This window comes from Lichenostomus cassidix, chromosome 4A (assembly GCF_008360975.1).
Source record: "Lichenostomus cassidix isolate B80296 chromosome 4A, HeHo_3.0, whole genome shotgun sequence".
In the NCBI taxonomy this organism is placed as follows: Eukaryota; Metazoa; Chordata; class Aves; order Passeriformes; family Meliphagidae; genus Lichenostomus; species Lichenostomus cassidix.
Window position 1 is genome coordinate 18,937,871 of NC_139485.1, and position 107,069 is coordinate 19,044,939.

Sequence of the window (107,069 nt, forward strand, 5' to 3'; positions counted from 1 at the left end):
CTTTCTCTGTTTTAGCTCAGTAGTAGTCACAGTAAAAGCACCATAAATACAATTTTACAACCCATTTTACTTTGCCTCTCGTGAAATGCATATTTATTAATCTGGCAAAATTTCCTGCTGGGAGTTTATGGCAACTTTAGCTCCAAATTCTCTCATGAATCAATTTCCCTTTGAACATGCAAAATTTAAAAGCAGCTTCATGCAACTTTTTTTTTTAAAGTATCCAATAAAATTCCCCCAAACTATAAATATAAGAATTAATAGGAAGGACCTATATAAACAGAGCAGCACCAATTTCAAGAGTATAAAATCTCTAATAGAGTGAATGGTGCTCTTGAACAAGCTGACAACCAACCACAACCTGATTTCTCTAATGGTTATGCCGTTATTTTCCACCTCTGGGAGGGAACAGATGGGAAATGGAGATTTTGTTGGTAGGAGGGGAAAATATTTGAGAGGCTGAGTTGCCACCGAGAACATATCTGAACCTCATTGGCAACTGTTTTTACGGTAGCCAACTCCTCCTGGTACACCAATGCTTGATGCTTTTTAAGTTGTCTAAAGCTTCATTTTTCTGCCACAGGCACTATTCAAGAGATGTGGCCTGGCAGTCATCCCACCTTAGCCAGGTGATCTATCCCAACACTTGGGACAGTTGTAGGAACAACACCATATAGAGGTGAGACTTGAAATCCTCAGACCAAAGATTACATTTTGGAAAGGATAATAAACATTGACTGCAGTTACCTATGGTGTTTATATGACTATGAAAAGATACAGTAATTTTGTGTCTTGTTAAATTGCGGGTTTATGTGCTGAAAAGTAGCTTCCAATGATAAATGTTTCCATATGCCACTTAATAAGCTTTGAGTATTTCACCCATTAATCTGAGTGAACATCCCCCTACTCGTCTCCAAAAGCGTCTGTAACACAGCCATTGGAATTACATCTGCAGTGATGCTGCTCAGCTTCCAGGGCTATTCAAGATTTTAGGGAGCCTCTTTAAAATCTTGACATTCCTGAGAGAAGAATCCCTGCAATCTTATAGCTGAAGAGGCTATTAAGTACTCCATCTCATGTAATCCAGCACTTAAGCACAAGCTCTGGAGAGCAGGAAAAAGGCTTCACCTTTATGAAACACCCATTCCCAAGCCCACTAGATTCATAGATAAACTTCCCAAGAAGCTCAATCAATCTTCACAGAATGAAGAACAAGGAGACATATGTTTCAGATGGCTACAAAAAGAAAAAGAGGGCTAATCTTTGATAGGAAGCAATGGTTTGCCCAACAAAAAATATCTGGGGTAAGCTGGAGAAAGCACAGAGCTGATGCACAGGTTCAGGAGACCCTGCCCATCCTACAGCCATGGATTCAAGTCACCCACCAGTCCTTGCACAGCCAAAGCCACACTCAAACTGTTTATAAACAATATGAAAGTAAAAAACAATCAACTGGTCAAACTAATATGATCTCTGTCCAAGTAGTGAAGACCTAATTAACAAGAAAGGAAACACATTAGCTGGAGTTGTGCAGTTTTATTTGAACAAAAACCAGTGTTGATATTTTTAATAAAGTCTAGATTACACTAAATGCATGTGCATTTGTAAGAAGATACCTAGTTGTAAAGAAGATGCAAGATAATATGTACAATCATAGTTAAGTTAAAAAAATTCACATTTTACATAGATTTACTTGACAGTCCTAGGTTTTCATGGTATATAAATGGTAACTGAAAGAGGTAACCAAAAAACCAACCCCAAGTCAATAGGAAATTCAGCTGAAGGACTGTATAATGCACTCAATTTCTCAAATAAACTAGTTCACAGAATTCTTATTTGTCCTAAATCAAATTTTGGATATAATTTTTGAATTACTATAATTACCGTATTCAGTGAGTATACTGACGTAAACATTTCTGTTTATATCAAAACGGCAATGGTACCATTTCCCTCCATAAAAATCAGTATTTTATGTTGTGGTCTGGTCTTCCACTTTTTCAAATTAGAATAATTACACAGGATGGTTTTCAATACATGGTAAAAATTATCAAACAGCAAGGGAGATATGTTCAAAAGACACTTTGAAGCTTTTCAGTCCACCTTCACAACACTGTAAATCTTACTTACAAACCAGAAGCAGGCAAAAAATCCAATAGTCCCTGAAAGGAGAAAGTGAAAAGGGTTAGTTTATCTTACAGTTTGCTCTGAGAGGAAAATCTAACAAGTACTTCCCAGCAGGACAGAATATATATAACATTGTAATCCAGCTAACTACCCAGAAAAACAGCACTTCTTAAATTTAACAACACACATTGATTCCCAGGCGAGGTTATTGATTTAGATCAAAGATGACTTTTAGGTACCAGGCTACTTCACATACATTTAAGTCACTGATGACCATGCTGCCACCACCACAAGCAGGGACACAAACACCAGTTCAGAAACCGAGTTTTATACACACACAAAATCACCCCCTACCTGTTTCGGGTTTTTTTTAGGTCTACAATACTTCACTGCCACCTATGAATTATGATACGTAACAAGGCCTTGGAAAAATTCACCTGCCCCAGTTTTATATTCATCATGCTCTATTTACTCTTGAGAACAGAAATTTCTTTTTCTGTATATCCTGTTACTTCCTTTTGGCAAAGTGCCACAGCAGCTGGAAACAAGCAGCATGTGAAAGCAGCAGTGACAAACCAAAACACTGAATGAGATTAGTATATACCAATTTTCTACTTTTAAGCTGATGAACAAATTTGTGGTTTTCACCCACAGTCATTATTATGGGGAAACTGCAAAGACACTGCCCATCACATTTACATTGAAATTACTTTAAGAACTTCATACACCAGGAGACAGAGTTCCAGTGAATTAATTTAGTCTTCAGCCTCTAAAAGAAGCAATGCACTGCTCCTCACACTTTTACCTAGTTGTAAACTGCCACAGACATGTTAAGCCTTAACAGCAAAAAAAAAAAAAAAAGGGAATATCTCAACTGCATTGAATTCCCTCTCAAAGACACAGCTACATGCCACTGCTGAGACAGCCCTTCCCAGCTCCACTGCAAGCACTCACAAGATCATGTACTCAGCTCCTCCTGTTTTATATTATCCTTTTCTGTCTACAGCCCATGTTTAACATCAGCTCCAATCTTTTTTCACTATTGTGACTGATGTAATAACTAGAAGATTCTTTATTAAGCATTTGGGTTTTCTACATGAGTTACATTTCAGACCACATATACACATTTCCCAAGGAAGAAACCCATCTTGGGATGCTTATCATCTCTATGACAATTCTTACATTCCTCATGCTCCCATGCATATTTGCACTTGAAGGCTTTTTGACAGACTTATTATAGGCCACAGATAACCCTTTCCCTCCAAGTTTGCAGTTATCATGCTCTGAAACAGTAGGAGACAGCAGATTTATGGCTGTTGATAGAAGATCAGACACCAACTACACAAGGAATGCAACTCCTTTGTAGGCTTGACATCACTAAGTCTTTGGAGTTCATGGTCAGTTCTCACTCCTTCCTACTGTGTCAAATACTCCAACACAAGCATTGTTACTCTAAGCCTTACTCTCATGGTTTTGTCCTAATACTGGTTCTCAGCCTCCGCTTCCTGGTTATTTTTATAAAATAGCCCACTCCAAGCCTTTTACAGCTTTGAAAGCAGTTTCTTCCAAATGTTTAACAGATGAGATACCTCAAAAATTATCTGCTTCTCTAGAACAAAATTGTACTAAAAAAAATGTACAACTATCACAGGAATAAGAGGTACCATAGTTTTCTGAGCATCAACATATTGTCCTCCAATCCTTGTCAGTCTGAATCTTTATAATATATGTTTTTTATAAAACATTGCCTCAGCCACAACAGAACTCGAAGACTTCACACTGTGAACAAGCATTTCACGTATGAAGAGATTTTCACAGGTTTCAGTAACGTTGATTTTCAACTCTCCCTCCTAAAAAAAAAGTTTTTAGCAAATCTCAGATCAAGTACACCCTGCTCATTTTTTAAACTGTATAAAAAAATTTGCCAATGTATTGGAAGCAGAGTAAGACACTGTTTTAAGTGGCAATGTTTGTCAGACACCAGATCTGAATCATGAATTATGGGGAAAAAGGCAACACTCATCACCAAGACACAGCCTTAGGTAGTCAGAACCTTCTCTAGTGAGCACAGATTCCTTCTGATGTTACCTCTACAGCAATAATTGGGGCTTACCAGTACTGCAGTTTCTTTTTCCCTCCATGAACAAATATATCCTACAAACTCCATATGTGGATAGTTCTAAGGACCAGAAACTTCAAAAAAAGAACATTAAACTAAGGACCCCATCATCTGTCAAATCTACCTCTCCTAAAGAGCCATGCGATGCTCAAATATCAGACTGGTTTAAAGATGCTGGCACAAACTAGGGTGAAAACTGGTTTTCAACTAGGTTGAAAATCCAGCTGCAGATTTAGGAGTGTAAATTAATCACAGCAAGTCAACTAGGTGGTTTTAGTGCCTTTTTTTTTTTTTTTTTTAATAACATGAGCCAAACAGACCAGAAGCTTCCAAAGGCCCAGGTAAGCACAGAGTTGTGTTGACATGGCAAAATCAGTATTATCGGACAGAAATCCATGTAAGGTAAGAGAACATTATTTATAAGGTTTCCCTGAACAGTTGCTTTACCTACATGATTGCTTATATTAGTGGGAAAAAAAAAAAAAAAAGCTTAACTTTTGCCTTTATTTTTAAGAACATGAACCACAGCACAGTTCCTGGTTTGACTGAAATTCAGTGTGTTTTCCACCTCAGCCCTAGGGGTGCTTGTGATTCCATGAACACTACGAGGCCCACAAAAGGTAAAGCAGTCAAAAAACTTATGATTTCCTATATAGGAATAAATACCCCAATCAAAGGGATCTGCAAATGAGTAACAACTGGAGAAGAAAAATAGCGCTGAACTAGTGTGGCTTGTTTGAAAATTCTAACCAGAATGTTTTCTACATTTTTCATGTTTTAGTCCATTTCACCAATTTGTCACTTGTTCCAGATTTTAGCACTTTATAGTGGACAGCACTTCATACTGGATCTTTAGGCTGGTGCTGGCAAGTATAACAGATTCTCAGATTCTCCTTTTAACTATTTTGACTACAGCCAGTCTTAAAACACGGATAACTGTACATTCTGTTTCCTACACCTGCAGTTCTACCCAGTAAAATTGCTATTATTAGTTGCACTAGTTAAAATCCAACCTTGCCATCTCACATTGCGTGGCTTGAAATGTATTTTCTTGAAGAGCATACATAGCACTTCAATCTAGAGCATTTTTTTAAGCTCATCTTGCACCAAAATTAGAATCATCCCTCATTAAAATGAGCCTCTCATTAGAACAGGAGGACTATTTAGGTAAGGTTTAGGTAAGACCACACCAGGATCTTGCTTTTATTTGTCTCTTTCAAAACACATTCAAACTGAAACCCAAGTTTTGAAGCACTATCAACAAGAAGCCCACCTCTGCAGCTCAGGCTTCTCTGAGAGACATCAATGAACACAACATGACAGGCAATGGTGGTTTTGGTGAAGGTGTTAAAAACATTCTCACACTAAAACCTTAAAAAATAAAACAACCCACAACAACAAAAAAGACTCCAACAAAGCAACAAACAAACACCCATGGGAAAAACTAAACCCACAAACAAATACATAAAATACCCAACTAGTTGAAAGAATTGAGACCATTACAATTATTTTCTGATTGGTCTAAACTCCTTTACGCTTTAAGGTTTTTACAGCTTTCACATGCACATCTCCATGAAATGACCCAGAACCAAGTCTAACACCAATTCCTCCAATGAGCCTGTAAAATCTGTTTGTTTGGTTTAATCCAATATAATGAATTAGTTTCTTAGCTAGTCTTCGCTTTAACCAATCTTCACCACTCACCAGCTTAAACTGAATGAAAAAGCACCTAAATGGTCTGCACTGAAGAACACACTGTTGTGGTATAAATCTAAATTTTTCCCTTAAGTGGGTAACCTGCATATTTTAAGATTCTGCCTTTTTAAATAATCCCCACTAGTCTAGGAATGTGATGCTATCCCAGTGCACAGAAGCTTACTGGACATCACTGATCATTCTAGGGAGGTACGGTTAAATGACCTTTTGCAGGAGCCTTTAAAACTCAAGAACCCAGGTGTGAGGATGACACAAAGACATTTGATTAGCCAAGAAGCAAGATATGTCCAAAAATCATTTCTACTTAGTGGGAAGACACTGATACCTCAGTTGTTTTTTGATCATCTTGTCATCAGCTTTACATCCTGCTGAATACTCTGGTCTGCAATATATATACACTACCACTTTCTGATATATGGAAACAAGATGTTAAACACAAAGCCAGCATCTAGCTGAGTAAGGGAAAGTTATTAGTAAAGCAGTTTAAATGCAAAATTAAAACCAAGGACTATTGCACAGAATAATGTCAAAACACATTAAGCAGACTCTTCTGCTCTACTCATCTCTTCTAGCTTTACTGTTTAATGAAGAAAAAAAAATTCAAAGCACGAGCAGATTGTAAGAAAGCAAATAGGAAAGCACCCTGCACTTGGCTGATACTTCTCATGTACCTTAAAGGCTCTTTGTATCATACTGGTTTCAATCACCGCACAGTGGTGGGTGCTTCAGAATCTCGGATTCTAAACACAATCTACCAGAAGATCAAAACTCAATTTTGAAAATGGCATTAACTCACAAGTGAAAATGATGTTCAAAAATAGAGGTCACTGTAAAGAAACATGCTTTGACTATGTTCAGCATTTTTTTGTCTCCTCAAATAAAATGCATGTAATCATGTAGCTATCCCTATCCAACCATACTTGTTATTTCTTGAAAGATTAGCTGCACTTTGTACATTAAAATCAAATTGTCTGGTTTGGGTGTGAACACAAATTATTAGATTTCACTGGTCAGATTATATTACTGTCGGTGTTGCCATACAAGCACTCAGTTCCTATTTACTTATTCATTATGATCCCTTTTGTAATGCCCAGGGTAACACAGCGCGCTGCCATGGAGGAGGTATTAACACTGCCCTTTATATTTCAGTCACAGTTGCTGAGATCTAATAGGCAAGAATAAGGAAAACCAAAATACCTAGTGCTAGCTTAAGTGGAACAGATCAAGGTCCCATTTTGGGAACACTATTAATGCAAACAGTGTGTAAAATTACATTAGCAAACTCCCTCACCTCCAGAAACTGTGAAGAACTGAACTCTTATTTTCTAAAACAAGGGCTATTACAGAGTACTTTACAAAACAAAACAAAGTTAGGTATTTTCTGCTTGTGCCATCTGTCTAGAACAGCTTACATTTCAGGCCCAAAAATCTATCACCAAACTAAATATGGAAAAGAAAGTTATCACAGCATTTTACATTAGCAAGGATTTATTAAGTACTCTGTATCTGCTATACCCATTAGCTTTCTAGTGACTAGCTGTTCTATTACATGTAAAAAAAAGGGGGACCGTGTAGTAGCTTTCCTCATGAGCTACAAATGCAGCATAGTGAGCACCATTGTGATTTTTTCCAAAAGAAAAAGATGACACCGCAAAAATAACAGCAGCACAGTTTATTATTGTACTTCTGGGGCCTCACTGGCCTTCACATCAAGAACTCCAGGATCAGCATATCTGAAGCTTTTAATACCATTTCAATAGCTGCCATGACAATTTCAATTATCATTTTATATATGAAAGGGATATTTTTAATTCTACTAATTTGCATCTTGTAAGTGAAATTGAAATTGGCAGGAAAGCAACTAACCTAGGCTAGAACCCAGACACATATTAACACATTGCTTTAAAGTAATTAAAACATTTTAGACTATAGTTTTTGGGGTTTTTTTTAATATAGATAGATATGTACTACAGAAGACATCTGGAGCTTGTCTGTTTCACCAGGATTTAGCAGGGGTTTAACTGGCAATATGCAAACTTCTGTATTTGCCTTCTAATAATTAGAAAAATAGAAAAATTATATCCTCCCTGGTTTCTTCCCCTGCTTCTTTTCAGAACTTTTTTTGTCCTTCTTAGAAGAGACGTATTTCTAAAAAACAAAAGCCTAGCAACAAGTGCCAATTCCTGTTACTTAATGTAATTTCTACAGCTTAACTGCTTTGTTCAAACACAGTAATTTTCTTCCGTTTATTACAAACAGTGGGGTTTTTTTGCTTTATGTCAACCAGCAGTAGAAGAAACAAAGATGAAAGAGGTCCTTCTCGCTGCAACACTGACAAATGAAGTCTGATGCTGAGATTTACTTTCATTACCTGTTTTAGCCACTCTTTTTTAACTGCATTTAACTGCCCTTAACTAAGTGATGCATTTCACAAAGTAATCACAGCAGCTTTCAATGAACAGGCAGAAGAAGTTAACAGGTAACAATATAAACTATCCTGCCATCCACAGAGAAATCCTCTATTACAAATCTTTGGAGTGACCATCAAGGCTGTTTTTATGAACAGCCCATCATATATTAACAAGCATTTTCTCTAGTTCTGTCATTGCAGTATTTCATGATACCAAGCAGTAACACCTAAAAGATCTGACTTTGTGTGTTAAATCTACATGCGCAACAGCAGCAGTATGATGAACACCAAGATAAAACACTCCTGGCTATTTTTCAGGGCCAGGACCCCTCAAAGAGTTTTTTATTTGACTAATACATGGTAAATTTGGTATAGATTTCTCATCAGATCAACCTCAAAATTATAGCTTCAGTCAAGTGATTATGATCATTAGTGTAATCCTGTAGAATACACTTAGTCTGCACGAGTAACATCAGAAAAGTTGGACAATTAACACAAAATAGGTTTCAAATAGGTTCCTCCAGTTAAGGTACATTTCCATCATTATGAAGTGGTGCTCAATGAGCAGGTAAGGTAACTCAAACAGTACTAAAACTCTATCTTCTCAACATTCACTTTTTCCCCAGCACCAACCTCCTTCACTTGGTGATAGTGAAAGCCAAAAATATCTTTTATCCTCCATATGCAGAGTGCAATTATCTCTTACTACAGAACTTCTAATACCAGTTATCAAGTTAAGGCTAGATATCAAAGGGAACAAGAACAGCCCTTTAAAAATATAATGGCTTGAACTCACTGCTAATATAATATTCAATAAAGGAAAATTAATTATACCATAAATAAATGTAATTTCAAGTTAGGAAAAGAACATAAAGAATATTTTACTTTGATATATGTGTCACAAACCATATAAGTAACACCGCCTTAAGAGTCATCAAGTGTATTTAATGTTCCATGTAGTCTAAATTTCACCTGATGTTTCTCATTTCAATACCAGAACCTGTTGCAGTCTGCCCCCCAATATTGAGTTCTGTATTTCCTCACCCCTTTTCTTCCTTTTATGTCCTCCCTTCCCACATGGCCCTGGCCACTCCCTCAGGTTTTCCCTATTGGTTTCTATACGCCAACTCCGCCCATGTACTGCCCCTGGGCCCAGAGATCACTTTTTAGTTTGAACACTGTACTTACCTGTGAAAAGGAAAAAAATCAAGACCATGATCATTGTGTAACCAAAATATAAAATGGTGCTGGCAGTTCCTGTTATCTGGAGTTTGGAGAAGAAGTAATGGACTGCATAGATAAAGAGATAAACTGCTGTAAAGCTGCTGGTCAAGAACGACCTCCACCACCAGTGATAGTCCTGAAAGAAACAATAAACCATTCACCAAGAATCATCATATAGGAAATGGAATATAAATAAGATGGTGATAAAATAACATTGTCTTATGAAACACATTTAATTATGCAAAATTTAGGCCAGAAAAATTCCAACGTGTCATGCAGATTCTTTCTTCAAAGTCAGCAGTATTGCTTCCTCTAGGAACATGAAATTACTGCAAGTTAAAGGCTATTTATTTTTGCCTATCTGTTGCCAGCAGCAGATTTGGAAGCAAAAGACACATTTCAGAAGTGTGGCTAAGACAGGCATGTCAAGCTTGAAAATGCACTCAGTTCATAGTGTCCAGCACTTCACAGTGTATGTGAATACCTCACCTCTATTTCTAACATCTTCCAATTACAAGTGGTATCTCCATCAGAACTGTAACTTTTACCTCTGCACATAGATGGAAGTAGCACAGCAAAACTGTAGCTTCCGAGCATGTAATCAGAAGAATTATAAAAACTAGGAACAGGAATCCGAACATGTAATACATCTGATGAGACCTAAAATTAAAAACAAATAAAAACGTGACTCTCATTTTTGGTTGAAGTTCTGAGTTAATTCACAGTGTCACATTACCAGATGCTGAGTTAACCAAAAACCAAAAAAAATCCAAACCAACAAACCCAAAAACCCACACCACTGGGGTAACTGTGCCTATACCACTGCTGGCTAATTCATAAAAAGCTTTCTTTCCCTGAGTGTACTCTGTAAATATGCATTTATTTAAGCTAACAGCAATAAAACCACTGCTTTACAGAGCAACAGTCTTCAATTACACCTGAAATCAGCATCTATGAACTTTCACACGAAACAGTTACAGGCAATTTCCACCAGAGATTTTTATCACTTCAGGTCTCTTTGTTGGGAAGATCTTTAGCTTCCCCAACTCCAGCATCACCTGTGCTCTTCCCTAGTTCCAATATCAACTTCCTTCCTGCTACTGCAGCTAAGTTTTCCAGGTGTCTCTGCATCTCCTCACTACATCCAACCGGATGCTCCTCCAGTCCCAGTCCAAGGCTGACTTGAACTCAAGTGCTAACCAAATACAGCATCACCCACAAAAATAAATACAAGGGAAATATATGTTCATTTACTTTTAATCTGGTGTCTTTCAGATAAGGGAAGTAACCAAATTAACTTTACTGAATGAAGGTGACAATTACTGCAGTACAGGATTTGACAGAGGGAGTATTAGTTGCATATTCCCTACGTGCTTCCCTTCTGCAGGATAAATAATGAGAAACAATTTAAGAATTTGCTAATTTTAACTACAAAAGTACACAATATAACTGTTTTTCAGCTGATTATATTTTCCAGCACAGCTACAGTACATGGCTTCTATTTTTTTGAGAACTGGTATGAAAAGGTAAACTAATGTATTTGCATATAAGAACTGATTTTGAAAACTGTTCTGTAAGATCTCTCAACCTACATAGATGACACCATAAAATGAGGCACCTTCAGGATATTATTTCCCATTGAACAACAATGTATTAGACATTTCACGTTTACATTGTGAAAGTTATGAAAGATTGCACTGGTTTAATTTTTCATGCACTCCTTGATTAGGTTTTGACAAGATTTAGGAGTGGAGTGGACTGTTCATGGGGAGTGGAATCTTCATTTTGCAGAACATGGAATCCCAAGATCTTGACCTGATTCTGATCAACAGTTCCAACTTCTTGATCACATTAGTTTCATAAACCATAATATAGTTACACAATGGATTAGGCGCTACCTAACCACGACAGCATGAAACCACATTTGTGCTGTTTAGAGCTACAAAGATAAAAAAAGGCGATAGGACTTTAATATCATACTTTGAAGTTGTCTTTAAGAAGCATTTGCTTTCTAAGTACTAAGCACAAAAATAAGTATACAGACTGTGGAAATTCTGTAAAATCTGCAAAATTATCAAAAACTTTTAAAATTGGTTTAGTCCTTATGTTAGTTGATTCAGGCCGTTCAAACTCACAGTGTATACTATTAAACCTGTATAACTAGAGGGAAAAAAAAAATGACACTCACCAAATACTATTCAGAATGAAAAATAGTTGAATAAAAATACAGCCAAAGGGTAAGATACCACCCATGATGATACCAGGCAATGGCTTTGTGAAAAATGACTGCTCCGGGATTTGGCGAGGAATCTGGTTTGTACGCACTGGATGTTCAATAGGCTGCAAAACAATTAATAGAAATAAAATATCAATTAATACATCATAAATAAGATTACTTTTCCCCAATATTAGCATTTAAAGATTTGATAAACATAACCATATTTTCATTAATAAGCTATCACAAGTTATCAAACAAAAAAACCTACAAACTTCATGTCCATCATTAGGAAAAAGCACATGTACTTTAGACATTCCAACTATTGGCCAGTAAGTAGGCAGATCACGAAGGAAATAAATCTGTTCAGTCCTTAAATTAAAAACAAAAGAAAATTCAAAAAATCCAGTAACATCACCTTTTTCTTAGTTGTCTGGCATTGTCACGATAAACTAGTGAAGTACAAAACTGAAGCCCCTCTGAAGCACTACTTCAAAACTCAGCAATACGGCTGAGGTATTGCTGAATCACACACGGCAAGACCTCCAAAATCATTATTAAAAACTCATAATAGCGAATGGACAGAAAAAAACTGTTTGGTGTGACATTACAAATTTGCACTCTGTTTCAAAACTGTGACAAAGTAAAACAACGTTTTACAATCACGGGACCATAGATGTTTCAATCAAATCAGATCCTGTCTAGAATTCCTGCTTAGAGATTCAAAGGCTTAATTACAGAGGACAGGTATATTTCAAATCTATTCAAATGGCCCTACCTTCTCTTTGAAGCCAAAATAGGCACCGACAAAGGTTAGTGGGACTGAAATTCCAAACCACATAGCAAGAATAGCAACCAAAGTGCCAAAAGGGATGGCAGCTGAGGAGCCTTTCACCCACAGAATGAGATTCATAATGAAGAAATCAGCAAAGACAATCCTGAAAAACAAAATCAGAAAAGACATTAAAATATTCAGGAAAGAATACACATCACTTAGTACTAAAAAATGTAAATCAGTTAAGATAAATGTAGCTTCTTTCAATTTTCCAACTTCCCAACAGTCCTAGTTCCTTTCACCACTGGTGCAGCTAAAGTAAAAATGCCAGCACCATCCAACACATGTAATGTGTGTTTACCTATGGTAAACCCATCATTTAAATAAAGACTGAATATAATACCAAAAAGTAACAGAAACATTCCATTGAAAAAAGTTATACAAAGAATGGAGAAGTATAGAATAAATTTAAAAGCTCCTTATCTGAACCACCTTTCCTATTACTAACAGAAATATTTCCTATATTTAGGTCCTTTATAAACAGTAAATTCCTTCTGAATAAATACCATGATAGCAAAATCTCCTATTTAGGAAGCCCCATGGCACTCCCACAACAAACATAATGTGCTGCTGCAGTTTGTGTCACAAGGGGAAGGGGGGATTAAAGAGGGCTCTGCCCTACAACAGAAATATTTGTGTAAGCATGGAGTTACACATATTAAGTAGCCCACACTTCTGGAGAATTTAAATAAAGACTGCATCAGCCATGACATGTCTCCAGACCTGTTCTTCCCTCCCTTAAACACATCTGCCTCATTTTCTAAACATCCTGGACAAACACTAGAAAAGAATTCAGAGACATGAGATGAAGATTTCAAACATCCCATTCTGAAAACAAAGCAGAATGTTCCTTCTGCAAAGGAACCCCATATAAAATAAAAGCTTGTGTGAATTGCCATCATTCCAGGATTCAATGACAAACCACAGAAAATTCAGCCTCAGGAAGGGTCCCTGCAAAGTGCACCATTGTCTGGGTTTTGTTAAAAAAGTGTTCCTGAGGCAGAATTTAAGCTGCCCTGAAGTGAACATGCATCCTTCCACTGTATTTAATTTAAAAAGGAAGGAGGAAGGATTAGAGCAATAGACTCCTTTTATTCCTAGGAGAGGCCTAACACTGGCCAAAACTGTTTGGGGGGAACAGACTTGTTCAATAAGCACACCCAAGTGACCCCTGGTGTACGCATCTTGTTGAACAAAAAAATAAAAATCAAATCCATTTTAGAAGTCTTTCTAATCTTTACTGATGCTTGTAACACAGACCTCACTTACCCCCTCCACAGTTAGGAAAAATACTGCAAATATGAACTCCCATCAGTCTATTGAGATTAAAAAGGCCTTGGGCTGTTTATGATATTAAGCAAATTCACTGAACTAGCACAGCATAATCAGGACATCTGCTCATATTCTACCAGCCCCAGTCATTTTACTTCCTCCATGAAACTCAATTGATTTGGGAGTTTAAAGAATCAGCACAGTATTCCTGCCATCGATATGTATTTTCTTCACTCTCCAGATAATATCTAAATGACAGCAGGGAGACTGAAGCACATTTTGTCTAGAAGTAAGATTTCTCACAGAAATACTACACTTGGTTGTTATCGAATACATTACCTTTCATTTGATGAAATTCTGCTTTACATGAAGACATATTCTGAGGTTTCTGAGGGGAAGAACTACCTTAAGAAATGTATATTTTCTTCCACTTTTGCCAAGGACATCTGCCAAGGGATAACTTCATGCACCCAAAGTTGCAACCAAGAAATATGGAAGACTTGCAGAAGAAGTTAATTTCTGCTTCCTCTCCCCCCTAATTCTCACAAAAGATCATGACAGCTATGAGAAAACAAAAGGTCTAAGTACTGTTGCCCTTCCCAATATTGCAGAACAGTATTGGCCACTGTATGATACATACTACAGCCATATCCCAAACTAGACACCATCTACAATTATGTAAGAAGACTATAACCAGAATTACCTAGAACATATGAGTCTGCAGTACCAAACTGGAATTACCACATCACTGTGCCCAATGTTCTGGTGCAGTGATTCCCAAAGGCTGTCACACAGCCTTGGCAAGAGAGTTGCCCCTTTCCTCCTAACCCCACAGCTGACAACAAAACAAGGAGCCAAGAAGTTGTGTTCTAGACTACCAAGCTCCAGCTCCTCAGAATTCACTTTTCTTTATATTCACAGATAAGCAATGCACAAAAGGAACAGCAACTTGAGAGTACCATAAACAAAATCACACAAACAAGCATCATAACAACTTGCTTTTCCCCAAATCCTTCCCACTTCAGATTAGTTTATACTTAAGAATAAAGGAAAGAATGAGGGGAAACAATACTAACCCAGGGCAGAGCAGAGCTGTAAGCAGGACATTTGTCTTCCACTTCTCGCCTCTGAACGCTGAGGAGAAAAAGTAAAAACAATTTCAAGGTCTAGACTTTTTCCTACCACTTTGTAGAATGGCAGCAAGAAGCAGAATGCTGTCTGAGGCACCAGCTCCAGCCCAGCAATTCTGAATTTAACGTGTTGTTACATTAAATAAATGCATGTACTTACTTTTGTACATTCTAGCAGACACATAACCAGCTGGAGTTCCCAGTAAGACCCACAATACAACTGCACAAGTCATAAGAGCACCACGGTTGGCAGGAGAAAGGAAACCAAGGCAAGCTAGGACTAAAGAAACAAAAAGATTTAGTTATTTGTGAACACATGTTAAAATTCCCCTGTAACACAGATCAATATGAAGGTTTATCCCTTTCACCAACACATATTTAAATGAAGGCTGAGTGCATAAACTCTTGTATATCCCCATCAAATGAACATACCCCAATAGCACTGTTTCATTCAAAAGCATTATTTCCACCTCAAGTCTTAAACAGAAAGTTTCTCATAGCCAAAAGGCTGAAAAAATAAAATGCCACCATCCACCAGAAGAGTCTTCTTTTGCCACCAATTTCTTTCTATACTACTACACTGATTGCACAGGAAATGATCACTGCTAAGCAAGATACAGAGTTGTGATCAACACTGAAAGACAAGCCTATCAAGAAAATTCTAGTTATCTTACAGTATCATACAATAAATGGAAGAAAGCAGCTCCCCTATAAAAAAAACAAGAAAATCTGAATAAAACCCAGAGAACAAAATTTGAGAGATTCTTCTTTTGTAGTAAGTGTACTTTCCAATTCTACTGTATAATAAGAGAAGGAATGGTCATAAACTTTACAGATAACCAATAATAAACCACCATCTTGTAACAGATTACACAATCATATGCTTTTATAGCTATTTATGGTAGGATCTTGTTATCTCAACATTGTGTGAGTACTGTTTCACTGGCCTGCATTCTTGCTCTTATTTCTGCATGGCTGCAGGCTCACATCAAACATACTGGACAGAAAGCATTCCCAGAACATTAAAGCTTTGATTACATCTTTGAACTTGCATTACTGGACCCTTGGATAAAAAAGGACCCTTGGACCACAAAAAATTGTGTTTTTTAAAAAGAAACTTGTAAGAAGGAAGTTTGATTTCTGAATTCATAAAGAATCTGCATTAGCCCAGATATCACAATGTTTTCAATAACAATGCCTACAAGTACAGCATTACTAAAGCTAACTAGTCACTGTTACGGAATTGCATTAATATTTTATTTTACTAAAGGAAGGACTTCATTTCCAAAAGAAGGCTTCTGTCATTTGTCTAATGATATTGCATCTTTCTTATTACTATTACACTACAAACCCATCCCCTTAATGATACCTTTACTCACATAAAGTAATAAATGTCATAATGAAAATTTGTGTTCCTTGTCCCAAAAAGACAGACAGTAGCATTCCCTTCCTTGGAGGTCTAAACACATCTCCATGAACCAGCTTCCAGCCAAATTCCTCTTGGGCATCTTCCTGTATAAAATCAACAATGTCTTTAGTAGTGATACATAATGCAGTAGTGAATTAACACAAACAAGATGCAAAATACATATTTAAAGTTTGATTAGCTTCCAGTTAAGATGCAAAGCCAGACTAATTGCATCTGATTCATCACTCATTGATTTTATAACCCCCTAATGTTTCCGTGAAAAAGGCAAGATTTGTCAAGAAAATCCTCACCTCCTAAAGCAAGAAAAAGCAAATGTAATTAGCCAAACCACAGAACATCATTCTAAATTTAAACTAAAACAAAGCATTCAGTTTAGTTTTAACTTCAAGCTAGTTCATGCATGTATCTTTTTCTGCTTCTATTTCAAAGCACATTGGTCTCAATGACAATACTGGACAAGAATGGAACTGTCTCTGTACTCCAGAACAAAGTTTGCTCCCTGGAATCATGAGGGAAAAGTACCAACACTGTCCCACTGCCAGAGGTGAATGGATGGAAGGATGGAATGGGGAGGGGGAAACCTCAGTCCAGGAACCATTGCTGAGGAACAAAACTTTTCAATAAAGTCACTCCAAACAGATACCTCCATTCACAAAAAACAAACAAAACCAACACACACAACCACAGATAACCAATCCCACAAAAAGATGACTCTCTACTCCTCAAAGTTAAAAGCTAAACGTTCCATTTAGTGTAGGAATACTGAGTTCAATTCAAAGGACCGCTTACCACTAGAATTACAGCTTGCCGAAAAACAGGGTAAGAAAGAAAGCAGACCACACCGGTGAATGACACAGAACACCTTAAATTGCAACAGATGATGTAACCTTTTTTTTTCCTGGGAGATTGTCTTTGCCTTCCCCATACTGATACCTCTGCTTGCTAGAAATTACTCTCAGAAGTCTGATATATGAATACAAAAATTCAAAACTATAAACACAAGATAAAACTGATTAAAATTAAAAAAATCACATCCTACACCTGATAGAAAATGATACCAGATACCCAGGTATAATTCCAACACCTCAATGTTCTTCCAGTAAGGAAAGATTTGTTTGGTCAAAGAAGCATAAAGACAAAATTTTCCTGTAAGTCTGAACTTGAACTAATTGTGATAAAGACAAGAAAACTGTTCAGGCAAGACAGAAGAAAGACTTCTCCCAGGTAGTCGCAAGTAAGGAATGAAAGAGCTTCAAAGGCTACCACCTGAAGCAAATCTGTTTCCAAAATGGGGAACACTAAGCAGGAACAAATGCTTAGTACTTCAGTTCCTGAAAGAAACAGAAAATGTTTACAGTTTTGGAATGGCTGGTATAGAATTCTTATCAACAACTCATCTGGGAAACACACTCAAAAGACACCTTCTGGCTCTAATGCAAACTTTAAAACAAATAGCTACATGGTAATTATCTTGGTTTAAGAAATAAGGAGAAACCAAGTCTGGCAGATTGAGACCTCTGATTTATCGTGTATGAGTCTATGTGCCACAGTTTGTCTCAAAGCTCCATTTTTAACAAAGTTCTTCCCTTACTGGCTAATTAGCTGTGAATCAGAGTATTTTTCAGATTTCCGCTCAAAAAATTCAGCAGTATTTTATATTGCTAACCTTTAACATACAACGTAATTATGAGCATTGTACAACTAAATCAAGCAGTAAGCTACAGAGCAGAATTACTCTAAATTTTTTAAAAGTGCATTAATTTAGCCTAGTTCTCAAAACATTCTAACAAAGATTAAAGGTCCCTGCATTCAAGTAGTCATTACAAAAGAGATTTTAGAAAAAAAGAAAAAACAAAAAAAGAGGATGAGAGTTTTACTTCTCACTGGTGAAAACATATTGAGATGAGTTCTCCTCAGTTCAGGAATCTCCTCTTAGTCATAAGACCCCAAAAGTAATCTAATGATTTCTAAACTTTGTTAATGAATGTCTTACTAAATCCACATCACACTAAAAGCCATTTGGCATTAGTTGAACATTAAATGCACATTCTAAGACCACAGTCACTGGCTGGCGCATCAATCTCTTCTAAAGTACAATCACCAGCATCACCTAAGTGTGAGATACTAATTTGCTTCACTGTATCTCCCTCAGCCCAGGTCCTCTTCTGCACAATTATTTCACACCTTTTAAATAAGCTGCTTGAACTGCAACAGATCTTTAAGTCTCTTACACCTGGCACGAAAATAAAAAACTGTGGTTTTCTGAAAGTCACACCTATCCCTGCTGTTACTCATGAAAACTAATCAAGCTTCTGCAAGTCTTGCTCTTTATCACACTAAGAATGATCAACTAATAAAGACAACACAGCATAAGATATTGAACATAATTTAATTGAGAGATCAAACAGGAGCCTCACAAAACCTATCAGCTAAAGGATGTGAGAAAATTATTCCACTTTAAATCACTGTCTGGATTTACATTAACAAAAGATATTCAATATCAAAACCACAAAGAAGAACAGAAGTATTTTCAGATGTTTTAGTTTCAATATGAAACGTTTTCATGCATTTTGAAGTATTTCTTTAACCAGACAGACAGCAGTAACAGTGAAAATTCAAATCTTTCTAGCATCTGACGTTACTTCTCATCTTTGAGTTGCAGGTATCACTTTCACCAAGGAGTAGAAGGCCGAGTAAAAATCAGTCTACTGCTGAAGCCTTTTTAACTCACAACCAGTTATATTCTTTTCCACTACAGGAACCTGCTGCTTTCCCTTTTCAAGGAGTACATATTTCAAAAGAACTCACAACAGGTTCAGTTGGATGGCAACAGGCTTCAGTCATCTCACTAATATAAACAAACTAGACTCAGCTCAACACAGTGTTTACCATGGGAATTGTATTTACAAATAAAACAAAATACCACTTACACACATACCAAGTAGTCCCAACACACCTAGAGGTCAGAAGCTGTGTTGCACATGAACTGTAATATTATGATCTCCTAACTAAACAAAGTATGTGATTCCACCACACCTTCCAGCCACAGGCAAAATGCAACATCAATTTGTATCAGCCTATGTTAATCAGAGTATCTCCAATAATTTTTAATTCTCAAGAGATACTAGCATGTATCAAATTCATCATAGTTATACATCTCTCTAGACTGTACTCAAAACTAAGAGACAGATGTCACTATGGCCAGAAAAATGTGCTCATTCAAAAGCTCTAAGTTTTACTCACAGAAGAGTCAATCTGGTTGTATCTTGCAATATCTTTATGAAGAGTCCTCAAAATGATCATAGCCACCATGCCAGATAAGAAGAGAACAATTACGAGGGAATTCATTATACTGTAGATAAAAAAGAAGTCAAACTTTGAATCCGGTTATTCAGGTTTCAGGAGATGTACCAGTACATACAAGATGTGCAGCCCAGGTCTGAGGAAAAGCCTTATATATTCAGACCTCTTAGTATTTTCCCACCCAGAGAAGATAAAGGTACACAAAACAATCTATAACTTCTTAGTAGACAGAATGTATCAAGCATTTCTTGATACCTTGCTAATTCTGAAGACAGTTACATATTACTTTTCTTTATTTTCCTCCTTGTACAGCTCAGAAGTAATTTTGCTGGTGAAACAGCTACAGCTCTTAAAGCAGACTGTCGAGTACATCTTATATCTCATATCAACCAATGAATTCGATATTAGGCCATTTAACAGTTTGTAGAGATCAATTTTTTCAGATTAGCCTTTTCAAGATTTAAATTGCAAAATATCAACACTTCAACACAAATTGTATACTATTGTATACACTTCAACACAAATTCCCATGCTATGGAGGGAAATGAGCAAGAGCTTTTCACATAAATCTTTTACTCATAAAAAAAGACCGTCTTACTCTAAGTAGCTGCTGAGTACAAAATATGCATTACACATATGTACCTCTCACCCGGCAGTCAAAGCCAGACAGTAACAATAAGAACATTGCAGAGCAGCAATGACTCAAACTTCTTCAGAAGGGAGATGATAGAGTAACACAATTTTCTTCTGGACATTGATGATGCATTCTTTTCACAAAATGCAGTAATACAATTGCTCCTAAGAGACGAAAACTTACTTCACATATGAAAGCAAGAAGTTTTCTTGACTGAAAACCTACAAACTTTGTGCAAACTCCCTAGAATTACAACTAAGATATCTTTGTTCTCCCCTGCAAGGTTATTCACTCAATAAATGCAAATCTTACCTAAACCACTGGATGTTTGTATGTGGCATGGACTCCAAAATGTAGTCCCATCTGGAAGCCCACTTAATATTATTCTTTTCCTATAAGGAAATTAGATAGCAATTAATATCAATTAATAGAAGCAAGTACAAGTTTGCTGCCTTGTATCTCCAAGAAGGAATAAACACACCGCATCTCTTCCCCAAACATTCCAGTCAGCATTCATATCTAAGCTCGGTATCAACCCTGGATGGAAGATCTTTCTCTTGCATTAATTCATCTCTAGAGACTCTAAAAGAGTATCTTTTTATTGAAATCTCCTATCCACATCTTCTACCTTCAAATTAGGCTTCACTAAGCCTCATTGTTCCACAATTCAGGATGTAGCTGCCTGCAGATCCCAGCTGCTGAAAAACAACCATGCCATCACTACAAGATTCTCCCAGCACAGCATTCTGACCTTGAAACTTCAACTTTGTCAAACATTCTCCAGAGAAAAATTCCAGGGGAAACTAGAATACATTTTTCTCATCACTTTTAACGCATTTAGCACAGGCTTCTTCACTCTCTGCCATAATGCTAGTTGATACAGACTATTTTCCACTCTGATTCCCGGTAGACAACTTTCATTTGCAGATATTCCTATGATGGATCTTCATGTGTAAAAGTGAGGACTCTTTCTGACCCACAAGCTTTGTCCTCCCCAGCTGGTCTCTTTGGATGCACACACGTGTTGTCCTGCTAACAAATTCAATCCCCTAACTGGCATGAAGTTCTGCTGAATGTCTTCATTTACTCACAAGATACTAAGTTTGTACACTTGAGTACCAAACTGCTCTCACACTTACGTTTTTGTACACTTGTGTACTAAACAATAGAGCCTTGATAACGTATACTTTTCACTTACACAGAGCTAAATACCTTGACTATTTCAGTTAATTAAAGCAGACACCATAACTTTCTCATCAGAATTCAGCTGCCATATTAGAAAGGACCATAAAACTGCTACACATTTTATTCCTTTATGTGGTCCAGCACAATGAAATTGATGTTTTCCTATTTAAAAACACCTCTCACTGATAAACACTCCCCTTTTAAGTTATTTTAAAACTACTAATAAAAAGTAGAACATATGAGGTACTATTTCAAATCAAGGCTTATGGACAACAGAGAGAATAAGCAGTTTTGAAGTGCCATCTGCTGGAACTATCCAAACCCACTGGATGAAAGCCTTACCTGCTCCACAACAGGGAAAAAGGGCATAGGTACCCGAACACCTAATCCATTGCGAGACTAACCAGACAAAGCTCACATTGAAGTTCTGAGCTGCAGTTTACCATCAAAATTTAAACACAGATGTTAATGACAGGAGGCTCATTCATGCAGGAAAATCAGAGTCTAAAGAGGATTGGCTGTCTCAAAGGAAAAGTAACGGGATATTGAGCCTTGCACCTCAAGACCACTGGTTCAAATCAAATTCAACCTGGCAGGATGAAAGCTGTTGCCACACAATGGTTGTTTCACCATAAAAAACAAGCTAGTGGTCTCAAGCCAAACCCTCTAAGATTGGTGTCTTACATCAGAAGAACAACCACGCTTTCAGGATAGACTGAAACAGAGGTACCAAGGTTTGAAGTACCTTGACTCAAATTACTGTAACACAGGAGGCACTTTCCATTTGCCAGAAAGCCCAACTTCCTCCTAATTCATACAGACTGAAGAAAGCATGAGTGTATGAGTAAACATTAAAGTATTAATTCTAAAAAATACACGATCACCTACTCAGGAAAAAGCCAGTGAACACAATAAAAAAAAAAACCCAAAAAACCACAAAATGAGCCAAACCCTGCCACCTCGCGAGAAAAAAAGCTTTACAGTCAACATTTAACAAAAAAGTGTCCCCAAATATCAACATGAGACTCTCAGCACCCTGACTGAAATCTGAAAGAAGTGTTTACCTCAAGGAAGACAATTCTTGCAGTTATTCAAGCTATTAATTTTCTATTGGTAATAAAATATGAAAAAAGTCTTCATTTTTATATTCATAGTGTCACTTAAATTACAGTAATGAAAAACTAGTTACGATTTTCAGAAAAATGCTTCACAAGACCATCCTTATGGAATGTACTCTGCTATAATCCAGTTACAGCTAGTAGCAAGTTATCCAATTGCTTTGATTTCATTTTTTTGGGAATTACATATTCATGTAACAGATTTAATACTTACTTCAAATGTCACAGAGTAAGTGTAAACCAAATTCAGTTTATTGGTGAATTCTCCAGGAATCTCCATAGGTGGACCTTCACAACTTAAGTTGTTCTCATCTGTATGTTTGTAGCTAACGGGGAAAAGAAGTTAAATAATTTTTTTTATTTAAATTTTTTTTTAATTAGCATTGTTCTCCAACCACAAATATTCCCCATCAGGAGAGCTTCAAGGTTGAAGCAAAGCATCTGGTCAGAGAATGACAAAAGTAAGGTTATGTGCAACCTAACTGTGCCCCCTTGTGGTCTGCATTGCCAGGGAAAAGGCACATTTTTTAGCCATTCACGATGCTACTGATAAAGCATTAATGAAAAATTAATAAGATTGGTAGAATCTTCCTGGCTCCATCTCAGAGGACATGTAAATGAAGGGAATAAACTTGCATAGCAAGTATTATTCACTAAAAACACACTGTACTGTAATCAAGTCATGTTGTACCAAGCATGTCTGTATGACTTGAGAAACTGTAGTCGTGTAATTTATTAATTTAATTTCTATAAAAAAGAGAGAAGAGTTTAGCCATAAAAAAATGCACTTCAAAATTTTTTAACTGGACTGCAGTTTTTAAATATGGTAAGTATGAGCTGTGTATGAACAGACTGACTAGAGCCCAAAGTAGTTGCTTCAGCCTTCTTCTGACCTCTGAAGGTTGTTGCACCTCCACCCTGGTCAACACAAAAGCTAAGAAGCTACTGCTTAAGAAAATCAGTTAGTCTTCTTAGGAAATTAGTTGTTGTCATCTGCAGTTCTGAATACCAATGCTAACACAGTGTTTCACCTATACCCCAATATCCAAACTTACACAGGAAAAAGTACACCTGTACATTCATCCACAGTACATCTGGGAGACAGGTAACAGATCTGACATGGGAAACTCCAACTCAGTAAAAGGATGTTTCTCAGTGTATCTGCAAATATGCACATCCAGATGCAAATCAATCAAAACATGAGAAAAGCTCCATTGTTTGTGTCAGGTTTTAAGAGTCTGCATTAGCAGCTTTTCCATCACAAGGGACTTTGGGCAACATTTTAAAAGCAAACTTAAATGACATTTACAGTTGTGGAACAGTCCTTGTCAACAGAGTTCCAGACATAAACCAGCATACTGCAAGTTTACTACCAGAAGTCCGAATAATGAGTTCCCCAGAATTTACCTACATCAATAACATCTCTAAGGAACCGTTCTTTTTGGAACTGCTGTTAGGACTCCAAAGTACCAGAATGTGCTGCTTTAATGCACAATTACCTTTGTGGTCTCAGTCTTGCCATCACCAGTCTTGCACCAGGCCAGTTTTCATCTTTCCCGCTGTGGTACATGACTGTTATATCAACGTGGTTGAAGAGATAGAAAGTGTTCTTCTTGTTAAACTCTGACTACAAAACATGATCAGGAGATTGAGCAACTTCTCCAACAGGAGAGGGCGCAAGAAGTGAAGAACTTTAAAATGAGACTGGTGTAAGAAGGAGCAACAAAAAGGAAACACTTCAACATTAATACACCTCTATAAAACATAACTTTCAAGAGTCTGGGGAGCCTGAGGAGTAACTGAGATGGAAGGTGACTGTAGAAACAGTAAATTAAACGTGCATGATAAATGCAATACTTCAAAGAAGCAGCAGACCTGCTGCACACAAATGAACTGACTGCATTGCACACAGGTCAAGTGGGAGAGCAGAGTCATGGACAGCTCTCTCCTCACCAGGAAGAGTGTTGTCTCTCACCCAGGAGAGATAAAACTCTATCACTATTATCTATAACTGTACTAGTTCCCAATGGAACTCCCCGGATGACTGACACATTTCCCATTGTAAACATAATTTTCCCAGTCATCGTTATGTTTGTTATCTTCCACCCATCTGGGAAAACCTTGACACATTTAACTTGTAAATTATGCTAGACATAACTTTTGCAACTAGAACACAGAGCTCATTTCTAGGTCTTCACTAGAAAGCCTCTATCTGATATTGATAAAAGAAGGTCTTGCACATGAACATAACATGGACAAAGAATGAATAGGTACTAGGATGGACACAAATGAAATTTCAGAAAAAAATCTCAATTTTCTAAGGCTTTTAAACACCCACACCATTATTTTACAGCTTTATAAAACACGTATCAGTCAAAGACCTGTATGAACATTTTATTTGAACAACTGTGTCAGCAAGACGCTGCACACAGTAACAGCACTTGGCTCTGTCAGTGCCCACAGTCTGATCATTAACAATAATATCTGTTCTTTCTCAGGAAAAGAAAGCTTAGAAGCACAAAGACAAATGAAACCACCCTATACTAAAGAAAAAAGTTCCATCACTTACATTTATAACACAAGCGTCTTTAACTCTACCATCTGGAGTAACAAAACATCCTATTGGAAATCCTGGATTACAGTATTTTTGTCCGTCTTCCACATCATAACACCATGTTACAGGCATGTTATCAATAATCCTAGACAGAAATCATCAAAGAACACGTCCTCAGAAAGGGGTGCACCTTACTTCACAGTGACATTTCACATTCATGTAATATACACACTTTTCAGTAGTGCCTACAAGATGCACATTAGAGAGACAACTATCACACAGAAGCAAGCACTTAAAACATAGATAACAAATGTACAAAAGCAGAAAAACTACCCAACCTCAAGCATATGTCTTGGCTTACCAGTGATGCTGATAATTCAACTGCATTCCTTTCTTCAAAAAAGCCAGTTTGCTTTTATCAGCACTGTTTCCTGGGTCATATGATCTTGTACAAACCTTCTTGCAGGTCTCTTGCTTTTTAAAAGTGAACTGTTAAGAAAAGCACACAAAAGAGAGTCACTCCAATTTTGCTTCAAAAATATTTTAGAGGTTTTTTTCTTTTCAGGTAAAGTAAGGGTTTTTTTTAGATACTTCACGTCCTTGCTATAAAAGTTTCTAAAGCCAGAATTTCCCATTCAACAGATCTAACTTCAGTGTCAAGATATATATATATATCTATATCTATTCAGCAGTCCCCTCTCACATCAGTAAAAATCACTTCAATAGCCTAAATAAACTACATCTGGTTAAACCCTAAGGACTGAAAATTGAAAATTAGTAGAAAAGGTATTGTTTTTTTCTTTTACCAGTTTGTTTTATTTTGATAATTTTATCATTTGCTAAAACAGACTTTCACTACACCATTCTTGAATATTTTGTGATAACTTTAGCTGTTTTTCCCCATGACGACCCAATTAGACAAAGCTTCCAAAACCACAAGTTGCACAACATCTAAGTTTGAAGCAGAGACATCGCCTAACACAAATACGCTCACATTTGCATCTCAAACTTTTAACCCAGTTAGGATTTACCTGTTAGTAAGCTTAATACACAACTGAAAATTCTAATGTTATCAAGGCCCAAATGCTAACCACGAACAGCATCTTCTAATAACTGTAGTGTGCAACCAATTTCAATATCTAATTGTTATAACACTTAATCTATTCAATATGTATCCAGTCCAAATGACCCATCGTGTTACATATTTAAAAGCTTCTTGTGACCAGTAGTTACAAGACTTAAAATTACATTAGCTCAGAGCGTCAAGGAGATTTCCAAGAGCAGTTCATACAAATGAGGGGCATCATCTGTTTAACAGACTAACGACAAGATGTGATCAAGTCCCTAAGGACTGAGCAACTGCCATCAGAAACTGCTGCCTTTTTTTCTCACAGGGATTTGGATTATCTAGCAACCATCACACACAGACACATAGCACAGTTTTCAGCTTCACTGGCAAATCCCAGCCTGGAAACTACACTTGAACACCCTACAACTCTGAAACACCACGAACCACTGCTTGACCACAGCTCCTCCACTAATAACTGTCCCAAGCTAATAACTGTCCCAAGTTAAGAGCACAGCTTTTTACATATGCCACATTTGGTCGTTGCTCATGCAGGGCATGAAACAGAAAAATACTACATTACCTAATCAACAAAATGTTTCCATAAATTTATTTTACAGAAGGTTTCAAGTGATATACATCAACAATGAAAAAATTCATTTCAGACAACAGATGATTAGCATGTGCAAGCAGAGAAAAGCTGCAAGCGAGCCATAACTTAATCTCCCTTTCCCACTCTGGAAGTTGCCCGATACTACAACCAAGTATATGGAACAGTTCCTGAGCCACCACTTTATAGCTTCCAATGTTACATTTAATAAACAAACTATTTCAATCACCTAACACACCTTACATCCAGCTATTAAATAACTACCTAGGATATAGTTTCTGCACTTCTCTATTACAGAGTAACAGGCAAGAAGGGTGATTACTGGCTCAGTGTCCTAACTGTAATTAACCACCCTAAGATGCCTTTGGGCTGGGAGGAGTTTTGGTTTTATTACATAAACTCCCTAATGCTTATATTAAAAAAATAGAAACAAAAATAATCACCCAGTAATCAAATCTTCAGCTATGTCTATGGATTACAGCCATCAGAATGACAGCCGTCAAATTTAAACAGGATCAGCTTCAGGGGATAAAATAACCTTATATGGAGATGATGCTATTCTCTCCCCGAACAACACTTGTCCAAGATTTTCTGATGGTCTTTTCTCTTCCTTATCTTGACAAAAGTCAAAACTGGAAAAAAGTAGCAAAGGTTACATTTTATTTTTAATTGACATACAACTGTAAATACCAGCCTAAAACAAATTCTTAATTTATGTCTTTAACATAGTAGTTTTCATTATTTTTTTGACAGTTCAGCCACTGGTACTAAAAAATCTGAGTGCCTTTGCAAAGAAAGATGGTATCTATTTCAATATCAATTTCAACCAATATATATCCCAGCTGAAGTATCTTTAACAAAATGAATGATGCTTAGTCCACCCATCCTTTTCAAATGGCAATTAAACAAACAATAGAATGTTTCATTTTGTGGGTAAAAAAAGGACTGTGCTATGGACTTTTCATTTCTTTTGCAAAAAAGTTTCTGAAAAACTACACCCCTGTCTTAAAGGAATATTTACAAATAGCATTTAACATGAAACACAAATCAAAGGGAAGTGTTTTTAGTATTACAGTACCACACTGTCAAACACCATTCACCAGTTCTTTTTAACTACATACAGCCTGAAACTGCTGAATATGGGAGAAACCATTCTGGCTTTTCATTATACGCAGGTGGCAGCAGGTTATGTTAGAAAAAAACAACATAACAAACAAACCCACACTTATCCTTGGTACGTAAGTACTTTTCCTCAATCAATTGTCCTAGATTCACTGGCTTCCATAAAGTTTAACAGAAACAGAGACACTGGGACTTTTCAGCTAGTCTCTAGCCTTGCTTCTATTGCTGCACTGCCCAGGCTAAGACCTACAACACCTGCAAGTTTTCTTTTCTGTGACCAACAGCAAGACTGCTAACCATATTGTTTATCATTGCTTTGTAGGCCTATAAATATCTGGTTTTCATAGAAAATAATCAGAATTTAAAGAAACAACAAAAAAACAAACAACAAACCAAGAATTAGCCACAGAGCTTTGGTAGGAAAAGGAGGGCTAACAGTGACTGGTCTCCAAGTTTCTTTCAATTACCAGGCGAAAAAAAAAGGGAACTCAAAGCACCTGTCTTCCTAGATTTGCCTAATAGGAAGAACTTTCAAATATGTCAAACAGTCAACACTAGATCTTGCACTCAGCTCAAAAAAATGCACCCATAAGAAACCCTGCAGCCTTCTTTTAACAATAACAAAGGACGGTCAGGTGGCACAGGTGTGGCCTTCATCCTTCCCACCCTCTTGCACTTCATTCCAGCCGCTGAGCGCTGCATTCACTCTTCCATCCCTACAGCCAAAATACTGACACCCTTATTGTAACAGAAAAGAGCCCTTCCAGACGATTCTGGAAACCAGGTGGGATGTACTTACGCATCATATTCATATGGCAGAACTGATTCAACAGAGTCCAGCCTGTTCACGAAGAGCTCAATTAGTGACTGAAAGAGGAACGGGAGAGAACAAGTATGAAAATACGGACTTTCAGAAACAAACGTGTGCCTGGTAAGATACGCGTGGCTAACTAGCAAGTGCTGCTACCCCATGGCGGAGTTATCCTTGGCTGCTGACAGGCCCCGGCCACGCCAGGAACAAGGAACTAAGGGTCCTCTTGGCGCTGTCTGTTAAGTTCAGCGGGAAAAGGGCACACAAGCTGGGGGTGTCTGGCTACCCGGAGCAAAGGCTGTCGCCCGCACGAGGACACCAGCGTGCGGCGGGATTGAGAATACCCCGCGGACCCTCCCTGCCGCAGGAGCCCCGAGCGGGGCAGAGCGGGGGGACCATCCGCGTCGGGCCCGCCAGTGAGGGCTCTCACCTTGCAGTTCTCGGTCTCCTCGCCCTCCTCACAGAAGCTGACGGGAGCCAATCCGGGCAGGTAGAAGGCGGCGCCGAGAGGCGCCACCAGCAAGAGTGCAGCAGCTAGGAGCCTCATCTTGCAGCCTGGAGGGGCAAAAGCACCATGAGGCGACGCTGCAGCCCCGACCGCCCCGGGCAGCGCCTTACGGAGGCGGCCCCAACACAAGCGGAGGCGGGAGCGGCCGCGTCACGGCCGGGTCGGGGCCATGGCGGCTGCGCGGTGGGAGGGGAAAGAAGCGCCGGGCGCCATGTTGGGGAAGGGCACCCTGAGGAACGGGAGGTGACAGGAGAACGGGCAATGGCTTCCTACTGCCAGAGGGCGGGGTTAGATGGGATATCAGGAAGAAATTATTCTCTGGAATGGTGGTGAGGCCTTGGCGCAGGTTACACAGAGAATCTGTGGATGCCCCATGTATGGAAGTGTTCAAGGCCAGATTGAATAGGACTGAGCAACCTGGTCTAGTGGAAGGTGTCCCTGCCCACAACAGGGTGGGGGTGGCTGAATTAGATGATGTTCAAGGTCCCTTGTCGCTGTTGAGCCGCTAGCAGAGAAATAGAAACCCAGGTTCTCAGGCAAGAAAAGAGAGCTTTATTATTTTGATTTCTATATATATAGACTTTTCACAGGTCACCCAGATTGGTCAGTCAAAAACCTCCCCCTAGGCCTAATTGGCCAGGCCTGAACTGCCCAAATCTCGAGACCTTGTTTGCAAAAACATCCAAACTTTATCTTTGTTTATAAAACACAGCAAAATGTTCTTACGAGAGAGACCTGTGCTAGCCACAGTCCCTTCCAACCCAAACCATTCTAGGATTATATTATACCAGCATCTCTTTTCAGGTTTTAGCCCCCAGCAAAAAAAAAAAATCACAGAATCAATTAGGTTGGAAAATACCTCTGAGATCATGGAGTTTAACATAGGACTGCACGCCACGGTGTCAACCAGACCATGGTACCGAATGCCAGGCCCAGTCTTTCCCTAAACACCTGCAGGGACAGTGATTCCACCACCTCCCTAGGCAGTCCATTCCAATGTCTAATCACCCTTTCTGTGAAGAAATTCTTCCTAATGTCCAACCTAAACTTCCCCCTGCACAGCCTATGTCCTCTCATCCTGTCACTTGCTACCTGGGAGCAGAGTCCAACCTTCTTCACCTGGTTACATCATCCTTTTGGGGAGTTGTACAGAGTGAGTGAGAAAAGCTTAAATCAGATATTATGAGCTCAGAAATTTGGGGTGGAAATCCAAGTTTTTGTATAGCATCCTGGAAGAATTATATTTGATGATTTTTTGATGCAGCCTGTGATTTTGGCAGACACAATAGTGGGATGTGCCCCATGGCCTCTTGGTAAAACATAGTCCCAGTGATGCTGCAAACATGATGCCAAGCTTCAGGGTCACCTGTTCAGGTGGCAATGGCAGGGGCAGTGCTCTGGGACAGCTGCAAAATCTATCTTAGGAGCAGGGTAAGTGCACATGATGATTGCAACCCCAGCTCTATGCTACCATGGCAAGAAAGCAGTCTGAGACGTTGTGCTAAGGGTATTGCTGTCAATACTGGGTAGTGAACACCTCCATCTTTCTTTCTATATTTCTCATTTAGGCAAGCTGTGGCCATGCTTGTTTCCAGACTGTGACATTGCATTTGTATTACCCTGCAAAACCTTCATGTCCAACAATTTTAACCAATTCATCAATCTGTAGCAAGTTACCCTTACCATAGAACAGCAACAGGCAAAAGAATAAAGCGTGCAGAGGAATTCTTGTGTCTTTTCGGCTGAGCCTGGAAAATAAGAGTTGTCATTCCAGGCAGCTCCAACTATGTGTTAGGGACCTATGATCCACCTTGTATTGCTGAACTGAAAGGAGCCACAAGTAGATCCCAAATAGGTGATTTGGGAGAAGACCATTAGGGAGTTCCAGTTTAGCAATGGTTGAGACGGTCAGTAACAGAAACAATTATTTTGTGCTGTTCTCCTCTACTCTAGTCTGAGTTTTACAGAGGAAAATTCCTGAATTCCTATAAATACCTATCAACTGACAGTGCCTAGAAAACTGCTCCTTGTTACAAAAGTATTAAACAGACTTTTTTCAGTTATTAGTTTTTGACTACATATCTAGAGGGAATTACATTCCCTTTCTTATTAATTCTGAATGAGTCATATGTGATCAGGTTATTTATGTATTCATTCATCCCCATCCCCCGGCTCTCCTAAACCCTTTATCCAGTTTAAACCTAAAGCATGGTGAACTTCGTAAAAGGCCAATATATTTGATGAAAATATGCAGCATGGTACAGGGGAGAACTAAAGCCTTCTCCTCCGCATGAGCAAGTTTGCAGTATAAATTCAACTACACTGTTGAACATCCTAGGAGTCATTTTAGAATGACATTTTAGTTGAAAGCTACCACACAAATCTATAAAATATTACCATCATGTCCACCTCTCCCATCTAATGGGCTCATTTTTAGTGTTATCAATAAAAAGGCAGGAAGGGATCAGCTTATATGCATGTGAGTTTGTAAGTAACATACTTAATTGCATTTCTTTTCCTTTCAAAAATGTGATAATGCAAGGGCAAGTATATCTCTGCCAGTTAGGGAGCAACTGTCCTCTGGATAAATGTTGGTGACCTTTTCCTGGTCTCTGTTTCCCGAGCTGTCCCATTCAAGTCTGTTTCATATTCCGTAAGGGCCAGTATTAGGACCTCTTATTACTACTTAATTTTCTATCAGAAAGTTTAAAGTTGAAAGGTCATTTGCAAAAGAAACTGTCATGGATCTTCAGTCTTGAACTGCTTACTGAAGAGAAATTAGTTTCCATTCAGACTGCAGTTTGTTCCCTGATGATTTTTGTAGTTTTTCTTCAAAAATTCAAACTTACAGGGGAAAAAAGAGGAGAGGAAAGAATTAGAAGAATTAAAGAATCAGATATCCTCTAATCCTCTAGGAAAATACCTGACTGAATTTGGTGCAAGACCATACATATACTGTGTAGTGAGAGACTGTAAAATACTGTTCCAGTTTGCAATGAGGAGGCAAGTAGGTTTTGATGAGAAACCTCATGAAGATATCTTTTAGGACAATGGATAGAAGAATTTGGCCCTGATACAACTACACCATTTATGTTCAAATGCTGTTTCAAATGTTATTATGTTCATACTAATCCCACCTAACTATAGGTACAGTATGTGTTAATGAAATGTTAATAAAATTAAGCCTGGAGTTACCAGTGAAATATTTTACTCTTTTAATCAGAGGAGGAAAAAGACTTCTGTTTCCGCTTGCTTGTTTTTCCAGTTGTGAGGCAGTCAATACACTGTGGGTCAGAGAAGCACACAGAGACCCCCACCTTGATGGAGACTATTTTTAGCACATTTCTTACCGGACTAACAATTTGCTTTAGTTTTCACTATCCATCCCAGGGAGGCTCTGAAGTTTAAATTATTTTGTATTGAAACTAGAATTTGAAGCTTTTTTTCCATATGGCAATTGGATGAGTATCTGGTAATGCTATTCTTCAGCAACTGCATTGATATCACAGGCAGTGCCCTCCTACCTCCTTATCAGGGTCATCTTTCCCTTTCACCCTTCACAATAACAGCATCCAGAAACTCTCAACATGAACTCATCCACACTGAAAAGGTGACATCTTCAAGTACATACCGGAGTTTAGAGCAGTGTTTGAGAGTTCCTTTGGGTTCTCAATACATCTATGAGTTAGCCTAAGGCAATGTTGCCTTCTGCTTCCCATAGCACAAACAGCAGCTGAATATCAGTATCTGACAGATGAGACAGAAAAACTGAAGAATTGAGTGATGTTCTCTTATCAGAATACAGCAATTATGCAGCCATGTGACTGTAACAGCACTGAGCAGTGCCTGTAGAGTCCATAGACCCTGTGGCACCTCCCAGAAATGGTCAGAACTGCAAGTGAGAATTTAAAAGACTGTGTGGTGATTAGACCGGGTGGCACTAAGCAAATAGGCCTCCATGACTGATTAGTATCAATTTAGATGATCTACAGGCTCAAATAATGAAAATTTAGCCAATTTTTGCATGAGCAGATTTCTTCCTAACTTTTCCACTGTAAGGTTTAGCCACCCAATGGAAATCACAGTTGAATTTCAGATATACATAATTAACAAATGGAGTTAGCTGAAGCAAAATGGCAAAACTTCGTGCCAACAACAGCACATTTAATTTTAAACCACACTTGTTTTGGTTTGCTGTTATTCTCCAAGGAAGGGGTACTGACATGCACATGTATTAAACTAATTAAAAATGTCTTTAAGGATGTTTTAGCTGAACGGGGTTAAGCTCCTGCACAGTCTCCAAAGTTAAACTGACACGGCTGTGATTTTCCTTCCAGAGCAGTGACAGATCCGCTGCTTCACAAAATCAGTTAGCATTGGAAGGGACCTCTAGGAGAACATCCAGTCCAATCCCCTGACAAGGCAGGGTCACCTGGAGCAGGTGACAGGAATGTCTCCAGAGAGGGACACTCCATGATCCCCCATGGCAGCTGTTCCAAGGTTCTGCTACTCTCAATGCAAAGTTCTTTTCCATGTTGAGGTAGAACTTCTTATGTTTCAGTTTATGGCCACTGCTCCTCGTCCTGTCACTGGGCACCACTGAAAAGACTGGCACCATCTGCATGGCACCTGCCTTTGGGATATTTATATGCATTAGTGAGACCACCTCTCATTCTTCTCTTGACTAAATAGGCCCAGCTTCTGCTATCTCTCCTCGTAAGAGAGATGCTCCAGACGCTTAATCATCTTTGTGACTATTACTATCTCCAGCAGCTCCTTTCTCGTGCTGAGGAGCCCAGAACTGGACACAGCACGCCACATGTGGCCTCACTCCTTAGCGACGAGGCGCAGCCGGCAAACAAAGTGGAAAGCTCTGCCCGCCTTTCCCACGGCCCGCTCCCGCTCCCTTCCCGCCGCTCACGGTCCTCGAACCGCTCCCCTCTCTCGGCAGGACGGGACCCTCCGGCCCCACTGTCCCACTACCCCGCTGGGCCCCGCTGTCCCCCGGTCGCGGCGGGAACTCCACGCCGGGCTCGGCTGTTCCTACCCCCGCACCCCCCCGCCGGTCTCGGCGCTGCTGCCGCCGCATCCGGGGCTCCTGCCTGCGGGTGACGTCACGCTATAAAGCCCCGCAGCGCCTTTGTTCGCCCCCATTGCGCAGTTGCAGATCGGCGCGGGCGAAGGTGAGCGTGGCGGCCGGGTGCGGGCAGGGTCTCCGCGGACAGCAGCGCGGGGCGGCGCGGAGACCCGCGGCGAAAGGTCCGCGTGCCGGGGGCCGCGTGGCGCGCTCCTCGCGGCGGGGTGGAGGCGCGCCGGAGCCGGCCATCACACTCCCCGTCCGGCACCGGGTAGGGCGGCGGGACCCGCGCGGTTGCGGTGGGGCGAGGGGGGTCCCAGCGGCGTGAGGCGCGGCGGCCGCCATTTTAGGTGTGGGGGTTCCTCGGCATTTTCGGGGAGGGTGGGGGGGGCACGGCGGGAAGACCGCGCCAGTGTGTTCGGACGGGGCTGAGTAGCGCCGTGGGTGAGCGTCGAGGAGGCCACCGGGCGCGGGGACGGAGCGGAGCCGCGCCGCTGCCACAGGCGGCCGCCATTTTGTGGCGGTGCCCGAGCCCGCGGAGGGTCCGAGATCCCCCCGTGCCCTGGAGTGCGGCTGAACGCGAGCCCCACGCGGCCCGGCCCGGCCCGGCCGCGCCGCGCCGCGCTTCCCCGAGGGTGCTTTGTTCCCTCTCCCCGTGTGTGCCGGAACCGGCGCGGGCCTTCCCGCCGGCGCGCTGGAGACACGCGGGTAGCGCTTGTCCACAGGCGCCGGGCGGCCTGCCAGTCGCGGAGAGGTTTGGCTTTGTCTTCGGCTCTTGGTTTTTTTCTTTTTAAGCCTTCCCGCCCCCGCGGCTGTAGCTGTGATATTGCTGTGTAGAGCTGCAGTGGTAGTCTGGTGTCTCTTCAATCTCAAGCGTTGTGTAGGCCAGGACTTAAGCATAGGTTTGATGTACTTTGAAAAATACAAATTATGAGCTTAGTTTGGAAAGATTGGCCCAAGGTGCTTTTAAGAGTTAATAATTTTGTATCACTTCGACGTCTCAAGTAAGTAACGTGAAACATCCAGGATTTAAGTGAAAGGTCTGCTAGGATTGCCATCAATTGCAAAACTAACAGCACCTCTGGAAGAGTTTTCACATTTACCAATATTGCTTCATTTTAACAGTGCTTTGTTTCCCTTTTCGAAATTCTACTTAATATCTTCAGAATGCACTGTATAACGTGAGGAAGTAACTGTTGATATTACTTCCAGTTGCTTCCATTACAAAAAATGCTACTTTCTTAATATTCTTTATACTTCATATTTCTTATCTAACATCTTTCTGAAGAAAATTTTCTTGTACTTTTGAGGACAGAAGTAATTTATATACCACGAAGTCTCTATTGCAGTCTGATGTTTTGTTAATAATGGCCTCATTCTTTTTTAGTAGGTCATTTACGGAATCAAAATGGTTGAAGCAGATCGTCCTGGGAAGCTGTTCATTGGGGGCCTGAACACAGAGACTAATGAGAAAGCCCTTGAGGCTGTATTTGGCAAATATGGACGCATTGTAGAAGGTAAAAAAAAATTGTTTTAAGATAATAATAAAAACAAACAACAACAGAGCTGTGATGAATTTTTTTGGCGTTGATCGTCTGAAATGATGGCACTTGCATGTCCTCTAAGAAGTTCTGAGCTTTAAAGGTTAAATAAAGGTTAAGTGTTCCTTCCAGGGAATTACAAGGAAGGCTGATGTGACTTTGTTTCTGCAGTCCTTTTGATGAAAGATCGGGAAACGAACAAGTCCAGAGGATTTGCATTCGTCACGTTTGAGAGCCCAGCAGATGCAAAAGATGCTGCCAGAGATATGAATGGAAAGGTAGGAATTAAGAAAAGTTAGATGTTGCCTTTGCCACTGACCAGGAGAATTAATATTTGGGGTAAATTAACTTGTAATAAAAGTTGGAAAGACAATGGATTAGAAGATCTTGGAGACAAGTTACCACTTTATATTTGACAAAATGTCTCGTCTCCATGAAGCTGAAATCTGTTTTTCTCTTAATGCATTTGACAATAGAAAGTGAAGTCTAACTGTTAGTCAGCTACACTCTCTTGTTCCTTAATCAGCAATGGAGGGCTTTTCAGCAATCATCTCTTAATTCTTGCCTGTTTCAATAATGATTTTTGGTTTGAGTTTTTCTTTTTGATATATTTGAATGTAGTACTGTGTAAATTACACTTCAGGGAAGTGATTTACCTGAAAACTGTTAAAGGTTCCTTTAACACGGGTTGACTGTGGCTTCCCTGCTGTGCTGGAGCATTGGTGAGCTGTCAGGTATTCTGTGGATAACCTCCTACGTTTGTGACTTGCATCATCGATTTGCTTGGTGTGTGTGAGGGGCATCTTTCTAGTTAATGTGCAATAGCTTTGCAGTTAGCCATTGACTGAATTTGTTCATTTACATCCTAAAATGCAATGGTGTAACTTTAAGAGAAACAAAAAGTGTAATGTTTTTAAAAATAAAAATACAGGAATTTGGAGTCCAAGTCGCAAGATAACAGCAGGACAGTTTGTCAAAGAATTGTAGGCTGCCATAATCTGTGTCTGTTGTGGCTTGTGTTTAAAAAAGTAGATGTAAATTGGCAATTTTTTGGTCAACAGCTGCTTATCTTCATAAAGGTCCTGTCTCTTCAGGCAGTGAAAGCCATATTAGGTCACTTGAATTGCAGACTCTGGTTTTCCATGTGTAATCTGAACAGTTGTGTTGAGGTCACACTGCATTGGCCTTGTAAGCAGTGTCTCTTGGGATGCCATTCAAGTGAGGTGAAGAAGCCTCGACTGATAGTGGTTAATTGACACTTAGGATTTTGATGTGTTTGTTTGTCTTGTTCGTATAAGAAGTTGAAGCGAAAGAGAAATGTTAGTTATTGCAGTCAGTCTGTAAAGCAACTTGGGAATAAGTAAATGAGCTTGCTGTAGTGTACATGTTGAACACAAATAGTAAAACCTTTTATTATTTGTGTTATAGAAGGATAGTGGGTTTTCTACTCCGCGTACTGGTGTTTCTGGGTGCTTCATGACAACCTTACCTCAATTAGGGTTACTTTCTTCAAAGACTTGCTTCCTTTTTAAACAAGTTAGTAATTTTCATTGAGGCAGAGAGTGCCAAATTCAGATAATGTTCTTTTTATACCAGTCTAAATATCTTTCAAGGTGCTCCTTTTATTGTCTAGTTTGCCACAGTTCTGCAGACTTGTTTACTGCCATGCTTAAGTACTTGATTTTCTCTGAAACAGTCATTGCATCCTCACATAAGGTAATTTCAATAGGTAATTGTCAGACCAAAAGGAATTCAGTCACTAATCTGCGTGTTTGTGGAGTGCAGCTTGCAAATCAAAATACCTCTGAAAATAGTCACCAACTGTTCTACATCTTGAATGTTGTGGCATGTGTTTGGTAACATTGGAAACATTTGGGAGAGTACTGCTTGGTAAAGTAGCTAAAGGAGACAATATTTGTGGCTGAGGTAATGTCTGCGTGTTCTGGAATGCACATCCTGCATCACTGTCAAGAAATGCTATAGAGGGCTGCCTTGTGGATCATCATTCTCATGGGTTTATCTTCACTCTAAATCTAGAAGTACCTTCATCTTCTTTGAAATTAGAGCAACAAGTAGTATATGAAAAGAACCATCCTCAAATGAGGTTTGGCTTAGAATGTCTACTGATCCAGCTTGCCTTGACCATGGGTATGAAAGATATTCATGAGGTGGTGTTTCATTCTCATCTTCAGAAAGCCTTCTGGACAACAGGTACAGCTTGTACTCTATAAAGACTCTGCATTCAAGGTCTGAGGAAGAGCAGTGTTTAAAGCCTGCTATGAGAAGAGGTCACTGTCATAAATCACAACTTGAAGGTTTCTTTGTCCATTTGGAAAAGATGGATTGGAGCATTCTCAAGACTTTAAAGCACTTGAGAAACAGCAGCAGAAGCACTGTGCAGACTGCAGTTCAAACAGTCTGTAAAGAGTTAGGTGATCTGTTTAGCCAGGGAGAAGAGTTCTGCAGTACCCCTCTGTTGCTCCTTAGGTCATCCCAAAGGAATTCAAAGCTGTAGCCAGTAGAAAAGGGTGCCTCCAATAGATTTTCTAAGAGTGAATTTGCATTTGATTTTTTTACTTTGCAAATGTTTATGAAAGTCATATCTCCAGAGTTTTGCACCAAGTGGGTGAGGGGGAAATACAGTGGATAACTGTATTTCACTCTATATTGGGACAAGTATAGATTAGTCAAAGCTTGCTTGTTGAAGATAAGTTTGTCCTGTAGAAAGAGATCAGGAGATAATGATTTTAGATTTTTCATTTCCGTTACCTTTTATACCAAATTGAATCAATGCTAATGTGTCTGAGCAGTGCAGAAGAAATGTAAAAGTACTTTATAGCAGATTGCCAGCCTTCTTTAAGAAGAGCCTTAACTCATGGCAGTCAGGTCTACATCCTGATGTTGTGAAATGCACGTGCTTGATCTGGACACACGTGTGGATACTCCTAGGTCTGTAGTGGCTGTTTGGTGCAGTGGACTGATCTCATGATGTTCTGATTCTAGGTCTTTAAGATGAAATAGATAATTAAACAGAGGATATAACCTTAGGCAAAAGACCAAAGATTTAATTCCAGTGTCAACCTGCCAAGCCAGCTGGTGTGTGCTAAGACGATGGAAGCAAATGCTGCAATCCCTACAGTGTGAACTCTACTCAGCACTACAGAAGTTTGTCTTCCTCTAATTGACAGTGCTTCCTGTTCATTTGGTGAAGTGATACAATGTGTAGATGCTTGGCCTCTTGAGAAACGGATCATCATTTCTTGAATATGTATGACAAAAGGAAACTCACTTTATGTGCCATGAAGGAATGTGGAGAAATGGAGTCATTGCAGCATCAACAGTGAAATAATCCTTTGGAGAGGAAAGCCCTGTGTGGTGTTAGATCCAGCTTCATGCAAGTCATTGTAACAGTTTCTTCACAATACTTGATTTCTTGCCCCGCTACCAAAATACGCAATTTCATTCATCTTTTCTGTTGGGAGTGTGGAAGAGTTTGCAGGACAGTTCTCTGTGTTTGGTTAAGGTTCCCTGGCTCATTTTACAAATCTGTACAGATTATTCATTCCACATACAGGAGACTTTGCCTATTACAATTTGTTGCTGTCTTTAAATGACTTGTATCTTAAATAATTTTCATACTTTTTTAGCACCAAGGTGACTTCACTTTCTGGTGCTCATATTATGCTAAAAATGCTTCCGTAACACTCTGAATCAAGGATATAAAACGAACTAATGAGTGTTCATGTTGACAGCTGGTGGTTTGAGCTCATTGAAAAAATTTCCTTACTCTGAGATGGGTTGTATGACTTTTGTTTGGTGAGATAAGACCTTTCTTTGAGCTAAGAAACTATAAAATGTTGTCCCCTCTGCCTTGAAATAGAATAAACTTTGACAGGTATTGTCTGTTTAACAAAAAAAGTACTTTTGTACCTAGTGAAAGGTCTTTCTGGACCTATGGAATAGCTTTTTAAGACTGCTTGTGTAACGCAGCCTAGGAAATGTATCTTTTGCCAAGGTAAGATGCATAAGTGCAAGGCAAAAGAAAAGAGGAGGAGACATTATAAAGAAAACTGTACCTCCTACATTAAAAAAATGAAAGAACTTGAACCTAGCATCCAGGTTTTCAGAACCCGTGCTAGCAGAAGGGGACAGTGTTTGCTTTGAACTTTAAACTTGAAACAAACTGTCAAGAGTCTGCCATGAAATTGAGGACTGCCATAGCAAAGCTTAAGGCTTCAAGCCCACTGTTCCAGCTTGAGAACAATGAAACTGAGAGATCATGTATGGCAAATCAATATGATACCAGTTGAGAAGTTCAGGGGATTAGAGCTACTAATGCTCGCTCCTGGAATGTTTCAGTTTATCGTATCAAAAGGCTTTTTGAGAAAGCTTCCCTAAGTAAAATATTTTCATGAAGTCAAATTTTGCTGGTATTTCTTACTTTCTTCCCTCACAATGTATCAAGTTGGATCTGTGTATGTACACACAGGTTTTCAAACAATTGCTACAGCTCCATGAGGTGGCAAAGTGCATAAGCTACTACAATGAATTTTCAGCAAGCACTGGATTTTGGTAGAGAGCAAAAAAGATTGAGTACTTCAATAAAATACTATTGGCAGTGCAGATTAAGACATTACTAGCAGTCATGTCATTTAGCAGTCATTTATCGCAGCAAAGAAGTGCAATGAACAATACTTTCTGCCTGAAAATTAGTTGTTGTGGCAGAGTTAAATATTTAACTTCTAAAAAAAGAAAATAAACCATGTTTCCCAGGATAGGAATGCTGTAACCTAATTGCAGCAGAGCTTGTGATCTTTGTTCTGCTATAATTGCCAAACATGTGATGTCTGAAAGATTAGACTAAAATTTGATTAATTAGGTTGACTTACTCAACATGTTACCACCTGCTCATGTTTGAGGTATAATAGTTGGCTGCAGAGGTCCTGTTACTGCGGGTGTACATTCAAGAAAAAGCTTCCACTTACTTCCTATCTAACAAAAACCCAAAAAAAAGCAACCACACAACAGAACCCACAAACAAAAATACCCCAACCACAAAGCACCTTCACTGTGGAAAAGCAAGTAATAGAGTAATTGTGACAGTCACTTTGATTGAAAACCCAGCTTGAAACACTAGAAAAAATGGGTGAATTGTCATACTCAGTCTGCTGTGTTAGATGCTGACATAACTTCTAAACACTTCAGCGATCACCGTTTTATCAGGACATCAAGAAAATGTGCTAAACGGCCTCCCCATTACCAGAAATCCCGACTGAAGCTAAGTTACCTTCAGCTTAACCTTATAACTTCAGGTGCACTTCTAGTTTGGTACAAAAGTACGTGGCAGTTGAAAGTAAATTGTAGGTCATATATAATATTTCATTTACAGCATAAATGATGTGGGGCTGCCATAATCATTGGACACGTATGTTTTCACTGAAAGTCCTTTCTGATGCTGCTCTGTGGTTTTTTTTTCTTCAATACCACAAGAATGAAGTACTGTAGAAATTGAAATTAGGCCCAACATGCTGCTGAGTACTTGGGGACTAATACTGAAGACTGAAATTAGTTCTAGAGTTGCTCTAACTTATAAAATGGAAGCCCTGTAGTAATGAAGCAAGAAGGGCTTGATTTAAGAAATACAAACATGACTGAGCAGTAAGTAAAGCAGCTTCTTCTTTAGTCATTAGATGGGAAGGCAATTAAAGTGGAACAAGCAACCAAGCCATCCTTTGAAAGTGGTGGTAGGCGTGGGCCGCCACCCCCTCCCCGAAGCAGAGGTCCTCCCAGGGGCCTTAGAGGTGCAAGAGGCGGAAGTGGCGCGAGAGGACCACCTTCAAGAGGGAGTCACTTGGGTATGTATTGACCTCTCTCATTATATACTTCGACAACATACAAGACAATCCCATTGGAAGATGACAATAATCCTACTGGAAAAAAAAAAGGTCAAACAGCCGAATAGTGCACTCCTTGTTCTTTATTAAAATGATGAAATATGATCTCAGCAGTTTAGTCAAATTTTTGATTAGGCAAGTACACCTTAAGGCTTTCAAATATGAAGATTCCTTTCTACAACTAACACTCCACTTGACTTTTGCCTATGAAAGAAAAGCAAAACTCCTGCCTTGCACGTGAGAAGGGAAGATTTCTGGTATTCAAGTTGAAAAAGTGATTCTCTACCACCAGGGAAAGGGAACTGCCTTTCATTCTTAATATCAAGAGGTCTAAACTTAGAAAATTGTAGGGCTGATCCTTTCAGATCAGAGGGAGTGTTAGAGCAGCTAAACCTGTTTGTTGTTATAGAATAGTTTAATGAGCTTTCTGAAGTGTAAGGATAGTGCATTACTTGATACTGGATATTTATTAAGATACACCTGTTTATTCAGACTTTGCAGTATCAAAACAAAACTCATTTGAAAGAACTAGCAAGCAGTACCTGAGGTATAACAGTAAAAGCTGTAATGCAGAAAAAAACCCCTGGAAATAGTGAAACTTCTGTCTTGAAGAGTCTGTGTAGTATGTTCTACAGACTCAGTAGTGCCTCTGTTCCCTCTCCATAGGTTCTTCTCTAGTACATCTTCCCAGCTGGTTCTTGTCTTCTGAGAATAGTAACTTGTCAAGCATTTAAACTGTGACTGATCACAGGTATCAGCTGTCTTTTTCCCTTGTGTCACACCCTGTAGCTTTTGGCTAAGTTCTAAAAGACAGTTCTTGACAGGAATTTAGGCTTTGGAAAGTTTGGCTCTCAGTTCTGCCACTAGCATTTAGTAGTTGCTAGAAGACAAGAGAACTTTGAGGTCTAGTTTTAGACGTTTACTGTTGATAATATAGTGGTAATAATGGCATCTTTAGGTTGTTGTAGTTCAGGCTTTTTAGGGTCATGCAGGTGAGTATCACAAAAATAATAATTGGTTCATGGCTTACCCTTCTAGGGTCTTCTCGAGGGCCACTTCCCATGAAGAGAGGTCCACCTCCACGAAGTGGAGGCCCTCCACCTAAAAGATCTGCGCCCTCGGGACCAGTGCGTAGCAGTAGTATGGGAGGAAGAGGTAAGGACTTCCTGACTTAATTAGTTGCTTGACCAGCTGTAGCACTTCAGTCTTCCTTTAGGAGCTGGAGCAAATCATTGATTCTAACTTCAGTCTGCTGTGGGATAGTGTATTGCTTTTCTAATCTTTGGTTCCTTCCACACCTATATAATTTTGTAGCTGTTGAAAACAATTTGGTGCAATTTGAGTATGTTTCTTCTTGTGCTGCTTTAAAACTACAAGCAGCAATGTAAAGTGTTCTAAATGTAGGCTCCAGAGATACTATTAAATTGTTTTAAGCTATCTGCTAACCATTAAGTTGAGTGTTCTGTATGGCTAAATGCTAATTAAATTAAAAATGTGTGCTGTTTCTCTGAAGCTCCGGTGTCACGTGGAAGGGACGGTTATGGTGGTCCTCCACGCAGAGAACCAATGCCGTCACGGAGAGATGTCTACATGTCTCCAAGAGACGATGGCTATAGCACTAAAGACGGGTAAATTCTTACACTGTTTTATTTTGGTGAAGTGTTTTTTTGTTCAGAGAAGGATCTTGATTCCTGACCTTCTGTGGTAGGACGTATGGCTAACATCTCAATTTCTGGTTTTTGTAGTTATTCAAGCAGAGATTATCCGAGTTCCAGGGATACCCGGGACTACGCACCACCTCCCCGAGACTACGCGTATCGTGATTATGGTCATTCCAGTTCACGTGATGAATACCCCTCCAGGGGATATAGGTACCTACTGTTGGATTTTTTTTTTTTTCCCTGTCGCTTTATTCTTGCTGTGGTGTGATTTGTACTAAGTCTTAGTAGTCTTTCCTCCTATAGTGACCGTGATGGATATGGTGGTGGACGTGACAGAGACTACTCAGATCATCCAAGTGGAGGCTCCTACAGGGATTCATATGAGAGTTACGGTAAGAATCCATTTTGAGGATCATATAACTGTACAGGTGTCATAAAATCTGACTTTAACTAGGTTGCTTGTGTTTTAGGGGGAAGTGGCACACTTTTTTTTCCCCTACAGTGAAAGTTCAGGTGTTGGTTATCATTTGATCATCTTGTTAACTAAACTATAAGCTAAAGAAGCAAAGTCTGCAGTTCAGAATGACAGCTGTCTCTGGAAAATATGGCTGAGTTTCTTCTCTAAAATAACAACCTGTTCTGGAATACCCAGTTAAAGAGCCTGCCTGAATAAACAAACCATCGTCTTCATTCCGTCAGAGTCTTTAAATCCACTCACTGCCTGATATGCAATCCCCACTTAAAATACCGTTAATGTGGCAGATTATATTAAGACCATCTCAATACATATAAAAGAGTAGCAGTAACCATTTTAATACAGCAATTCTGTAAATTCAGATTTGAAATTGTTCTATATAACTTATGGTGTTGCCATATTACCTGACCATTGACCCTGCAGGTAACTCACGTAGTGCTCCACCTGCACGAGGGCCCCCTCCATCATATGGTGGAAGCAGTCGCTATGATGATTACGGCAGCACACGAGATGGATATGGAAGCCGAGAAAGTTACTCAAGCAGCAGAAGTGATGTCTACTCAAGTGGCCGTGATCGTGTTGGGAGACAAGACAGGGGTCTTCCCCCATCCATGGAAAGGGGCTATCCACCTCCTCGTGATTCTTACAGTAGTTCAAGCCGCGGGGCACCCAGAGGTGGTGGCCGTGGCGGAAGCAGATCCGATAGAGGTGGAGGCAGAAGCAGATACTAAAAAACACTCTTAAACTTTTGGACCAAGACAGATTACTTCTCAAATGTGGAAGCTGTTCTATCTTTACTACCAGAGGACTACTAAAAGGAAAAGTTGTTTTTAACCTTTTTTTATTGTTGCCTGTTAAGTTTTCCCCTCCATAACTTTTATGCTTTTGTGAGGAAATGTTAAAACAATGTTCAATATCATTTCAAAATTGTTAACATTTCTTTCAGAAAGCAGATGTTAAATGTATAAACTTGAGCTGTGTACTAGTGTTGTAATTTTCAAAGTAAAGTTTCCCTGAAATGCCACACTTCCCATCTGATTTTCGTCATGAATGGAACAAGCTGTTCTTAAGATCTTCTGCACAACATCCAACCATCTAACATGGAGATGGATTGTTCTACCTGTTCAGCATCTCATTCTGAAAGTATTGCTTGTGATTTGGAGGGTGGTGGGGATGATTCCACATAAAGCTGAGTTGTGCCCAGAATTTGAAGTCACAGTGTTCCCAGTACAAAATGCCTTCAGATCCTTGTGTAAAGAAAAATAGAGGATTTCATTCACTTAAACCGAAAAAGCAAGTGGATAATACTATAGTCTGCCTTCCTACTGTTTCATGGGGAGTTTAGAAAAGATCTCCCCTGCAAAAATAATCACGTAAGTCAGCTACAGACTACTGTTAAAAAAACAAACAAACCACAAACCATTGACCAATTCCATCAAAGAAGCTGCAAAACGTTGCTTGCTCATACTGTTTCAAATTTTTGCAACTCTGTAGTGTTTCACTTTTAAAGGAACATCTTTGATTCCAAAGGAGAAAATAAGATAAGCAAAGAAGTCTTTCTCTCCAACTTCTCAAAGGCTTATGGCTTCCTAAAAACAAGTGAATCTTTCAGCATTCCACAGCTGATTTAAAGCATCAAATGCCTGTGAAACAGCAAAGATGGTAAGCAAAGCAAACTAGTTTTTCAGTCTAAATCAAAATTGAAACAAGTTACCTTCCTCTAGTACAGTAAGACAAGCTGCATGTCTTGGCAATGGAAGTGCTGTCTAGATTTAAAAAAGAAAGGAAAATAAATTGCCCAATGCATTAGAAATTCTCCAAATTCAACAATTCTCGGATAAAAGCATTTATGGCACCAATTTTGAAAGTAAAGCTGTAATGCAGCTAACTGTAGACAGAGTATTGCCATGTAGGGTTGGGAGGGGGTATTTTGTGACCAATATCTTTCAGTGAAGATGCTTAAAGAGGCTGCATACAGGATATTAACAAAATTTAAGCCTTGTGAAATGAGGAATTGGTTTAGATTGACAAATACCAGCTCAGCTCTTGGGAGTTTAAAGCAAGAAATGCAAACTTGACATTTAGTTGGATGCCTGACTCTTAAGTTTGACACTGCATTGTAGGGATACCCAGTACATGTGGCAGAACCTGTGGCAAGTTATAACTCAGGTGAAGCCATGAAGTTCAAAAGATGCTCTTGAATGTAGTAAGCGTGAAGACCTCCAACTAAAAAAAAAAAAAACCCACCAAACTTCAAACCCAAAACCTTTGTACTACTGTTTAGTCCTCAGTAAATTTTGTCGTTCAACTTATGGATTTAACATGGCAGTGCACCATTGAAAAGGAATGAGAATCCATAAGCCGTGCAACCTCCCTCTAAGCCATTCCAGTCCATTCCAAGCCAGTGAATTCTCCACCATTTAAAGAAGTAGTAAAACTTGCAACAGAATAATCTGCAAGTCCAAACTTGTGCCATTGTTTTGAAATGGGGGCAAGTACTGTTGGTTAACTTGTGCTGGAAAATGTCTTTTTCTCAATTTGTTGTATCTTCTCTTAATTGCAGGGGGATAACTTCTAGAAGGTTCCACTGAAATAATGTTGATTCATCTGTGTTGATGGCAGACATGAGTAGTGCCTGTACCAATATGTAAGGTAAATATTACAGCAGTGCAATGGCTGCAGGGTGATTTCTTGGTAATTGTGTTAGAACTTAGCCATGTTCTTCATAGCTAACTATTATTTTTGACTTCTGTTTGAATTTTGGAAGTGGAGGAAATCTAAGAAGGCTTTGCAAATCAACCAGGTTAGGAATGGCAGTGAGATACTACTTACCTGCAAAAACAGGTCCAATTTGGATACAGCTGACCAAAAACATGTTTACAACTGCACTTTAAGTCATATAGCAGAAAGCACTGAGTATGAATTTTTTTAAGAGCAGACCATAAAAATCTGAATTGTAATAATAAACGTCAGTATAGACGTTTAATCAGTCTGGTTAAACATGTAGGATGAGCAATTAAACTGAGTATAATCTTGGATTAGGAATTGATCTCTGCAGAGGTGCTGGGATTAAATTGCAGGCTTCAGGCATCTTCAGAATGGTTTTAAACAGCTGTGTTTCAAGGCTCTGAAGCCTACCCTATTAAAATTATTTTTCAAGTAGATACAAGAGCAGATGTCTTCAGATTTTATGTTTAAGGGTGACTCGTTTCTCTGAAAACTCAAAAGGAAAAAGTGATAGTGGCCATCATGCTAATACAGCTTTCTGGAACGTAAAATTTCTCTACTAAATAACTGTTACTAAAAAAACTGAAAGTAACTTATAAAGTGTGCAGAATTTGATAAATTCTAGTACAAATTAAAGGCTAAGGACAAACTACCTTTTCTAGGAGAAGTTTCATAAAGAAACTTGCGTACTCTTCTAAGTAATTTTTTTAATAGTCTGTAAATATAAGAACCTATTTTGCTGTCAGTTTCAAATTCTGCTTTTAAAACCAACTCTCAAATGGTAAAAAAGAAAAAGCTGTAGTTTATACGGTTGGTTTATCTGATGGGTGGTTGCTGATTTCAGGGAAATCGTATTTTGTGGGAAGGATAGGTTCTGTTGCATACTGTGTGATGTTTGTAGCCTCTATTGGGTTACAATTTACTTTTTTATAGAGTCTCAGTAACAGAAACTCATCAACTGTGCAATGCCCTTTTCAGAATGTGCCAGTAATGTTTTATAAATACTCCTGATAAATTCCTGTGGTTACCTTGATAATGAAGGAAAAACATGCTTTTTTTCAGGGTACTAAATTATATTTCAAATTAAATACAGAATCATCACGAGTGTTTTCTGTTCTGAGTCAGAGGAAGCATGTAGTTAAGCAAAACAAAAGCTACTGCCCAGTGAGCTTTTTATGTTTCTGTCACTTGATAAAATTTCAACCAGCAAATGCTGTTCTTGTCTTTGTTTTCCTCTTAAAATGTGATTGTTGAAATATTTAAATTCTAAGTCTTACTTAAAGGACACTGAACAGTACCTGTTTCTAAAGATTTAACAAAAATTAACCTTTTTTCATTTAAAAATAATTGATGTCACTAGTGCGGTAGTACAGTGGATAAGGGAAATATGTCTAAAAGTAGCATTTTCCCTTCACTCCCCCACACACCTGCAAAAAACCAGCAGGAGTCAGTTTTTAAATTTATTTTGTTTGACGCAGATGCAGGTCTTGAATCCTCTAATGAAGAGATGAAATACTGTCTGTTATACACAGTATTCTAAGAGACTTCAAAAATGTTGACAAATCATCATATAGGTTGTGTCAGAATGTTTTAAACATCACGTGTGTGCACCTCACTTCACAGTGTTAGCTGGGAAGCTGAAGATTAATCACTCTTGACAAGTGAAAAAGTTTCTCTTTCTTTGAAAAATAAAGTGCTTTTTCTCAATTTAGTCAATATCTTTTGGCCATGTTGTAATAAATACAGGTATTAGAGACAAACCCACACTATCAGCCTTCTCTCCAGCTTATAAAGGCTTCCAGATTCCTAACAGGCACCGTACCAATGATAAGGGAGCAGTAAATAGATCTTGACATATGGCAAGGAAGGTAATAATAACCTCATGAAAAGTCAGGATGTAATTGAGCTAATTCAGCCTGCTGTTTACCTTCCCTTGATCACAAGTTTTATTTAATTTATAGCACGTTATTACTTACAGATTAATACCACTATGTATACCAGTGTATTACAGAACTCCTGAGTAGCATGCTGAGATTATCAAGAGCTGATGCGGTTTTGTAAGAGTTTAGTGGGTAGAGTTTGGAGGGGGAATACACACGGGGATTGCAGAGGCTTAACATAGTACCTGTCCTGGAGACATTGTTTTACAAGGAGTGTGCATTATTACAAGTTGTCCTCAGGGCATTTTGATTATTGTAGTTAGCTGTTGATGTGCGTTCATACTGTTGGGACAGATCAAATACAATCCAAATGTATTCATTAAAAGTTACTAAAAAATAATTTAGCTTTTTTGTCTCTTGGTTTCTGAGGGGGTACTAACTTGAATTTCCTTTTTGTAGTTACAGTGACTAGAAGGTGGCAGTGCAGCAGTGGATACGCACCGGAAATTCGAAGGATAACAAATCACAACTGATACAGCCTGGCTTTTGAGTGTGGTGTTGCCCAGCATTTTCTAGAGTATTGTGTAAGCATTCAAGAATTGCCTTTGAAGGTAGCACTGCTGATCTCTTGGACATACTTAAAATTCTCGGTGGAAGCCAACCACTGTCTCCCATAGCTGGCAACTTCCAAGAGTCCAGAGTGAGCCCATTTGTTGCTCAGTGCATACACATCCTACAGCAGAGAAATACTCGGGTTGCCCTTTATGTGTGTGCTTGCCATTTATACTGAAAAAAGGGCAAGTTACACAGAAGTGAATCTTAGTTCAAATACAGAGGACTTCACCAAGAAAAAGTGAAAAGTTCTGCTATATTACAATAACAGTTTTGTCCAGACCTTCTGGATTAGCGGAGGGGAGTGTTGGTATTGGAGTGCTGGAGAATAATTAGTGTTCGGGTATGTACACCAGACAGCACTGCATCTCTTGGAAATACGTGCTTCCTTCAAAACTTTGTATTGGTTTTGGTGCATTTTTCTCTTACATACATTTGATGTGCCAGTGTGTGTGAGAGGAATCCTTGGGCATTGACATTTCTTGTGGAAAACTCATAACTTAAGGTTGACTGAATTACTTAATCATGGATAATAAAATTTATAGTGACTTCTGTGATAGACATATACTGGTCTCATTTAAACAGCATCCAGTTCATAATGAGTAGCTAAAGAAGAAAAAGCATGTGTACCTTGTCTACAGATTTAAAACTTTGGGTTTGGGAATAAGGATGTCACTTTAAATTTCAGTTATGGACTGCAGATACCAGGAGTAAATTTGTGTAGCAGATGGGGTAGAATTGCCATATTTTCCAGGGCAAATAAATGTACTGTTAACAAGTATTATGGGTTTGGGGATTTTTTGTCTCATTAAAAAAAAAAAGGTTTTACTCCGAGACACTTGCACGGTGGTAAAGATTGCTGGTGCTACACCGTGGAGGATTATTGTTACAAAGTGATCTCAGTGTCTCTCCTTCAAGAAAGAGTAACATGCTGTACTTCCAGAGTCCTTTTTCAGCAGTAGTTTATAGTCTTAGAGTGCAGCTGTTCAATATGAACTGGATCATCGTACCTAAAACATAATGCCAAAATGGCAGCTTTTGTAAGATCAATGTCTGCCTAAAATGCTAATTAATGAGAATGTACCCTGTTCTACAGTATTAGCTCATGCTTTGAGTCAAACTTCATCACTGAAAGCTACTAGCTGAAATGTGTCAGTAGATTCTGCAGCAGATAAATACTCCAGCGCTGTTCTTTGTGTTGAATATTTTCCTTCTGCTGGGAAGAGTGAATTACATAAGCATGTGTGACTTTCAGAAGAACCACTCAAAAATGGTTTCTAAACGTGACTGCTGTTCTAACCTTGCTCCTGTTGCTGTACTGTTCTGATGTGAGCACTATCAGTCACTTGATAGTTGGGTATGGGACAGTCCCCCCTTTTAAAATAACACTGGTGTAATTTAGTTATCACTGGTATAATCAGGCTCTAAATAAGTGTATTTGTAACTTCAGTTTACCCTGCAAGGGAGATCAATTATTCATTTGATTTGTTGCTGTCAGCAAATAATGAAAGTTGAAGCCTTTCCAAAGACCAGACCAGACACTGTTCCTTCCACAGTGGTTCTAACCTTCGTATCCTGGGTTTGCTGCAGATTTAATTTTGGTGTGGGAGTGGGTGAACAAGCTGGAATGTATTTAGATGAGTCCTTTTGAAAAGATGTAAGGTTGGGCTTGAAGTGGCTAATCAAAAACTCCATAAATTTTTGGGCTTTCTGGATATCTGTATCTGCAGGTCTTTCAAGCAGCTGGTAAGTGTTCAAGATGCAGGAAGTATTTTCATTTAATTGTAGTTGCAACCATTAATATCTGTTTGGCTGCAGCAGCTTCGTGTGAAATAATCACAAAACTAAACCCACCCATCTGTACCAAAGGTTTCCTTTAGAGGAGGGAATGGGTGAAGTACTTTGGTGTTCAGGTGTGTAACACTGACTTCAGTGAAGCAGGTGTGCAGTTTTCCCAGTGTTAGAAGTATTTTTCTTTGCATCAGAAACTACTGTGTTCTGTTAAGGTGACTGAAGTGTCCTCTATATCCAAGTGTGTCTCCCATTGATAAATGAACATTAGTAGCTGGCTACCTACAAACTGAAGAAAAGAATTACGAAAGTGGAGACTCTGTATGTATTCCCTTCTGCAAAACAGCAGGGCTCATGACAACTGGAAAGAGAACAACTAAACTGCCTATTCTAATTTTGAAATACTTTGCACACAGGGATAGTTGTGGATTGTGCCTCCCCAAAGAGCAGCGAGTTGTGATTGAGCTGTAGCCCACTTTACTGTTCAGTGCCTGCCAGCCATGTGTTTTGAGTATTTCCACAGAAGAGAGATCTGGAACTCATCTCCATGTCCTGAAAAAGGTCAGAATTGTGTCCAACCCTAAAAGGACAGTTCTGATTTACTGGTGGCTGTTAAAAATGGTCCTTACTTAGGTCCCAGTACTAGTCACAAGACCTGCAAAGTGGAGACAAATCCATACACATTTACTGTGTACAATTTATACTTCTGTTGCTCTGTTTTTCCCTACCCTTCAAATCATAAGTAGTTTGGTAACACTGGTTTTTTGAAAACGGCTGTTTTAAGTAGAAAATTCAGAGTCGGAATTGGCTCAGAACATTGTAACTAAGAAAGTCTGGTCTCTAGGATACTTTGTTCCTGTTGGATTGCTTCAATTCACGATGGTCCAACTTCATCAGCAGAATTGCTTCATTTTCCGTCTGTTCTGGTGAAAGGACAGTTATAAAAATGACTGCACTATTCTGACATGCCGTGATAAGTAGTGATGGTTAGTACAGCCCTGGGCAGGGTGGAAAACTGCCTTCAGTAGATCCTTAAGTGGTGGAAAGGGACTTCTTAATAATTAAAATAGTTGGGAATTCCATTCTCAGCTTTGGATGACTCAAGTTCCTGACCTTTTTGAAGTTATCCAGCTAATTATTTCGAGAAACTACTATCTTCTAAATAACCATTTTGGATTGTATGAGGACTTCTATGCAATAGTTAAAAAGAAGCATTATTTGCACATAGAGTGCATGATCAGAGTTCCTTTTCAAAAATCGGACAATAGAAAATAGAAAACTACTGTTAAAGGCAATTTTAATAAGTTGGTTTGCTACATAAAGTTGAAAATAACTATTTAGTGTGACATTCCTCCAAATCATGACCATTGTGAATTCTGTTTTAACACTGTAAATACCTTGTTATTTACAGTATTAAGAAATTTAATTCTTTGGGCAATAACCCCAAGTTCAGACCAAATTTACCAGGTGATAGGGTGCCAGCTGCCACAAGGAGGAAGTCCCTAAGTGAGATATTCTTGGAGAAATAACTACTCATATGAAATATTTACATTTTCATTAATTTTGCAAAGATGTAGTTAACAATCTGCTTTCTCTGTCTCCTGCTGAGTGCTAGAAACTATTTTATTTTAACAACATTTTTTTGCCTTAGAGTAACTACTTTTGGTTCCTTAGATTTGGTTTGTGTGCCAAGCAAAGAAAAAAAAAAGGAGAAAAAAAAAAGGTAGTTTCACACTTGAGCTGCAGCAGGAAGATGTAATCACGGATGTGGGTTCCAGTACGCTGCTGCACGGAACAGCGCTGGCGGCAGAACTCTCCGCCATGAATCCAGAAGAACAGATTGTAACGTGGCTTATTTCACTAGGAGTCTTAAATTCCCCTAAAAAAACAGTAGATGATCCAGAGAAGTTCCTGAAAAATTCTCTGAAGGATGGAACTGTGCTTTGCAGACTAATTAATCGACTTCTTCCGGGATCTGCAGAAAAGGTAATGCTTTCTGATGTATTTCATTAGCCTGAGGCAGAGCGCTGCTCAGTGAAATACTGCCCTGAGCATTCTGAGGCTTTATTACTTTGTTAAGTGAGAGGAGCTTCAGAGAGAGAAATGCTTTACATTTGAGTTTCTAATTGAGAGCAAAGTATGATTGTCGCTTTAGTTCTTTGATTTTGTTTCTATATCCAGAAAAAAGCCCCGCAAGGTTGCAGTTGGCTGACTTACATGTGTTCAGTCAGTGGCAGGAAATACTGGGCCCACCAGAGATCAGAGTATCTTGGTTTTGAATAGAAGGACATGCAGTGTATGTGTATATATGTAAATATGATTAATTACAATTGTAAATATATTCACTCAGAACTGTTACTGCAAAATGCTTTGTTACTCAGGAAATGCACAGGAGAAGCAGATGAGGACACGAATAAACAGTAACCCTTGCATCTGTGCCATTTGGTCTGTTCCAAGACCAGCAAATCCATTAGTACTGAAGCCACGTGAATGCTTCCTGTTACAGTTTGACAAGGCATGTATTCACAGCCCCAGAAGTGTGATAAGAATCTGCAGGAGAAAAAAGGAAGGGGTCCAGTGAGCTGGCAACACAGATGAGAAGCTATTAAACAAACCAAAAAAACACAACAGGTTCTCTACCCTGTGAAACAGGAGCCTTACGTTATGCAGGAATCAGTTTTGCTAGCTCCTTATCTTTTTTTACATGTGGTGGTTTGGGGCAGTATGTTGTTAAAGGTCATCAATTTCCCACTGTCACTTGGGGCACTGTCATACATTGACATTCAATACAAGATGCCGACCATTTCTGTGTGTGCATCACTTCCTCCAGTGGCTTTCTTCCTGCTTCGACAGCTTGTCTGCCACCCCCACCCGCCCCCTAAAGAAGCTTCCCTAATTCAGTATAAAATGCACATGTCAATATTCATGCAGGCCTTCTTAACACAGACAATGCAATGAGATCAGTGGATTTTCTTTCTTTAGTATTGCCTGGAGCCTAAAAATGAAGCTGATTGCATCAGTAATATTCAGGAGTTCTTGAAATGCTGCATACTCCTGAAAGTGGAGGTAAGTCAACTTAGATAGTTTCTTTTATTGTTGTAACATGCCAGTTTGATCAGCCTTCCGAAAGGAAGCCAGATATTAGAGCAAAAAAGTTGGTATCAATTCCACATCTTTTCCAGAGCATGGATAATTTAGTATTCGGTCCGGGGAATTTGAAAACAGAGTGTACTGACTGTGAACTTGACAGATTCTCCTATTTTGGGACAAAACATGCAGCAATAACAGGAGGTCTGTCTAAACAGACTATAACCTGGACCTGTTAATAATTTTTTTTCATTATTAGAAGGAATTCTAGGTTTTAGCTTTGCTTTAAGGGGAAGGTGAAGTATTCCTAATACTGCAGTATTTTTTCATCTCCTTGCAACTGTTGTATAGGATTCTGCCAAACACTAATGGAATTGTTTCTTACACATAAAAATAATCCTAATGAAGTCAAAAGGTACCTTTTCAGTGGCTGTTCCTGATCCTATCTCTTTAGGTTCTTATGCTTAACCATAGCTCATATTTGCACGACCAGAGTCTAAATGAATCATTTCAGAGTTCAACTAACTTTGCCATCATTATTTAAAGACTTTTGTGTCACACTTAAATTAGTACAGTAAAAAAGAAACCTGTAACTAACTCTCATCACTGTCTCATTTGAAATAAGCTCAAGATTGTGGAAAAAATATTCTGAAGACAAAGTTTGCTAGAAGCAGGGACAGCATCCTTGGGTATTGTATTCATGCACCACAGTGAGAAAAGTCCAATCCATGATAGCTCTGTTGCTGCATTTTTCCTTTGAAGGCCTAAACAAGCAAAGTACCTTTCTTCTCTTCAGAGCTTTTTAGCTAAGCAGCATGAAAATGTGCTCATTCCAGAGCTGTCTCTCTGGCCTTTTGTTGCCCAGTAATGCATTTCTTGGAGCCTGCTGCAGCAGCACAGTTTTAAGAGCATATGTGTATTTGTGTATATATACATGTACATAGATATAAATATAATCCCTAAAGGCTTAACACATCAGAAATCAGTTGTTGCCAGTCTTCTGGTACTGACCGTGTGATTTCCTCCATTTTTCAGAGAGTTTATTTTTCTATTTTCAAACTAACCATAAAACAGTTGTGGTGGAAACTATTTTTACAAATAGGAATGTTAAACTGCCACCCACAAGATAGGACAAGGGAACAGTCTTCACCTGTTGTGCGGTGCCATCTCATAGCTTTGAAAGCCCATTCTGCAATATTGCAGTCACACTAGACAATTTTCAGAATCTCAGAACTGGTACTGTGATGATGTTCATCTCTGGGTGTTCTGATCCTTCACGTGCCTTTTCTTGTTGGCTCTAACAAATTCAGGGTTTCTGACTTCTTTTTTTCTTCTGATTTATAACCCACTTCATCTTTGAAATACTCTAAACTTTCAGTAACTTCCCTCATGCTCATGTGGTTGCTCCTCTCCTCTTTGCTGTGAGAGGAGACCTCAAAAGCTGGATACAGCCTCAAACTTCTAAAGCTTGAGTATAAATTTTGCAGTGAAGTGAAAACTATTTATTTTTTTTTTTTTCCCCAAATATTGTCATATTAGAACGCCATGTGAAGACATGAATTTTGCTTCTTCCTGGCTCCTCTCTGTAGCCTGATGGAGAAAAAGGCTCAAGGCAGGACAGCTGAGATGGTGGGCAAGACATGGCACAGGCAGAGTGCTTATACTTCCAACTCTTCTCCTGTGTTGCCAGCTTTTTTGAGTCCTCTCAGGCAAAGCCTCTGCCATCTGTTCCTTCTAAAAGCTGCTCTGTTTGGAACCTCTTGACAAGGAGACTCGAAGCAGCATTCCTACGGGTGATCCTCCTTCATGCCTGATCCCTAGTTTGCCTTGGAAAGGGCTACTGCCCTTGAGGAGGGGGTTTTCTGTGTCACATTTACTCTGGAAGCATGTCTGGAGCATCAGAATGAGCAGAGAACCTTCTGCTTCCAAGATCTATCAGCACTGAAGTTGCTGTGATCAGGTATTAGGTAAAAGGAAGATGAGCACAGGGTAGGGAATCTGTTCTGCTCCAGCAATGGCAACGTAGCCTGAGAAAAGGGTAACATCAGGAAAGGTCTGGGCTTAGTACCTTTGAATTCCCTCACAGCCATCCTGCTGCTTACCCAAACCATGGATTTGACAATCAAACACTGATGGTTCTTTCAAATTCTGTCCTCCAAATGCCACAGGGAACTCTTGCTCCTTAGATATGAAGAAGTAGCCTGGGGCTGGACCTGAGCCACTTCTGTCTTGAGCCTGACAAGGGCATGTAAGGTCAAATATTCTGTTCCTGTTGCAGATATGAGCAAAAGAGGACGTTTTGAGGAAAATGAGAGTTCACAATTTCTCGTTTGGATGCTGACTCGTACAAAAGGGCCTCATCCTGGGGAATCTTAAACATGACATTATAGCATCCCATCTTAGCAACACATGGCTTCATTGTACTCTGCCTTCCATTTGCTTTTGTCATGGATGTTTGGGCAGCTGCCATGGAATACACCACTTCACTGGGCATTGCCAGCCTGCAGGAAAGGTGGTCAGTGTGGAAGGTAGGGTTTCCAGCAGGTTTTGGTGGAAACCCAAGTCCCACGTTCCACTGAACAGATACTGCTTGCCAATCTTTCCCAGTAGGAGGGAATGCATAGAAGTTACTCCTGCAGAGCTACACATCTGCACTTCCCTCCTACCCTTTGTTGTCCTGGTAACTCAGGAAGTGGAAGAAACAGGCAAACAGCAACTTCTCCTGTTTTACAATGGTGAAATATTTGGACACGGGTAAAAGGACACTGTGACCTTCCTGCTCGGAGCTGGCTCCATAAAGTTGAAGCTATTCTACAGAATGGAGGTGTGAGCTGGAAGAATCCACCTCATGGCAGAGTATAAATAAACAAATTATACTTAGCTTCAGCTCAGGACTGAAGCCTGCAATCTTTTGCTGTTTCATGTGTTAGTCCTAAAACAGATGGCAAGCAGGGAATCACCCCATCCTTCTAACCAGGCAAGTGCTGTAATGAGGTGAAACAATTAGACTGTGTCCAAAACTTTCCAACTGTTTTTCAGTGCTAGAACTTGATCCAAGTTATAGGAACTGTCAACCCAGCTCTGCAGAGACAAAAGGCTAGGCAAAAGACATGGACACTTCATTGGAGCTTAAGTGTCCTTAGAGGATTCTTTCGTGGTTTGGACTGAGGAACAGTGCAGAAATCCTGAATGTGCTTAATTTTCCCCTTTCTCCCCTTTTCCCTTTTCCCCCTTCCCTTCCCTTCCCTTCCCTTCCCTTCCCTTCCCTTCCCTTCCCTTCCCTTCCCTTCCCTTCCCTTCCCTTCCCTTCCCTTCCCTTCCCTTCCCTTCCCTTCCCTTCCCTTCCCTTCCCTTCCCTTCCCTTCCCTTCCCTTCCCTTCCCTTCCCTTCCCTTCCCTTCCCCCTCTCTCCTAGTTCACTTTTTTTTCCCCTTTCCCTCCCTGCTTTTCCCTTCTCCTCCCTGAATTACTTTTCCACTCTCCCCTTTCCCTTCTCTCTCTTTCCCTTTCCGCACAACCCCCGGCCTTTCTCTTCTCTTTCCCATCTCCCTTTCCCCTTAGCCGTCCTCTTCCCGCTCTCCCGGGGGCCGCCCGGTCCCTCCTGCCACCCGCGGCCGGCGGAGGGAGCTGCGGCTGCACGGCCGTCCCGCGGCGGAGCGGGGCGGAGCGGGGCGGTGGCACCGCCTGTCACTTCCCCTTCCCTTCTCTTCCCTTCCCCGCGCCGCGATCCGGCTCCGGGTCAGAGCCGCAGCGGCCGCTCCGCAGCACCGCCCGCGCCGCCGCCATGCCCCGGGGCTCCGCGCCCGCCCGCCCGCCGCCGTGAGTACCGACCGCCTTCATCCTCCTGGGGTCCCCGTGGGTGTCCTAGCCGCTCCTCAGGGTTGTCTCTGGGCAGCTCCCACGGGTGTCCGCACTGAAAGGGGTGACGGCACCGCGACACCGGAGCGGAGAGTCCGGCGCCGGCGCAGTGGCTGCGCTCCCGCTGCCCGCCCGATTCCGTCTCGCCGGTGCCGACGGAGCTCCGGCCGGGCCGCCACTCCCGCTGGAGGCAGAGGCAGGTCCGGTGGGAGCAGCCGAGTCAGCGAGCATCCGAAGCGCCGCATCACTGGGGGACGGGCCGCTCCAGCCCTCGTCCTCGGGTTTGGAGGGGTCGCGGCCGCGCCGAGCTTCGGGCTTGGCACCCCGCTGGAGGTTTGCCGGGGGTTGTCCAACTGCGGACAGCTCAGGCTCGAAAGACAACCCGGCTTTCCCTAACTTTTCTGCTCTTCCTGTCGCGGGACTGGGATTTTGGGTGCTGATAACTTGCTAGCCGCACCTGGGCTTGGTTTCTCGTCCTTCCCGAATAGCCGGGTGCTCTCCTGGTCGCGAGGCACCGGCGCCTGCTCATCCCCTCGCTGCCTTTGGCGGAGGCTGGCGGTGCGGCAGCGCAGGGCTTCTGTCTCCCGGTGCGATGCTTAACGAAACAGCTGGAGCGTTTCACCGAGGGGAGCTGCAGTCTGTGATTCTGGAATTCAGAACTGCATTTTAATGGAGATCCTAAAATGACAGCTGTAGATTTAAATGCGATTTTAGTTACATCCACCTGATCTTCCATGAGTTAGAAGCAAAAAAGCCTTTTCTGCCTCTATTTATCTTCTAGCTGCAGCTTGTCTTTTAGTTATGAATGTAATTCTCGATAGATTGTGCTGGAAAAAGTAATTTTTAGCTCATAAATTAGGACTTTTCTGTATGAGGAATTTATTCTGGAACAAGCAGTGGAGTATATTTACATTACAGTAGCTGACCTAGAAGAGTTTTCCACATAGCCACTGTTCCTCAGTAGCTGTTCCAGACAATTTCCCCCTGAAGAAGTTCTAAATGTTATTACTTGCTTTTGTGCTAGAATTTTTCAAATATCTTTTTCCTCACCATTTTCATCTGGACTTTGTCAGCCTGATGACTCTGAGCTTACAGCATTATTCTCTGCATGGAAAGATTTGGGATGTATTTTACTACTTTGCTCCTTAGAAAAAAAAGGCATTAATTCGAGGCAGGACTTTATTTTTCTGGAATTACTGAAGTGGAAGAGAAAGGGTATGGCTGAGAAAATGACGCACCAGAGAGATGCATGCAAACATCTCAGCCTGGCTGTTTACTTTCCTCTTGTGCAACTGTAATATCCCATCCTCCAGCAGCTGTCAACGGGGTGAGTGCACACCCGGCCTCTCTGTTACCATCTCCCTTCCCCTGAGACGGGAAAGCTGCTTAGGGCTGGAGGCAATGCTCAGATAGCGCTGCCTGCAACTGCAGGGCAGGAAAACTGGTTTATGCACCAGCTGGCAGAGGGGATGGGACCTGCATGGTCCAAAGGAGCAAGCACAAGTGAGTGCAGGCAATAGATCAGCTCAAAACCAGCCCAAGGTAGGTGGGTATGTTCCTGGAACATGCAGATCAGTAGATGCGATCAGAGCTGTGGAGCTACGGGTTTTATTATTTGTAATGACAGCAGGCTATCCCCACACTAAGCATCGATTAAATTTCTTTAGGGTAAAGCCTGTCTCTCAGTAGCTGAGTCAATTTTAAAATATATTCTCAACAAAGAGCAGCCTTTGTACCATTCCTGTTGGACTTTGATGCCACTCTGCTATGTCTGTTAAGAAGAGGAAATGCCACAAGCATCCAGGGCTGGGGGAGCAGCCAGTCCCCTTCCTATTTGAAATATGCCAAGCTTACTCAAGGAGCTCTGTGTGGAAAGCAAGAAAGACCCATTTTAAAGGGCAGTACTAGCCTAAAGGTAATTAAGACTTGTGTCCTTATTTAGCAGGATACACACTTTAGTGCATGACGTTTGTAATTAGATGGTGTCTGCCAGGAGAGCTTTAAAATCATCTTTCCTGTTCGTTGGATTTGTGTATCTGCGGTCTCCATCTGCAAGACAACGTGTATTTGGAGATTAGCAGATGGTGCCGTGGTGGTACCAATAACAGGGACTTTTTGTATCTCTTATCTTTGCTTCATTAATGGTAGGATTTGTACAGTCTGTATGAAGGTGAGAGCATTTTTCAGGTGTTAAGGGGAGTTGCATTGTTTTGGAAACTCAAACTGCCCCTCATTGCACTGGTGGTGAATTCCGAAGTGTACAAGGTTCTGGTTATCAGTCATGGAAAACAAGCCCTTGCTAACAATGTATTTATGTTTTGCCATTGAGGATTAGTAACACCAAATTCTTTAGGGTGAAATTTTTATATATAAATAACTGAGTTTGTCTTCCTGTAAAAATGGTTAAATGTACTATATATGCCATATTGCAACAGCAGAAAATTCCATGTGTGTTAATTCTGCTGTGGAAACTATGTGTATGTTTATACATAGATCTGTATGTACAAGCTCAATCTCTTCAGCTTTCAATAAGAAAAATAGCAACAAAATCTTTCCTTCCCTCAAGGCAAGCAATAACCTTCTCAGTGATTTTCAGAGGAGTCTCTGCTCCACAGACAGCACAGATTCCTTCCTTTCCTGTTCCCAGCATTACGCTCCAAACGCTGCTGGGTCCCCCTGCCCTTCCCACACTGCCTACCAGTGGTGCCCCAGGAATTACCTGGTTGTAAAGGAAATGGGATTTGTCAGCCCTGAATAAACACCCTTTCCCTTAGAGGCAGAGGGGCTGCGTAATCCTCACTGTCACCCTCTAGCATTGTGGGTGGCCGCAGCAGCCAGTGTGAGATGTTTTGGGCTCAACTGACTAGTTCATCTTTCACAGGTGTTTGATCCACATGATTTGTACACTGGAGACCAGTTCTCCAAGGTCCTGAGCACATTAACAGCTGTAAATAAAGCTACTGAAGGTAAGAAAAAAGCTGTTCTTCTGTTGTCCTTTCAAACTATTTCTCATGTGTACGCAGGATTGGTTTTAATTTGTTGCTAATTACTAGTTTATGATGATTTCTGGAGGTTTGTCAAATTGTGCCTCCAACACTAATGACTGATGATGGACGGTGGGATTGACATTTCAGGCTTCTACCAACTCCGGGTTAAAATGTGACGTTTCAGAGTTGCTGTGTGCACTCTGCAGAGCTCGATTATTGCTTTACACTGAGGGACCTTTGCTCAGTTTTGACAGCATTAAGGGACTTCAAAGTAGGTCAGCATAAGAGATCCTTAATGTAAATGAGCATGCACCTCCCAAAATGCAAATATCAGATTTTAAATAGTGTGTTTTAAAGCCAAAGAGAAAAACAACTCCATCTGCATAATATCTTTACTGAATGTCAAAACAAATGTTGTTGCCAGTTGCTCAGTCAATTGTATTGATGTTTTTTTCTCTCTCCCTGGTTCCATGGAGTAGGCTCCTGGATCTGGGAATCAAGTTGATGGTTTACCGTGCATCCCTGGGATCAGGAGTAGGCTGCCACAGGAAAACAAATCAGCTCATCCTGATTCCATCCCAGATATGTAGCTGTTCCCTACTGATTGCTTTTAAACTGATATTCAGTAGCATAGACTGTGAAAGGATAAGTTAAATAGGGGGATGATGGCACTGTGGTACTCTGGGGAAGGGTGAGGGGACCAAGGTTCCTTTTCTGAGGGGATGAGGAGCAGGTCTGTCTGGAGCTGGGAAGAGTTCACAGCCCCTTGTCATACAGGTGGATTAGACTCCTGCACACCCACCAAAGTCCAGCAGCAGAAGAAGTGTTCAGTTTCCCTGTTGAAAGTTACATGTGCATTGATTTAAAGGAGGAAATTCTCTATGAAGTTTGAAAGGAGAATGAAAATGAGTTTTCATTTTAAAATGAAAACTCATTATTTTCCTCTCACGGGAAAGCTTTTGTTTTGGCTTACTGCATTTTGCCTATACATTATATAAACTGGTTTACAAATTGTCATGCATATATTGTACATCAACATATATAATGATATGTCTAATAATTATATGTTATATATTATAATGTTATATATTTGTACAAACATCCTTACGATTTGTACACACACATATGTGTGTCTGTGTGTATAATGCTGCTCTGAAGAAACTGAGGTTCTGAGGCTGCTGTTCTGCAGCCAGGACTCAGCTCTGTGGACAGCTCACTCCCTAGAAGTTTGGGAATGGGAATTTGGCCTCAGCACACCATCTTCCAGCCTCAGCACATCATCTCTTCCCAGCCTCTCACCACTCCATTACTGACAACACCCGCTGACCCTGTGTGGAAACTCTTGCAGTTCAGTGTGATGTGGGATATAAAGTGTAGGTTACCTCGACCGGGAGAAACCTCTGCAAATGCTGCTGTTGTGATTGATATTTGCTTCACTATTCTGAAAGCAAGAAGAGAAACTTTTCTGCCCCTGTTCTTGCCTGTTGCTGGGCTAGAGGGGTGTGATGGGGTGTGCTGATGGGGTGGCAAGGCTGCAATGCCATTCACACATCAGTTCCCTTATTTACAGCCCCAACTCCATTCTTCCAGCCACCCATGTGCCAGCTCAGCCTGGGACAGGGCTTTGCTGGGGAATAGTTCCTATCATATATTACTGACGGGGCTGTAGAGAACCTGGGATCCTCTTGGTTTCATGGCAAACATCTGTTTGAACATATGCTTTCTGGGTTTAAATGTCAAAAAGCACAATGCCTGTGATATAATTAGCTGCTCAGGCAGAGAGCACTCTTGGGAAAAGCATGGGGTAAAATAAATACACGTCTAAAGTGTTTGCTTTTTGGTGGTTTGGCCAAGTTCCTGAGGAGCGGGAGCCTGTGTCCTACAAACTGCCACTGCAGATGGTCTGGTTTGTCCATCTTGCCAGAGGCTGTGGGCTGAATGGCGCATTAGGATAAGCCTGGTACCAGCTACTGCAGTTGTTGCCATGGCCAAGGCTCTGGCATGCCTGCACATCCTGCACAACCCTGGTTGGAGGCAGAGGCAAGTAGGTGTCAGCTAAGGAAACACTGTAAGAATGTGTATCTGAGCATCCATTTGAAGTCCAAATCCTTGTGTCTTTGTGGATCTTTTTATGCAAATAACTGGGGGCATCGTTTGTAGCAGATAAACTCAGAGTTCAGCAGCTGTATATCAAACCACAGCAATACAGAGCTTGATGCTTTTATCTGTAAGAGAGGGCAGGAGAGGAAAACCAGCTGTGCTGGATCAGACGAGGCTCATCTGCCAAAAATAGTGTAGGAATGTGAGCAGTAAACCCAGCTATTTTAACCATAGTTTAAGCAACATATGGCAGCAGTGTTCCGTGCTGGACCAGGCATAAAATAGGACACTGTCATGATGCAATATAAATGATATACTTCCCTGCCAAACTGTCAAAGTCAGTTTTACATTTGTTTCTAGGTTGCTGCAGATATTTATAAAAGCTTTGGAAGATTGGGAGGGACAGGGAGAATCATAAAATCTACAGTAACGGAGTGATTTCCATGGAATTGTGGCTGATGGCTTGAATAAGCAAAGTCTGGACTCATGGTTTACGCCCTCCCTTTCAGAAGGAATCAGGAGAAGAATATCTCAACTGGCAGCTGGCCACCCCTTTGGCCTGTGAGTTACCAGGAGCAGAGAAACCACTCCTGCTCAAATATCGGGATGCTTCAGAAAGAAAAACCCACCCTGTTGGCAAAGTTTTCCATGGAGGGGTTTTGCAGTTGCTGCAGCCCAGGGAGCTGGGAATTCATAATGCAGTCATCAGGCAGCTGTGTAATGAGCAGGGCAAGAGAGAAAACTGACTCACTGACATCACACAAGGTTTACTATGGGTATTGTCCATCACTGGAGCATGGACTGGCTAAACTGGGACATGGGTATGGTATTGCTGGATTTGTAAAGCTGCAGTCGTAGTCATGGACCTGGTCCCCCTTGTGCAAGGGTTAGGAGAGAGCAAGCCCCTTCCCCAAGCACTCAGTTTGTGTTGCTCCAGGTCCAATCTAAGGATGAGGTGTTTTCCTATCAAAACAAGAAACCTCCAGGGAGAATAAGAGCCCAGCTGAGTTCCTGTAACTCCCGCCAAACTTCCCTTTCAGAATGAGTTTTCCATGGTGACATTCAGACTGGACGAGAATAGAGGAAAAGCAGCCTTGGAGTGTGTCTTTTCCGATTTCTGTGTACACTTCGTGGCTGCATCACCCTCTCCTCTTGCAGTGTTTTCTGGGCAGAACTCCAAACGTGGTCCAGAGACTTGCACATCCAGCACAGGGATTCCTGCAGACTGCTCTTTGTTCTGCTTTTGAGGTCCATGGACACACGAGGTCCCCATCGCAGGTGAAAAACTGCAGCTCTGGAATGCAGAAATGTCCTCAAATCTGAAGAGAAGCTACAAGACCAACGTCCTTCACAGTTTTCTGAAATGATAGTATCTGCTGTTGTGTCTTTTGAGCACCATGGGACACAGAAAGGAAGAGATCTAAATGGTGGCCCACAGTGTGGTGTGGGGTACAGTAGCAGTGAAGTACTGGGAATTACAGGGTGGCTTGAATCCCATGTTTTTACCCCTCTGCAGTATCAAGAAGGATTCTGGGGCTGAGCGCTGCCAGGTCCTGCAGGAGCTGGGGCTGCTCTTAGCAACATAGCTACTGAGTCAGTCTCTGCACAGTTGTGACCAGGAAACTTTTTGCCCTCTGGCAACTTTTTTGGTATTAATGTAGAAACAAATCACTAATCATGAAAACAGATGTGTCAGAGCAGCAGCATTGCCTCCGGCATCAGGTGGGGACAGGAACAAGCCTAGAGACTGGTTGGCAAAGCAAGGAGCTCTGAGTTTGTGAAGGAGGTGACTTCAAGAGCTCCTGGGATGATCTGAGCCTTTCCATGGGTAGTTTGTCTCCTGGGGATGACGCTCCTGTCTGTCCTTGGCATGGCTTGAATCTGTCTCTCACATGACTAATGGCAGCAGTCCATGAACAGAAATCAAAATAGTGCCTAGCTTCTTTCAGCTGGATAATGAACCCAGAAGGACTCCTCTAAATAGAGGAGTGATTGTGTTGACCAACTGCTCAGCATTCCTCCCTACTCAGCGGGATAGCCCACACCACAGCTGCAGAGGTGACCTAAGAGCACTCATTGGAGGGCTAAACTTTGACACACCTTCAACAGTGCTTAGTTGCATCTCAGAAACATTCCCAGTGGGGCATCACTGGGCTGAGTATCATTCTACTTTTCTACAGTTTTAAGGGGGATTTCAAAGAAGTACTGCAATTGGGTGTGTACTGCAGAACTGTCATAACCTAAGGAGTGCGTTGGGATGCAGCTCAACTTCTTCCTTGATGGAAGGGTTATCCCAGCGCAGAAAACCATCCTCACTGCTGACTGGGAGTGCCTGTGCTGCAGATGCCATACATTTGCTGTCCTGCTCTGATAGATACTCTTTGAACTATTGTGCCCTGTTCCTGTTTCCTTTATGGGCTTTACTCTTTTCTTTGCTGTGATGCGGAGAGATGGTGGACAGCTGGGTAAAACTCAGACCTTGTTTTGTTTCCCCAGATCAGCTGTCAAAAGGGCCATGTTCACATCTGTCCTCTCTTAACTCCGCGGCTGGAGACCACCAGAGTGACTCCAACGGCACAGCTTCCCAGTCAGCGAGGGTGTTACGGAGGCAGTCCAAGCCTGTGGTACCCTTTATTTAACATGTAATCGTGGGTTTGATGGCCTTGCGGGTAGAGGAGTGTGATTGGTACCTCTCAGTCAACACCAGAGGTTGTTCTTCCCTGATCTCCATGATGGGTTTGCTGCCTCAGCTGAAGAGAGTCCCGCAGCTTCTCCAAACTGCAGTGTTCCTCTGTGTGACATGAGGAGAGTGATTCTTATCTGCACCCATTGCACTGGGAAACTAAATAAATGCTTGGGAGGGACCTTGTGGTCCTCTGGAGGGAGTGTTTACACAAGAGCAAGACTATTGCTTATAGAGAGCAATACTGAAAAAACAGCTGTCACAACAGAGAAGAACAATAGCTTTTCCTAGTGGTTTCTGCTTTTTCAACTGTTTACTGATGGTTTTCCACATTTCTTTCTTTAGGAGATGACCGAGAATGGCAGTCATCAGCTGGTGGTAAAGGCCAGGTTTAATTTTAAGCAGACCAATGAGGATGAACTCTCTGTTAACAAAGGAGACATTATTTATGTCACCCGGGTTGAAGAAGGGGGCTGGTGGGAAGGGACGTTGAATGGAAAAACAGGCTGGTTCCCAAGCAACTACGTCAGAGAAATCAAATCCACCGGTAAGCAAATTGCTTTCAAGGGCTGATTGAATGACAGTGGAATAATGCAGTGAGGACCCTCGTGCCTTTGGGCAATTGTTCCTATTTATTATGGACCGTTTGTGTGCTTCAGGCAGCCAGGCTAATGGAAGGATGAACAGAAGGGTAAAGCGCAGTCTTTTGGATGAGTGGCTTGAAAGATGCTTTACCCCTTTCCCAGCACACTGCACCTTTGTGTTGCTCCTCCCAAGCCCCAGCAGCATGGAAGCAGGGGTATTGTCAGAGGATGAGGACAGAGGTGGACATGGGTCCCCTTTGTCCTGGGGAGCCATCAGGTCATTCCAGCATCTGAGCACAGGATTAGCTTTTTTTTAGAGACTTTGGTCAGCCAGTGTGTTTGTGTTTGATCCTGGCTTTTCAGGCATCGCTGGAATGGATGTTCACCATTGCAGTGTGGAATCTGACAAAAACTGCCTGGCCACAGGGCATGGTCCCTGTTTTGGTCCATAGTGATGACTGATTTGACACAGTACATTTTCCCCCAGTTGCTTCTGCTGTGATATTGAGGAAGGAGGAGGGAGGGGATGATCCATGTGATGACATCTGCCTTTATTGAGCTTTGTCTTGAGTGTTCTTAACATTTTCTGCAATGTGGTCATACCCAGACATGGAGTGGTGATGATGTGAAGCCTCTGGCCAACTGCCTTGTGGCATTACACATCCATTCAAGCAGCTCACCCCTGCCCAGGCCTTTGTGTGAGAGTAAAGCGTTTTTCTACAACATGCAACTTAACTCCTTAATATGCCTTGAAGACTTACCATAGAGAGACACCAATTGTGTGCTTAGTGCTGGTTCTGTGGCTCAGGATCTGCTGTGGCCTCAAACACTGAGATGCCAGCAGGGGTTTGCTGAAAAAAATCATGATTTAGTGCTCAGAATTAGGTCAGTTTTTATTTAATTCTAAATGAGAAAAAAAAAAAAAAGATTGTTAGGATATCTCATCTCCCACTCTTTCCCTCTGGGAAATGATGTCTGAGCTGGAGCAGGATGTTGCAGCAGGCATTGAAGGCTTGTCTGGCACAACTCAGGAATAACTAATTAACTCAGTGCGGGGAGAAGAGAGATATTTTAAACAAAGGAGGGCAAACTTGAGTCCTGTAGGGAAAATCAGATGGGAGCTGCATAAAATGGCAGAAAGTGACTGAAGTGAAGGGGCAGTCTCCCATAGATCCTGATGGAAGAGCCCATCAGATTTTCTGTCTGCAGAGCTTTTCTCTCCAGATCCTCTCTGAGCACCATTTCACATGGCAGGAGGGTTCATTGCCCTGGTGTTTGCGTGCTCAGGAGATGTGGCCGTATTGCAAGTGAGGAATGAGGGACCACCAGTAAACCCACCCTGCCCGAGGAGCACTGCCAGGGCTGCAGGTGGCAGGGAGCTGCTTTTTCCACCTCCGAAGTGTAAGACTCATCACTCTGTATGAGTTACTTGTTTTTCAGCAGTGTCCATACCTCTGCTGCATCCTAGGTGTGCCCTTTGGGTGGAAATATTCTGTGATTTTGTGAAATAACTTCGTGGAGCTGAGCTTCTCCGAGTATTTAGATGAAGCACAGAGCTCACGGCTGGAAGTGACAGGAAGTACTACAAGGGCAATAATTAGACATCAAGCTGCAGCTTCCACAGGCTAAATTTATCAATTTCAAGCTTCTCCCTTGCTATCAGTGTGAAAGTAATTGTCTTGTGTGAGTGATTGCAGAGAGACAGGAGAGCCTGGCTGCACTGCATGTCACAGAGCTACTTCAGTATGTGCAGTGTGGCCAGAGCTGGGGCAGCCTTGCGCTGCCTGCCTGTCCCAGTCCAGAGGGGTGACTGTGTTGCTGAGGAAGCCATGCTGCTGGCAGGGAAGGGGCTTCTCTAGGGAAGGAAAAACATGTATGCGTGCACGTGTTTACAGTGCTGAAGGCATCACCGGGATTTAGCAAATGCAGAATGAGAATTGACTTCCAAGTTTGTGGGAGCTTTTCATTTAAATCTATCTTCACTGAGAGAAGGATTTTGCATCACAAGTGACTGCGGGGATCAGAGTTCAGCATATTGATTGGGGTTGGCTTCAAGTGCCTTGTAAATCAGCTGCAAAAAACCACAGTATCTGTCATTTCTGACAGACACCCAGTTTTAAAACCAAATTTAGTGGGCCAGGTGAAGCCACACGAAAGTTCCAAACAGTGCCAGATACTGGGCTGTTGCCAGGGATTTTGGAGCAAACCTGGCAGTTGCTTGGCAGAGGCTGCACAGAACTTCTGGCGTGACTCCCTTGGCTACTGCTCAGTGACACGCATGCCAGTGGTTTAATCCTATTTTTTTGCAAAACAGGGAAACAAACTCTGCAATTGAAGTTTTGTGTTCACTGGGGTGAAGTTATGTTTGCTGGTCATGATGTGGCAGTGTCTTTTCCTGATGGAATAATGAGAGCTGTAATTTATTAATGTGTTTTTTTTGTACAGATAAACCACTCTCTCCCAAAGCATTAAAAGGGCTAGAAAACATTCAGCTGACAAAGAATTATTACCCTGTGGTAAGTTTTAAAGTGCTGATCGTACATTTTAATAAGTAGCATGTTATTAATCTTCTGAACTGGCTCCTTCCCTTAAAAATCGTTGAAGCAATTTGTAACAATTGGGGATGTGACTCTGTGTTTAAATGCAGCTGTTTCCATTCCCTTGATTCAAGGCTGTTGAAACAATAAGCCGCAAGTGGAAGTAGCTGCAAGATATCAAAAGCAGACACTTGAAGTAGACAACTGAGATAATTAAGCAGAAGTTGCAGCTTTCAGATAAATAGGAGGGGATAAGGCACAATATCTCCTGTTGATAAAGTTGGGGAGATAATGTCATGGTGTAAGCAAGCCAAATCAGGGCTGTGGTCCCTTTCTTGGGTTTGGCTGGAGATGTTACACCCTGAGGTGCCTGTCCTGTGCCTCTGCCAGCAGCTGCAGCCCTCAGGGAAAGGGCAGCTGCCACAGCTCACATCCTGGCTTTGTAACTGGGCTTGACTTTGGAGCAGGTTCACAGTGTGCCAGGCCATGAACTGCAGAAAGGGTGGGGAAACATCCCCTCGCCTACATCTTGCTGCCAGAGTGAGGAGGTCTGGCAAAGCAGGGGCAGCTACCTTCCCCCTGTGTCCAGGCTGAAGTGAACCCTGTGGTGTAAGAGTGAAGATACCTCATGTGAACACTCCTGGCTCTCAGTGCTGGAGCTGAATCCTGCTTGTGAGCATGTTTAAATATATTTTAAGGAAAGCAAAGCAGAAAAAGTATGTCCAGGGAGCTGGAAACCACCTCCACTGTCTCCAGAGCTTATCCACACTGAGAAACTGGGAGCTGACTGGGAGCATGCAGGCACTGGGTTTGCCTTCTGTGTGGTGAAAGACAAACTGACTGCTGAGACGGATTAGCAGGACCAAACTCAGCTCACCACATCCCTGAAATGGCAAATGAGGTGTGCCCTGGCTTGATCTGCCACAGGAACCCTCCTTGATGTAGCTTTTAACGCCTGCTCTCCAAGTTTGCAAAATAAAATCTCAATATTTGACCACCAGGACTTTCCTGAGTGTTCTGGGGTTTGCATTAAGAAATGTAACATCTGGACTTGTAATACACTTCCATGCTTTTCCAGACTTGAAAGCTGATGTCATGTTCCTTTGACTAGTTTGCCAGTGCAAAGGTCTTCTTAGTGCTCTGTCTCTCACCCTAGGTGTTGCAAAATATTCTGGAAACAGAACGAGATTATGCGAAGGAACTACAGTCACTTCTGGGAACTTACTTAAGACCCCTCCAGTCCTATGATAAGTAAGATATAATGGCATCTGAGAACACTGTGGGAGCCTTGGGGTGTCATGGACAGAGAGCACATGTTTAGACATCGTTCAGTCAGGAGAGATGGGAGAGTCGTATCCTAAGGCCTCTGTATTTCAGTCATTTCTTCCTTCCCCAAATCTTCATGTGGGAAAATTTCTTGTGCTCTCAGCCTTGTAGGCAGCAAATGGCCTAAATGAGGGTGGTATGAGAATGACTCTTAGGATGAGAGAAACAGGCACATTAGCATTGGAAACATCCAATCTCACTCAAGGAACAAAGCAGCCCCTACCTGTAGGAACCTCCTTCCACAGGGAAACCCATGGCACAAATTCCTGGAGGCAAAACTGTCTCTGTGTCTATGCACACACCTCCCTCCCTACCCCTGGCTGAAATCCCATTTGCCTGTGCCTATTACACAGCTAAACATCTGAGAAGATTAGTGTGATTAAGTGATTAAAATCCAATTAAGATAGTCCTTGGCAGCAGACGTCTTCTGCAGGAGACTGTGGTCTGTAGCTCACGGGTTATGAATTTTGTGTTCTGTCCAATGGTGTATCTGGGGGCAGGAGAAATGTTTGGGTCTGTTTGAAAGGGCTGCTTACAAATATGAAAGGGGTGCTTCTGAGAGAAACTTCTCTTTGGTGGTGACTGGTGATGTGGCTCTTTTAGGCTCAGTGCCGGGGACATTGCGGCATTGCTGGGAAACATGGAAGAAATCTCTGCTTTTCAGCAAACACTGAACCAAGCCTTAGAAGAAGCTGCAAAGTAAGTTTGTGTCGTAGCACTGAAGCTGTTAAGCTTTTAAACTGCAGCTAAAAATAATAGAAAGACATATTCATTAATGTTCTTCCTGGCTGCTATCTTAGACTTGTTAAGTATAGACGAAAATAGCAGGATTAAGGAAAGGTGGCAGATAGTGCTTCGACAAAAGGGAAGGGAGAAGGAACTCTGACATTCCTGGTGTTAAGGCATCTGCTGAATGAGTGTCACTAGACCTGACACAAAAGTGTGCCTAGCCCAAAGATGCAGACTCATGCAGGGTGGGAGATCTGGCAGGAATGAAGATGGGAATTGCCAGGGAGCAAAGAGCAAATTATTAGATGTGATAATTTCCTGCAGGGAGTCTTACAGACTTAGCTAAAAGCTGAAAAGAGATGGGAAAAAACTGAATATTGGGAATATATTCAAGCTGTGGCTTCTCTTTCTTTCTCCATCTTTTCATATTCATGGACAGCCCAGAGAGTGGGATCTCGCCCTGCATTGCCCCTAGTTCTTTCCAGCACATTCTCATCCTCATCATCTCAGCTGCAGCTCTGCTGATGTGACAAATCAGGCTGGGTCACAGGTTTTCCCAGTCTGATAATGGGTTGTGATGCTCACTGTCTGCACCACAGAAACCCAGACCCACCTGAGGATATCCTGCTTCCTCCTCCCCAGGTGGCAGGTGTGGGTATTTTGCTCAGTGCTGCAGTTACGAGGTGACCTTGGAATGTCCCTGTGCAGTGGGTGGTTCCTGAGCAGGTCCCTGAGAGTGCTGTAGCTGCAGGGTGCAGATCCAGAGGCTTAACATGGTTGGTGTGTTGGTGTCTGTAGGCTCCCCGAGAACCAGCAGCGTGTGGGAGGCTGTTTCATGAACCTGATGCCCCAGTTCAACTCCCTGTACCTGACGTACTGTGCTAACCACCCATCAGCAGTGAACGTCCTCACACAGCACAGGTGAGTGATGGAGAAGAAGATTTAGACTCCTTTAAAAGTTTAACTTTTGTTACTAATACTTGGCCTGGCATGGCTGTTGACCTGTGTTTTGACAACAGGGCAAGGGGATTTCCTGCTGCTGGGAAAACTGCTGGGGCTTTGGGCTCTTCAGCAGAGCCTTTCAGCGTCAGCATGAAGACAGCTCACACTGCTTGTGTACAGAGCTGATCTCACAGGTCCTTTTTGCACATACAGGACTCCCACCTTGGGTCAAACAGGCAGCCTCAGCTCTGGCAGTATCATCTCCTGTGATTGTTACTTGCTAAAGGACCCAGATGCTGTTTCAGACCTACTGCTCCAGTGCTCACACACTGACAGATGGGAGAGTGTTCCCCTGTGGCACCATGGTGGGGGGCACATTGTTGCAGAAGGAGAATGGTCGCTGAGTCACCCAGAGTTACCCAGTTTATTAATTCAGCTTCTGTTCAACCAAATGGTTGATTTTCAGGGTCATTGTTACATCACAGTAATAACATCTTTCTTCAACGTGACCCACGTGAGTAGACACTTGAACTTGTGTGATGTCCTACTCAAGTGTGCCAAGCCAAAATGCTACCACTGTGTCATCTCTAATGCAGGTTAGCTGTCCTCCCTGCAGCAACCGGAAAGCCAGGATCACATCCATACTGTTTTAAGTCTTCCCATTTCATAATGGAAACTCCCAATGTGTTTACCTACCTGCTGAAATCCAGCTTTAATTCAGTGTAACAAGAAGTGTGGCTCTTAGTAAATGGCTCATTCATGTGATTCCTCAGTCTGACCCCTTTTCCTAAATCAACCAAAGAATCAGCTTTGGCAAATGTGCTGAGACACACAAGCCATGTTTTCCGGAGCAATGTGCGTGCAAACACCTGCATCAGAGCTTCCAGCAGGGTCCCAGTGCATTGCTGTAGCCTCTTTCAGCACAGCGCCAGCCTCTGTAGTTCCCTCCCCTGCCCCCCCGTCCACCAGACACCTGTCCCTGTGCCACCTCTCCGTGCTGGGGAACCAGCTGCTGGCACCGATGTGCCCCAGGGGCTGTGCATTCCAACACCTGCAGCCACACAACATCCTCTCCTGCTTCCCAGGGGAGCAGTGTCTTGCTTGGCTGGAAGCTCCAAGCTCCCTGCCTGCCCCATGGGGTTGGTGGTGGTGGGGGTGCTCAGAGGGGGAGTCTGTGCTGCCTTTAAAGAGGCCCAGCTCATCAGAAGAGCGTGGGAGGCAGCAAAACACAGTCCTCATCTCCTAGAGCTCTCGTTGTTGTCGTCTCTAAGAGCTCTCCTTGTTGTTATTGTTGTCTCTATTTATAGTGATGAGCTGGAGAAGTTCATGGAGAGCCAGGGTGCGGCCAACCCAGGCATTCTCATCCTGACCACGAGCCTCAGCAAACCTTTCCTGAGGCTGGATAAATACGTGACACTGCTACAGGAGCTGGAGCGGCACATGGAGGTAGGTGGGCTGTGGGGCTGCTGTGCCATGATGCTGCCAGAGCTGTTCCCTAAGCTTCCAGAGGCACCTCTGCCTCCTGGTTTTTGAGCACCATGTGGCTAAAAGTACTTGCCACATCTCCAAGGAGATGTCCCATGTCTCTGGGACATTATCCACCTTTCAGATTAAAAGTGAGGAAGGTGGAAGAATCTGAGAAATGTTGAGGAAGGACATTGCTTGCTCCTCACCCCAGCCCAGCCCTTCCTCAAAGATGGGCTGTTTCCAGCACAAGTAAAGGCAGAGTCTAGGGTCAGGCTGCAGCTGCTATTTCTTTGCACAGCTGGGAATAAATCTGTGGGTTTTGTTATAGTTTTGTGAGATTCCTAAGCCTGGCCACTCGCTCCTGTGGCTCAAAGGCACATCCCCACCTCCTGCCCCAGAGTCGTGCTCCTGGGTGGAGGCAGAGCTGCACAGTTAGACATGGATCTGGCAGCCAGCACAGACGTGAGGGTGGAGAGCAAGTCCCTGAGAGCAGAGAGAGCAGGCAGGGGCACAGAGATTTCCTTGGCAAGAAGCAGGTCTGCTTCAGGACATTTCTTGCCCCAGGGACTGTAGAGATATCTCTGCAGCTCTGCTATTTGCTGCTGGTGCACTCCAGCTGTGGGAAGGCAAAACTCAGGGGTGGTGCAAGGGGGTGAAGAAAACAGAAGTAACAGTCTGTTTTTAACCAAGTTTGCTTTTTCCCCCTCTTCCAGTTTTAATTACCAGTTAATTCAGTACACTTATCCATGACCTACAATCGAGCCAAAGGATTAAAACCTCTATGCTTGAACCAGGGGTATTCCTGCATAGGAGAGGGTATGACAGCCTGCAGGGTAGGCACACTCCAGACCTACCTGTACCCTCTCATGTGGCTGAGCTGAGCTGCAGGGACAGCTGAGATAAGCCTGGCTGCAGCTACCATGCCCATGCAGGGACAGTGTGCTCTTAGCAGGATATATGGTTGTTCAGCAGTGGATTTGGGGACACACGCATCACTTATTTCTCTTAGTTTCTAAGCTGAGTGTGGGAGTTTTGTTGCATGAATCAGTAGGGCTGAGGTTTAAGCTGTGATGCTGTGGGAAGAGGATGGCTGTATGCAGTGTGACTGTGTGCAGTGTAGATGTACACCACAGCATTCCCTGCACTGCTGCACAGCTGCTGAGGGGGCAGGTGTGTTCAGGGCAGCCATTTGTCCCACATTTCAGATGAGCAATTCCAGGCTGCAAGGACAGCTCCATCACAACCTAGACACCTTATGAGATTTGCTTGGCATGAGGGCTTGGTGGTGAGAAGCAGGGCCCTAGATCCAGGAGAAAATTCTGGGAGAGTACTAGCATACGGCTGTGGTCAGATATAAGGGGCACCATTGTGCTGTTACCTGGTCCAAGAGCTTTCTGCTCAGACATGCCCACCCTTAAACCCGGAGGTGAAGCCCACATTGATGCTCGCGGATTTCCACCCTTAATAGGGCAGTGGCTGGAATACCTTTCTTCCTGGAGGTGCACTCTGCACTGCTGCCTGTTTTCATTGATTTTTTTCTTTGCAAGTCAGATTTGTCGTAAGTTCAATCATACCTGCTCTTGCTCTGGCCACTTTACGCTCAATAAATTGATATCAGTGAATTGCATAGCTGCCTTTAGCCATGCCATGTTGAAGTGGGTGGTGGGGGAAGTACATGGGGGAGTTGGCTTCCTCCTGAAGCCCATGCTGCCTGTACCCTGAGCCCCGGGTGTACTGGGACAATGGGTGATGCTTAGGGTGGGTGATGCTCAGGGTGGGTGCTGCTGCTGCTGCTGGTGGCTGAGGGATTTGCTCTCCCTTCACTAGGAGGCGCATGCAGATCATGAAGATGTTTTGAAAGCCGTCACATCCTTCAAGTCCCTTGTGGTAGGTGGCAATTCTTAAAATAGAGTGCTCCATTTCAGGTTTGTATTTCATGAAGAATGAGTCAAGCCTGACATTTGTCTCCTCGTTAGAAAAAAAAGGTCTTTTGAAATGGAAAAGATGGGTTAAAAAGAATCTCAATTTCACATTTCAAGTCTAGAGCTGCCCCTCTGGCTGCATGTTTTGGCAAGTGCACTCTGGCTCTATCGTCCCAGAGCAGAGATGGTGGATCTCCAAGTTTCTCCTCTGCTGCTGAAAACTGTATGTGGGCTGTGGTGGCAGCAGTGTCCCTTTCATCTCCTGTTACCTCCATTCCCTAATCATTTGCCACCCCTTGCTCATTAAGGGAAAGGTTAGCACTGCTGTGACTGGCTCAAGTGCTGGTGCCCGTGGGAAGTTCCCCTCTGAGCCCATGGAGTAACACTTGGTTTTGCAGAGGTTTGCTCCACAGGCATCACGAGGCTTGGACCACATTCCAGTAATTTGTGGCTCCAAGTGCCATTGGCCATCGGTGGGGAACAGAGTGAAGGGATGAGTCAGAGATAACAAACTTATTTCTGTGAGCTCTGTCACCTGCAGCCCTCAAAGTCCTGCTGCAATGAGATGAAATAGAGGGGGGAAAAGCCTTCCATGCACACAGAGGTTTTACCCATTAAAGCTTTCTTTGGCCATTAAAAACGCTGTAGTCTCTCTTGCTTTGTAGCCACTGAGAACCTTTCACTATAACTACTCCTGATATGGTCCAACTTCCTTCCTTTCGCACAACAGATGCAAGTTTTTGGTGTTTAGCAGTGCAGATAAAAGATGGGGAGGAGAAAGTTCATAGAAAACAGGAAAGGGCGATCATGTTACGTTTACTTAGAAGCTCAGCGCCCTTTCCATTTATTCTGGTAGCTAATAGGGGAATAACTCAGTTAAATTACAAGGTGTCAATAATCTTTAGGAAATCTCGTAAGTGCTGGATGGTTTTACTTGAAATGTGTACTTGGGTGATGAGTAATTTAATGTCATTATGACACAACTAAAGAGGTTCAGTGTGGATTTGAGGTTAGACAGACAGAGATGCTCCTTATGATGGATGCTTGGTCCTGTTATAGGACCCGGAAGGCTCCCGAGCAAAGGCAGGGAGGAACCACAGAGCCACTGTGATTCACAGACAGATGAGCTGACAGGTGATGTACAGACTGTGATAAGCTCATGTGGATTTTATTTGGATTTTTATCCTGAGAATGTTGGATTTGGACGCTCGGGGAGCCATCAAAACATGTAACAGTTGTAGAACTGTTCCAATGTGTGTGGTTTCAGACTAGACCCAATGCAGCCTCTCTCTTTGAAGAGCTGGATAGCTGAAGAGTTGAAAAGGAGGAAAATCTCTGTCAGAACTGGGGTTTGGAAAACCAAGCAGTTGGTGAAAACTGAGCCCTGGTTTGTCTTTGGAGCAATTTTCCCTGTTGGCAGAGGGGTCAGTTAAAGAAAGTTTTGCTTGGATTGGCAGGACTGCCTTTGTTCAGTCAGCATTGTCCTCTCTTGCTGAGAGCTGCTGAAGGACTGGTTGCTCTGTGGAGCGTCTCTAGTCCCCAGCTGCCCAGCAGTGGTGCAGTCTCTTCAATTATAGCACTTTCAGAAGCTTCTTTTTTGTGCTACTCTACAGCACCGCCCAGTCTTGCTTTTGGGTTTGCAGATTTTGGTTAGAAAATATCCACCCATCTGATTTGTGGGGACTTTGCAGTGGTACAACTCTGCTGTTTGGAAAAAATAGGCAAAATCCCTCTAAGCAGTAGCTGTTTGGAAAAAATAGGCAAAATCCCTCTAAGCAGTAGCAAAATTAGAGACATTTAACTGTGCAGCTGTCTTGGGTTGGAAAATATGACCCTGTACTCTCAGAGGCAGGGCTGGTTTGGAAAGAAAAGTTTGCTCAGTGCAATTTGCAATTTCTTTGACATTTGAGTGTAATCATTACTTCATAAATCACTAGGGTGTGGTTTTTTAACAAACTTGGTGTAATGGAGCCAAGGCAGGCTTTCCTGACATGACCAGCCCTGAGCCCACAAGGCTATGTGAGTGTTGTTGGTGAAACTCAGATGGTTTGGGTTGGCTCCTGCCCGTCAGCTAACAAAGCTCTGTGATTCCCAGTCTCAATGCCAGGAGCTGAGGAAGAGGAAACAACTTGAGCTGCAAATCCTTTCTGAATCCATCCAGCGCTGGGAAGGAGAGGACATAAAAACCATGGGAAACATTATCTACATGTCCCAGGTTATGGTGCAGTGTGGGGGAAGTGAGGTGAGTGTGGTGTTCCTTCTCCTGGCTAAAGACCTCTTGTCCAAATACCTGCTTGCTCCCAGGATAAGTGATGTGAGGCAGCAGCTCCTCTCCTTCCAGGCCAGAAACTGATGACAAATAATGCTGATAAATAATTGTACCTGGGGAAGAGCTGTGCAATGGCACTTTGCATGTCTTTGGAGGGAGTCAGGCACCCCATAGGCTTAGCTTCAGGCCTTTGGTGACACACTTTTCAAGCAAAAGAAGTATCTCAGCATCATACAGCACATTAATTTCTCTCTTTCTCTCCTGTGACTTACTCTGAGAAATGAGAATGACTTGAAAATGTCCTGTGTGCAGCACAGGGGCTGCTGTGATGCCCCACCCCAGAGCTGACAGTGCTTTGGAGCTAACTGGAGGGATTCTGTGCTACTGGTCCTAGTGCATTCACACCAATGCCTACCACAGACCTTTCCCAGTGGCGCTAAAGCCATGCGTGCTGCATGCGTGGTGTGGTAAAGTGCCTGTTAGCACTGAATTGCTTGCTGTAGCAACTTTTCCTTGGGAAGGGAAGACCTGTTAAAAAAAACCCTGCAGCATCTAGTCCCAAAAGTCTTTCTTGTTTGGGATGTGAGATGCTGGGGGACATAAGGCCTTCTGAGACACGCTGCAATGATTGGAAGAGGATTAGTAGGATGCAGATGAAAATCTGTGTGGGGAAAACTGAGGGATAATTGAGATGCTGTGAAGAAAAAAAAATAGTTGGTTTGGGGGTGATCTCACAGGCTGTGATTCCAGCTGCAATAGGTTCAGTTTGCTAGACGCAGGTGCTTGTGATGTATTGCAGACTGGACTAACCTAAATTCGTTTCCCCCCAGGAGAAAGAGGAGCGGTATTTCTTGTTATTTTCCAACGTTTTGCTGATGCTGTCTGCAAGCCCACGGATGAGTGGGTTCATCTATCAGGTAGGCAAGCTTAATTTGAAGTTGCAAGGCGTTTGGTGTAAAAAAGGAAATCAGATAGCTCTTATCAAATTCAAATCCTCTGCATCCTTCAAACTGCCTGTTGTAATGCAAACGCCCCAGGCTGGGAACCAGGGCTTGGCTTTACCATGTGCTAGGATAGTCAATGCCTTTGTCCTTATAATTGGTTAAGCAGCATTTGGTAAGTGAATGCTGTGAAATTAGGGAAAAAAAAAAAAGGAAAAGCGTCAACACCTGCTGTTCTTGAGAATGGGGGTGTGTGTAAGGAGTCCTGACCCAGCTGTAGGGTTTTGACCAGCCAGCTCGCTCTCAATCTTGTGCCTGTCTCTGGAAAATGCTTATAAAGCCCACTGCAAAGAGCACAAAAAATTCACTCTGTGAGGTACTGCACATAACTCTGCATTTTTTGTGTTTTACCATTTTCCATACCACCTAATGGCTGGAATCAGGCTGTTGAGAAGTTAGCTTTTCTCCACCTGTCTGAAAACATCGATACTGCCAGGAAAAGGATGCTCTTGTTTTGATGTGTCATCTGCATAGCAAGGGAGATGGGAAAGATTTGGGAAAGATTTGGCTGGGTTTTCTGACTTGACCCACTGGTGGGAGTAAGATGAGCAGGCAGTTCAGCATGGAAATCAGTGGGACGGGAAAAATCAGGGGAAGTTGATCCTTCTGACTTGACTGTAAAAAGTGTTTGCACCGAGTGAAGGGAAAGGGCAGCAGATGAGCCAGGGATGACTCAGTTTTCATGGGAGCCTCGTCTCTGGGGTTTGACCTAGTTGTGCAGGGTAATCTAGATCCATACATTAAAGGAGATGCTTCCTGCACTCTGAAGCCTTCACAAATTAATTTAAAATGACGATTCCCAAAGAGAAAGGAATCAGCAGAAACAAGCAGAACAGCACCCACTGGGAAGCAGACACAGACACTGACTGCTCTTCAATTCTCCTAGGGAAAGCTGCCTTTGACAGGAATGACACTGACAAAGCTGGAAGATGCCGAAGGGAGCGAGCACATGTTTGAAATCGCAGGTCAGTGGGGCACCTGCCTGGGGCTGTCCTCCCAGTCCAGACAACAGTTGCTGCTGGAAGCACTGGTCCTCATTCCCCTGACCCCCTGCCATTATCTTCCTCCTGCTCTTTTACAATGTGTTGTCTGAGTTCCTGAGCACCTCTGTCCTGGTTGAGGCAACCTCCTCCCAGTGCCCTGGAGCTCTGCTTCTGGCTGCCTCCAGAGGCTGTAGTGTTTCATATGATGCCTTAAAAGCTGGTAAAAATAAGAGGCAGACACAGCAGTATAGGGGAAAGGGGTTTTACCTTGGTTTAAATAGAATCCCAGATGCACCCTCGTCAAAGGTGGAATCATGCTGAGGAGCACACCCTGTGTACAACACGTATACAGTTTTATGGACCTTACAAATTAGCATATGTACTTAAAATCCCCCAATAGGAAACCTAACAAATGAAGTAATTGTTCCCCTATTCTAATTATCCCCCCCAATGAGATTACAATCTAGTTTACAAAAACAGGTTCCAGAGAGGAGGCCCCATCTAAGGTTGGACCCTCTAGTTCTGAGATAGTAGGGATGTTTCATCTTCCCCAGAGAACCCTGAACTAGGCTAAATATCAGAGTACAAGGGTTATAGACATGTAGAGCTAAGGTACAGGAAGTGAAAGGTACAAGGAATGGTAAAGGGTATAAAATGTATAAAAAGGTATAAAGAGAAAAAACAAAAGCCATCAGGCATCACATAAGGGACAGATCTCCTGCCCCAGTAGCACTGCTCTGCACTGGTGTAGCCTGGCTACATCTAGTCACCATCCCTTGTAGTTCTGAGCACCTCGTTTATTGACAGATTAACGGTTCTGGTCATCAGGGAGCTTTCCTAGTGTTACTTCCATTTCCCCCCTTCAATTTATCTCATTACTTGTAAGTATACACAGTCACTTCATGCTCAGTGCCTGGGCTGCAGTGCCGCTGTTTGTGCTGGTGGTATTTGGTGTCAGGATCTTGTTAATTATAGAAATGTTGTGTTCAGTGACTTTTAACATTAAATAATCCTCACACATTCATCTCACCGGTTCCTATAGCATTTGTTGCTGCTCCCATACTGTTAGTGGTTGCCCTGAACAGGGTGGGCAGTCACATCATCACTGTAGATGTGTTTAGGGACTGCAGGTAGTGCACCTTGCAGTGCTGGGCTAATGGTTGATGATCTTAGATGTCTTTTCCAACCTCAATGATTCATGATTCTGTTTCTGTCTTTGCCCTGGCCCTTTTGCAGCCACTGGACTGTGCAAACTAAGGAGCCGTTTCCTGCTGTGCCGAGCTGAGCTCACTCTGTGTTTCCTCCTGAGTCTCTACCGCTTGCTAAAGACAGCTATTTAACTCTTTGCCACAGGGAATATGATGGAGCGGATCACTGTGTCCTGCAGCACCAGCCAGGACTTGCATGAATGGCTTGACCACTTGCAAAGGCTGACCAAAGGGACGTGCAGCACAGTCTCCAAAACACAGTCCTGGAGTCCTCACTCGGTAAGTGTCACCTCCTGGTCTCTGCTGCCTGGCTTCCCTGCTGCTGCCACCTCAGCTCTCTGTTCCATCAGTGCACCCTGACACTGAGGTAACCTGACAGCTATAAGACACATCCTGTAGTTTGGTTTGTGACCACATTGTGCTTGTACCATTGTACATTGTACATGTATGCTGGCCTATTTTTCTTGCAACTTAGATGTCTCAATGCTTGTCCAATCCCCTACCATTTCTCTACCTTGTTTGGTGGTTAACAGGCTTGGTTTGCTTCTCATCTATTTTCTCAGACATTTAGTTCAGCTGGGCAGATCCGTGGGCCTCTGGAACCCCCCAAAATCCTCAAGCCCTGGAGCTTGAGCTGCCTCCGTCCTGCTCCTCCACTCAGACCGTCAGCAGCACTGAGTTACAAAGAGGTAATCATCCCACCTGCCTGTGAAGGACCCTGATTTCACACAATCTCACTGCATCTGATTCCATTTATTTCTTAAAATTTGTAAAGTAATGTGTTTCAGTTTGGGAATGAAATTGTTTAAATACCAGCTGAGCAGACTGAAAATGACCCATAATCTTTGCATGTTCCTAGACTTTGTGTCCAGGTTTCACATCCCATGGTGAGGGCACAGAAATGTAGTTTCTTGGGGATGTTGAGAGAAATGACTCTGCCAGTTTGGTCCCAGTCCTACAGCGGATGTTGGTTGCTGTGCCAGGCTTTGTGCTACAAGGGACTCATGAGTACATGTGTCTGCAGGCTGGATGTTTGCTGTTGGCTGCTGTAGTCAGCACCCTCAGCTGCTGGATGTCACCAGTCCCACATCTGGGTGTCTTACTGAGCCCTGTCCTTTGGCAGTGCCATGGTGGAGCTGCCTCCTCTCCTCCTCCTGCCTTGGTCTGAGCTGTGGGCGGGGGCCTTCTTCCTGCTGGGATTTGTTCCAGCTCCAGCTGTAGCAACAGCTCAGTGTTACAGGATTGAGAAGCAATACTGCACCATGAGGAAGAGGCAAAAGGCTTGACCTCTTGTGTCTTCCACCCTGTTTTGGTGGCTGGAGCAGGATGTGGGGCTTGACCCTCCTTTGCTACTCACCCAAGTGTTACGCAGCAAAGTCCTGCTGGGAGGCAGCAGTCCAAGGGATGGCTTCCCCTGCAGGAACCCCAGCCTAAGAGCTGGGAGGTGGTGTACAGAAAACCAAAATACAGCCCAGCTCTGATTCTCACCCCACACCGCAATTGCAGTGCTCTCTTTCCCTACCTCATGTTAAACTTTTGGAATTACTCACCAGTAACTCAGGTAACGTTCCCCTTACTGAGTGAGCACTCTGGATCTGAATCAGCTGCCTTTCTCGGTACAGCAGCCCTGGGCACGTCACTGCCACAGTGGGGATGGGGACAGGGAGGGGGCTTGGACCCCCTCAGCCCTCCCAGTGCTCAGAGTTGGAGAGTCTGGCATCTGACGGGACTGTGGGTCTGGTGGTCCAGGTAGAGATTTTATGTAGCCTCACTGCATCTGATTCCATTTATTTCTTAAAATTTGTAAAGTAGTGTGTTTCAGTTTGGGAATGAAATTGTTTAAATACCAGCTGAGCAGACTGAAAATGACCCATAATCTTTGCATGTTCCAAATCCCTAATGGAGGCTAAACCATTTCTTGCTTGTGTGGTGAATTAAAAATATAGGTAGAGGCTTGAGGTAGAAGAGAAATTTTTCTGTGTGAAAAAACACAGATTGAATGATCTCATTAATACCATGGTCCTTTGCAGTTTCTTGTACCCCACCACACATAGCAGGAATTAAACTCTGTGTCGAAACCAGGGGAGAGGTTTTTGCCACAAGGGCTTAGCCTGCATTGAGCCCCGAGGGGTGGGATGCTGAATGGTATCCTGTGAAGTGTCAAAATGTGGTTTCCATGGGAACAAACTTTGCTTACCACATTGGTGGAAACCCAAAGGCTGACGTGTCCAGCAGACCTGGACAGGCACAGCCTGGTACATAGTCAGTCCAGACTGAGCCTGGGGAGGGACTCATGGACACAAGCCTGTGATGACAGATGGGAAATAAGTTTCATTGTTGGCACAAACAGATCCACATCTGCCTCATCCCTCCCTCTGGGGTGCTTAATCACTAAGCAGAATCCCTATTTCACTGTATTTTAGTTTTTTTAATTTAAAGTAGAGCACAAAATAAACAATGCTAACAGCTCCATGCAAGCACCTTCCTATAAAGAAGATATAATGAAGGAATACACATTCCAAAGGTTATTTGCAGGGAAGCGAGTGGGAGAGTTTGATTAAAAGATTACAAATTTTCAGACATTCAGTGTTACTTTACTTGTCTTCTGGTAGTGTAGGATGGGATGGCACAGTCTTGTGCATTTCCTTGTCCCCAGCTGTGCTCAGGAAACCCCAGATCCTGCTTGTGTACCACATCTCACTCTTGTTATTTCCACTGAAATAGGGTTATTTTTCCTGTTCTGTTTCCAGTAACCATTTGAAATGACAGAACAGGTAAGTTCTGTGGGTAAAGCACTGTGTCCGGATTCAGTTTAGCAAAGGGAAAAGGATTTACTGATCGTTCCTTCTACTACTTTTTTTTTTTTTTTTTTTTTTTAACTGGCTGCTTTGCATTAGGTGAAGGATTTATAACATCAGGACTCAGGACTTTGCCGGGCAGACTTGCAGGAGAGCCAAGTGGCTTCCTGGATCAAGCATCCCAGGGATGGAATCCAGGGATGTGACCCTCCACAGGGTGTGTCCCCCATCCCTGCCAGTGGAGCAGGGAGATGTTGCAGCACTGATACCTGATGTGGTCAGGTCTCCAGTGAGGATGACAGGTCCCCTTTGAGAAGATGGAGTCCTGGGAGATTGTCACCTGGGTGGGCAGGGCATCTTAGCATCCTGACTGGGCTGGGTTGAGGCCCTCAGGACTAATGTTGAGCACAGACCTTGAGTGCTCCCCGGGGCTTGGATGGAGCCAGGCACAGGGGGCTCCTGCAGTTGCAAGCACCAGTTTAGGTAACCAACATCTACAGACACCCACTACTAACTGAGGAGGCATGTTCTCTGTGTATTTAGAGTGTATTAATGCCCACTCACCTTGCGTCTCACATGTGAATTTTCAGTTTTGCATGACATGGTGCTCCTTTGCATGTTGATAGCGCTTTAAAACCAGTATGGAGGGTGTGCAGCATTAATCACAGGACTAACTTTGAAATGTGTTTTAGAATTGTGAATTTAATGGACTTGGTCAATAAAAACCATCAGTCTCTCACACTCATCTTCTCTTTCTTTGCATATTCATTGTAGAGGATGTCTTATATCTTAAAGGTAAGGGTAGATACATCTCTTTGGCTTGTCGTGGCACAGAATGCTTGTTCCTGTTCATACCTCTCGTGCTTGCATGACCCTAATTTTGCCTCACTGTATCAGTAAGTTATTGCCAGAGTCAGTAGCTACTGGCAAATATATTTTGAGATAACTCTCAGAAAGGATTTAGTCTTATGGTACTTAAACCTCCTGGCATGCCTTTTTTCCTGCTTTAAATCCTTATTGCATGTAACTTACTAATACACTGATTCTCTCCAAACCAGCAAGACTTGTAACTGAGTGAAGGAGATAAAAGCTCGTGTTTTTTATTCGTGGAGTCATAGCAAACACTAACTTTGTGTGTGTTTGTCTGTTCTCTGTGTATATGTGTGTGTAGGATTTATACTCTCAAACTGTGGGCATTTAGAAGCATAGCTATTTGCCAACTCTTTTATATTAAAAATCAAATGAATGGAATAAACTACATTTTAGGGTTTTCTAGCACAGACCACAGAGTTGGTAAGCTGACTAAAAGTACTATGAATGTATTTGAATTCTTTGGCTAAAGGATTTCAGAGAAGAGTTGAATTTACTAGGGGAGCCTGTCCTGGTCCAAAGCTGCAGGTGCAAGTCCCACTGCTGTTCCATGGCTCAGTGGGTCACAACTGGCACATGTGAAGGGCAAAACCCATCATTTCCCCCAACTTTGTCATTGTCTGCTTCCTAGTTCTCTAATGAGTTGTGTGTAGCATGGGTAGCTGCATCCAGCTGTGCTGCTCCCCTGTCCCAGCTGCCTTTGGTTCTGGTTTAACCAGAAGAGTTTGTTTCTCTGTAGGATTCCAGCAAAAGTCCAAAAACAATGAAGAAGTTTCTTCCAAAAAGGAAAACTGAGAGAAAACCATCCGATGAAGAATTTGTTATTCGGAAAAGTAAGTGTTGCCCAGAGAAGCTTTGGCTGCCCCATCCCTGGAAGTGTTCAAGACCAGGTTGGACGGGACTTGGAGCAACCTGGGATAGTGGAAGGTGTCCCTGCCCATGGCAGGGTTTGGAACTCAATGATCTTTAAAGTCCTTTGCAACCTTAACCATTCTGTGATTCTATTCTTCTTTCATTTCTGGAGATTTCTGCATTCTCAGTGATCTCTGTGGGACTTTGAGAGCACCCTTTCTTGCAGTGCAGGATGTGACAGGATGCTCTCACTGTGAGCCTATGTGCTCCTGAGCAAGGGAGGCTTCTGGAAATGCGGTGGTCCTCAGCCTCTCTCAGATCCCTCCTCCCCTCCCAGTTTTGGCTGCCAGACATGCCACCACCCTCCTCATGATTGCTAGCACAAAGTCGTGGGTTGTGGGTGGTCTTATTCTGGGTGTGAAGCCAAAGAACTATTTCCAAGTAGTTAAAAATGGCATTAAACTGCACATCAAGGGTCACCAAAATATATCTGACAGCTGGGACAAACCCTTACCTGGCCATGCCAGCAAGTCCTAGAACAGTTTCTGTGGCGAATTAGGAAACAAAAAGGTCCCCATCCTGAAAGGGGTGTTCACCTGCAAAGAGTGGTATCCTGACAGCTCCGTAAAGCCCACTTGGGACACTCCTTGGGAGCTTTGTACAAACAGTCATCATCACCCAGCCATAGTCAAGCAGCTGTGCACAGCTTCATGATTAGCTGTCTCCCTTGAGAAGATGGCATTGAGCAGAGGCTGGAAATTAACACTTCATGTTTCCAAGTCTTGCTCTGATGCCACTGTACCAGATCCCCCCCACACCAGGGCTGCTTTGCCTGCCTCTCTTCTGGCGCTGCCTGCACCCAAAGTAAGGCATCACCCCCTGAGTTTTGCCATGATGAGCAACTAGAGATGAGTTTTCACACCATTTGACTGTGGTGCTCAATACTACAAAGGCCAGAAAATGCAAAGGACCTCAAAAAGGATTGGACACAGTGCCAGCAACAGTCAGCCAAAGAAACAACACAATTCGTAAGGGGCTTTGCTTGGGAGCAAAGACTAGGAGAGACAAAGCCAGAGTACCTTGCTTTTTGTACCAGCTATTGTTTGCAATGTTTTACAGGTACTGCTGCGCTGGAGGAAGATGCTCAGATCCTGAAGGTGATCGAGGCATACTGTACTGGTGCAGGCTTCCAGCAAGCTCTCAGCTCAGGTGGGCACACAACCACATTATTTAGCTCCTACTCTGCCCACAACATTGATAACCCCTCTGGGAAAAAACAGATGTTGCATCATACAGCACCAAGACTCATGCTAGGAAACTGTGTGGTGTTCAATCTTCGAGATAAGGGAGCTTTATCTGCCTAGTGGTTTAGTTGCCATTGTTTTTCTTCTAAACACAGAGGATGAAGCAGGTAGGAGGGCAGATGAGACACTGCTATTTTACCAGTGATTACCTGATGGTAATCTCAGGTTGCTTATAGCTTTAGAAAGGAAGCGTGAATATTATCTTTCAATCAGCTGCATGTTTAGGAACAACCTGCTTCATAAGATCCTATCTAACATCTTCAGCTCTGGAAATATAACTATTATTACTGGTGAGAAGTCAAATTAAATCACTGAAGTGTCAAATAATGGTATACTGAAAAAAAAAGGGAGGTCATGGTTCTTTGGGGAGCTCTTGACCCTATTCAAATGGTTTCATTTATAAGCCATGATGTAACTTTAGCTGCAATGAGTACTCTTGAAAATTTTCCACTTGCTGCTGTAGCTCTGGGTTAGTGACATCCCCAGTCTGCCCCAGGCTGACGGTGGAGCAGGGAGAATGAGAGCTTCTCTCTCTGGAGTAGCATGGGCACCAGGGAAGATTACTCCTTTTTCTCCCTGATGAATAATTCTTGTACATAGGCTCCCGTAAAGACTCGATCCCCCAAGTCCTTCTTCCTGAGGAAGAGAAAATCATCATAGAGGAAACACGAAGCAATGGCCAGTTGGTCATGGAGGAAAAGTAAGTGCAGCTGCTCTCCACTTGTAGATAGATCCCTGTGTCACTTTTTGGAAAGGCATTAAAAACCAATGCCCCCTCCTTCTGTGTCCCCACAGACGAGCGGGGCTGGTGTCACTGACTGCTGCCTTAGTTCTGGCAAAGAACCACCAGACTGCTATTTTGTCTGTATTAAGGACAGAGCTGCCTTCCACGCTGCCCTGATGTTGCTGTATCCCTCTGGGAGTCTGGATCCCCAGTTTATGACTTATCCAGATGTAGCTGCTTGGGTCAGCAAGGACAGAACCAAACAAGTGGCTCTTATTTTCTTATCTACTGATGTAGTGGGCTGTTGCTGCCCCTCGGGAGCCTGCCTGCCACCTGCCTGTGAGTGCTTCCAGTCTGTTCTGTAACTTCTGCATCTGGATGACTGTGTTGAGCCTCTCCCTTTCCAACCCAGTCAGCGCATTCCTTTCATGTTTGACTTTTTTCAGCACAACCTCAAGGAATCGAGGCTGCTTCACAAAAGTTGTTTAGACATTTCCACCTTTAAAGTCATTGTTATTTATTGCCACAGCATGAACAAGGAAGCCAAAGCCACAGACCTTTGCTGATATCTTAAAGAGGAGCAAAGTATTGAGGTTTGAGAAAAAAGCCCTGAGTTTTAGACCAGTGGCCTATAAATGCTCCTGGGCTGTGTTTCCAGTCCTCTCACAGACAGCAGCCTGATGCTTGGGAAGCAGAATCTGGATGCAGCTTCCCTGTCAGCACCTCCCTTGCTGTCACTGTTGTCCTGCACACCAACACTTCTTACTCCTTTTTTTTTTCTTTTTTTTTTTTTCAGGAGCCTTGTTGACACAGTTTATGCACTGAAAGATGAAGTCAAAGAGCTGAAGCAGGTAATTTGGGTGGGATTGTTTGTGCTGGTAGTTGAGTGAAAGCCCACCAGGCTGTACTGGTCATCTTCAGCTGATCGGTGTCCACGTAAAGTCTTGCTGATGCTGGTCCAATCCTGCAAATTCCTGAATGAGCAGTAGTTTTCTTCTGGTCTACTTCCCTGAATCACAGAATCATAGAATCTTTGAGTTTGGAAAAAACCTCTGAGATCATGGAGTCCAACCGTCAACCCAGAACCACCATCATGTTCACCACTAAAGCATGTCCTGAAGTGCCATACCCACACATTCTATGAACACTCCCAGGGACAGTGACTCCACCACTTCCCTGGGCAGATTGTTCCAGTGTTTGACAACCCTTTCTGTGTAGAAATTTTTCGTAATATCCAATATAAACCTTTCCTGGCACAGTTGGAGACCACTTCCTCTCACTCTCCGTGCTTGAGTGTCAGAGACAGCAAGAGGGAATGAGTAGTTGGTCTTTGTGGTAACATGAAACTTTCCCCCTATTCCAAAAGCTCTTTCAACTTGACTGTTCATTTTATAGGGTTCTGGTGGACACCAGTTCCTGTAGACTCAGAGGAAATATGTCCTCTTCCCTCCAGTCTTTAGTCTGGAGGTGGGAGAAACCATCCGAGGAGAACAGAGTTCTTCAACCCAAGCTAAAATTAGGTTTCCAGGAGGATGTTTCTGCTTGCTCAGTCAGGGAACTTCTGTGCAGGTCTGTGAGGTAGTAAGGCTCTGTTTGAGTTACTTGCTGTCTGATCTTCATCCTCACAAACTCCTATCAAATGTTCCTGATATTTCATCACCTCTGAGGCATCAGGCAGCAGATGCATGGAAGTACCTCAGTGCATAAAGTGCATGGGCATTAACTGCATCTTTATTCCTTTGTTTATCACCTTGCAGGAAAATAAAAGGATGAAGCAATGTTTGGAGGAAGAACTTAAATCCAGGAAGGACTTGGAGAAGCTGGTGAGAAGACTGCTGAAGCAGACGGATGAGTGTGGCAGGGAGGACACGGGGCGCAAGTCGTCTCTGATTGCCTGAATTTGTGGAGACCCTGCTGGCAGTGTTGTGTGACCTCAGGTGTTTTTTGGGAAAGTGGAACTGGATCCTTTGCCTCTTCTTGCTCCTTATTTTGTTGGTTTGGGGAATTTTGTTACAAAAAAAACAATCATAGAGAAAAAAATAGTTTTTCTTGCATCCAGTAAGGAAGTAAGGCTGAAACAATCAATCACCACTGAACCAGTAAGCAAGCGGTCCATGATTCACAATTCATCTGCAGCAACTAATACCTCATCGTACCTGCTACTGGGAGCAAATACAAACTCTGCTAGTGATTGCTGCTCACAAAGGCTTGCGCAGCAGTCTCCTAGAAGAAGCTTAAGCACTTTTTAATGCTTTCATTCTTTCAAAAAACACCGGTACCTATTTATTGAATGAAAACATTACTGAGGTGGCATTGAGCAGAAACCAAAAAAGCACCATGCTCCTCTTTTCAGATAATCGCAACTGGGGAAGCTTTTCCCATCCACGTTCTTTTTCCCCTTTTAGTTGACTGTAGCGAACTAGAGCCCAGCAATACTGTGGTTCCTGTGTGGCCTTGATACTGATTAAAATGTGCAATTAACATGAATACATTTGAACTCCTTGGGGAAGCCAGATCTGGAGCACCTGTCAGAGCGCATGGGAAGGTATTTTGCACAGTGCTGCCTCCTTACAGCTCGTGATTAGCACAACAGGTAACTGCTGTTCTGCCCCCCATCCTTATGCATGATGTAGAATTCCTACCCCCTGCTTTGTTTTCACATAGAGTGTCCTGGTATCCTAGGAGATTATAGTTTTGCTGTGCTTCCTCTTGCAGGACATGTTTTTCTCTGTATGAAATATAAACACTGCTTGACAACAAAAAGCAACCCCAAATGTGCTGGTCCGCTGCTCTCTTCTGCCCATGGTAGGCTCTCTGTCACTCCTTCCCAAAGGCTGGGAATGTAGCCAGCGGCGACTTCTCCCCACATTGCCCCAAACAGGCTTTCTGCTAGGGAAAAAGAACTTTCTCTTGGGATAGGGAAGGTATTTATGCTTTGACGAGAGTTGGAACGCTCCTGGGGCAAGGATGTGCAACACCCTCACAGATCGCTGCTCAGCTCCTCGAACACAGCACACAGGCAACATGCATAAGTATCAGCTCTCTTTATCTTATTTGGTGTTATACCCTAGTTTAGAACTGATGTTCTCCTTCCTTCTTTATCAGCATTATAAAAATAACCTTCTTTTAATGATAAGTCTTATTTAACTCACAGGGCAGCATGATCCCAGGGTGTGCAGAGGTACCACAACTCATTACAGTCACACCATTATGTTGGTCATGAAGGACATAACAGAGGCAATAAACAAAACTCCATCCTTGCCATTAAAATTTAGCCAGGATGTACCAAATGGTGTTTAGGGAGATTTGGACTTAAGGAGTGTTTTAAGAAACTCTCTTGAAGCTGTTTCTAGTGCAAAACAGAGGTCTGGCTACATTTGCAGACATCCCCAGTGCATCCCAGCTGGATAGCAGCTCTGCACATCCCTGCCCCGGCACACAGTTGAGTGTTTTGGTCAGCAGCCGAGCCCTGCTGTGCTTGTGAATTGTTTTCCAGGAGCAGGACTTTGCTGCACACGCTGCTGCTCTGGGAGGCCATGCCCAGAATGCTCGGCACTGCCCAGCCCTGCTGCCTGCCCAAAGCTGGGCTGGGGACGTGCAGAGCAAACCAAGGGCTGCTGACTCCAGGGAGAGGGTAGAGATGTGTCCTCACTGCCCCCAGGCTCAGTTGAAACCCGTGCTGTGTACATATGCATCATGTTTGTGAGATGTAATGTGAGGGAGGGCACACTGGGACTTTTTGGATCAAGCGTTTGTTAAGAGCTAGAAGCCAAAAAAAGACAAGAAAAGAAAATAAAATAAAAAGGAAAAGAAGCCATGCCAGATGGACAGCAATGTTTCCATATTTACTTTGTTTACAGTGCTTTGTAAATAGGTTCCAGTGAGTCTGTCTTTAGATGGATGTTGTGTCAGCTGCCTTCCAGTTTATCTTTGTCATGTAGGTTTATTTACTGTAACTACTTATGCAAGTTCAACTTTTCTAACATGTTTTTATTTTGAACAGTTTTTTAATTGACATTTTCAACAAATAAAGAAGGATAAAAGTCACTTCTTAGTCCTTGGTGCTGCTTCCTTTGTTTCTGCCATGAAAGCAAAGCCAGTGCTTGTTTTGGACATCACTGATTTGCTCAAAATGCTGTGGCAGTGTCATTCCTCTCTGATTTACTGGTGGGAATACTGCTGTGAATAGTGGTGCTGGCTCTTGGGCTGTTGCTCCCACTGTCACACAGACCTGCAGCAGACCAAGGGCGCCTGGTGCCACCACAGGAGATGCATTTCCATCCCTCAAGCCTCACATGCACTCTGTTCACAAGGATGCTTTATGGAGAACAGGCTGCTCTGCTGCACCAGGCAGTTGCTGTAGATAAGTGACTTCCTGCCTGTTTGAGATTTTTTTTTTTTTAGTTAGTGTGTGTTTTCTTCTGACAATTAGGTGTGGTGACAGGATTTCCTTGGTCTACCACTTGGTCGGACAAGAACTCTTCTGCAGGCTGGATTTTTTTAACTCTTTGGTAGAGATGCCTTGGTCTCAGCCCACAGCAGAAGTGGAGGAGTGAGGGCAGGAGGGCTGGACCCTCCCCAAACTGAGTTTGGGCTCTCCCGCCCCAAACACAGCACTCAGAGTGGAAAAAAGAACAAGAGAAAAAAGAAATGCTGGCCTTGGGTGCATCATGGAAAAGCACTGAAGTCCAAAACTGCCAGAGAGCAGGGTTAGGTGGGATATTAGGAAGAAATTCTTCCCTGTGAGGGTGATGAGGCACTGGCACAGATTGCCCAGGAAGCTGTGGCTGCCCCATCCCTGGAAGGGTGTATATATAGCTATATATATATCTATATATATATATATCTATAAAAATATATATATATATATATGTGTGTGTGTATATATACCCTTCCAGGTATTGGGCAGCCTCTGTTTTTTTGTGAGCTCAGTGTGTCTTGACCCATGCAAACACCTGTCCCAGCAGATGACCTTCCTGTTGCTTGCTCCTACCACTGCTCATCCATGACCTGTGCCAGTCTTGCTGATGTGCCCCACACACCCATCACCCTCTCAACCCCTTCTTAAAACTCAGAAGGAACAAAAGTCAGTTAGGAAACCATAAAATCGACAGCTCGAGACTGTCATAGAGGCCTCATGTCAAGGGAAAATCAGTGTATTGACGACCTTTAAACTTTCCACGGGGAGAGGAAACAGTGCCAGCTATGGCAACAGGCAGGGCTGAGGGAAAAGGCCACAGCTGGATGGCAGCAATTGCATCTCATCCCCTCCCACATGCTACCTCACGTCTGAATCCCACAGGCTATTTTTGGCAAGCCAAGAAACAGAGGCAAGAAACAAAAGCCCTGAAAAAGGCAGCAGTGTGGGCCGGGAATGGAGTTGGTCAGGCAGCCCATGGGCAGGGGAGGTGAAAGTTGGCATCTTCTGCGCTTGCTGCAGAATTTATGGACTTGTTTTATGACTATTTTTCTCCTCACCTCTTTAATTGATTTCCCCAACCATGCAATGTGCAGCTCCTGGATCCCTGCTCAGTGATGTGGGCTGGGATCACAGCCCAGCCCAAGGTCTCTGGGAGGTGCTCCTGGCCACTGAGGCTTGAGGCTCCAAAAATGTGCACTGATCACAGTTCCTCCTTGCCCATGATGAGCAGTTTTCCCACTCCTGGAAATTTTCAGCCACACACACGCTCCTCACAGCTCTCTCCTCCCCATCCGCTTGCTCCCAGTTTCTCCCTGTCTCAGGCCATGACAGTTTGCACTGTTTTCAGTTTCTCCTGTGGCTTCCACCCACACTCCCACTGGGACCAAGCACCTCCACCTCCCCTGCGGAGGCTCCTCCTCCAGGAGCCTGCCCCACAGGGCTGGCTGTGTTTCAGCAGCAGCAGCAGGGATGTGGTCAGACCCACAACACCACGGGGGACCATGGGAGGCAGCAGCTGTCCAGCCCCGCATGCAGGACATGCAGCATCCATCCCTCTGCTCCAAAGCAGAGACATCCCTGCAGGTTCCATGACCTTAGAACAGGAAGGAATAATCCTCTTTCAGTCAGGTGTCCTAAATCTCCACCCCTCTGCTCCACAGTTATTCTGGGGGCTTCAGCCCCAGGGTCTCATTGCTGTCCCAGGGCAGGGGCTCCCTTCTTCTTTCTCCAGCCAAAATGTCGCCAGTGCTGCCTGGCCCTGGAGCCCAAACATGCCTCAAGGAGCATGGTGGAAAGGCTGCCCCTGGAGGCTTCTGGGTCGGGCTTTCCCCAGCATGACTTCCAGTGCCACAGCACTGCCCTCGTAGTCCCCAGACCCCATGCAGGACCCTGTGAAATCTCAGCCTGGAGCTGGCAAGAGCGGGTGGTGTTCCAAACATACAGAGCCACCGATGTCTTAAATCATAAATTGTATTAATTGTGGGGTTATCAGAGGAAGAAACCTCATACTGTGGAAGGGGGAACCACAAACACTGAAATATGCTGCAAAACACAGCTACAGCCACTCACAGTCCTCTGGCACACAGTCTCTCTGGTTACAAATATAAGATTGGCTTAGTTAAATAGTCTTTAAATGAGATGTCAGACAAGAGTGGTCCATCCCCTGGACCACTCCAAAAAGTTGGGCAGTTTTGGAGAGCAATCAAAAAATACATATTAAATTATAGTGGAACAACCGGACAGTCTCTGAGCTCTACTGACTTTGGAGGGGGCTGTGCTGGGCACCCAGCACTGCAGTGAGCTGTACCAAGACTGCCTCTTCTGTCCCATCAGTGATAGCATTCAGGCACAGTGTTAGGACTAAACCTGCAGCCTCCAGCACAACAAAGCCTAAAGACTGCCAAAATAAGGAAGCTCTTCCATTTGCAAGCCTGTTGGTTTCCAGGATTATTTCCAAACTTTGACACTCTGACAAGTATGAGAGGGATCCTGCCCATCTGCACTGTCCTGCTGTCCTGGAGCCCCAGGTAAAGTGCCATTGTGGACACATCCTCATTGAGGACAGACAGAATATGCTCTTCACATGTGCCTTGGAGGAAAGAAACAGGTAGTCCTGCCACCCCCATGCTTTCCTGGTCTTCCTGGGGTAGAAGGGATTCCCAGGAGAAGATGCAGCTCCAATTTTGGTGGTGATGCCTAGTTCCCCTTTCACAGGGGAGTGAAACAATGCACGGGCAAAGGTTCCTCTGCCTGCAGAGGTGGGAGGACAGTATGGTTAGCAGATTCAGGTCATCAAGAGCAGACCACCACTGGTGCCCTACCCTCTCTCTGCCTTGAAATCTGCAGTCCTCCGTCAGCCACCAATCACATCTCTGGTGCAGAACTATTGCCACCACGTATGAGCTCAGCCAAGGCAGCGCCATCCTGATAAGGCTGGTTGAGTTTCACAGACAGATATGGATGGAAAAAAAGGGGTTCTCCACATACGGCAGACAGTTGCAGTGGCAACATTGCCTCACCAGCAGCCACCACATAAAGACAGTACTGGGCTTCCTGATTCCTTTAGAGGAGATGTTCCTGAGCCTTTTTATGTTTTTCCGTTGATGTTTGTAAGCAGATTGGTGCTGGAGATATGTACGAACCCAGCTTGGCTGAAGTGCCCTGAGCCATCCTACGTTTCTAGGAAAGAAACGATGGTAGAGTTTGGTAAACAAAGCTCTTGTGACATAACGGGGACATTGCCCCTGCCAGGAATGTGGGGTGTGGTGGAACCAGACACACAACACCAGGGTGTACCAAATCACTGGCTGTGAAAGAAAAAAATCTGCAAGCAAAAAAAAACAGCTTCAAATTTTGTTCCATTTGTGTTCTCAGGGACCTTTAGTCCTCATTAATAAATAATAAAATACACAAATTAAGAAACAAGAAAAACAGAGAGGCAGAGGAACATAAATAAGGGAAACAGGGAAAGGCACTTTGCTCAAGAAAGTTGGGCTGGTTTCTCAGCTCAGGACAACTCTTTTCTCACTACAGCTTGAAGATGCCAAAGTAGGTGTTACCATGGCTGTATTTCACTTTTGTGGAGTCTGTCACATTGACAAAGACCATGTCATCTTCCCGGAGGTTGAAGACACCTCCCACCCGGATGGACTGGAGTTCACAGAGGGACTTCAAGGTGCTCTGTGTCTTTTGTCCCTTCAGCAAGAGCCGGTCCTCTTCCTTGGGGATATGCAAATAAATATAGAGGGTGAAGGGTGCCAAAGACACTTCCTTGGTGCAAAAGCTGACTTGGGAGTAGATGTAGTAGAGCCCTGCTTCCTCCACCTTTAGTTTCCCCTCCTTGTTGGATATCAAGCTGTTTGTGGGGCCATACATCGTCTCCTTCCACTCCAGCACTGTAGGGAGAGAGCATAGCAGGTGAGCTGGGAGAAGGAGACTTCCAGTTTGGCAGGCTGATTTGGGGGGACACCCCAGAGACAACTGGCCTCACAGTCTTTGTCTGTCTGCAGGGTGCAGGTGGTAGGGTGCCCAGCCCAGGACACCATCCCCAGCCCAGGGGAGCACGGACCCCTTGCCCAAGGCCAAGACAGGTTTAATGCGTGTCACTGGTCACTGGCTTTGTCACCTGTGAATCGATATGTGAGTGGGGGAATATTTAGCTTTCTTCATCCAGCCAAGTGGAAATGTTTAGGGAGGAAGATTGCTTATGTTTACCACAGCAGACCAAACACTGTGTTACGTCCATTTGCTGGCTACATGAATTTCAGTGGGACACCCTCCAAGTCCTCAGAGCTCTACCAAAATATGCTGCAACTCCACTCTTCAGAGCCTCCCACCCCAGTTTTTCCCATCTGGGGGCTGCCTTTCCTCCGAGGTTCTTCCTCCACTTGGCCTCTGGAGATGGTGAGACTTTACCAAGGAAGCACAAAAATAAACATCCCACAGTTGCTATCCCTGCCTGGCTACAGAGCTGCAAGGACTTTGCACTGTGAGTGCTGCTTCCCGCTGCCAGGACCGTAGCCTACACAGATCAGGTGCTGCCATGGTTTTTGGGACACTTTTGTTGTCATCAGAGTAGCTCATGGAATTGGTGCAGATAAACCAATCCAGAGACCTGGAAACCATGGCTTTGAGGGCTGAGCTCAGCTATGACCTCTGGAATTTGGACCTCTGCCTTCCCCAGTCTACAGAGACACCTGCAAGAGCAGCCAGGGGGAGCAATATGGCTCTAAGGGGAATAATGGGTTCGACGGTCCCAGCCCAGGGACAGTGTGCCATGGGTGGTCCTGGGTGGAGCCATGCAGGATGGGCCATGACTGATCATCCCACAGGGACATTTCACTACACAGAGCTGAGCTCCAGGCAACTGCTGCTCTCTGGACCCTTCTTTGTAGGTTCAACAAGTGCTTGAGCAGGGAGTTTTAAAATGCAATGAGTTTCTCACTTCTTTGATCTTATCTAACACTAACCTTTCCACAGGTAGACTGAGCTCTGGGCGTAGTGCTGCGTCAGAGATGGAAAGAGCAGTTGCCGTTTACTGTCAGTTACTCCACAATTAAATCAGAAGTGCTCAGATTGTGAAATCCTTGCCAGATGGAGTGACTGACCTTGCAAGCTCATACCCACTTTGGTAATCCTTGCTCTTGTGGGATGTCCCTCAGCTAAGGTTATACTGGGGGACAGAGCAGTGAGAGCAGCCAGTTGATACTGGGGGATGCAGAAATGCAAAAGGACTCAGGTATATCTCTCAAACCTAATGTGGCCATGGCTGTGAATAGTTGCAACTTGACCAAATCAGTTTCAAGCCACCTATGTTGCAACTGTAAAGCCCTCAACCAGCTCATATTGCTACCAAGACCACGGTGGGTGAGAAGAGGATTAAATCAGCAGATGCAAATGCAATCAGAGCCCTCCTGCACCAGCCACCCCAGTAAGTCATGGCCAGGAGAACAAAAAGTTCCATTTTAAGAACAGAAATTTGAGCTTGTTTTCCTTAAATACAAAGATAAAAAGTTTTCCACTCATAAAAACCCCTGGAAATATGAAGCCATTGTGGTGCATTTCTAGGAAGGCACATATAGGGCTACTGAGGACAGTTGGGCTGTGTGAACCCCACGTGGCACAGGTGCATGTGATGATGTGCCCACTGGGAGGTTCTGCTGCATTTTGGGGACACATTTTCATGCTGGAATTGTTCAGTCCCTGTCCCTGCCCTTAGAGAGCCACAGAGCAGGACTGGGGATGCACACTGCTGTGTCACTCTGGCTCCCTGGTCAAGGTAGGACTGAGTGAGTCTGCCTTACCTGAGCCTGCCTTGTTGCTCTGCTGACCTGCCAGGTGGACTGCAATTGGCTGCCTCTTCTCTGCTGCAATTTAGAAAGGCCAGTGTTATTGATGTCTTGGCACCCACTGTCCCCACAGTGCTCCTCTGCAGGGACTGTGATACCTGCTGCCCTTGATGTTTCTCTACGGGCCAAGACACCGTCTCCAAATTCCACCCCCAGCCCTGAGTGAGGCAGGACATGGCCTCTACTTAGCAAAGACCTTCAGGTGCCTCTGAGGTGAACCCTCTGATGGATAAAGCCTGCAGAGGAGATGGTGCTACCTCACCCACTGTTGAAACAGGATTTGGATGTGCCCACACCTCACCTGCCACAGATGTCTCATTCTCGTGTATCAAATGGGGGTGCCCATGGTGCTCAGGACCTGTGATGCAAAAAGGCCACAGATTTAATTCTGGTTCAATTTCAATGACTTCAGACATTGTGGCACCCAGAACCGCCTGCCCTGGGGAGGCAGCCATGCCCAGTGTCCCCTTCTGCCAGCCCACACCCAGCACAGTCCTACCCCCATAGGCATGCTTCAGACCCCAACCCATCCCTTGTCTTCACCTCATGCCCTGAGACATGCCCTGAGACTCACAGGCTATTAAAGGAAACCCCTTCCCAAGCCAAGGAACTCCTCCTGCCCCAGTAAGGCATGAGTGCACTGGTTACACCTGGAAACTCACCTCTCTGCATTTCAAACTTGGGTTGCTCCTTGAGGGCTCCGTCCTGTAACAACAGCAAAAATAGATGGGGTTTTTTTTCAAATTCAATTATTTTGAAAGTTTCTATATAAAAGATTTTCTGGTCACCGTTGGGGTTGGTGATATTTGGCTCCAACAGCTGTGTCAGCTCTTGACAGAGGATACCTGAAACCAGACAGCCCCTCCAGTCCCTTCCCCAGCTCCACATATGACCATGGGCTGTTTGCAGCAGGGAGTTTGTGGGGTTTATGATCTTAGGTTTTATTCAATTAAAATGATACAATGGGTAAAGTTTATTGAAAAGAAAATACTATAAGCAAACAAAAAAAAAATCTCCTTTTCATGTGGGACAGCCATGCTGCAAGTGCTGCCAAAGCACATCCCTGCCCTGCGGTAGGGGTTTTCAGGACTGCTGAGCAGGGCTGACCTCTGACATAATTTTTGGTGGTCTGTTGGCTACACTTGCAAACCTGAAGGTTTAGCTGAGGCAGGTGTAGTTGAGGCATTTGCTGTAATCAGGCAGTGACAATGAGGAAGAAATATTCCTCACATGTCCACTCTGGCCAGCACAGCCACTCCTAACCAGGGAATTCAGGGCTGAGCAGGATGAAAGCCTCTTGTCCCTGGCTGGGCATCCCTCAGCCACTCCAGGAGTGTGTTGCAATGCAAATTGGCTCCTGTGCACCCAAATGTGAGGAGCCACTCCTCCAAGTAGAAATGCTATTCCTGAGTCCACGGGGTGGCATTTGCACAGCATCCTCATGCTCCTCCTCACTAGTTGCCAGAAGCTCTGTCTCCTGGCCCAAGCCTTGCACTGTCATTGACACCTGGGCAAAGTGGGCAGAAAAGCGTTCCCAGTGGCAGATGGCCATGAGCATCCTCACAGCCACTCAGCACAGGATTGGAGCAAGGTGCCACACAGCAGAAAATCAACACTTTTCAGACCGGGATCAGGGAGCAGGGCCAAGGTGGCTGCAGTTCCATCCCCCCCATCACAAGACTCAAACATACCACAGCATGTTGCAGCTGGATGTGCTCTGATCAAGAGCATTTTAGGAAAAAAATGGATGAGATTTTTCAATTATATCAATATAGTGTAAAAATACTATAGTACAACAAAGGGGATGTGCTTCACAGCCCTAAAATAAAGGGCACTCATGGTTTTAAAAAAAGCTTGGGATGAAGCTCTGTGTGTGCCTGGGAGCCCCTCTTCCCCTTCAGTGAAATCTTTATCCACTCAACAGCACTTACCTTGCACTGGATGCTCTGGAAGCCCTTTAAAATCTTTTCACAGTCCAATAATGTTGACTTCTGACCTTCTGCAGTCTGACATTTCTGTACTTTCTTCAGGAAGATGTAATCTTCATTTAAGCTCAACACCTCTTCCATCTGCCAACAGGGGAGAGAAGGGAGGGTGAATGGGGTACTAGTAGGAAACCTGCAACAGCTGGCAGTAGAGGCATGCTGCATTCCTTCCAGCAATAAATCCAGCCTGGGAAGCTCAGGGATGAGCTGGACAGACAAATTGTGGGTAGCAAGAGCTCCCACCAGACACCTGGCACAGCATCTGTGCCCTCATCCACTGATGGGAACTGAACCCTCGGAGCTCACCCTGACTGACAACACTAGGTGAGAGGAGAATTGCTCATAATATATTTTTTATCACCTTGATAATTAATTTAAATGTCCCTCTCCGATTTTTCCTAAAGGCACAGAAATCCCACCCCTGGGTGGCTCAGGGGCTCAGGGTTTGCAGCTGCTTCCCCAATAGCCCCAGCAGGCAGCTGCAATGCTTGCTCAGGTCCTCACTGTCCTGCCCTCGCAGAGGGGCTTTAAATTTTTTTCTGCTCACTTATTGACTGAAAGCACTGCCAAGAAAACAAAATGGCATGTAGGTGGGGGCTGAATTGTGCCAAGAGCCTCAGATTTAAAAAAAAAATCAGAAAGCCAATAAGAAAATAATTAAGTGCATCCAAATACTGATTTTTAAATTTACACCTGTTTGGTTTTTTGACTTTTTTTTGTTTCTTGTAAAAACCAAACATTCAGTTAAATGGTAGAGAGAAAGTGCAGCCAGACATGAGGACACACAGTCAGGCAGAGTGTTCAGCACTAGAATGTGAAGGGTCAGGTTTGAAGCTCAGCCACAAGATCTGAAGGCAACTGAAATCCTATTGCCACCTGTGACTGCATTTCAGTCACCTCTGCCACGGCCCCCTGCAGTCACATTTCCCTCTTCTGGGGACCCTCTACTCACTCCTTCATCCCAGGCTGCAACCTCCATGCAGCAAAGTCCCCTTCCAACTCCCTGACATTAAAGCCCCCACTAGCTCAAGATTTCTCTCCACCCTTGTAGATCAGAAACCACACATTTAAATTTCAATTTAAGTTCAGACAACACATTTAAAAATCACTAACATCCACCTTACCAGTGTATCTGGTAAGAAAAACTCATTTTAGGTTTTAGACACATATTTCTTTAGCTGACAGTCATTTCTGGCTTGGAGAAAAGTAAAATTGATTTTAGGCATCATATAGTGCAGCTGCAGTCATACCAACCTCAAAACCAGCTTTTCAGACTTTACCTTTTTAGCAAATATTGTTCCAAGTATGGGACAGAATCACTGGTACTGTGTACCTTTGAAAACTGACTTAGAGTACTAAGGTCTGGTCTTTTCTTCCGTGAACTCAAAACACTATCTGAAGTGAGATGCTGGTAAAATCACTGAAACGCTAAAAAAATTTTCATTTCTGGACCTTTCATCCTCTCAGTTACTGTCACGGTGCTACTAAGTGCTACAAAATCAGAAAAACCACCACCAAGCCTAAAACAGCCACTTGCATGTTTAAACCACACCCTCTTGTCCTTAGACTGGCCATCAGCTACCAGGTTTACTCTTATTGTATCTTCTCAATTCGTCTTTTTTTTTTGTTAGCAAAGGGAACAGATCTCTCTTCCCGCATACAACTCCATGGCAAATTAAAGCAGAAAGGAGAACACGAGTGTGATGAATGTTACTGCCGCCTCCATCCAGTGGTCAGCACCATCTTCCACCATGTTCATCCTCTTGGTAAGCAGATCTGGCCACAGCTGAAGTCAAACCGTGCCAGCAATCGAGCAGAGACAACCTTCTCTCACCACTTACCTTATCCATCTTCATGTGAAGATACAAACAGAAGAGCACAGTCCCAATGGTCTGCACTACAATAAATACAGTGAGGAAGCCCATGAACATTTTCATGGTGCCAGGAGATGCGCTGCTGATGGGACGGGGTGCCTCAGGGCCATAAGGTTCGTTCATCCTCCCTGCACGTTGCTGGGGCTCCTCTAAATGCACTGCTTGCAAATAGCATGAGAACTGTTGCACGAGCGCCCGGTGCTCAAGGGGTATAGAGTACAGCAACCCACACTTCCTGGAAAAAGCTCTTCATAGTGGGTAGGTTTGTTCACTACTGTCTCCCACAACAACAACAAAAAAGTTGCTTAGACTTTCTTCTCTGATACACTTCCATGCTTTTTCCTACTGTTCTACGAGAAACAGAGAGCGGTCCTTATTTCATATATTCATATTTGGCCTTGAATCACTCCAAAATATTCCCTGGTGGGGTTTTTTTACTGCTGTGGATGAAAGTTTTGCAGCAAGTTGACTTAAAAGAAATGAAGACTGAATACAGATACAGAGCTGCTGAGCAGTACTGTGGGCTACCAGGGGCTGGGAAAGTTGGTTGTTTCTCAAAAGGGGAAGAAAGGGTTTTTGCTCTTCATTTCCTTTAAGAGAAGGATGATTTTGCAGTGAAGATGTCTGGCTGAGTCAGGTGGGTTGTGCTGGTTTCTGCCTTCCCTTGTGCTGCCCATGGGTGATGTCTCTGCCTGGGTAGGCTAGACGATCTGGGGGAAGGACTGTCTGTACAGACACTGTGACTCTGGTCCTCAGCAGAGACAGTGGGATTTTGGGCTTGGTGCTTGGCCATCAGTTTTGAGACAAGTTTTAAGCAGCTTTCTTGGTACCCTTATGAGGTGCTCACCCTGCACCCAAGGGCACAAGTCACCTCAGATCCTGCCCTACTTATCCCTGTTACTGGTTTCTATGTATCCAGGCACAAAAAGGGCTGTTGGGAATGCCAGATACTCCTGCCAATTTCTGACCTCCCAGCATCACCGCCATGCAACTTTGAGAAACCCATGTCCCCTCTACACCCTGACCCCTCTTGAGCTGGCTGCAGGGAGGTGAGGTCCTGCCCTGCAGCTCTTCAGGCACCCGACAGTAATGAGTACATGTGACACCGCTAAAATAATATATGGTAAATACTAGGGGGTCCTCATTACTTTCAAGAGAGGGCTGATCTCTTTTTCTCCATGTAAAGATTATAGATTTGGGGTTTTGTTGGGGTGCAGAGGAGGAGGGCTGCAAGGCTGTATTGAGGAGGGCTGGGGTGCTGGTTTGAAGGCATTATCAACCATCATGTAGAGTTGTTTTGAACATGGTGTGTTAGAGGAGGTGCTCTTATCAGATGTGCACACAGGCAATACAGGGTTGGATCCTGCCAAGGCACACAGTGCTCACCAGCAGCCCCAGGAGAGGAGGGTACACAGTGCCTTTTGGGGCTGCTCAGAGCATTGTAGGTTGGAGTCCAGCATCTGCTTTTGCTATCTGCCCTCTCTCCCGCATCCTGCCATGTGTGGTTAAGGTGCTGTGAGCTGCAAATGCAAATGCTGATAACAAAGTACAAACATGTCTGCAACTGAATCAGGGTTTGACCTTAGCAGGTCCCTGTGCTCCTAAATATAACATCCTAATCACAACTGTGGGATGGCTCCAGGGTCTTTGTGAGCAGCAATTGGGTAAAAGGGCAGAGGACAGCTAGGGGCTGAGGCCCTGGCTGATACTTTGAAGTCATGTAACCCTCCACCTTGCCAGGACTGTCTCAAGTCTGCAGTGAGGGGTAGAGCTCATCCTTTGGGAAGAGGCTGCCAGCTCCAAAGTCAGCCTCCATTTTGCCTTCTAAAGGAGAGAGTGGCCCCTGGAGCCCCTGCCCCTGGGTACCTGTATGCTGAGGGCTGCCTGCACACCCTGACCATCCAGGGGCTGCCTTGCTGCTCAGCTCACCAGGACTTCCCAGTCTCCCCAGGAGCATCCTCCCAGCTGCAGCAAGGTAACCCAAACAGTGCTGGGGATACATGAATTATGTCCCCAAAGGGGTCTCCTCAGCATCAGTGGGCTTTGGACCTGGTCCCTCAGGCTTGCAGCTCTGCTGTGCAGAGAACCAGGCCCACACACAGCCTGGGGTCAGTGCCAAGTGCCTGATTTTATTCCTTTTTGTCTTAAAATTGCCATAATCTTTGGAAAAGCCAAGCCTGGCCTCCTCTCAGGCGTCTGGTCTGACATCAAGCTCCTGCACAACGTCCCTACCATGGCAAGCTTGCCACAGACAAAAAGCTGTTTGAATATTTCCAAGAACACCCCAGGCAACTGAGGGCCGTGAAATCACAGTGGGGAGCAGCACCAGCTCCCCGGAGTCCTCATGCCATGCCTTAGCCCCATCACACTCACCTGCATGTTCCAGGGCTCTTCACAGTTTCCTCTAAATTTAACACATCTGGGGGAAGTCACTACATGAGAAACAAAATTATATGACAAGTCATCACTTAGTACTGTTCCTGAATGTGTTGGGACAGAGGCAACTGACAATGTGTGAAACCACAACGCCAATTTTGCAGAGTTTTTGCACAGCTATTCCTGAGCCTTGGCTTTCTCCAGCAGACAAAACCTCTTCAAAGACACTTCTCTATAGCCACCTGCTTCACTGACATGAGAAGAACCTATAGGAAATTCCTGAAAAGCCGAAGCACATCGCTGGTCCCATTGCATGCACCTTGATGGGGAGGCTGGAGCCTTGGGTGGGCTGACAGGTTTGTTGAGGAGGATGGGGAGAGGCTCCAGTTTGGGCACCCAGCACAAAACACCACTGAAGGGTTGGCCAGCTTGTGCTGCAAACCAGGAAACTGAGTTGCTCCGCAGTAGCATTCTGATAGGAGAAACCAGGTGGAAAATATGACAGGGGGGATCCTGGCAGAGGTTTGTCAGCAGCAGCTCCTCTTCAGGAAACCATTGCTCCACACCAGCAATCCAGCCCCTCGCTGTTGTGGCTGGTGTAGAGCAGCCCTTGGGAGCTGTCCACTCTGCATCACCTGGTCCTGAGGCTTCTCTGGCTCAAGCTGGACCACCATGGCTGCTCTGCCAGGAGTGTTGGATCAGACAGGAGGTGCTGTGGAAGGCAGAGCCCCAATGGGCTGTTCTGGCACCACTGCTGTTCAGAGCCAGGCAACCCAGGAGGAAAGACCTGCTGCAGGGTGTGTGGGGTTGTTGGCACCTCAGGACATGCTCTGATGCCACCTCAGGACACGCTCTTTTGCTACCTCACTTCTTCAAATGGCTAGTAAGGATGGAAGGATGCACTTCCCTGACTGGCTGCTGTAGGAACATGGGGGAGCATAGGAGAGCGGGGAACAAATTCTTGGGGAAAGTGGGGCATGATCCAGAGGGATGATGGGTGAGGAAGAGAGGACCCAACACCAGAAGGAAGAGTCTGCCATCATGGGATAATCCCAGGAAAGATGAAGTCACAATTTCACATGAAATCAAGTGGGTTTTATTCCACCACCCCATCAAATTCTCTGAACGTAACCATGCCCACCCGCTTGGGAGCCCAAACTGGCACAGTTCCTTGAGCCAGATAACCCCTGGGTGAGATGATGGGAAACTGTGATCCATCACTTGCATTCCTACTGCCCTAGCTGTGATATTTCCGCTGATCAGCAAATTGTCTCCACTTGTACTCAGGGCTCGGAGTTTTGTTTACTGAGAAAATATCCGGTTGCCTGCCCCTGTGATCTATCAAAGACTGGTAACATCTCTGAAGGCAGCAAGGTGAAAGCTGCTGAGAAGAGAGTGATTTTCTGGGGTTTTTTTTTGATGCCCACTGTGGTTTCTTGACTAGCTTTTTAAAATGTGCTGCTTGCCCCACGTGCTCTTTACAATTAACAGAAGCTGGGTGTTGTGCAGTGCCAAGAACAATATACTCAAAAAGAAGATTTTATTCTGAGTCAGAAAAGAAGTTTGCCTGCATCCCCGTGGGAGGGATGCAGAAAGGAACCTATGAGAGAAACCTAAATTAAGTCCTTTCAACACAGGGCCAAGGGCAGAAGGAAAATTTTAATTTTCCACCATTTTCTTTGTCACTTCTTTAGATTTTTCACTCTCCTGTATCGTCTGAGCTCTCATGTCTCCAGGACAATCCTGTCATCAGAGAGGAAGAGGGAATAGACATAGCCAGAACACTGCAGAAAACATCACCAGCATCCAGAGAAGGAAAGGTTGTGTTGCAATTTCTGTTCATTATCTACCTCAGCATGAATAAGAGAAAGTTCTTGGAGTCCAGAGCAGTGAGAAGCAGTTTCAGAGAGAGATGAACATGTCAACACTTGTGAAAGTCACATCCCCCTGTGGAAGAGAAGAGCAGAATATGGTGGTTGTAGCCATACAATGGTGGCAATGGCAGGCTGCAGCCCCATTGCTCGCCATGGTCCTCAGCCATGGAGACACCCATGTGGAGTCTCCATGGAGATCAGCAAAAGTTCCAAGCTCCAGCAGATGTGAACACAGGTTGTCCCAGCAGGTAGATCAGATCAGGTGTACAGTGCCAACTCCACTGCATTTTCCCCGCGGATGTCAGGGGACATCTGCCTTCCAGACATCTCTTTCTCTGCTACTCTCCAGAGCAGAAAATAACAATGGTAAAGAGCACTGAGGTGCTGCTGTCCCTCTGAGCAACCTTGGTTCAATGGTCACTGTCCCCTGTGCCCCCTTCCCTCCTTATCCCTTCAGCTTCCTGCTCTTCTGTATGACCTATGGTTGCACCCTGAGCCAGCCTGTTCCCCAGGGGACTGAGATGGATGGAGAGCAGGGAACAGCAAAGAAACAAGCCCTACTGACCCCGCAGAGGATGGAGGGCCCCAAGGGCATGTGGCTTTTGTGCCACATCTGGGTGACGATGCCAGACTTGCTGTGCTGAGCCACAGAGAGCACCTGGCCTTGAAACTGCTGATGCTGAGCTTTGCTGAAGCTGTGAAACCACAAATGGCACTAGAAACTTCTTGCTGTAAAGGCTGCACCTACTTCTCCCAAATTCCTAAAAATAGATCCCAGTGTGGGGAGGCCCACGGTCCTGGCCCTGCCCAACAAGCCCCTCTTGCCTGAGTCAGGGCGGAAGGGAGCAGAACATCCCGTGCCTTCCCCCGCTCTCGGTCAAGTGCCAAAAGCTGCCCTCCCTGCACGCGGTGCGGGGGCCTGCGCCCATCAATACCGCAGTGAAAACGCCCCGTCGAGGTTCTGCCCTTTCATGTTGTGAAAGGAGAGGGGAGGTGTGGGGGAAAGCGAAACCCAGGGAGGCTGCAGGGCTGCCGATTCTAGCGCTGCCTCCCACGGCGCGGCGCGATGGGTGAGTGGGGAGGGTCCAAGCATCACCTTTGCATCTCTCCTTCCTCCCTGCCTGCCCCGTCGGTACAAAAAGGCAGACGGGACTGCGCGTTCAGCATCCCTGTGGGACACAAACAAAACAAAAGCCTCGGGAGGAGAGGGAGGATGCTGCCGTTCCTCCCGCCACTGCGCGGCTGAGCCCTTGGCAGCCGCGACTGCAACAGGCTCCGAGCACTTGCTGGACTGCACAAACAAGCCTCATCAGTATTCAGCAGAGCCACCTCAGCTCCCACCACTCCACTAGGGTCCCTGGCCACTGGGTGGGACATGCCCGTGGATCAAGGCATTGTGAAAAGATGGACAGTTTCAC

General features: G+C 43.3%; 4 protein-coding genes, 1 long non-coding RNA gene and 1 other non-coding gene across 15 annotated transcripts; 3 read left to right on the forward strand and 3 right to left on the reverse strand.

Moving 5' to 3' along the window:
* Window positions 1–1,521: 1,521 nt before the first annotated feature.
* On the reverse strand, window positions 1,522–29,527 carry LOC146437617 (transmembrane 9 superfamily member 2-like). The gene is made up of 17 exons (XM_085060771.1): window positions 29,308–29,527; window positions 28,866–28,933; window positions 27,483–27,576; window positions 25,630–25,757; window positions 25,284–25,413; window positions 24,214–24,341; window positions 22,929–23,040; window positions 20,724–20,803; window positions 19,718–19,826; window positions 16,425–16,557; window positions 15,206–15,325; window positions 14,992–15,049; window positions 12,587–12,746; window positions 11,782–11,933; window positions 10,142–10,253; window positions 9,558–9,729; window positions 1,522–2,159 (listed from the first exon to the last, which is right to left on the reverse strand). The coding sequence occupies exons 1-17, from the start codon at window positions 29,422–29,424 to the stop codon at window positions 2,092–2,094; spliced, it is 1,941 nt and encodes a 646-aa protein (XP_084916897.1). The 5' UTR covers window positions 29,425–29,527; the 3' UTR covers window positions 1,522–2,091.
* Window positions 29,528–34,473: 4,946 nt separating this feature from the next.
* On the forward strand, window positions 34,474–45,057 carry RBMX (RNA binding motif protein X-linked). 5 transcript variants are annotated; one of them, XM_085060780.1, is made up of 9 exons: window positions 34,474–34,568; window positions 35,853–35,979; window positions 36,175–36,281; window positions 41,687–41,858; window positions 42,936–43,052; window positions 43,411–43,525; window positions 43,643–43,768; window positions 43,847–43,950; window positions 44,457–45,057. In XM_085060780.1, exons 2-9 carry the CDS (start codon window positions 35,871–35,873, stop codon window positions 44,762–44,764), a joined length of 1,158 nt encoding a protein of 385 aa, XP_084916906.1. In that variant the 5' UTR covers window positions 34,474–34,568; window positions 35,853–35,870; the 3' UTR covers window positions 44,765–45,057. The 5 variants fall into 5 exon arrangements, with proteins under 5 accessions (XP_084916906.1, XP_084916904.1, XP_084916908.1 ...); XM_085060778.1 differs by having other exon boundaries at window positions 34,481–34,568; window positions 35,850–35,979; XM_085060782.1 differs by having other exon boundaries at window positions 34,481–34,568; window positions 35,850–35,979; window positions 43,862–43,950.
* On the forward strand, window positions 36,028–36,101 carry LOC146437619 (small nucleolar RNA SNORD61). Its single transcript, XR_014852358.1, has one exon. It is a non-coding gene; the product is annotated as a small nucleolar RNA SNORD61 (small nucleolar RNA).
* A 146-nt stretch (window positions 45,058–45,203) lies between the features above and the next one.
* Window positions 45,204–91,320, forward strand: ARHGEF6 (Rac/Cdc42 guanine nucleotide exchange factor 6). 6 transcript variants are annotated; one of them, XM_085060772.1, is made up of 24 exons: window positions 45,204–45,695; window positions 46,597–46,685; window positions 49,100–53,029; window positions 54,026–54,109; window positions 60,869–60,953; window positions 65,571–65,698; window positions 66,103–66,304; window positions 68,787–68,857; window positions 70,035–70,129; window positions 70,808–70,903; window positions 71,732–71,854; window positions 73,183–73,321; window positions 75,170–75,229; window positions 77,360–77,506; window positions 78,364–78,450; window positions 79,421–79,499; window positions 80,871–81,004; window positions 81,289–81,414; window positions 84,298–84,318; window positions 85,133–85,226; window positions 86,365–86,454; window positions 87,150–87,249; window positions 88,070–88,124; window positions 89,031–91,320. In XM_085060772.1, the coding sequence occupies exons 3-24, from the start codon at window positions 52,865–52,867 to the stop codon at window positions 89,169–89,171; spliced, it is 2,322 nt and encodes a 773-aa protein (XP_084916898.1). In that variant the 5' UTR covers window positions 45,204–45,695; window positions 46,597–46,685; window positions 49,100–52,864; the 3' UTR covers window positions 89,172–91,320. The 6 variants fall into 6 exon arrangements, with proteins under 6 accessions (XP_084916898.1, XP_084916899.1, XP_084916900.1 ...); XM_085060773.1 differs by lacking the exon at window positions 84,298–84,318 and having other exon boundaries at window positions 45,204–46,685; XM_085060774.1 differs by lacking the exon at window positions 87,150–87,249 and having other exon boundaries at window positions 45,204–46,685; window positions 89,031–89,169.
* On the reverse strand, window positions 53,148–57,358 carry LOC146437621 (uncharacterized). Its single transcript, XR_014852314.1, has 2 exons — window positions 55,281–57,358; window positions 53,148–53,593 (listed from the first exon to the last, which is right to left on the reverse strand). It is a non-coding gene; the product is annotated as an uncharacterized LOC146437621 (long non-coding RNA).
* A 2,326-nt stretch (window positions 91,321–93,646) lies between the features above and the next one.
* On the reverse strand, window positions 93,647–102,989 carry CD40LG (CD40 ligand). The gene is made up of 6 exons (XM_085060784.1): window positions 101,369–102,989; window positions 99,474–99,611; window positions 98,205–98,247; window positions 97,844–97,900; window positions 97,498–97,560; window positions 93,647–95,589 (listed from the first exon to the last, which is right to left on the reverse strand). The coding sequence occupies exons 1-6, from the start codon at window positions 101,522–101,524 to the stop codon at window positions 95,222–95,224; spliced, it is 825 nt and encodes a 274-aa protein (XP_084916910.1). The 5' UTR covers window positions 101,525–102,989; the 3' UTR covers window positions 93,647–95,221.
* Window positions 102,990–107,069: the final 4,080 nt, after the last annotated feature.

Excerpts from the sequence above, each read along its gene's own strand:
- CD40LG (XM_085060784.1), bottom strand. The coding sequence starts at position 101,524 with ATGAACGAACCTTATGGCCCTGAGGCACCCCGTCCCATCAGCAGCGCA. Across the intron at positions 99,612-101,368 it reads TTCACATGAAGATGGATAAG|ATGGAAGAGGTGTTGAGCTT; the intron begins GTAAGTGGTGAG and ends CCCTGTTGGCAG. Across the intron at positions 97,901-98,204 it reads CAAGTTTGAAATGCAGAGAG|GTCCTGAGCACCATGGGCAC; the intron begins GTGAGTTTCCAG and ends TTTGCATCACAG.
- LOC146437617 (XM_085060771.1), bottom strand. The coding sequence starts at position 29,424 with ATGAGGCTCCTAGCTGCTGCACTCTTGCTGGTGGCGCCTCTCGGCGCC. Across the intron at positions 24,342-25,283 it reads AAGACGCTTGTGTTATAAAT|TCAGAGTTTAACAAGAAGAA; the intron begins GTAAGTGATGGA and ends CATGTTTTGTAG. Across the intron at positions 16,558-19,717 it reads ACAACCAGATTGACTCTTCT|GAAGATGCCCAAGAGGAATT; the intron begins GTGAGTAAAACT and ends GATTTTATACAG.
- RBMX (XM_085060780.1), top strand. The coding sequence starts at position 35,871 with ATGGTTGAAGCAGATCGTCCTGGGAAGCTGTTCATTGGGGGCCTGAAC. Across the intron at positions 35,980-36,174 it reads ATATGGACGCATTGTAGAAG|TCCTTTTGATGAAAGATCGG; the intron begins GTAAAAAAAAAT and ends TTGTTTCTGCAG. Across the intron at positions 36,282-41,686 it reads CCAGAGATATGAATGGAAAG|TCATTAGATGGGAAGGCAAT; the intron begins GTAGGAATTAAG and ends CTTCTTCTTTAG.
- ARHGEF6 (XM_085060772.1), top strand. The coding sequence starts at position 52,865 with ATGAATCCAGAAGAACAGATTGTAACGTGGCTTATTTCACTAGGAGTC. Across the intron at positions 65,699-66,102 it reads GGAGGCAGTCCAAGCCTGTG|GAGATGACCGAGAATGGCAG; the intron begins GTACCCTTTATT and ends TTCTTTCTTTAG. Across the intron at positions 68,858-70,034 it reads CAAAGAATTATTACCCTGTG|GTGTTGCAAAATATTCTGGA; the intron begins GTAAGTTTTAAA and ends CTCTCACCCTAG.